The sequence below is a fragment of the Nuphar pumila genome, chromosome 11 (genome assembly GCF_984573655.1).
Source record: "Nuphar pumila chromosome 11, dmNupPumi1.hap1.1, whole genome shotgun sequence".
NCBI classification, from domain to species: Eukaryota; Viridiplantae; Streptophyta; class Magnoliopsida; order Nymphaeales; family Nymphaeaceae; genus Nuphar; species Nuphar pumila.
Window position 1 is genome coordinate 10,497,509 of NC_143259.1, and position 144,179 is coordinate 10,641,687.

At 38.2% G+C, this 144,179-nt stretch overlaps 1 pseudogene across 1 annotated transcript; it reads left to right on the plus strand.

Annotated features, from left to right (window-relative positions):
• The first annotated feature begins 47,885 nt into the window (after positions 1-47,885).
• Positions 47,886-98,638, plus strand: LOC149821942 (putative vacuolar membrane protein YML018C; annotated as a pseudogene). Its single transcript, XR_016425767.1, has 3 exons — positions 47,886-48,532; positions 48,650-49,067; positions 98,345-98,638. The product of XR_016425767.1 is annotated as a putative vacuolar membrane protein YML018C (transcript).
• The last annotated feature ends 45,541 nt before the right edge of the window (positions 98,639-144,179 follow it).

Consider the following 144,179-nt stretch of genomic DNA (forward strand, 5'->3'; position numbering starts at 1 on the left):
TTTTATCTCAGAGAAAGTATGCTATTGATATCTTAAATGATATGAGATATCTCAAAGCACGCCCATGTGATTTTTTAATGGGGCAACAGTTGAAGCTAAATAATGAAGATGAAAAAAGTTTAAATGATGGGACACCATATCGAAGGCTTGTTGGGCGTCTAATTTATCTCATTATCACTGGACCATATATTATTTATTCGGTCAATACCTCAACAAGTTTATGAAACCACCACGAAAACTACATCTAGAGACCGCCTTACGCCTATTGAGATACATTAAGGCAACTCCTGGGCAAGGTATCCTAATGTCAAAGTCAGGTCAACAACACGTTAAGGGTTATTGTGATACGGACTGGTGTGAACACCGCAATTTTTTTCAAAATTTTATAAAAAATTTTCTTTTGCCTCTAGCCCCCATTTTCTAAGTAATTGAGTCATTTCTGATCAAAATCTCAGTTTACTTCTCGGATTTATTGGAATCAAATCCACTTTTCTATATCTGACTCAATTTCGGATCCGGATCCAACATCAAAATCAAAATCAAAATCAGAGCCTCATTATCCAATTTTCAAACTAAAATTATAAAAATACCAAAAATAGTTTTTGAATGACTCGAACAATCCATCCGATGTCCATTTGGATCCACTGCTCCATATTTCTGAATTCGAGGTCCAAAACTCGAATATTCTCTCAAAACTCTGGATCCAAACCCGTTTTCTAAAGAAATTTCTAAAGAATAAACCCGAGTTCTTAGAAAACCCCTCTTTTGTAAATACTTTTAAATTTCATAAACATACTTCAAAATTCTTTGTTTTCTCGTAGTTTTAGAGCTTTTATTTTCAAAAACATAAAAAAATACAGAAATTACAAAGAATAAGAACAAAAAAATAAAAATCCAAAAAAATAAAATTTCAGGAAATAACCCTAGCCCCTTTTTGAAAATCTTTAACCAAAAATCTTCTCTTTGAAAAATTGAAACAAACTAAAGGACCATTTTAAATTTTTCTCAACGGCTTTCCGTTAGCCGCAAGAGTCCCTCTCGATCCTTCTCCTCAATTTATTTAACAAACCATCCAGAGTCGATGAGTTTCATCCGCCATTCACCACTGTGCCTTTCTGATCCGTTCTCACCCCATCATCGCTCTCAATCATTCTGCTTTTTCCCTTCTGCTCCTCCTTCTCCTCCTGATCCCCCTGGTATCATCCTCTGAGCCACAAAAGAGATCCCAATTCACCAACGGCAGCTAAGGTAAGCACTACTCATTCTTTCTGTAAAACATCGTTTTCTTAATTTTTCTTTGTTTTCGCTCCCTTCAAGCACCTGCTATAATCTCAATCTGCTTACAACAGCATTGAATTACGGATTGCAACATTGACGAAACATGCATTCCAACAATTTTTTTTTATTTATTTATTCTTTTGTTTTCTCTTCTTTTCGAATTTCAGTGTTTTTTTTTTTTACATATCCACATTATAATTCCAATTTATGTCCTGTCTTATTCCTTATTTTCAGTTTCTATGCCATATATGATCTTCAGTTTTCCTTTCCCTTTTATTTTTTCATCTGTTACTTTTGATTTCCCCTTTTTTTTCTTAGTTTTCCTGTTTTACCACCCCATTGAAGCATCCGTGGTAAGGTTGATCTGCTTATAGCAGATCAGCCTACCTCAATGCCATATTAACAGAAATGAACCGATTTCGACATTGTTATTTTTTCTCCCATATTCTCATTTCAGTTTCGATGGCACATTTAATTTTCGGTTATATTTCAGCAATCGATTTTTACGTTGATTGCCTTCTCTAGTTGTGAATTCCTCGGTTTCCTGTTTCATGTTAATAACCTGTTACGCCATTTGGTTGGTGATTATGCATTTTTGTCATGAATTTACCCGCCCAAAATCCAACATAATCGACCCCTGTTTAGGGATCATTAGTTGATGGATTGTCCCAGATTGAACCGGTAAATCTCTTACATTGGGAGGATCTTGATAAGTGGGTTAGCATCATGCCGAGATATATCACGACAGAGGCATACCGATTCTGAGGATGTTACTTCAATGTATATTAATTTTTGAATTATACCCTGAATTTCAGATTCCCTGCAAAAGCTTTTGACAAATTTGCCTTCAAGATTGAGCCGATTCCATTCCACCGGATCACGTGAGGATGCCCAAGGCTCATGACAATAACAGAGGAGGCATTAGGGCTGGCTTCTAAGGTAACAAATAACTCATCAGGTTGCTGCGATGAAATGAATTAACCTGAGAACCTGAGTGGTTACGGTCATTCACAACTTGCTTGTTTTCTTTTCATTTGTTGCACGATGCTTACACGCTGTATATCATTTCTATCATCAATACCTGTCATCCCAGCATCATTTCTCATTACAATGTGCCATGACCATGGGGTTCGGTCTACATCAAGGGTGTCATGTTTTAACTCTAAAAACAAAAAACAAAAAAAACTTATGCATGTGTTATCCTTCAGGCTATTACTGATCTTCTCTTTCTCTGGGTCTTGATTCTCGTTTTCCCTGTGTTGGTTTCCTGTCATCACTAATCTTCATCCATGTTTTGATATCATAGCAATCAAGCTGTCGGAATTGATTGTTCAGATTGATCCATGAAGATCAAACTCACTTGCGTAAATTTCTTTGGCTCTCGTCTCAGAGTGATGGCGAAGCTATTGTGACAGTCACTGTGAGGGCCTTTCAGATCATCAACTATAACATTTAATGCTACAACTTTAACAAGCAGACGGGCACCTGGAACTCCTATCAAAGCTACAAACATGGTAGTTGTTGGGGCCACCGAAACTTTGGGACGTCAGGAGAGCACTAGATGGGAGCTACGACGTCGGGTGTCTTGTAAGATCTCAACCAACTCCTGCCTCATGCTGACTTCTTTATTGATTCGGGTGCAACAATAGTGAATGGTGACCTTAGCAAGCCAGAGACCATACCTGCCACACTGGTAGGTATCCATACAATAATAGATTGTGCAACAGGCAGACCAGAAGAACCAATATGAACTGTATGTGAAATTCAAATCTTCTAGTTAGTTCTGTTGATTTGCTTAAATGGCTGGATCTATTGCTTTATAAAAAAAAATTTATGTTGTGTACGATGGCTCACCGTTGGCTGTATTTACTGCCTGCAAATCTGCCTCATCATTAGAAAACCTCTACAGTAGTAACTTTTCTGCAGTTTCATTTTGGCTAGTTTGTGAGAATATAATTGATCTTGGTTGCCTATTAAGATCTGGGTTCATTCCAGAATATTTGAATTCTTTGAGTTGAGCTAGGTTATTTTCTTTGTTCACATAGGTACGTCTGGGTATGAATAACTGAAATATGTTGGAGTTAATGTCTACTATCAAAAGCCTCAAAATTTGATATCTTGCAAGGAATATTTTATGAAATTGTCATATGGCTAGGGATAGTTCTTATTCATCTAAAATTTATTTCATAACTTAGGCAAGTGTTAGCAAAACTTGGGATTTAGAGCATCCACTTGTTGCAAATGACACTATTCATAATTATCATCTTATTGTAGCATTAGTCACATTCCAGAACATTGTGCACCCTATCACCTGTCATACACCTATTTCACTATAGCACAGCCCAACACGCATCCTTACCCTGTACATGCGTTCACCCACTCTATTACAATACAATCACCATTGGCTTTCTTCCTGCTACTTCATCAATCACATTTCACCCCTCTCATCGGTATCCACATTAACTCCATCTATGTTTGCTGCAACCACCATATTCACCTAACCATCTGTGGCATCCCCCACAAATTATCAATTGATATATGATGACCACACTGAAGGAAGAATCATTCTTTTTAGAAGAGACTTCCAGCTGAATTGAACAAGCTAGGTCACCTGCAGAAAATGCTGCAACAATTGCAGCTTCCACTGTTAGGCATAGCCAGGAATATGGAGTCAGCTTACTGTGCAGAAGAACTCTGGACTCATTACTGATGTTGAAGTAAATCTGGCCTCTACAGCAGTTGCAGCAGCAGCTGCTACTTCAGTTGCTAAGGCAGCTGCTGCAGTGACTAAGGTTGCTTCTGATGCTACATTACAAGGAAAACTGATGGTTAAGGAAGCATTAGCAGTGAATAGGGTGGCCACTGATGGTCATGGTACTGAAACTGGCACTTCTAAAGTTAGGAAAAATTCTGGAAATGTTCTTTTCCTCCCTGCATCAACTCCGACAGGGAAAGGGAAACAGGGTATCTCCAGTTTGGTCATTGAATTTGCAAAGGAGGCCACTAGGAGGAGGGTTGAAGCCGCAGAGATGTATCAGTGGAAAACTTAGAGAATTTCTGATTCTACCAACAGTGCTGGATCCATCCCTTTATCAGGACTTGAATCAAGAAATGCATTCATCCTAGACTTGTAGAAAATCGCCAAGTATTATAACAAAGTGATAAATGAACATTATGCAAATCTTTTGATGTTCATTGTTTCAAATAATTTCACTCTTTCTTAGGGTTAGTTGTTCATCTATATCTTAGATTTAATGTGATTCACAACATGCATTCATTTAAAAACTTCAGTTTTGCAAATTACCCCACCGGTTGCCATGTCCTTTATTTAGCATTCTGGTTCTAGCACAATGTAAGCATATGGCAAGCCTTTTCCATATTGTATATATAGATACAGTAGCATATCATACAACATGTCATTCCCATCATCAGCTACCATCTTCATAACCAAGCACCACTTTCTCTCCTTGCCATCTACCATTTGCATTTTAGATATGTATACTTTGTGTATTACCATGCTTAGTCTAAATATAACATTTTCTTCATCTAACATAGATATCATAACATGCATTTTTCTCGTTAACTCAACACATCTCATAAGCCTCTTAAACTCATTCTCTCATTTGCTTCAACATATCATATATGCCTCATTTCATCAGCATACCCATTTTAGTTCTAATTTAACATTTTTTTTTGGATATGTTGTTTTGCGGCTAACTCTATTTTTGCAAGAAATGCGTAGAAAATGTTATTTCTTTTCTTAGCTTAGAAATTGCAATTTCAAATTCGATTCAAGTTGTAATAGCTAGGTATTAATGAGAATATTTACATTTCCAGATTTAGATTAGAATGTATGCGCATGTAGATATCATAAATTACTTGTTTTATATCATTTTTCTTTTATTTTTCAAATTCCTTAAATGGAAACACGAATGGCACGTGAACCATTCTAATAAGAGGTAATTAATCCTAGGTAAATGACCCACATTGATGGCCATAGTCAAAATGTGGACAATGCTTAGGATTCTTATCTTTTATGGAATAACATTGAATCCACACTGAATCTCTTTAAAAAAATCATCATATTTTTTCTAAAATATTTTCTTTCCTTATCAGAGTTTAACTTTAAATTAACTCAAATTATATATCAATGGCCATAGTCAGGATATATTGAGAGTTAATTTCATTTCAAACTCTATAAAGACACCAAAATGTGTTTCATTCTTTATCTGAATTTAAATACAGATTATTTTATAATATATTTTATGACCATAGTCAGAAATGTATTATATTTTCAATCTTATTTCAATTCACTTAAAGAATGAAATATGTTTTTCAAAATCCAATTTCAAAATTCTTTAATACATTCATCATTCAAGATAAAATTAGTTCATATTTTTTAAATTATTTCAAATTTCCTTCAAAAATCTAAGTAATTCTAAGATAATTCTTTAAATATCATCTCTCATTTCTCAAGTCAAACTTCAATTCAGATTCATTTTTCTATTCTCAATTCTATCTTATTTTTTTCAAAATTCAATATCTCAATTTCAAAGTTCAATTTAACTTTGAAATTTCAAATTCATCTCTATATTCAAAATTCAATTCCCAATTCAAATTCTAATTTCAAAATTCAATTCAACTTTTTAAATTCAAATTTATTTCCATTTTCAGGATTCGATTTTAAATTCAATTCAATATCCCAGATCGTATTTCAAAGTTCAAGTTAAACTTTGAAATTTCCAGATTCATCTCCTGATTTCAAAATTCAAGTTTAAAATCGAGTTTATTCTTTATTTTTCAAAATCTCCAAAATTTTATCAAAAGATTGAGTCTTGATTCTCAATTCAAATCACTTATCCAAAATTAAGGTTTTGAGATTGATTCTGAATCTCAAAGTTCGATTCTCCCTAAATTAAAATCCATCTTCAAGTTCTATCTAGATTTCTTGAATCAAAGTCCAAATTCCATCTAGGTTCCCAGATCCACCTTTTAATTCCATATTGGATCCCAGATATCCAAATCTGATTCTACCTTGGATTCAGATTCCAAATCCAATTCCATCTAGGATTCCATATTTCAAAAAAATAATTCCATCTTGGATTCCAAATTTCGAATCCAGTTCCTTCTAGGATTCCAGATTTCAAATCCGATTCCATCTTGGATTCCATATTTTGGATCCAACTCCATCTAGGATTCCAGATTTCAAATCCGGATTCCAATTTCAACGCTATTTTCAAAATTCACTTTTTCCCAAGTCTAAATTTAACTTCCAAATTTAGTTCCTGTTTCAGGTTCTGAATCTAAACTCAAGATCAAAGATCCCTTCTCAAAATCAGTTTTTGAGAATCAAATTCAAAATCAAAGTTCATTTTAACTTTAAAATCTCATTCTTGACTTCAAAAATTTTATCTCAGCTTCAAATCTCCCTTTCTCTTCATTTATCCAATCCAAGATTTACTTTTCAAAACTCTGATAATTCCAAAACATAAAAATTCAAGTCTCTTCTTCCAGATCCATTTTCAAGTTCTAAATTATATTCAAAATCTAACTTTTTCAAAACCAATTTCAACCCTTTGAATCATTTTCTCAAGTATCTTCAAATGTATTTCAAAATCACTTGGGAAAATCAAAGTTCTAAAATCTTCTTTTCAAAAGCATATATCTTTGCATTTGCACAAGCATGATTCTTTGTGCATTCTAGATTTAGAATAAATTTTTAGATAATATTTAGGCAAAACAAAAAGGCATAAGTTTGATCCTTAGTTCGATTACCCCTGGTAAAGGAGCCAAGAACGGTTGAACTTCGTACCAACGAGCGAATCCCGTCTCTCCATTTTCCCACAAATTTTCAAAATACGGAGGCGAGTAATTTTAAAACATTTTCCAAATTAAAGTCAAGTGAGACCTTTGCAAAAGAGTCCCTCTCTCTTATTTCTTTTCTCTTCTCTCTTCTTTTCTATCTTTTATTCCCCTTCAAAAAGAGAATAGATGTTAGAAAGAGAAAGAGAAGGAAAAGAGGGAAACAAGAAGAAAAATTTTGCGATAATCACATATGGGTAGCATGTCCCATGACCTGCATATCCACATCAGGTTACTATATTATGATGGGAGTCAGTCCAATATCATGGAAAAAGAAGAAACAAAACATTGTCTCCTGATTTTCAGCAGAAGCATAATATAGATTTATGGCAGTAACTACATGTGAGATGACATATATATAATATCTCCTTCACGATTTTGACATCATTCATACAACACTAATGGTTCTGCATTGCGACAATCAAGCAACAATTCACATAGCTGCCAATCATGTTTACTATGAATGTACAAAACACATAGAAGTTGATTGTCATATGGTGTGCAAACAAATCCAAAAAGGAATTATCCAGACTCAGTATGTCCACACCAAAAATCAATGTGTCGCCAAGGCTTTAAGTCGAGATCAGTTCATCCAGCTAAAAGGCAAGTTGGGCATGGTCAATCCGTATGCTCCGACTTGATGGGGGAGTGTTAGAATTTACGTTGTTATTTACTGTTTTACGTATGGTAAACATAGAAAATGTAGCAAATATTTTAAATGATTCATTTGTATTTAGGACATTAGGATCAAGAAGGGAAGTTGAGTAATTCTTGTGAATGACCATCACAACGATCAGTGATGATGCATGAAATACACATCATCTTCATATTAAATTCATGCATTTTCACTTGTTTTTAATGGTTTAGAACCCATGTATTGATGTATTTAGAGGTGAAGAATCTATGGTACGAATATGTAAGACTCACAATTTTTCAAAAAAATTCTGAATAAAATTCGTGAGGCATTTACTAGTAAAAATAACATTTATACTCGAAATGCAAATCAAACCAATTTTTGTGATCCAGATATACTTAGGATATTCGTATCTTCGCAAATATATGCTCAAACACTCTGGAAGTTATAACTTTCTACCTGAACGAAATCAAGAGATTTCCATGAGCCAACTTTCTTAGTTACGTCAATACAAAGAGAATGGCATACTTAGAATTTTTCAAAAAAAAATCACCAAAAACCCGAAATTTTTGCAGGACCCACGAAATTGTTGGTGGGACCCGCAGAAATATTCCTCAAAAAATATTTGGTGGGACCCACAAAATATCCAATGAAAATATCTGGTGGGGCCCACAGGATAAGATCAGTGAGTCATCTGGATAAGAACAACATAGAATTTTTGGAAAAGCCAAGGGTAGAAAGGAAATTCTGAAACTTGGGGCTCAAATTTTAGAATCTATAAATAGAGGAGCCCTCCTCTTTGAAAAAATCGTCTAGCCCTCTCTCTCTCCTCCTTTTCCAAACCTCCATTACCTAGCTTAGCCCACCTGAGCCTGCCTGATCTGGTCTTAGCTTGCCTGACCTGGTCCTAACTCACCTAACCTGGTCCAAACCCAGTTGACTTGACTTGAACCTAGTTGGGTTTGAAGTCAAAGTCAAGGTCCTTTTTGGTCCCAGATTTTGGTTTGATTTTTCTGAACCTAGACCTAGTCTAACCTCTCGAAGGAAGAATCGAACTTCGTTCGAAGCAGTTAGAGCATTTCAGAGCCATTTCTTCCGCAATTTGAAGTAAGTTTGCTTCGTTGATCCATCTCTCTCAAGTATTTGCTTGTTTGTATATAGCATATACTTTCTGAAGTAGTATTTGATTCTAGTTCTTGGTTGAGCCCTCTAGGACACTTCGGTGTTCACGCGCTTGTCTCGTAACTATCTTTGGATATATATGTTTGAATGCACAATATATGCGTTCTTAAAAATGGTATCTCACCCTAGTTTTTGGTTGAGCCCTTTAGAACACTTTGGTGTTCACTCGCTCGCCTCATAACTATCGTTGGATACGGATCTTGGTGTATATCGTCTGGAAATGAGCCATCACATCTTATATCGCCAAGGTTGTGTAATTTACCTTTGTCGGCGCGTCATAAGATGCCAAGGCACCCTGCTTTCTGCAATCTCCGATTATGCACTTCCGATTATGCATTTACACTATGTCGTCCTGTTAAATGACACAAAGGCTCCTGCTTTCTGCAAATATATATGTAGAATATTTCGTTCAGTTACACACACTGAACACTAAATATATGCATTTTCTTTACGCCGCCGCTGTATAAGGCACATGCTTCTGCTTATACTAAATATATGGCACATAAGTGAGTGTTCAAATGGAGATCAACTCCAAATCGCCAATGTGATTCCCTTGCCGCTCCTCGTTCAAGATTCTGCTTGACGAATGAAGCCCCTATTGGAAAGACTTCACTTTTGCGTAAAACCATTTTTTTCGTAAATACTAAGTCAATTGCGTATGGCTTGGCTATGGCCCAGGGTTTTCAACAACCTTGATGGATGCAAGGTACGCACAACGATGTGCATCCATTTCTCAAGTTAAGTGTAATGATTTTCTGCCAAAGAGGAGAGATGCTGCTGAAATGGATAAAAGAAACACACGCTTTCTCCGTCAAAGAGAAGAAGTGCTGCTAAAATTTTTGAAGAAGCTAAAAATAGCTCAGAAAGAATGTAACAGGTTACTTTGTCATATAGCGGAGTGCTACTCAGTTCATGGAATGCTTTCTACAACGTAGAAAGGATTGTTGCACCACTGTCGATAGAGTAGGGAAGGTGCTGACGAAATGGTTGGCAGAAGAGCTGTCGAAACTGGTTGAACGACATAATGATGTCCGTTATTGGAACAATGCAGAATGGCTCATCTCCCAAACACCTATAAGGGCACCTTACTCATAAGGGCACCTTACTCGTAAGGGCCACTGAGCTAGAGTAGAGGTTGCGCCTTGACAAGGTTATGTACTCATTGTGTAAAAATACGTCAAGCAACCGATCTATTGAGATCGAGTCATATGCATGCTCATTGAGAACGGTTATACAACCAGACTCATAAGGGTCGTAGAGCCAGAGTGTGTTGTTCCACCTGGAAGAGGTGAGATGCTCGTGAGGGCCGCATTGCCTAGAGCATAGTTAAGCATGCATATGAATAAAACTTAAGGTCGCACATATCCTGCAATTGATGATCGTGTTAGGGGTATCTCCCTCGATTGATGACCATGCTTGGGGCATACTGAATGGGGTCGGGTATATATTTTCATAGTGTTGAGGCACAGACTGCCTAAATGGCATACAATATCTGACCAAGTAATCGTAAGACTGGCAGACCTCTTCAGGAATTATGCTCACCGTGGAATGACAATGATGGTACAGCCTTGAGTGACACGTATTAAACTTTGGACCTGATAGAGTTCACGATGGCCTCAGTCACTCATGAGTTTTGGGGTCGTGGTTATCCTTAAGATCTAAGGATTGAACCTAACTACTGCAAGTAGAGGATGCATCCGAATATGAGCCTAGTAGGGTTGTCCCGGTTGAAACACACAGCCCTACTATGGATAGGGTCAACAGGCCTCTGGGGTATCTAAAATACATGGAATAATCAACCCCCAGAACGTCGAATTGATGCCCGAATAATGTTTCACCTGCGTACCAAGGGTGGAAGAGGTTAAATATCAAAACAATACATTAGCTTTAGGTTCCGCGATGCTTGAATGTATGAGTGGATGGACATTGTTGAGTCAGTCCTGCATAACCTTTGTGAAGGTGTCATGATCGGTATACAACTGGACCGACTGGGCAAAGATCCGTGTTGTATCCACACGATTAAGCGAAGCTCGAGGAGCTGTCCTTAGATGCGTGGGATACAGATGTGCCAAGTATAAAGACTTGAGCTAGACATCCCTTTGAGACCCGGAAGAGGTCAAGGCTAAGTCATGGAGACTTGAGCGGTTATTCAATTACAGCTCAGAAGAGGCTTACGCTAAGTCATGAAGACTTAAGCAGATGTTCAACTCATAGCCTTGAGGAGGCTCTTGCGATATACATTAAGTCATGGAGACTTGAGCATTGTTATTGCGAACTGTGACCCTGAGTGATCAACACATTTACTTGAGTTGAATGGATGCATGATTGCTTGCTTACCAGACCATCAGTGGTTCTGACCTCGTTTTATAGGGATTTCAGGTGTTGGACCTGCGTTACGATATGCGGAGCAAAACGGCATCGAGTTCCAGAGTTTCTCTAGACAAGGTTGTACTGCTTCCTTTTATTGAACCTATACTGCTTTTTCAAGCACTGATGTTGTAATAAACATGTGGTTTTCGATAAAATAGAACACTTTGATGATCAATGAGTTGCTTGGCCACATACCTGTAATGTGTCCGGGGTTTTCTAAAATTGATGACTCATTATCGTCTGATTCCGCTGCTAAAATCTTTTCTAAGTTCTGCTGCAAAGAAAAAAAAAGGAATTCATGAAAATTTTAACTTAACTTTGTTTTAGAAATCTGGGGCGTTACAGAATTGGTATTAGAGCATGTGTCTGAGAAACCTGGTTCAAGATCCATCGTGTTTGTGATATCGCACTGTAAGTATAAATTTCATACTTTTTCTGATTTGGGTGCATCTTTGCATAGATGACAACTCACAATTCACGCCGATATTGCTATCGCTGCAAGTTTATGCACGATGAGTGAATATGCTCGTATGAGGTCCAAGATTGCCAATATTATGGCAAAGATGGGCATTCCGCCAACGAATGCCAAAGGAGGTATACCGCCGATATGGGTCGGCGGAGATCACTTGGTCTTAAGGGCGAGACCTCACGTATTAGTTAATGACATCATACAAGTGTTGAGAGTAGCCACACCCCATCGACTTCAGATGAACTGCCACATCTGATGAAATTTCACCCGAACTTCATTGAAGGATGCAACAACTTCTTCTATAATCCTATTACGATTTCAGATTCTCCGAGTTATAGTGCTATTATAAGAGAGAATTGAGCGGCTTCACAAACGCCGAGCCTTAATTGTCAGGAAAAGGGATACAACTACTATTATCCTGTTATGATCTCAAACTCCCCGAGTCATAACAATACAGAGTGGGAAAGTGAGCTGGCATCACTGATCTATCCACATGATTCACTTGAGAGTGTGGAAGTGCCGCCCAAGCTAACTCTAGTTGTGCCTAAGCCAAGACAATGTGATAGTCAATGCTATTTTAAGTTGTTTACGTCGAAAAAGAAGTCCAGTTCTTAAAAAAACTGGTTGTGTTTTGGAGTCAATAGACTCATGTACATAGTTTCTCATCGCCAATGTCTGCCAGTGTAGCATGACGCTTGTATATAATGGCGATGCTTGCGTGATGAAATGTATATAAGTAAATAAATAAAGTTTACTTCATTATATACATCTAGAAACTAAAACAAGTACTTGTGTGTGAATAAATAAATGACTCCTACGATGAGAAGAACCATGTCGAGCGAGAAGTCCCATACCCAAGGATTCCTGTTGAAGACGCTCAACAACCTGGTTACAACCATCCGTGAGATAAAGCCAGAACCAGTAATACCTTGCAACAAGAATATGGGAGGAATAACTTATGAGAAGTTTCTCAAACTTGATCCACCAGTTTTTGTTGGTAGAGCCGATCCAGAGCTTGCAGAAAGCTGGATCGAGGAGACAGAATGTGCCTTCCTGGTATTGGGAGTACCAGAAGAGAAAAAGATGAACTTTGGCACGTATAGACTGAAGGACAATGCATGAAAGTGGTGGGATACCACTAAGTTGATCCAGTTCTCACAACTCAAAGTCGTTCCTTGGGAGGACTTTCAGAGGACTTTTATGGATAACTACTTCCCGTTGCACTCCAGAAACAAAAAGAAGATGGAGTTTCTGGGATTGGAACAGGGTGGTATGAGTCTTACCGACTATACCAACAAATTTTAAAACCTTGAGCGGTATTGCTCTCGGTTGTTCGAGACAAACCAAGAAAAGGCCGACAAGTATGTAAATGGTCTGCGAGAAGGGTTGCGATCTCATGTGATTACAAGTATGCTTTCAACTTTTCAAGTTGCGGTGGTAGCAACTTCGAGAATCCAAGAGGATTGGGCGCAATCTAAAGTGATCATAGCAAAAAAGCCCATAGTTAACGGTGGGAACCATAAGAGAACGTTCTCAAGTGGCCAGGGTTCACGACAACCCTTTCAAAAGAAGAAGTTCCAAGGTGAGAACAATACTCAACAAGTCGTGAGGCCAAGACAGAACACAATTCCGAATAGTCAACAGCCCAACTTCAGCTGTCTGAAGTATCGTGTGAACCACTCTAGGAGGTCATGTCCTCGTGACATTGGTGGTTGCCTTTATTGTGGCAAAATGGGTCACTTTATAAGGAATTGCACCAAGAAGGTTGCAGAAGAACAGAGGAGTAGTGCTGGATCTGTCGGACTCTCTCGATAAGCACTGCAATGTCTATAATTTCAACGACCACCACCTAGAGTAGAACAAAGGCATGCTGCAGGTCGTGTATATGCTGTAACGACTGAACAAATCGAAAATGGTGACCTGATTGAAGACACCGTACCTGTTAATGGACATGCAGCTTACGTCTTGTTTGATTGTGGTGCTACTCATAACTTTATCTCCGATGATTTCACCAAACAACTCCACGCTTCAGTGCAATCAGTTGATAAAATGATCGAGGTATATAACCCGTTGAGTTCACGCACCAAATGTATCCGATGTATGAAAAATTTGTATATTGAGATAGCAGGGCAACACTTTCCTACTGATGCTATCCTAATCGATATGGTGTAGTATGATGTCATTCTGAGAATGAATTGGTTGGTCCAGAATAATGTCAAGATTTTGTGCCGCGAGGGCAGGGTAATTCTATCTCGACCGGGATTGCCTAAGGTGGAATACCAGTTATCCAAACTTGTCCCGCAAAAATGACTCATATTAGCACTTAAGGTACAAAAATACCTTAAGGGTTGTGTAGCCTTTCTAATGAGCCTCTCAGTGGAAAATTTCACTGACCAGTCCCTTGAAAGTTTGGAAGTGGTGCGGAAGTTTCCCGATGTGTTTCCTGAGGAATTGTCAGGACTTCTGCCACTTCGTGAGGTTGAATTTGTTATTCAATCCTTACCTGAAACAACACCGATATCCAAAGCCCTCTATCGAATGGCGTCAGCTGAACTCAGTGAATTGAAATGTCAGTTGGAAGAACTGATAGAACAAGGGTTCATCCATCCGAGTGCATCACCGTGGGGAGCCCTGATGCTATTTGTAAAGAAGAAGGATGGATCCCTTCGGTTATGCATCAATTATGGGATGCTTAACCAGGTAACTATAAAAAACAAGTACCCGTTGCCTCGAATTGAGGACTTATTTGACCAGCACAAAACAACAAGAGTATTCTCCAAGATCGACCTCAGGTCTAGGTATCATCAACTTAGAGTTAAAGAGGAGGATATACCTAAGACTACCTTCAAAATGAGGTATGGCCATTATGAGTTCGTAGTAATGCCGTTCGGACTCACTAATGCGGCTGCTGCCTTCATGGATCTGATGAACCAGATATTTAGACCATTTTTAGACAACTTTGTCATCGACTTCATCGATGGCATTCTCGTATATTCAGAAAACAGGGAACAACACATCGAACACTTGAGAATCGTCTTGAAAACTCTCCAGGATAATCAACTCTATGCTAAGTTTTCAAAATGTGAATTTTGGCTAGATAAAGTGATGCTCCTCGGTTATATAATATCAAAAGATGAAATCGCAGTGGATTCTGTGAAGGTGGAAGCTGTGATAGACTGGAAGCAGCCAGAAAATATCACTGAGGTCTGCAGCTTCCTGGGACTTGCCGGATACTACCAGAAGTTCATACATGTCTTCTCCCGAATCGTCGTACCTATGACAAAACTGTTGAAAAAGGGAGTCAAGTTCGAATGAAACGACCAGTGTAAGAAATACTTCGAAATTCTCAAAAAGAGGCTTACTACTGCCCCTGTCCTTACTCTACCTTTTGGTTAAGGAGGATTCGTAACTTATACGGATGCCTCAGGGATGGCTTTGGGTTGCGTGTTGATGCAACACGACAAAGTGATCGCTATGCGTCATGATAGTTGATAGTACATGAGAAAAACTATTCAACTTACGACCTAGAGCTTGTTGCGGTGGTGTTCGCGCTTAAAATCTAGCAACACTACCTGTATGAAGAGAAATTTGAGGTCATGTCGGACCATAAAAGCTTAAAATAACTTTTTTATTAAAAGAACTCAATATGCGGCAACGACGATGGCTGAAATTCCTTAAAAACTACAAATTAATGCTTTTCTATCACCTTGAAAAGGTGAATGTCGTAGCGGATGCCCTTAATCGCAAGACTGTTGGCACTCTAGCCAGCCTCGCAGAACAATGGAAGTTGATGGAGGATTTCATCAACTGGAGGCCATTTTTGGCTGATTCTGGCAAAATCTGATTGTTCTGTTTGACAATCCATATTGAGATTCTTGATCGAATTGTAGCTGAACAGTTCAAGGACCCCCAATACTTGGAATTAAAAGCTCATGCCAAAAAGGATGGCACTTTCTTTCATTTGAAAGAGGATAGAGAAATATAGATGGAAGAAAGAATATGGGTTCCAAATAACCCTGAGGTAAGAGCGGAAGTACTCTGAAAAGCTCATAGTAGCAAGTACACTATCCACCTTGGAGGTACCAAAATATTCTGGGACTTACAGAGAAAGTACTGGTAGAAGGGTATGAGAAAAAACGTGGCTACGTTTGTCTCAAAGTGTTTAATCTGCCAGCAAGTCAAGATCGAACATCAATGACCTGGTGGAAAAATGCAACGGATCAAAATTTCAAAATGGAAATGGGAGGGTATTATAATGGATTTCATCGTAGAATTACCTCGATCCAAGAGACAACACGATTCAATATGGGTGATCATGAACAGACACACCAAGTCTGCTCACTTCCTGCCAATCAACACTCGATACTCCACGGAAAGATTGGCGAAAATATATGTTCGGGAAATCGTCAGACTCCATAGAGTACCGATATCGATCATATCTGATCGTGACCCAAAGTTCACCTCTTACTTTTGGGAGCAGCTTCAGAAAGCCCTGGGGACAAAACTCAAGTTCAGTACTGCATTCCACCCCCAAACTGATGGGCAATCTGAATGAACCATACAGACTCTTGAAGATATGCTAAGAGTCTGTATGCTAGAATGAAAGGGTGATTGGGACTCCCACTTAGCGTTGGCTGAATTTGCTTACAATAATAGCCACCACGCTAGCATTGGGATGACACCGTATGAAGCCTTATACGGATGACCCTGTCAATCACCAATCCATCGGGGTGAAGTGGGTGAGCGAACCTTGGACTCGCCCATTGTGTTGCAGCACTACACTGAGCAGATCCACATAATCAGAAAGAAGCTATTGATTGTTGAGAGTCAACAGAAAAGCTACACAGATCAACGGCGTAGGGAACTCACTTTTGCGGTTGGAGATAAGGTTTTTATCATGGTCTCCCCAACCAAGAGTGTGTTCCATTTCAGAAAGAAGGAGAAGCTCAGCCCCAGATTCGTTGGTCCTTTCGAGATTTTAAACCGAATCGAAGAGACTGTCTACCGAGTAGCATTGCCACCACAATATACGCAAATACATGACGTACTTCACGTATTAATGCTTCGAAAATACGTTCATGATCCTTCTCACGTCATCCAACACAAAGATATAGACATTCGAAAAGATATGATGGTGGAGAAAAAGCCAGTAGAAATCATGGACCGATGGGAGAAAGTGCTAAGGATAAAAGTCAATCCACTTGTTAAAGTGAGATTACAACATCATGGAATCAATGATTGCACTTGGGAGCCCGAATCTGACATGCGGGATAAGTATCTTGAACTCTTTGCCTTATACTCTTAACTGAATTTCGCGGACGAAATTCCTTTAAGGGGGTAATGATGTAAGACCCGCAATTTTTCAAAAAAAAATTGAATAAAATTCATGAGGCATTTATCAGTAAAAATAGCATTTATACTCAAAATACAAATCAAACCGATTCCTGCGAGCCAGATATACTTAGGATATTCGTATCTTCGCGAATATATGCTAAAACACTCTGAAAGTCATAACTTCCTACTTGAACGAAATCAAAAGATTTCCATGAGCCAACTTTCTTAGTTACGTCAATACGAAGAGAATGGCGTACTCAAAATTTTTTGAAAAAAATTGCCAAAAACCCAAAATTTTTGCGGGACCCACGGAAATGTTGGTGAGACCCACAGAAATATTCCTCAGAAAATATTCGGTGGGACCCATAAAATATCCCATGGAAATATCTGGTGGGCCCACAGGATAAGATCAGTGACTCATCTGGATAAGATGAGTGAGTCATCTAGATAAGATCAACATAAAATTTTTGGAAAAGCCAAGGGCAAAAAGGAAATTCTGAAACTTGGGGCTCAAGTTTCAGAATCTATAAATAGAGGAGCCCTCCCCTTTGAAAAAATCATCTAGCCCTCTCTCTCTCCTCATTTTCCAAACCTCCCCTACCTAGCCTAGCCCACCTGAGCCTGCCTAACCTAGTTTGAGCCTGCCTGATCTGGTCTTAGCCTACCTGACCTGGTCTTAGCTCACCTGACCTGGTTCAAACCCGGTTGACTTGACTTGAACCTAGTTGAGTTTGAAGTCAAAGTCAAGGTCTTTTTTAGTCCCAGATTCTGGTTTGATTTTTCTGAACCCAGACCTAGTCTAACCGCTCGAAGGAAAGATTAAACTCTGTTCGAAGCAGTTGGAGCATTTTGGAGTTGTTTCTTCCGCAATTTGAAGTAAGTTCGCTTCGTTGATCCATCTCTCTAAAGTATTTGCTTGTTTGTATATAACATATACTTCCTGAAGTAGTATCTGATCCTAGTTCTTGGTTGAGCCCTCTAGAATACTTCGGTGTTCACGCGCTCGCCTTGTAACTATCGTTGGATATATATGTTCGAATGCGCAGTATATGCGTTCTTAAAAATGGTATCTCGCCCTAGTTTCTGGTTGAGCCCTCTAGGACACTTCGGTGTTTACTCGTTCGCCTCATAACTATCGTTGGATACGAATCTTGGTGTATATCGTCTGGAAATGTGCCATCGCTTCTTATATCGCCAAGGCTGTGTAATTTACCTTTGTCGTTGCGTCGTATGATGCCAAGACTCTCTGCTTTCTGTAATCTTCGATTATGCACTTCCGATTATGCATTTACATTACGTCGTTGCATTAAATGACGCCAAAGTTCCTACATTCTGCAAATATATATGTAGAATATTTCGTTCAGTTATACACCCTGAACACTAAATATATGCATTTCCTTTACGTTGCCGCTGTATAAGGCACAGACTTCTGCTTATACTAAATATATGGCGCGTAAGTCAGCATTCAAATGGAGATCAACTCCAAATCGCCAATGGGATTCCCTTGTCGTCCCTTGTTCAAGATTCTGCTTGACGAATGAAGCCCCTATTGGAAAGGCTTCACTTTTGCGTAAAACCGCTTTTGCACAAAACTGCTTTTTCGTAAAGACTAAGTCAATTGCATATGACCTGGCTATGGCCCAAGGTTCTCAACAACCTTGATGGATACAAGGTATGCATAATGGTGTGCATCCATTTCTCGAGTTAAGCGTAATGATTTCTCGCCAAAGAGGGGAGGTGCCGCTGAAATGGATAAAAGAAATACACGCTTTCTACGTTAAAGAGAGAAAATGCTGCTAAAATTTTTGAAGAAGCTAAAAATAGCTCAGAAAGAATGTAGCAGGTTACTCCGTCATATAGCGAAGTGCTACCCAGTTTATAGAATGCTTTCTACAACGTAGAAAGGATTATCGCACCACTGTCGATAGAGCACGAGAGGTACTGATGAAATAGTTGTCAGAAGAGCTGCCAAAACTGGTTGAATGTTATCATGATGTCTGTTGTTGTAACGATACCAGAATGACTCATCTCTCAAATACCTGTAAGGGCACCTTACTCGTAAGGGCCACTGAGCTAGAGTAGAGGTTGCGCCTTGACAAGGTTATGTACTCATTGTGTAAAAATACGTCAAGCAACCGATCTATTGAGATCGAGTCATATGCATGCTCATTGAGAACGGTTATACAACCAGACTCGTAAGGGTCGTAGAGCTAGAGTGTGTTGTTCCACCTGGAAGAGGTGAGATGCTCGTGAGGGCCGCATTGCCTAGAGCATAGTTAAGCATGCATATGAATAAAACTTAAGGTCGCACATACCCCGCGTTTAATGATCATGTTAGGGGTATCCCCCTCGATTGATGATCGTGCTTGGGGCATACTAAATGGGATCGGGTACATATTTCCGTAGTGCTGAGGCACAGACTGCCTAAATGACATGCAATATCTCACCAAGTAATCGTGAGACTGGCAGACCCCTTCAGAAATTATGCTCACTATGGAATGATATTGATGGTATAGCTTTGAGTGACACATATTAAACTTTGGACCTGATAGAGTCCATGATGGCTTCAGTCACTCATGGGTTTTGGGGTCATGGTTATCCTTAATATCTAAGGATTGAACCTAACTACTTCAAGTAGAGGATGCATCCGAATATGGGCCTAGTAGGGTTCTCCCGGTTAAAACATACTGCCTTACTATGGATAGGGTCAACAAGCCTCTGGGGTATCTAAAATACATGAAATAATCAACCCCCAGAACATCGAGTTGATGTTCGGACAATTCTTCGCCTGCGTACCAAGGGTGGAAGAGGTTAAATATCGAAACAATTCATTAGCTCTAGGTTCAACGATGCTTGAATGTATGAGTGGATGGACATTGTTGAGTCAGTCCTGCATAACCTTTGTGAATGTGTCATGGTCAGTATACGACTGGACTGACTAGGCAAAGACTCATATTGTATCTGCACGACTAAGCGAAGCTCGAGGAGTTGTCCTTAGATGTGTGGGATACAGATGTGTCAAGTATAAAAACTTGAGCTAGACATCCCTTTGAGACACAGAAGAGGTCAAGGCTAAGTCGTGGAGGCTTGAGCGGTTATTCAATCACAGCCCGGAAGAGGCTTACGCTAAGTCATGAAGACTTAAGCAGATGTTCAACTCATAGCCCTGAGAAGGCTCTTGCGATATACGCTAAGTCATGGAGACTTGAGCGTCGTTATTGCGAACTGCGACCCTGAGTGGTCAACGCATTTACTTGAGTTAAATGGATGCATGATTGCTTGCTTACCAGACCATCAGTAGTTCTGACCCTGTTTTATGGGGATTTCAGGTGTTGGACCTGCGTTGCGATATGCGGAGCAAGGCGGCATCGAGTTTCAGGGTTTCTCTAGAGAGGTTTGTACTGCTTTTTTTTGTTGAACCTATACTGCTTTTCCAAGCACTGATGTTATAATAAACATGTGGTTTTCGATAAAATAAAACACTTTGGTATTCAATGAGTTGCTTGGCCACATACCTGTAATGTGTTTGAGGTTTTCTAAAACTGATGACTTATTATCGTTTGATTCCGCTGCTAAAAGCTTTTCTAAGTTCTGCTGAAAAAAAAAAAAAGAAATTCATGAAAATTTTAACTTAGCTTTGTTTTGGAAATTCGGGGCGTTACAGAATCAACGTTAAAATGAGAAAGATATCTGATTTTTAGAGTTTTGGATCAAATTTCGAGGTAGATTGGATCTAGTTCCGACCCAAGAGCTCTAATTGGGATCTTGGACTGGATCCAAACCCTTAATATCCTCAACCCACGTGACCCAAAGTGATTTTCAAGAATGTTTTTCAAAAACCACCTCTTGCTAACTTGATTAGGTACCTAAGTGTAAATAACACATAGTTTAACAATTTTTATTAAAATTAACTTTTTGCTTAGGTAGTTATTAGAATTAGTAATAGTATAGGCTATAAAAAGTCTGAAAAAAATGGTTCACATGTTTTTGGCTCTTGGAGAAAAATACCCCCTCTTGAATCCCTTCTCTCTCCCTCTTCCATTTTCTACCCTTTCACCATTTTATTTTTTTCTTTTCTTCTTGTTTCTCTTCTCCCTCCTCCTTTTCTTTCCTCCATGCTGTTTTGTGTCTTTTCTTGTTTGTGCTGTGTTTTGTTTTGCAGATGTTGCAGATCTGTTCGGAGAGCTTCATATTTAGATTCGGCTTGCCATCTACCATCACTGAGGATTCGGCCATGTTCTCTCTTCAACCGTGCCTCCTTCTTTGCTTCCAACATCGAGCTCTCTCCCCGCAACTCAGCTCCCGGTAGATTGCAACGCTTGGAAATAAAGTGTAGACCATCCAAGACGTGTTGGACGTATCCTCCACTCCAAACACCCACCGTGTTCTCCCCCCATTCTTCGAACCAGCCAAAAGGTTGACAAGTTTCCTACAGGTCAACAGGTGTATTCAGAATAAGAGTGTGAATGCACGTGTGGTAAAAAGACAGAAATGCCCCTGGCGATCTGGAGAAGATTTAGCAACCTGTTCTTAGTTAATTTTTTATTTTAGTTTGTAAGTTAATTAGAATTGTAATGTTTATTTTAGTTGTAAATAGTGATGATATTAATAAATTATGATTTTTAGATTTAATTTGAGTATTTTTTCGTTCCCTAAGGATTCGACCCGTACTCGCCACGAAAGTGGAAGGTCGGTTTTTATTATTTTTGGTTGATGATTTTCCAAATGTTTATTAAAAAATATCTTTTAAAAATACTATTGCAAAATGATCAACCAAATTTTGGCGCCGTTGTCAGGGAACGAAGATTATATTTTGTTATTTCTGATATTTCAGTTTATGAATAACTAATAACTGAGTTATTTTTAATTTATTTAGTTTTTAGGATTAGTAAGTGAATATAGGTTTAACATAGTTCGTAAATATAGGATTCACATACTATTTTTCTAGGATTCACTGAATTACATGATTGAAGGAGCGAATAGACATGTGAGTTTTAGAGAACATAGTTTGTGATTTTCTATATTTGTTAAATTTACTAATTTAGTTTTGGATTTATTTTTATATAGTAATGCTGACATAGTTTAGATTATTTGATTGTTAGTTACTTGTATTTTTGTGAATTTCTGTTGCATGTTTAGTTAGGTAGAATCTGAGCAAAAATTGTGTATCATATGTATGCATATTAGAAATAAAATTTTGTTTTGATTTTTACTTGAATTTTATTGTTATCATGCATGAATACAATATTATTTAGTGCTTTAATGTATGAGTCCAAGTTACCAGACACAGGACACGGCTTCAGGAGCAGACCATTAGCCGGACCAGCAGAAAACTATGCATTCGTATATGCATAGTGGTGGTGTGAAGTCAAGTCAATCATCAACTCAAGAGGCCCTACACATATTAGGTTTTATCTATCTTTTCTCCCGTATATAATTTTTGTTCTTTAGTGTGCATCTGCATTGTATGTTTACATTTCTTTATGCTACTAAGGACAATGTCATTCAAGCATGGGGGGATGGTTTAGATGCACATGTAAAAAAATGTTTTCTTTTTGTTCGGATAGCTTAAACTCATAGAATTAGGTTTTTAAGAAACAAGTTTATAGCATTTATGGATGTTTTTGACATAATCTTACAATTTAAAACTTTTTAAGCCCCATGTGAAAATTGTTTTCTGAACAAATCTAAAAAGAGTGGTTATTTATGTAAATTTCAAAGAAAAGATAGTATTTGAATGTTAGAATTGTTTTGAATCAAAATAGTATACGTATGCACAATATGTTTTGATAACTAAGCAAATAAAAAATATATAGAAAAATGAGCTTAAAAGAAAAAGTGCATACGTTTAGTTGTTGATGTCTTTGCGATCCCCAGTAGCTGAACTCAGACACAAGTTGAAGTGTTTGAGTCTCATGACGAAAAAGATAACAAAGGAGATAATCTTCTTGTCTAGTCAATATTTGTGGCCTATTTGGTTCAAGCAAGTAGAATCTGAAGGGTGTTTTACACCTAGTGCCCTAAAGCCATCTGGTTTGGGAGCCTTCAACTCAAAGGCTCGTTACATGGACTTCATAAAAAGCCAAATAGATAGAGACAATGCACATGACAAGAGGAAGACTATACATAAACTATTAGAATCGAAGGTCTAATGACTCGAGCAATTAAGTCTGAAGGATACTCTGTATTTGGTGCCCTAAGGTTGTTTGGCCTGTGAGTCACTGACCCAAAGCTCGATACACAAGTCACGAAACTAGATATTTGAAATACTTCTCAATTGAGAAAAAAATGAAAATTGAAAATCAAAAGAAAAAGAATAAGCTTAATGAAAAATTCAGTGCTTCGGAATAAGTGTGAAATACTGTGCCGAAAACATACAAGTGAGGATAAATGCATAATAACATGATAATACTTGAATTTTCTTAGAATCCCTTCTCTCTCCCTCTTCCATTTTCTACCCTTTCACCATTTTATTTTTTTCTTTTCTTATTGTTTCTCTTCTCCCTCCTCCTTTTCTTTCCTCCATGTTGTATTGTGTCTTTTCTTGTTTGTGTTTTGTTTTGTTTTGCAGATGTTGCAGATCTGTTCAGAGAGCTTCATATTTAGATTCGGCTTGCCGTCTACCATCACCGAGGATCCGGCCGTGTTCTCTCTTCAACCGGGCCTCCTTCTTTGCTTCCAACATCGAGCTCCCTCCCCGCAACTCAGCTCCCGGTAGATTGCAATGCTTGGAAATGAAGTGTAGACCATCCAAGACGTGTTGGACGTATCCTCCACTCCAAACACCCACCGTGTTCTCCCCCCATTCGTCGAACCAGCCAAAAGGTTGACAAGTTTCCTACAGGTCAACAGGTGTATTCAGAATAAGAGTGTGAATGCATGTGTGGTGAAAAGACAGAAATGCCCCTGGCGATCTGGAGAAGATTTAGCAACCTGTTCTTAGTTAATTTTTTGTTTTAGTTTGTAAGTTAATTAGAATTGTAATGTTTGTTTTAGTTGTAAATAGTGATGATATTAATAAATTACAATTTTTAGATTTAATTTGAGTATTTTCTCGTTCCTTGAATATTCAACCCGTACTCACCACGAAAGTAGAAAGTCGGTTTTTATTATTTTTGATTGATGATTTTTCAAATGTTTATTGAAAAATATCTTTTAAAAATACTATTGCAAAACGATCAACCAATCGGCTTATGGTTGTTATTTATTTGTAAGCTCCATTGTTCTTTTAGAATAACAAGAAAAAAAAACTTCTTCCACTTTCATTGTCTGCAGTGTTTTCTTCTATGCATCAACGAGGTTGTCACTTAACATGTAATGCATGTTAAAAACAAGATATTTTCAAATTCTTTTGCTAGATTTAGAGTTTAATTTAAAATGTAGATCACATTGAACATAGATCTTTGCCGAAAGATTTTATACCCTAACTTTTGGTTGTCAAGAGATATTTGTTTCATTATGAAATTAAATCTAAACTCATTTTCACGTCTTTTGTTTGTCCTTTTAAATGCAAAAAAAAAAAAAGACATTTGAATCATGTATTCATATCTTAACAAAATTTTGTCATTTTCACATGTTGATAAATGATAACTACCTGTAAGATATCCAATCAACCTGAACTTTCTAGATTGGATTTAGTAATAATACTCTGAACAATCTCAAAGGCTTCCGGTTTTAAAAAACCCGAGTCAAGCCCAAAAGTTGCACCATACCGCCGTTTCACTTGGACTTGGCAAGGGATGTAAACGGTTCCGATTTGGGTCAGATGTAGCTTTTACCGAACCTAACTACGTACAGAGATTTGGAGTAGGACTCAGATAGAGAAAAACTAATACTGAATCCTATTATTTACTTGTAATTGGATTCGGATGTCGGTTGGAATTGAACATCTGTCGAATGGTCAGAAATTTTATAGTGAATCCAAATCCGGTTATTAGTTGGATTCAGTTTCTTTACCAAATCTGACTAATTGGATCCTGATTTAAGTCAAATATCGGATAACATCGGACCCGTTGACATCCCTACTTGTGGGTTATAGACAGATTCCTGGTTTCATTTCAAGCTTGCAAATGGGATCCGGGCCAAGCAGATCATTTTATGTGTGGTCTCATATAATAAAAAAAATCCATCGTGCCCAAAAGGGCTCTGCTCATCTGGTAGGGTGACTTGTGAATGTCACTACGTTGAAGAGATGTCACAAATTCGAAACCCATGTGTGGCTTCTCTTGTCGCAAGGTTGAAGCTGGGTGTACTCCCTGGTGGCCAGGTGGGACATCAAGGATTTTAAGGCAGCCGAGATGTGCGGTCGGTGGTGGTGGGTTTTTTTTCCTTGAATTATCCCCAAAGAAAAAAAAAACTATCGTTTGATGTGTTTTGTCTTGCTTTTGATGGCTATTGTGGGGGTGCATTGGTGAAGGGCTAGGGCTGTCAAGTTAGTAACTCGGGTTCGGGTCTTGAAGGCGAGTCACTTCTTGGAAAAGATCAGAAAGTAGGATCGGCTCCAGTCATGAATACAGGACCAACACTGGGTACGATTTTTTTTTTCTTTTTTAATTTGCTTTTCAAATCCAATATTGATAATGGATGGGCAGGAACATGACTGGTGCGAAGTGGTTCCAGATTCAGCTTAAAATAGTATTATGAATCAATTGGGCTCAGTTTGAATGGGCTAAGCCTGTATGTCATAGCCATTGACTCATACTGGGGCTATGTTCGAGTTTCTTGCCAAAGGAATACTTACAAGAAAAAAATAGATCAGAAAATATACTGGCAGATATGAAATATGAAAGTAGTTTTGATCTGGGTTTTATCTAGATAGTGTCAAGACCGAATATTGGATCTAATAATAACATATTCTGTATGGGTCTTGCTTTAATCCAGATATATCCAGATAAGAATAATAATGAATATATGGTATGAATTCATTTGAAATTGGAACATATGGATATGAATTTAGATTATGGATAATTTTTTTGTGATCCTTGATTTTGTTTTGCTTAAGATCCATTTCAGGTCAGTTTTGGATATGGACTCATGCAAATTAAGTAGATTTGGATCTAGATTTTTTTAGTAGATCTAGTAATGGATATGAACTAATATATTCACAAGTATGTGGATTAATTAAAGCCTTAGATTTGGCTTTTTATGTTTGGCATATTTAAATGGTAATAAGATAACTTTCATAGGATTTGGATCTGAATATATCGATCAGAAAAAAATCAGGTGATGATTAACCTAATGTGAATTTAAACATGTTGCATGTGTGATGATGCACATGGATAGTGAGAGTATGAATTACGGTGAAAGTTTTGAAAAGTAAAATTATTGTTGTGTTTGGCAAATCGTACTTTATCATGAATCCATGAGTATATAAAATCCATAGTACTCCACTATTACGCATGTGGACATGATGATGTCCTATGGTATGGTCAGTAAAGAACAATAAAAACCTCATGACTTATGTGAGACCCACATTATGATGTATTCACTTTGCTCTAGAACTATGAACTGCATTGTTAAGTATGCAGTGACTGGTGAACACTGAAAATAAATTATTGCACATTAAGGGCTATGACAAAAATTATGACATGATAATAAACTCATATAGTTATGTAAAATGAATGCATAAAAGAATCATGATGAAAAATCAACCGAGTTTGTACATAGCCTTATGATAGAGATATATCACGAAAGAGAAATCCAACTAGTGTATGTAAATCCTCATGATGTCATGGTTAAACCCATACTATATGTGAAAAATTATCATGGTTCATATAATGATGAAAATTTATATGACTATGCAAGAAATAACCCATAGCATGTATAAAAACCTCATACTTGAAATTAAATGATGAAAAATGTACATAATTATATGAAAAATAACCCATAACATGTGAGAAAAACATCATTGATATAATTCAAGAAATTGTGCATGGCCATTTGGTGTGTATTTTATCATAAAATGTTATATGTGATATATGAAGCACCGGTTATAATACAATGTGGGTGTTCGCCCCACATAGCCAAGTGAGAACTGTTGGATCATGGATTTGGATCCAGTGTGGTTATAGGATCTCACAGTATAACCCAAAGAGCCACAAGAATTGACTCATTAAACCTTATTATGAAACATAATTATATGACTTTATGAGCTGTATATAACAAAAAAAATGGTTATGTAGTCTGCTACTGGATTTTATGGGTCACTATCTCTAATTAGTGGTAGATTAAATCCAATCATCATGAATGCCTTCAAACAAAGACCATGACTATGACAGTTCAATAAGGCAAAGTGTTCTCTGCCTAATGAGAGAATTGTGGAGAGCCCCACAGTTAGAAATAGGCTAGAATAGCTCAACGGATAAAGTATATATTTTTCACATAGATCGAGGTTTGAGTCTTCCTTTTAGCACATGCTCCATTTGATCTGGTGACTCAATCCATATTGGATTTTGAAACCATCGGGTTTCAACACACTCCTGACAGTTCTACACCACCGCTAGTTATTTGAAATCACATATACATGTGTACCTTGTTGAAGGGACGCCAATTTCCTGCTTTGGAGATCTTAGATTCAATCTATAATGTACAGTCAAGATTTACTTCAATATGTTGATGGCTCTTCCTCTCCTCCAGATCAGTTTGTCCAAGAATGTGAGCAATCCAAAATCAATCCTATTTTTCTAACGTGGAAGAGAGCCGACCAATTAACACTAAGTTGGATTAAGGCTACGGTGTCAGAATCTGTTCTAAGTCAGATTATTAATTCTCAAACTGCTCGTGAGGCATGAATAACCTTGGAGAAGTCATATGCTTATCAGTCCAACCTTCGAATCCTTCAACTCAAAAGGGAACTCCAGAACTCCAAGAAAGGTGACAAATCTATTTCTGAATATCTGAATCACATTAAGTTCATTTCCGATTCTCTTGCTGTTGTTGGTGAATGCATTAAGCAAGAAGATCTAGTCTTATTCGCCTTAAATGGGCTTTCGTCTGAATATGAGAGTTTCATTACATCAGTTACTACCTTAAAGACTCCGCCAAATTTTACCAAACTGGTTGATCTTCTTCTAAATCAAGAAAAAAGGCTGGAACTTCTCCATCCCAAACCAAGCATTACAAATGATAGTTGCTTCGTCGCCTTCTTTTCTCAAAAAGGGCATGGGTGCCGAGGATTTGGAGGATTCTATCATGAAGGAAGAGGCAAGTTCAGAGGAAGTGGTCGACATGGTTTCAACAACCAGACCATGAACACAACCGGTTACAAAGATAATCGCAGTCAGGAAGGACAAGGTCCAGTAACATGTCAGTTTTGTGGTCGACGAAACCATACCGCCAAAACCTGCTATGACATTCTTAAGGCCTTTGCATCATTTATGAGCTATACTCCAGACTCATCATGGGTCCCTGATACTAGAGCCTCTCATCATGTAGCAATCAACACCATAGATCTCATCAATACCCATGAATACAAAAGCGAAGATGGAGTCACTATAGGTAATGGATCCTCTTTGCCCATCACTGGTATCGGTAAGATGACTCTTTTCTCAAATGGTAAAAAATTTCAGTTAAATAATGTCTTACATGTTCCCACCATGACACACAATTTGTTAAGTGTGGAAAAGTTTTCTAAGGATAATAATTATCGTTTTGAGTTTGACTCGAGTGGGTTTTGTGTTAAGGATCAACAGAACGGGACTACCCTCCTCAAGGGACCTCTTAAAGACGGGCTATATTGTTGGCCGACTCCATCAGGGAAGACTTTCTTTTTTTGCCAAGACATGAAATAAGGTGTTTCGTGTTGAGAATAAAATTTACCATCTACGTTTAGGGCATGCCAATGCCAAAGTCATTAAGTTGTTAGAAAATAAGAATTTAATTTCTGGTGATGCTAGTCATAAAAATGAATTATGTGCCGATTGTGCTTTGAGTAAGATTCATAAACTTCTGTTTAATAAGTCTACATATGTTGCTAAAGAACCCTTAGAAGTGTTGCATGTTGATTTGTGGGGCCCGACCATCATGTCATCAAGAGAAAATTTTAAGTATTACTTTCTTATTGTAGACGAATTTTCTAAATTTTCATGGCTTTTTTCTTTAAAAGGTAAGTCAGATACCTTCTCTTGTTTTAAGGGGTTTAAGTCCATTGTTGAAAAGCAACTCTCCAAAGAGATTAAGATCATTCACAGTGATGGGGGAGGCGAGTTTATGGGAAACAATTTCTTCGACTTTCTACATATCCATGGGATAAAACGATGGATCACCTGTCCTCATACTCTTGAACAAAATGGAGTAGTTGAAAGAAAGCACCGACATGACACTGAAGTTGGATTATCTCTCCTTATTCATGCATCTCTTCCAATGAAATTTTGGGTTGATGCATTTAGGACTGCTAGTTATCTCATTAATCGTATTCCCAGTCCTAACCTGAAAAATAAAAGTCTGTATGAACTTCTTTTTCAACGCATACCCAGATATAAGCACTTAAAACTTTCTGAAAGTACATGTTTTCCTGTATTAGTGCCATTTTGTTTGTTGTTCATTTTTGTTTTTTTTTTGTGTTTTTTTTTTATTTATTAGTTTTTTCGGCAATTGAAGAACCTCCATAGGTAAGGCTTTAGATTTCTCTGTTTTTATGTGTTTTTTTCGATTTCTCATTTCAGTCACATTTTTTCTGTGTTTCCCCCTCTCTGCGCCCCTGTTTGCTTTTTTTTTTTCGGTTTAACATGACTTATAGGGTTCGATTCAATCTTCCTATTTTAGGGGACGGCGGTGACAGTGAGAGGAAAGGGACGGCCTTGCGATAGTAAGAGGAGAGAGACGGGAGAGTTCGAAGGAGGCGCGGTGAAGGACATTCTCGACAGTGAGAGGAGAGAGACGGGAGAGCTCGAGGGAGGTGCGAGAGTGAGAGGGGTGGTTCAGGGATGTCTTATATCGTAGATGAGGTAGGATTTTTGGTGGGCAGGTTATATATATATATATATATATATATATATATATATATATATATATATATATATATATATAGAGAGAGAGAGAGAGAGAGAGAGAGAGAGAGAGAGTCAACATTATCACTGATGAAGATCAACAAAATGTTGAACCCATGAACAGAACAAAACAGAAAACAAAACTAAAATCTAGAAAAACAAAAGCTAAAGAAAAAGAAACTACAGACAGCTACCAACAAACAACAAAGCCAAGCTCAACCAGGATCCGCTGTATTAGAAGAAACTCAGACGAAAGGAGAGGTCTCTAAGATGGGGATGCGGATCCAAAATCCATATATATATATATATATATATATATATATATATATATATAGAGAGAGAGAGAGAGAGAGAGAGAGAGAGAGAGAGAGAGATAGATAGAGATAGAGAGAGAGAGAGAGAGAGAGAGAGAGAGAGAGAGAGAGAGAGAGAGAGAGAGAGAGAGAGAGAGAGAGAGAGCCAAAATTCATCTTGAAGGATGCGGATCTAAAATCCATGATCTAGGTAAGTGAACATGTGAGACTGGTATCCAAGATGGCCTGGATCAAATACCGCCCCCGCCACTCCTCACCCGGTTCCCAGGCAGATGTGAAAAGTTTGAATAGTTTTATTGTTCTTGTCAATGAAACCAAACAGTGGGCTCCAACCTACCTGGCCCGTCACAGCTCAAAAGTCTCATTGTCACATGGGTCACCAACTAGAAGATGGCAAACTGATCCTATATTCCCATCATGTTGATTTTAATTAAGATACCATCTGCCACTCGCATTGTGGTTAGCCGCAGAGCCATAATCACTTATACATTTCCCATGCCATTCTAGAATATATATTGGCAAAGTACCAATTGTTTTACATTCTTCATTGTGGTTTTTAATTTTACCAGAAGTTTTATCATCGATCCTTCAAGTGCAAGGTTGAAGGAACCTGACGTCTCTCATTCATTCTTCATTACCCAAATCGAAGCAGTCGGAATTTAAAAGTTCATTATTGGGCGGTTTGGTTATTGCTCTTGAATTTTGTTAGTTGTCAGCTTGAAACTTATGCACCAATATTTGTACACAATTCATTTATTTGAATTGATACTATCAATTACTAATGAAACCATAAAACTCCATAAAGTAAACAGTATCAGTGCTGCCCACCAGGCTCAACATCACACCCAGGTTTGTCCTCACCAATGCATTTTTTTGATAGCCAAGCTAGGGTTAGGCACAGACCCCCACCAGTTATACAACGTACCATCGGGTTTTGAAGTTGCAACGTCCCAACACGTGGTGACGTGCACTAACAGCTCCTACCAAACAAGCGGAACACCCCCCCCCCCCCCGGTTGGTTATGGTGAAATGAATTGGTGACGACTTCAGCCGTCACTATTTTATATATGGTGACGGCTAATGCCGTCTTCAATACTTCTCGTGATGCTGATATTGGTGATTCAGTCATGGCCGTCTCACCAATACTCAATTTTGGTGTAGTGGTGGCAAGGAAAGCGCACCTGCCGATTTCGAACTTGTGATATCCTGTTAACTTGGAAACGTTCATATGAGTTGCCCCTAGCAGAGGACTGGAGCCCTTTTGAAGTGTTTATAAAACCTAGTTTTTACTGTTAGCTGTCCGAAAGAGTCACTCTGATTTAATTCCCTTGTCACTTTTACTCCCATGTCATGTGATGGTTTGTGGTAGTTGGTCACCACACCAAATGAAAAGATATCAAGGTCATGAACCAAAAGGTGTGTGCAAGGTTACATGTGTTCATGGACCTGGCCATGTTACGCGGTGATGCCCAAATATAAATTTCCTCTTTAAGACTTACTGGTCGTTCACAAGATTTGATATCCAAGGCTTCATGATGAGTTTGTCCAAGCTGTACTGTTTAGGCAGGAAAGGAAAATCTAATGGAATTGGTTGTGAGCGGACACATGGCCTACCAAACACCGAAGTGGCATACTAAAAACAAAAGCCGAGTCATCTCTTTAATTAATGGGCCGGGAAAAACGGAACCGTTCCCTAGGCCTTTACTGGGCTATGCTTGGTTCATCAAGTCCAAAGCGTCTGTAATTACAAACCTTAATAGTAAAACTTTTACAAGGCAATGCATGTCATTGGGACGAAGGGCACGTTTGAAATCGAGAAAATGGTAGAAAAATGCAATCCAATCGTTTTAAATACATTTTTTTTTTAAAGTTTGATTTTTGATAAGAAAAATTCCTTCACCTGGAAGGATGGAGAAATTTTTCCTATCAACTGTTCACAACACCTCATTACATGGGAAACGGATCCCATCATTTGAAGTAGGATGGGTTTCATCATACATTCAATCCTAGCCATCCAGTAAAACCTTTTAGCCATTGATTGGAGGATGTCTAGGATTGAATGTACGATGAACCGTCTTATTTCAAATGATGGGATTCATGTTCCATTATAAGGGGTTGCCATAAGAGGAGTTAATTTCTTCCATCTTCATCGATCTCCCTCATGCCCACCACCATTTTCAAATCTCTCTTTCTCTCTCTCACTCAGAGAAGGCTGATCACCATTTTCAAATCTATTTTTCTCATGCTAACAAACAAGCGAAAACTTTTCATTTAGAAAAGTTATCATATTAAAACTCCTTATTGGCAAAAAATTTCTTTTCCTATAAAAGTTCTTTTGGCTTTCAAAATAATTAGTATGCATGCACATAGTTTATTAAACAATGATAACCACAAAAAACCTAAAAAACGGGCTTTAGAGAACATTTTGGCTTCTGCAAAGAGCTATTGGTTCCTTAGAATTTGCCCCATGGGCATGGAGAATGATCAGGTGCAATGTGATATGATTGCATACACCAACAATCTGCTGTTGGGCTCCATAACTGACAGGTTGTATCCCAAAGATGGAGCGCAATTAGGTGCAGCAGCACACTAAAACCCTCCCTCATGGGCATGATTTTCGATACTTGGTCTGAGCCAATTCCAGCTGAACTTGCGCATAACATGTAGAAAGAACATTTTAGACAAATAGCCTGGATCTAGTCTTTTGAACCTGATCGAACTTTATGACCGACTCAAACCTGTTTCCATAAGCCCAGCCCTCCAACTAACACTCATATCAGCTGATCGCATCCTGTTGATCATAGTCCGAACCTTAACCAACGGACCCCTCTCCAAACAAAAGCAACCAATTGTCCTGAGTCTCTGAGCGTAGCTGTGAGCGGCGACGGAAGTAGACATCAAAAAGGCAATATGATACTATTCACGTACATATTTACTATAGAAGTACTGTTGATGTTTTATGTCCACCACATGACATACATGAATAACTACGTGCATCTTTAAGGTTTTGGAGTTCCACCTGGAAACCTTTTGATGGCTGCATGCCTCCACAATGTGTTGATCATAAGTAGAAATCATGGGGAGGATGGAGATTGTTGCACAACTGTATCTATAATCAACTGTTCTACGCGGAGAGTGATTGGTAAAGGGAGTGCATTTATTTCTCATCTGTAAACTGGTAGAGCATTAACTGCTTGATGCACTCTATAAGTTCAGTAGCTCACGGGAATGGCAGCAACTCGATCGGCCTAGTGGTGATCGATATGGCGGGAGGGATGGTAACCAGGGTGGGCTTGTCATGCTTGTGTTTGAGTCTTCTTTTGAGTTGTGCTGTGGGGAGAGAATTGAGGGGTGATGAGCAATATAATAATGAGGAGTTCTTGTTCTTTGGCAAAGGAGGGGGCTTTGGTTTTGGTAAGGGAGGAGGGTTTGGGTTTGGCAAGGGAGGAGGATTCGGTGGTGGGATTGGAGGCGGAGGTGGTGCTGGTGGTGGGCTTGGTGGTGGTCATGGCAGTGGTTTGGGTGGTGGCCATGGTGGTGGACTTGGAGGCAGTGTAGGTGGTGGTTTCGGTGGTGGGCATGGTGGTGGTATTGGAGGTGGCATAGGTGGTGGTCATGGTGGTGGTATTGGTGGCGGCATTGGTGGTGGTCATGGTGCTGGTGTAAGAGGTGGCATTGGTGGTGGTTATGGTGGTGGTGTAGGCGGTGGCATTGGTGGTGGTGTAGGCAGTAGCATTGGTAGCGGCCATGGTGGTGGACTAGGAGAAGGTGTTGGCGGCGGTGGGGCTGGTGGTGGAGTTGGAATAGGTGGCGGCCATGGAGGTGGAATTGGTGGTGGTGGAGGGTTCGGTAAAGGTGGTGGCATTGGTATAAGTGGTGGAGGGTTTGGAAAGGGTGGTGGAATTGGTTTTGGTGGTGGTCATGGTGTTGGCATTGGTGGCAAGCATGAAGGTGGAATTGGCAGCGGTTTTGGCAAAGGTGGTGGATTTGGAGGTGGGATTGGTGGAGGTTTTGGCAAAGGTGGAGGCTTTGGTGGTGGTTTTGGAGGTGGGATTGGTGGAGGTTTTGGCAAAGGTGGAGGCTTTGGTGGTGGAATAGGTGGAATTGGTGGTGGTTTTGGAAAAGGTGGTGGGATTGGTGCAATTGGTGGAGGTTTTGGCAAAGGTGGAGGATTTGGTGGTGGAATTGGAGGAATCAGTGGCGGTTTGGGCAAAGGTGGTGGATTTGGTGGAGGGTACGGCAAAGGTGGTGGTGGTGGATTTGGTGGAGGAATAGGCAAGGATGGAGGATTTGGTGGGGGTAGTGGGTTCGGAGGTGGTGGTGGTGGCTTTGGTGGAGGTGGTGGTGGTGGCTTTGGTGGAGGTGGTGGTGGTGGCTATGGAGGTCATGGCATCACTGCTGGAGATTTGAACTGAGCTAGTACGTATCATGTACATGGCTGCATGGCTTACCTTTTTTTTATCGTTGGTAAATAAGTTTGCCTCATGAGTTCTCGTGTTCAATTTGTTTTATTAGTAGACTTTGCTGTGAGTTCAATTTGTTGTACGAGTGTTCTTTGCTAGTTAAAATTGTGACTTAAAATTTGTTCTGTCAGTGAACTTTGCTAGTGAAATTGTGAGTTCAATTTGTTCAATTGTCCAATCATGAACTTTGCTCTCTCTCTCTCTCTCTCTCTCTCTCTCTCTCTCTCTCTTTTGTGGGTAGACAAATATTCCAATTTCTCTTTATTAGCTAACAATAGTTCAATACATTACAGTGGAGAAAAGTAATTTTCCAGCTTCCACAAGTGACGAAACTTTGTTTCAATCCACTTCCATGCCTTCGACTCGAAAAAATGTTAATTTTATATTTCTTTAAAAAATTTAAAGTTGCTTTTTATAAGTGTCCGGTAAAGGTAGAAAACAGTCTTTTTTTTTTTATGACGAGAAACCCTCGCCAAAGCGAAAAAAACCCTAAATGGCAGGATCACCCTGCCTTAAATGGCCCACATCTGAAAGCTACATACACCCATGCACCAACAATGTTTGATCCAACACCTTCATCAATCACTTCGTTGACCATGCAGGCGAGATCAAGGTAAAAAGCAGTTGTATACAGGACAGCATATATACTTACTAATCTATGACAATATGGATGAACCATCATGCTTTATTGCTCAGTGCTCACTATGCACATGAATCATGAATGAGGATGCAACCATGAAACCTAAGAATGAAGAGTAGCGGAAGTGCACATTCTAAGCTATGGCTAAATATTTGTTACTAATTATGGTTATGAACTAATGAGTATGAATCAGCTATTAATTTTCTATTTTTTTAGTATTATACGCTACAGACCAGCCTCAAGGGGGGTTGGCGTAGTAGGGTGGGCCTTGGCTGCTAGACGGGCAGTCAAGGTTTGATTCCCATGGGCATCCCCCCTTTGCACAAGCCATCGCGTAGCATAGGCCCCCAGGGCCAAGAGTCCTAGCCTCAAAGTTTTATGCTGTCAGCACGATGACCGTAGGTATGGCAGGCTGAGCCTGTGCAACCAGGTCTTCATGCCGGGTGCAGTTTCTTCAGGCTATAAATTAAAAAAAAAAATGCTACAGATTGCCTGGTTTTTTAATAAGAAACAAGTTTTTAATGACGTCACTGTGACATGAAAGCATGCTCAAGGGTTTCAGAAACTACAATGTACCAAAACTTTATGAATCAAAAGATTTTCTTTTTACATCAGAAAAACACAAAAACACTATCTTACATTCCTTAGCAAACAACTCATGCTGAAACATAGATTGAGTCAATATAGTTGCACCCATATTTTCAGTTCAATCATTTCATATCTTCCTTAGTATTAGATATTTATCCTTGTTTGCTTGTGGTGCAAAATAGATGTGTGTACGTGTGTCTGTTGCCACTATAAGTATGGGCCTAAAATTTGTGTCTTTTTATATTTACACAGAGAAACCACCCCTGGAACAAAGACCTAGCTGTGTTGGCTCTGTATGACATACTTATGGTCACTATCCTGACAGCGTAAAACTATGTGGGCTTACCCCTTATCCTCAGAGAGTCACCACGCTTTGGCTTGCACAAGGGGGTGACGGCCATGAGATTTAAACCTAGACCACCTGCCTAGCGGCCTAGGCCCCATCCCACTATGCCAAACCCCTTTGGGGCCAAATTTATGCCATTTAAAAAATTGGTTGGTTATGGTTCTTAAGGTTATTCCCTCTTGGGCTTGGATTCACGTATGAAAGTAGGCCTGTACCCAACTGAACCTTGGTAAGGAAACATAGGTATGATCTATCTGAGTTTGGTTTTTACTTAAAACCTGTATAATTTTTAATAATCAACAAAACTACGTACACGCATTATATGCTAAATGAAACATGATAGAAATCTGATAACAGTTCGGAAAGAAAATTCTGTCTCAAGATAACCCTCCACGGTTGGTCTCGTCAGTTTATAACAGGATCTTAGTGCAGGTTAATTATAGATTTCTACAATTAATCTTGGCCTACTCATATCACCTTACCCAAGTACGTAACCAACTAATACTTAATATCATGCATTATACTCTGTGGTAGACACGGAAAACCTAAGAAGTTTCACCAACTGACAGCCTGCCAATATGCAATAAAGTGATGGAGATTCCCTTGGCCTATAAAGTAATGAGTATCTCCTAAACAGTCTGATCCAAGGTTGTTAAATGCGATGAGGCGAAGCGAGGCGTTGAGCCTGCGCTTCGCCTCTGAGGCGTACGCCTCAGGTACTGAGGCGTACGCCTCTCACAACTGGAATGGAAGTGAAGCGGTGGGAGGGGAGGCAGTAAGAGAAGGACCACCGCCCAGCTGGTACGGAAGCGAGGGATATGCCGGTCGTCCGGTGGTCGGAGAAGACTGAGCAGCAGCTGCAGCACAGCAACTCCGGTGGTCGGTGGTCACAACTGGTCGGAGGTTGATGAGGGGCGCATCACAGCAACGCCTCAGTACCTTGAGCGTGCGCCTCGCCTCTGAGGCGTACGCTTCAGGTACTGAGGCGTACGCCTCTCACAACACTGGTCTGATCTCCTAAACTATCCTAAACGTCTTTGAAAGGATAAAGTTTCAGTTGTTTGCTTAATTTAAACTCACAGACTATTCTCTCTGACTTACTATAAACATATATTAGATTAGGCATTTTTTGTGTTTAAATGCTTATTTAGAAGGATAAAAAATCAAGGGGTGAAATAAAAATTGAGGTTTCTCATAGAATTGATTTGATTCAAAGCATAGTTTTCAGTGAAGAAGAAATAATAAAAGCATCTACAGGTAAGTATTTAGCCAAAAAAAAAAAAGGCGCAACAAAGTTTTTAAACCGTTTAGGAGCTAATCATTGCTGTATATATATAGAGAGAGTCTTGAATATGAGAACTGAAGAGTATGAGAACCGGTCAGAATTGGTCTCCATCGTTCAATCAGATTTGATCGAATGATGGAGAGACTGGTCTACACTTTTTTTTTCTCCAAAAGTTCTCTGATTGATCCTTTTTACGAAAACTTGCAAAACTGGTCCTTTCAAAACCTACAAAACTAGTCTCTCTCTCTCTAGAGCCTTTTTTCTCCTCTCTATCTCTCTGTTGGATTATTAAAGTTCAGGATGTAAAGGTTGTGCTTCATTATTAAAGTATTCGATGCAATTTCAGGCGTTCGCCTGAACGAGAGTAAGTGCGCTTTGGTCTTACTCAATGTTGACCCTCTTTTCCAATCGACTGCTGCAAGGATCTTCAATTGCTCAATATCCGACTTTCCAGTCAATTTTTTGGGTTTTTCCTTGCACTCACTGCAGCCGGCAGGAACTTCATCTTGAATGTCTACTATAGAGCGGGTGTGTAAGACCCACAATTTTTTTAGAAAATTTCTAAATAAAATTCACGAGGCATTTACCGGTAAAAATATCATTTTTTTTCATAATGCGAAACAAATCAATTTCTACGAACCAGTTATACTTAGGATATTCGTCGCTTTTCGAATATATGCTCAAACACTCTGGAGGTCATAACTTCCTACCTGAACAAAATCAAGAGATTTTCTCGAGCCAACTTTCTTAGTTACGTCAATACGAAGGGAATGACGTACTTAGAATTTTTCGGAAAAAAATCACCGAAAATCCGAAATTTTTGCGGGACCCACGGAAATGTTGGTGGGGCCTACAAAAATATTTCTCAGAAAATATTCGGTGGGACCCACAAAAATATCCCATGGAATATTTCAGATGGATAAGATCAAATAGTCAGATGGATAAGATCAAATAGTCAGATGGATAAGATCAACTTGGATTTTTGAAAAAGACAGGGGTATTGAAGTAAAAGGGCTTGCTTAGGGGCTAAGCAAGTTTGGCTATAAAAGGAGAAGAGACCCATTTAGAAAAATCGTCCCCCACCCCCTTGCCTCCTCTTTCTCTCTCCTAAACCTCCCCTACCTAGCCTTGCCCACCTGAGTCTACATGATTTGGTCCTAGCCTGCCTGCCCTGGTCCTAGCTCACCTGACCTGGTCAAAACACAGTTGACTTGACTTGAACCTAGTTGGGTTTGAAGTCAAAGTCAAAGTCTTTTTTGGTCCAAATTTTGATTTAAATTTTTGAACCCAGACTTAGCCTGCTTCGGCTAAGACCGAACCTACTGAACCCAGTTGACTTGGACCAAACTCAGTTTGGTTCAAACCACTTGGATTGAGCAACTTGACCTGCTATACCTCTTTCTCAAGTAGGTCGACCTTATCTAACCTCTTGACGAAAGGAACGAACCTCGTTTGAAGCGTTGGAGCGTTCTGGAGTCGTTTCTTCCGCAAATTGAAGTAAGTTTGCTTCGTTGATCCATCTCTCTCAAGTATTTGCTTGTTTGTATATAGCATATATTTTCTGAAGTAGTATTTGATTCTAGTTCTTGGTTGAGCCCTCTAGGACACTTCGGTGTTCACGCGCTCACCTCGTAACTATCGTTGGATATATATGTTTGAAAGCGCAGTATATGCGTTTTTAAAAATGGTATCTCGCCTTAGTTTCTAGTTGAGCCCTCTAGGACACTTCGGTGTTCACTCGCTCGCCTTATAACTATCGTTGGATACAAATCTTGGTGTATATCGTCTGAAAATGGGCTATCGCGTCTTATATCGCCAAGGCTGTGTAATTTGCCTTTGCCGTCACGTCGTATGATGCCAAGGCTTCCTGCTTTCTGCAATTTTTGATTAATGCACTTTTGATTAAGCATTTACTTACGCCATCACGTTGAATGACGCCAAGGCTCCTGCTTTCTGTAAATATATATATATATAATATTTCATTCAGTTACACACCCTGAACAATAGTATATGCATTTACTTTATGTCACCGTTGTATAAAGCACATGCTTCTACTTATACTAAATATATGGCATATAAATGAGCGTTCAAATGGAGATCAACTCCAGATCACCAATGTGATTCCCTTACCGCTACTCGTTCAAGATTATGCTTGACGAATGAAACCCCTATTGGAAAGACTTCGCTTTTTGGCAAAATGCTCTTTACGTAAAGACTAAGCCATTTGCGTATGGCCTGGCTGTGGCCCAAGGTTCCAAACAACCTTGATCGATGCACGGTATGCACAACAATGCATATCTATTTCTCGAGTTAAGCGTAGCAATTTTCTGTCAAAAAAGGGAGATGCCGCTGAAATGGATAAAAGAAACACACGCTTTCTTCGCCAAAGAGAGGAAGTGCTGTTGAAATTTCTGAAGAAGCTAAGAATAGCTCAGAAAGATCGTAGCAGGATACTCCGTCATATAGCAGAGTGCTACCCAGTTCATGGAATACCTTCTACAACGTAGAAGGGATCGTCGCACCACTGCCGATAGAGCAGGGGAGGTGCTGACGATATGGTTGGCAGAAGAGCTGCCAAAACTGGTTAAATAGCATAATGATGTCTGTTGTTGGAACGATGCCAGAATGGCTCGTCTCCCAAATACTTGTAAGGGCACTTTGCTCGTAAGAGCCGCTGAGCCAGAGTAGAGGTTGCGCCTTGACTAGGTTTGGAATCGTTGCATAAAAATATGCCGAACAACTGATCTATTTAGATCGAGTCATATGCATGCTCATTGAGAACGATTATACAACCAGACTCGTAAGGGCCGAAGAGCCAAAGTATGTTGTTTTCGCCCATAAGAGGTGTGATGCTCGTGATGCAGTGTCGAGAGCGATGTTAAGCATGCATATGAATAAGACTTAAGGTCGCATATACCTCGTGATTGAAGATCGTGTTAGGGGTATCCCCCTCGGTTGATGACCGTGCTTGGGGCATACTGAATGGGGTCAGGTATATACTCCTGTAGTGTTGAGGCACGGGCTGCCTAAATGACATGCAATATCTGACCAAGTAATTGTAAGACTGACAGACCCCTTTAGGAATTATGCTCACTGTGGAATGATAGTGATGATACAACCTTGACTGACATGTATTAAACTTTGGACCTGATAGAGTCCACGATGGCCTTAGTCACTCATGGGTTTTGGGGTCGTGGTTATCCTTAAGATCTAAGGATTGAACTCAACTACTGCAAGTAGAAGATTCATCTGAATATGGGTCTAGTAGGGTTCTCCCGGTTAAAACACACCACCCTACTATGGATAGGGTCGTCAGGCCTATGGGGTATCTAAAATACATAGAATAATCAACCTCTAGAATATCAAGTTGATGCCCGGACAATTGCTTCGCCTGCATACCAAGGGTGGAAGAGGTTAAATATCGAAACAATGGATTAGCTTAGGTTCAGCGATGCTTGAATGTATGAGTGGATGGGCGTTGTTGAGTCAATCCTGCATAACCTTTGTGAAGGTGTCATGATTGGTATACGATTGGACCGACTGGGCAAAGACCCGTGTTGTATCCGCATGTCTAAGCGAAGCTGTCCTTAGATGCGTGGGATACGGATGTGCCAAGTATAAAGACTTGAGCACGATATTCAACCCAAAAGAGGCTTGCACTAAGTCATGAAGACTTGAGCGAATGTTCAACTCATAGCCCTAAGGAGGCTCTTGTGATATATGCTAAGTCGTGGAGACTTTAGCGTCGTTATTGCGAACTGCGATCCTAAGTAGTCAACGTATGTACTTGAGTTGAATGGTTATACGATTGCTTGCTTACCAGACCATTAGTGGTCCTGACCCCGTTTAATGGGGATTTCAGGTGTTGGACCTGCATTGCGATATGCAGAGCAAGGCGGCATCGAGTTCCAGGGTTTCTTTAGACATAGTTGTATTGCTTTCTTTTATTGAATCTATACTGCTTTTCAAAGCAGTGATGTTGTAATAAACATGTGGTTTTCGATAAAATGAAACACTTTGGTTGTCAATGAGTTGCTTGGCCACATACCTGTAATGTGCCTGGGGTTTTCTAAAACTGACGACTCATTATCGTCTGATTCCGCTGCTAAAAACTTTCAGAAGATCCGCTGTAAAGAAAAAAAAAAGAAATTCATGAAAATTTTAACTTAACTTTGTTTTTGGAAATCTGGGGCGTTACAAAGTGCAAGGGAGATTTCAGTCTTGGAAGGCCCGATATTTATCTTTTGAGGGACGAGTGACGCTAATTCACCATGTTTTGATCCGATTACCAGAGTTTTGTAAGAGCATGTCCATTATACTGATGACAGTAGAACAAACAATTAACCGTTTGCTTTCACACTTCCTTTAATCTGGGAATATGTCTCACAAAAAGCACCCGCTTGTTTCTTTGCAAAAGATCATTCTTCCGAGGCAGCGAGGCGGCTTGGAAATTCCGGCTCTAAGAAAGAGAAGCATCATTTTAGTCTTGAAGTGAGATTGGGTAGCTTTCACATCTCAATCTCTTTGGGCTACATTTATTAGGCAAAAATATGGTAGTCTACCTGACTCCATTCTTTCAACGCCCAGTTCAGTGTATCATTCACCCCTCTAGCTGGAGTGGCGGAAGACACTTCGCTCCTTCAGTGGCAGGGATCTTAGGCCTGTCCATGGCCACCCATGGCTTCACTGGGCTATGATGAGCAGAGATAGGTTCTCCATTAAGCAAGGTTACCATTCCTTGTTGCCATCCGGGATGGACTGGTTTCCTAGTGATTGTATGTGGGGTAAGGGGCCTACTCCAAGGGAAAAAGCTTTGGCATGACTCGTGGCTCTAAATCGTGTTCAAACCTAGATTAACGCCAGGAAGCGGGGGATTCAATTTCCTAGCATGTGCGTTCTGTGCGAGAAGGCAGTAGAGGACACGACTCACCTATTTTGGCTTTGCCCGGTCGTTCTAGACTTATTTTGCTAAGCTTGGGGTGCACCTTCTATTCAAACTTGTCTGAATTCCGTTATTCGAGACCTCTTGCTTGGTCCCATGATTTTACGAAACAAAAAAAGTGGAGATTATTGTGGCGGGTATGGTTGTTTTCAGCATGGTAGGTGATCTAGACTGAAAGAAATGACATCTTCTTCAAGGGCATCAAATTTGATTTCGGAAGGCTTCACCAACGAGTCATGTCTGATGTGTATCTGGCTCTTAAATTACATAGTAGAGAGGGGGGTTTGATTTGCTTGTACTCTGAATTGGCACAACCACCATCTAGATTGTGGTTGTCTTACTCCTATGTTTCTCTCTCATCCAATATTCTGTTGGATGTATTTTGGTAATGTTGAATGGTGAATGTTCTCTCTCTTTGCTGGATTATTGATCAGCTCCTCTCTCTCAGCATCTTTCTTTTTTTCGTCTCTTGGTGAGTCGCCCAACTTGGTGATCTTTGTTGGATGAGGCTGCTAGTTGTCGGGGTAAACCCTCTTTTTTGAGAGCCTTCAGATTCACTTGATCATTTTGAATTCATCGCCAATAGACGTTCTCTTAGAGAAGCAGATCAAAACATTGCTTTTTGTTGAAAATTGTTGGGTTTTCTGCACCAGGTCGCTCAATTCAGAAGTTTTTCAAGGGTCAGCCATGATCGATTATTGGTGTGAGTCTTAACTGATCCAACTACTTAATCATTTCTTATTAAAAAAAATTATTAAAATACCCCAATCATTTTTTAAGGGTATATCGAGATTTAGTTAAATCATTCAAAATCTTAAGGGCAAAAAATTAAGATGCCAAATATTTGAATATCATTCTTGATTTTATTTTGAATTTGACAAATACTTCATCGATTTCTTTGTTTGTTCTTTTTGAAGCTACCTCACCGACTATGTACATTATATCGGCTTTCCACATCTTCAAATAAGCTTCAGGTTGGATCCACATCTTTAAAACAACTTCAGGTTGGATCTTCTCCAAGTTCAACTCTTTGAAGTTGCAATATCTCTTTTTTTGCTATATCTGATTCTAATTCCAAACATCTCACTTTATCAACAGCTCCACAAACACATTCAACATTACGATAATCATACCTTTCATTTGATTCTTGATCTATTTTTACCTTTATCAACCATCAAAGAACATTTATTGTCAATATTTGAATAATGATATTATACATTTAAACACCATTTGAAGAAATTGCATGTCATTTTTGCTAAAAAAACAATAAAAATTACACAATTACATGTAACACACAAGTGATGCATTGATAAAAAAAAAACCATTACATTACCCAATTAGGACATCCATATAAATATCTCACAACATAAAAATAAAGAAAGTGCATATTCATTAGGAAACAATCATATGATGAATAATCCATCAAAAATTATTACAAAGTGGGGCCAAAAAAGTGAATTTTCTGATATGTTGAGAATCTAGAGAAGTGCATGAGTTATGCAGTCGAACAACCGGCGTCACGTGCATGGTCTAGGAAAATGAGAACACGGCCCTCACGGTCGTGCACTGCTCAGCGTTGAGAAGAACAACCTCCACTTGACGCAGTGGTGAGAACCGCAACCTTCACGCATGGGTGTTATCGTGAAGTCTGCTAGTGTAGTGAGGATGCCAATAGCTTTGTTAATGGAATGATGTAGGTTGTATTCTCCCAATGCACGGCTGTGCGACACGATAATCCAATGGTAACGTGAAGAAAGGAATACTCAGACCAATGTATTTGAGCCCCAATGTATTATTAAAAAGACTGGTAACGTCTACAAACTGAGAATACTAATAATGAAAGAAAGCAATGACTGACAAAGATTAAACAAGCTGATTGAAAAAAGGAATAAAGAAATAAATGAACAGTAAAAAATGTGCGGTTGAAGCAAAAGTGGCAGCAAAACTTTTCAGAACTCCCATCTCCCCTTTTCATGAAACCCTAGGCAGGGTATTAATAATGCCTGGCTAAATCTGGGTCTCGGGTCCAGTCCTTGGACCCGAGACAACTCGTTGCCACTGTACCCGTTGCTGCTGGTGGATCGGGGCGTTGGCACGGTGTAGTGTCACTTTCAGCCTGAGCTCGCCTTGAATAGGTATGCAGGGGCACCATGTCCTTGCGCTGGGGCACTCGCGATTAGATATCCATTATTTGGGTCTTATCATTCATCCCATGGGAGTCCAGACCCATGGACCCGCTCGGGTCACTCTGTGTGAACTGGACCCGGTCCTGCTCTGCATCAATGAGTTAAAACATGCTCTTTCACTTTAGTAGAATATGATCACCAAGTTAAGCGACTCATCGAGAGAAGAGAAAACAAAGACATTGACAGAGAGAGAAAGAAAGAGAACAAAAAACTTGGTGAAATAACCCAACAATTTTCAACTGAAATCGCTGTTTCGATCTGCTCGACTCCCAAAGAACGTCTGTCGGTGATGGATTCAGAACGATCGGGTGAATCTGGAGGCTCTCAAGAAAAAGGGTTTACCCTGGCAGCTAGCAGCTTCATCTAACAAAGATCACCAAGTTGGGTGACTCACCGAAAGAGGAGAAAAAGAAAGACACTGAGAGAGAGAGAGGAGTGGATCGACTGTTACCTGAGGGGCGAGAATCCAACAGAGAGAGTGAGAGACAAATAGAGAGAGAGAGAGGAGAAAAGATGCTTTCGTATGAGAGAGAGAGAGACTAGTTTTGCAGGTTTTGAAAGGATCAATTTTGAAGTTTTGTAGGCTTTGTAAAAAGGACCAGTTAGAGACATCTTTTGTAAAAAAAAAAAAAGGGTGGAGGCCATTCTCTCTTTGACTGGTTCTCACAATCTTCAGTTCTCATATTCCAGGGATTATATATAGGGAGAGAGAGTGTAGACTAATTCGTGCCTATTGTAGCATACACGATTTTTGAAGGTTTTTTTTTCATATTTTTCTTGAATCTTACCGTACAGGTGCATTCTACATGCTTGATTTTATAGGAATAGACTCTTATATTGTCTAATTCGGATGTTTGCGTAGGTTTTTATGATGTTTGAAAAAAGACAGCATAAAATTTTTATAATTATCATGAATATCTAAGCACAAATTTATATTTTTTGTTGAAAAAACATGAAATTGACCATGTCAAATGCATACGTGGGATCAGATTTGGAAAAAATAACCTGGAAATCCACTGTTCAAATAGAGTAGTGTTGTGTGTCTTACGCATGAAAAATATGAGTTGGATAGAATTGAATCTGGGGTCCATATGATCAGTGCTCACACCTTCAGGTACAATAGGCTGTTAAACGAGTTAGAGTGATTTTTTTTTTGAAGGAAAAAATAGTTGAATCAATCGACCTTGATAGTAAGCTAGCACATGTTAAATCTGCTTGTTTTTTTAAATCAATGGCTTGTTCGTTTTGTCGAAATTAATGGTGAGAAATTGACCTATTTTCAATAATAGTGTTCATGGCATGCAATAATAATTCTTCTGATGTCATACTTATTAAAAACTTAAAACATGCATTACCCAATATCATAATTGCATTCAATTTCATCAGGAGTTCATATTTTGCCTAACTTAACTGACACATATTCAGTTAGGGACCCGATTAAGCAAGATTTGCCATGCTGTTATAACAGTCACCATTCTTTACACACACATAGACCTGAGCTCATTTTCTTTTAATAGATGCACATTTTTATTAGCTTTCATACACCATAATCGAGAGGGTATTGCGTGTGCACCCCCGAAACACACACAGTGCATGTTCCGGGGCCCCTACACCCCACTGAGCGCCGGGCGTTCAGTGGAGACCCAAAAATACACTGTAGCTACACTGCATGTTCCTGGGGGAGGAACATATAACCTGCCCGCGCCATAAACTGTTAGTAAAAACTTTTCAAAATGGAGTTAGGTAAGTTTTACCGGCTTGAGGTCGGTTGCCAACTTTGCAAGGGTAAAATCAATAAAATCTAGACTATTCATCCTCTTTTTTTTTTTTTTAAAAAACTACGATATCACGTCATGCTATGCCACATCGATGCAGTCAGATTTCTTACAATTACAAAAATATAACCATGATGCATATCCGTACCAACTTATGACTACTATGCACGGGTATACACAAGTGCACAAAAGAACGCCTTTGGCCATCAATGAAATTATTGGTTTTTTATAACCCACAGATCGAAGCATGATATTTACAGACAGTGTAAAATGAGATAACAACAATTCTTTCTTATTCCTTTTTTTTACATTTCCAAGATGGCTTGATAGAAGCCCGTGCTATTACTATTGCACCGAGCTTGAACCAATGAATCTCAGGCTCAGCTGGGTTTGGTGAGGCCTTTTGTTGCTTGAGGGTGTCAGTAGCTGATTTGTACCTATTCAGACCACAGGCCTTCGACTGATCCTCCAATAGATCAACCATTTCCCGGTTTCACAATCCAAACATTTTGTGCTCGTTTTTTTTATAGAGATGAATTAGTATTTTTAATTTCAAAGGATAATATAGGAAACCAAAAAAAGCAACAAGAAATCATGTTTTCCAAAAATGATCGATGTTGACATGAGACCCCCATTTGACAGCATCCAAGAAATTTATGGCTCACTTTTGAAATTAGGTACAAAAGGTTGGCCCATAAATGCAAATTTTCCAAAAATAAGCAATACCATCCACATCAAAAGACCAAAACCTTGGTAGCTTGTGAACTGAAACTAAAAAAAAAAATAGTGATTTACAGGCGAACTTTATTCTTTCCGAAAGTCAAGCCTCCTTACTGGCGCCATTTATGTAAAAATCTTATAATGAAATACATCTTTCTGCTAATTAAATGGTATTGGAACCTTAACTCATAAATATTGTAAGATGAAACAGTAGTCAAAGTTATCCCAGCTACAACTTTGGTTTTAGCGATATGGTATGTTGTTCTCTCCGACCCATTTACCTTCCTGGTTGAGGGTTCAAGTACATGAATCCTATTTGTGGTCCATCGGGTACCGGACCCATTTTATCCTACCCTTTTCCTCCTCGTCGTTCCCACCGAGTCTCTGCCGAGAGAGAGAGAGAGAGAGAGAGAGAGAGAGAGAGAGTTCTTCTCCTCTTTCTTAAGAGCGCTTTTTTGGATTTCGAATGCGTTTTGTCGATTCCAAGGGGTTTCGTGAATTGGGTATCTCAAAATCATGAAATTTTCGTAGATTACAATCCTGTTACTGGTGGTTTCGAATCAGAATTCGATTGGGCTTCGAACCCAACATAATGAACCGAGCTTGGGGATGGGCCCTAGGACTATTTTTCATCTTCCTCGTGGCCACAATCTGGATTGCCGCCAGCTACATCGTTCAATCCGTCGTCGATTCGGGCGTCTCTCCCTTCCTAATCACGTATATCTGCAATTCCCTCTTCATAATTTACATCCCCATCGTCGAGACAGGGCGCTACTTGGAGCGCTCGATCGTCAAATCGGGCTTTAGGCATAGTTCCGAGGACAATCACAATTCATCACATTCGAAAGACTGAGAAAATCATTCTATTGGGTGAGAATTCTTCGAATTCGGGGTTCGACGATAATTCAGGCAGAGTATCAGAACCCGGCAAAGAGGCGGTGAGCAAGATGGGATTGCCAGATGACGTGATTGAGTCGTTGGTGGTGCAGACTGAAGCCAGCGAATTTGAAAATGACGTTGAATTGAAATCAGACGCGAAACCATGTCTGAATCGCCGCAGAGTAGCAAGGATCGGTCTCTTGATTAGCCCATTTTGGTTTCTGGCTCAGATTAAATCAGCTTACGTTTAATCTCTCCCTGAAGTACACCACTGTTACTGTAAGAATCAATTTCGATATTGGTTTCCTCTTTCTTGCAGCAAATTTGAAACGCATGCACGAAGAACACGAATTTCTGGTAACGATTGGTTAATTTTGTGGAGTTTGTGCTCTGCAGTCGAATACCATCTTGAGCAGTGCTTCTAGTCTTTTTACTTTCTTGGTCGCTTTAGCATTCTTGGGTGAGGTGTTTACTTGGGTGAAGTTGATCAGCGTTCTTCTTTGTATGGCGGGGACGGTGATCGTGAGTTTGGGTGATTCAGGCTCAGAGAGTAGCGTTGCTACGAACCCGGTGCTTGGCGATGTTCTAGCGCTTGTGTCAGCAGCGTTTTATGCTGTTTATATCACATTAATAAGGAAGATGATCCCGGACGAAGATAAAGGAGAAGTTCAGGTCACCATGGCAGAGTTCCTCGGGTATCTCGGGCTTTCCAACCCCTTGATTTTCTTTCCGGTAGCTCTTCTGTTGAATTTCACTGGATGGGAACCCTTTCACGAGCTCAGTTGGAAGCAGGTTGGCCTCATTGTTGGAAAAGGTCAGTATTTCAATCCGCCAGTGGTTCTTGTTATGCTATCTGTCTCCTTTTCTATTTTTTGTTCATAGATGCATGTATGAACGAAAAAATTTGTGTTATTTTTTTTTCTCAAGTTTCCTACTTTTATAGGCCCCTTATTTTTCTCTTTCCGACAACCCTCTAAACCATTGATAAATGGTGATTTCAATAGCATATGATAATATTGGAGGCCTAAATTTGACCAGATTTTTGCTTAATGTCAGCGTTAACTTGACCTAATAGGTCCGGCCTGCTACATCATTAGACAGGTACAAACTGCAAACAAGGGAAACATTATGGAGAATCCATGTACTTGAATATGAAATGAGGCTAGAATGTGCCTTCAAATAAATGTGATGTCATACTTCTTTATTATGATTGTAAGCTTGAGTTCACATTGGGTTTCATGTTGTTAGCTTCATTGATCCCCACTTTGTATAAATAGGGGCTAACAGCCCCTCTTCTTTCTTAAGCTTTTCTTAATGCACTTAATACATTATTTTTATTACTATTGTGTTCTTGCTCCACTTTAAGTGTGAGTTGTCTTTAGTCCTTTGTGGCTTCTTGTATCTTGCCCATTAATGGCTTCTTGTTTTTGTGTATGCACTCTTTATAGCCTTTTGTGGCATTCCTCTTGTGCACTATAGTTTTATTACACGATATCAAAGCCCCTAGGTGTTTGACACTCTTGGGCCTCAACTTATTGTTTTGTGTATGCTTGTATATCATATATTCTTTTCCTCTCCCTTTCTCTTCTTCCGTCATAGCCGACAACAATGCAAAAATAGATCTCTCATTCAAATTGAATTGACCAAACTATAGAATGTGGGCAGCCGCTATGGAGAACAACCTCAAAGGCAATAAACTTTGGGGGTCTGCATATGATACGATTCCTTAGCCACAATTGAAGCTCACCAAAAAGGAAGAAGATAAAAAAAAGCCGAGTGATGAAGAAAAAAAAAAGCTATTAAAGAATATCAATCCAAAATAGAAGATTGGGAGAGTGAACATGTTAAGATACTAGCATGGTTCATGAGCAATGTGGACCTCAAAATTTGTGCGAATCTAACCAAATTTAGAAAAGCAAATGAAGCATGGATCTTTACTGGTCGACATTGAAGTTATGACACAACTTAGATGTCATGCATATTAAAAAAAAACGTATGTGACAATATGTTAAGTCTATTGCTAGATCTTAGAACAAAAGACAATGAAAATGCACAAAAAGATTTACATGCAATGGGCATACGTCAGAATTTGCATGACCATAAATGATTTTTCTGCATATGGAAACCTATCTGGGTGGTCTACTAAGGGTAAACTTGCATGTCCTACGTGTAACAAGGATACAAAATACAAATGGCTCAAGCTTGGCAAAAAGACATTTTACATGGGACATGAGCGATACGTCGAGATCATCCATGGCGAAGGCAAAAGAATTTATTTGATGGCACTGTCAAGAGTAGGATAATACCGAAAGAATTATCTAGATGAGGTGTTAATTATGCAATTGGCGCAACTTTCACATAGGCTGTTTGGGAAGGATACAAGAAGGTCGAAGCGTAATGAGATCGAGTTGAATTGGGCCAAGAGATGTATCTTATGGGAAATGTATGTATACTCAAAGAGACCTTGCTAGACATTATTTTTTACAAGAAAAAATGAGAAATACTAAGCAAGGTGGCATGAGTATTAGAGACTATTATAGTACTTTGTCTCCTTTATGGGACAAACTTGCCTTTCTTGAACCTTAATGGGAAGGAAGTGCTATTGAAACGAGACAATGGTAAATGGAAAAAGAAAGATTCTTCTAATTTCTATATGGCCTCCATCCTGAATTTGAACAACTAAGAGGATCATTACTTCATAGTACTTTTCCTCGTCCTCTTAATGAAGCTCTTGTTGAGCTTTGTCAAGAAGAAACTCACTTTGCTATAAGCAAAGATAGTGATAAAGTACATCTAGTTTTTAGGCCCGAGAATAATATGAGGACATATAAACCTCCTCGTTTTGTGAAAAATAACTATAATAGCGGAAGAAAAATTTTATGCTACTTTTGCAATGAGCCGAGACATATCAAACCTGATTGTTCTAAGCTTAAGTGGAAAGTGGCTTCCATTGGAAAAAGGCCCTCCAAACCAAATGAAGAATCAAAGAGGGATGAAGACATTAAAGCATGCATTTATTAACTTACGAAAACAATCTAACAATTTATGAAGAACTACTCCTCTACTCCATCTATATCTGGTGTCACGGTCTCATCATCTTTCAGTATATCTTCTTGGATCCTTGATTCAAGTGTGTCCTTTCATATGACTCTGAATGTATCTCTTTTATCCGAACAAAATAGCAACTCTTTCAAATCTTTTATTTCTACCGCTTATAAGACATCCTTAGATGTTAAGGGTATAGGAAACCTTGAAAAAGTTTTAAGCAAAAACAAAGAATTTTATGTTCCAAAAATTAAAATCATTTATAAACTCAACTTAAATCTTTTTTCGGTTTCTCAAATATCAGATCATGGTTAAAAGGTCTCTTTTTCATCTATAGATTGCTTTATGTAGGATCTTCGGTCCGAGAAGCTGATTGGTCTAGGCTATAGTTGAGGGGACCTATATTATATAGATTTTTTGACTTTACCTTCCAAATCCTTTTGTAATCCAGTTCAATCTAAGGATGTTATTACTTGGCACAAAAGACTTGGTCATCCTAATGCCTTTAAATTCTATCTTTTTCTATTCTTTAAGAATTTTTGTATTGAAAAGAAATTTACTTGCAATGATTGTATTCTTGAAAAAATTCACTATTTCCCTTTTCCAAATAGTAACTTTGTTTCTAAAAAACCTTTTGAGTTGATGCATTCGGATGTATAGGGACCGACACCCATAATGTCTAAAGGAGGATACTCCTATTATGTTCTTTTTATTGATGATTATACTAGGCATACTTGAGTTTACTTTCTTAGGTTCAAATCCGATGTTTTCTTTATTTTTAAAAAAATTCATTGTCTTATAAAAATTCAATTTCAAACTACTATATCTACTTTTAGATTGGATTCGGGTGGTGAATATATGTCAAATGAATTTCAAAATTATCTTAAGCAAAATGACATTATTCATCAAAGATCTTGTCCAAAACCCCTTCAACAAAATGGACTTGCCGAGAGAAAACATAGGCACATTATTGAAATTTGAAACTAGTAGGACTCTTCTTGTTTCTAAAGATGTTCGTAAAAACTTTTGGGCCGCGCTTACCACAATATATCTTATAAATAGAATGCCCTCTTCCTCACTAAAAAACATCTCTCCCTTTGATTTTTTTTTTAAAATATCACCAAATTTCAAAATGTTAAGAGTCTTTGGTTTTCAATGTTATGTCCTCTTTCCAAGGAAAGGTAAACTATCATCAAATGCTCTTCAATGACTTTCATTGGGTATGGTGAGAATAAAAAAGGGTATAGATGTTATGATATTAAAAATAACAAACTTTACATTTCAAGAAATGTGACTTTTTGGAAGATCAAAATGGAGTTGAACAAAATAAACCCAAGGAAGACGTGGATTACTCATTTCTTTTTTATTTATTGCCTAAAAATGTCTCTAATAACTCTACTAATGATATTGGATGCAATGATGAGATTAATTCTGTTAATGTTGATAATGATAACTCTCTTAGGGATAACTCTTCTAATGAGAACACAAATATAATGTGTGTATATACCCGACGTGAGGGTGGAGAGCATCAAAATGCTCTTGATATTTATTCATAAAATCTCCCTTTAGAAGAGCACTTGGAGGAATCTGTTAAAATATGTTGTACATATATATATTTATATATATAGATCACGACACATACACATATATATATTAATTATATATATGTCTATGTGTCTATCTACATATATAAATATATATATATATATATTTATATCTTTTGTAAATAGACCCATATAGGGGTAAAACAGTCTTTTTACTTCTTATCGCATATTGTATTTTTTCTCCTTTTCTTTTATTTCCTTTTTTTTCTTTCTTTTTTATTTTCTTTATTCTTTTCCTTTTCCACCTTGGAATGGGCCCCACCTAGGGGGACGTTGGAGCATCCAACGGTCATATTTATGACCGTTGGAAGGGCTCCAACGTCCCTCTAGGAGCCCTTCCAAGGCCTCCTCTTTTGTCTATAAATAAAGGGGTTTCTCCCCATTGTAAAGCATGCTTCTTTGAAGCCTTTTGAGTGGAATATATATTTTTCCTCTTCTTTTGGGTGCCTTACCACTTTAAGTGGTTGTGTTGTTCTTTTGCCCATTAGTGGCTATTTGTGTATGTGCGTGCTCTCTTGTTTTGCTCTTGGAGACTTCATCCGGCACTTCATTACATGGTATCAGAGCCTTGGTTGATAAAGCTTCATCGGATCTTCTTTTGACAAGTAATATCCTTCTCTTTCGTGCATTTATATTCCTCTTCTACAAATGGCCAAATGGCCAACAAGGATGCAAAAATCGACCTCTCATTCAAATTGGATGGGACCAATTATCGCATGTGGGCGGCCGCCATGGAAAACAATCTCAAAGGTAAAAAACTTTGGGGTTATGTATGTGGAACCATTCCGGAACCACAATTGAAGTTGACTAAGTTTGAAGGTAATGAGGAAAAAGCTTTGAACGAAGAGGAAAAAGAGAAGGCTATTCTTGATTACTCTTCTAAATTAGAAGATTGGGAAAGTGAGCATGCTAAAATTTTAGCATGGTTCATGAACAATGTTGAATTAAAGATTTGTGCAAATCTCGCCAAATTCAAGAAGGCTAATGAAGCTTGGTTCTTTATGAAAGGCATGTACACTCAAAGAGACCTTGCTAGGCATTTCTTCCTACAAGAAAAGGTAAGAGCTACTAAACAAGGTGATATGAGTATTAGGGACTACTATAGTGCCCTATCTTCTTTATGGGATGAACTTGTCCTTCTCGAACCCCAATAGGAAGGTAGTGCTATTGCTATGAGGCAAGAGCAAATGGAAAAAGAAAGATTTTTCCAATTTATTCATGGGCTTCGCCCCGAATTTGAGCAACTTAGAGGATCCCTTCTCCATAGGGCCTCTACTCCTCTAAGTGATATTTTGGCCGACTTATGTCAAGAAGAGACTCGTTTGGCATTAAAACGAGTTGTTGATGAAGTTCATGCCGTATCTAGACCCGGCAACAATGTAAGGCCATACAAACCACCTCATTTCTTCAAAAATAATGGTGGTGGAGGAAGGAAAATCATTTGCCATAATTGTAATGAACCGGGCCATATTCGTCCGGATTGCCCAAGATTTAAAAAGAAGGTGGCCTCCATTGGTGAAGCTCCTCCAAATGAAGACTCAAAGAAAGATGGTGACATAAAAGAGTCTCTTGCTCATCTTACCGAAACTCTTCAACAATTCATGAAGATGAGCTCCTCTCAGTTTTCTTCTACACCATCCACTTCCGGCGCCGCTATCTCCTCCTTCCCAGGTATGACCTCTTGGATTCTTGATTCGGGTGCCTCCTTTCATATGACTCTGAATGCATCACTCTTATAAAAAACAAGTCTCAACAAATTTAAATCTTTTGTCTCCACTGCCGATGGAACATCCTTGGATGTTGAAGGCATTGGGAATCTTGAGAAAACTTATAATGAAAACAAAGAATTTTTTGTTCCCAAAATTCGAATTATTCCAAAACTTAATTTAAATCTATTTTCGGTTTCCCAAATTACCGATTTTGAATGTAATGTCACTTTTTCACCTACCCATTGCTATGTGCAGGATCTCCGGTCCGGGAACCGGATTGGGCAAGGCCATAGAAGAGGGGATCTTTATTGTATGGATTTTTTGTCATTGCCAACCAAATCATTTTGTAATCATGTTCAATCCAAAGATATTGAGACTTGGCATAAGAGACTTGGACATCCTAGTGTTTCTAAATTGTATCTCTTTCCTTTTTTGGAAAAATTTTGTAATACAAATACATTCACATGCAATGATTGTATCCTTGGAAAAATTCATTCGCTTCTGTATTCTCATAGTAATTTTGTGTCAAAAAGACCTTTTGAGCTTGTGCATTCCGATGTATGGGGACCGGCACCCGTTCTGTCCAAGGGAGGCTACTCTTACTATGTTAGTTTTGTTGATGACTTTACTAGATATACATGGGTATACATTATTAAAAATAAATCCGATGTCTTTAATAATTTTAAAGAATTTCATATTCTTATTCAAAACCAATTTCAAAACAATATAGCTATATTTAGATCCGACTCTGGAGGAGAATACATGTCTAAAGATTTTCAAAATTATTTCAAAACGAATGGAATTTTACATCAACGATCTTGTCCTAAAACCCCACAACAAAATGGTCTTGCGGAAAGAAAACATAGACATTTAATTGAAACTACAAGAACACTTCTTGTTTCTAAAAATGTTCCTAAAAACTTTTGGGCCGAAGCTCTTCTTACCGCAACATATTTAATCAATCGTATGCCCTCTGCTTCTTTAAAAAATGTATCACCTTTTGAAAAATTATTCAAAATTACTCCAGATTTTAATAGATTAAGGATATTTGGATGTAAATGTTTTGTGCTTGTTCAAGGACAAGATAAACTATCACCTAAAGCTATTGAATGTGCATTCATTGGATATGGTGAAAATCAAAAAGGTTATAGATGCTATGACACTCGAAATAATAAACTCTATATATCAAGAAATGTAAATTTTCTTGAAGAACAAAATGGATTTGATGTTCACACATCTAGAGAAAACCTTGACTATTCCTTCCTATTTGATCTTGCTCCTAGAATTGAAACACCAGATGCAAGTACTTGCGATAATACTTGTGATGGCATCTCCCATCATAATGATTTACTTCAGCATAGTAATGATTCTCAAGTTGAGAATCTTAATGAAATGAATTTATATACCCGGCGGTCAGGAATTGAACATCAACCTGCTCTTGAAAGATATTCTCAAGATCTCTCATTAGAAGAACCTATTAATGCACCTAGGAGATCTTCTCGTAATAGTAGACCTCCACAAAAATTTGTATCTTATGAATCTTTCTCACCTAATTATAGGGCTTGTCTCATGTTAATTCATTCATATCATGAGCCTACTTCCTTTAAAGAAGCTAAAGATCATCCACATTGGATTGAAGCAATGAAAGTTGAATTAGAGGCTCTTAACAAAGCTCAAACTTAGAGTATTATTCCCCAACCATTAGGAAAAAAGGCAATTGGGTGTAGATGGGTATATAAAGTTAAAACTAAGTGTGATGGATCTCTTGAGAGATACAAAGCTCGTTTGGTTGCAAAAAGCTATGCCCAAGAATATGGAATTGATTATGAGGAAACCTTTGCTCCTGTAGCTAGGATGACTAGTGTGAGAACTTTAATTGCCTTAGCCTCCATTAAACAATGGCCTATATATCAACTTGACGTTAAAAACGCTTTTTTAAATGGAAATTTATATGAAGAAGTGCTTATGGATCCTCCGCCAGGTCTTGATATTGGTAAAAGAAATATTCTAAAGTTAAATAAAGCTCTCTATGGTCTTAAACAAGCACCTAAAGCTTGGTATGATCTTTTTAGCAAAGTAGTTCTTGATAATGGTTTCTCCTCATGTTATACTGATACTGCTTTGTTTGTTAAAAATTCTAATGATCACATTACAATTCTGTTATTATATGTTGATGACATGATTATCACAGGTAATGATAAGAGAGGTATTAACCTTATTAAGAATATTCTCAAAGAAAATTTTGATATGTCTGATCTTGGTTATCTAAGATATTTTTTAGGTATTGAAGTTGCATACTCTCCCAAAGGGTATGTCCTCTCTTAGATGAAGCTTGCCTCCGACATTATTGACAGATCTGGACTGACTGATGACAAGAAGGTGGAGACGCCAGAAATAATCAATGCCAAGATGAGAGCTAGTGATGGCACTCCTTTAGCCGATCCCACACCTTATCGTCAATTGATTGGGTCGCTCACATACTTATCCATCACTAGGCCCGATATTTCTCATGCAGTTCATAGTGCAAGTCAATTTCAGACTGCTCCCTCCACCATTCACATGGCTGCTGTCATGAGAATTATCAGATATCTGAAAGGCACCATAACAAAAGGATTATTCTTACCCTCTTCTTCACCTCTTACTTTACTTGCTTATACTGACTCTGATTGGGGTGGTAACCCCGATGATCGTATTTCTACCACAGGGTATTGTGTGTTTCTTGGAGAGTCACTTATCTCTTGGAGGTGTAAGAAGCAACAGAAAGTTTCACTCTCTTCTACTGAAGCAGAGTATCGTGCGATGGCCACTACCACCACGGAGATCGTATGGTTAAGAAGTTTGCTTAAAGATATGGGGGTCTCATTCTCAACTCCCTCAAAGCTGTGCTGCGACAACAAGAGCTCTATCTACATTGCCAGCAATCACACCTTTCATGAAAGAACAAAGCACATTGAGATGGATTGCCATTATGTTCGTGATGAGTTCCTACGAGGCACCATTCAATTGCCTTATGTTCCAACCGAGTACCAGTTGGCGGACTTCTTCACCAAAGCTTTGCCATTGCCTCGTTTCTTCTTTCTCCTTAGCAAACTCTCGGTGATCTCACCGTGTGTTTGAGGGGGGGTGTTAAAATATGTTGTACATATATATATTTATATATATAGATCACGACACATACACATATATATATATTAATTATATATATGTCTATGTGTCTATCTACATATATAAATATATATATATATTTATATCTTTTGTAAATAGACCCATATAGGGGTAAAACAGTCTTTTTACTTCTTATCGCATATTGTATTTTTTCTCCTTTTCTTTTATTTCCTTTTTTTTCTTTCTTTTTTATTTTCTTTATTCTTTTCCTTTTCCACCTTGGAATGGGCCCCACCTAAGGGGACGTTGGAGCATCCAACGGTCATATTTATGACCGTTGGAAGGGCTCCAACGTCCCTCTAGGAGCCCTTCCAAGGCCTCCTCTTTTGTCTATAAATAAAGGGGTTTCTCCCCATTGTAAAGCATGCTTCTTTGAAGCCTTTTGAGTGGAATATATATTTTTCCTCTTCTTTTGGGTGCCTTACCACTTTAAGTGGTTGTGTTGTTCTTTTGCCCATTAGTGGCTATTTGTGTATGTGCGTGCTCTCTTGTTTTGCTCTTGGAGACTTCATCCGGCACTTCATTACAGAATCCCTACCTAGAACACCTATTAGAGTTTTTAGACCTCCTCAAATATTTGCATTTTATGATTCTTTTTCCTCAAAGTATAGAGCATGTTTAATGACGATCCATGCCCATCATGAACCTTTAAACTATCATGAAGCTAAACAACATTCATATTGGGTGGATGCTATGAAATTAGAATTAGAAGCCCTTAACAAGGCCAACACTTGGGAAATAGTAACTCCTTCAAAAGAAAAAAAAAGCTAGAGTGTAGATGGGCATATAAGATAAAAACAAAAAGTGATGGATCATTAAAAAGTTATAAAGCTAGATTAGTAGCTAAAGGATACTCTAAAAAATATGTGATTGATTATGAAGATACTTTTGCTCTTGTTGTTAGGATAACTAGTGTAAGGACTTTAATAACCTTAACATTTATAAAACAATGACCTATTTACTAATTAGATGTTAAGAATATTTTTCTCAATGAAGATTTTTGTTAAAAAGTATAAATGGATGCTCCATTGGGTTTGGTGATTAATAAAAATAAAATAAATAAACTTAAAAAAAACCCTTTATGGTCTTAAACAAACCCCAAAAGCTTGGTATGGCCGATTTAGTAAAGTTGCTATTAGTAGTAGGTTTGTTTCTTGCTATACTGACACTGCTCTTTTTGTTAAGAGTGCAGGGAATGACATAACTATTTTGTTACTATATGTTGATGACATGATCATCACTGAAAATAATGAAAAAGGGTATTGAATTTATTAAAAATGTTCTTAAAAATAACTTTGACATATTTGACCTTGGGTTTTTAAGGTATTTTTAGGCATTAAAATTGCATACTCTCCTAGAGGGTATCTACTATCCCAAATGAAACTTTCATATGATATTATTGCAAAGTTTGGGCTAACTAATGAAAAAAAGGTGAAAACTTTAAAAGTGATCAACGCTAAGATGAGAGCCAATGATGAAACTCCTTTAGAAGATCCCACTCCTTATTATCAATTGATTGAGTCTCTAACGTATTTGTCTATTACCAGACCAAATATTGCTCATGTTGTTTACAGTGCAAGTTAATTTCAAACTGTGCCTACTACTGTTCACATGGTTGTTGTTGTTAAGTTGTATATATATATATATATATATATTTTTGGTTCATATTATATATATATACATATATATCATATATATATATATTGTTTATAATGATGTAATAGGTAAACACCTACAATCTAAACTACTCTTTATTGCCAAAATGAAAAGAATTGATTAAATAATTAACTAACTACGAGAGTACGACCCTACACAACAAAATAAATAAATGGTTTTATTACAGACCCAATAATTGAATTGAATAAAAAAAAATAAAAAACCTAATCTAAAAGCAAAAGTATCTTTAGTGATTGAGTCTTTGTCCCCTTGTGCCCCCTTCTTCCGCTTTTCTTATTTGCATATCACTTGTGGTTGGACCCTTTCGTATGGTTTGATTAAGAGCCTTCTGAGGGCTCCTTGATGGCACTTTTAAGGGCTTGAGAAAACCTCAGAGGGTACTTTGAGGAAACGAAAAGGGCTCTATCGAACGTTCCAATGCTTCCCTGCAACATAAAAAAAACAAGAAACAAGCGACAGAAACAAAGATCCTACAAGAAAATCAACAGAAAATGTGATGAAAAGTCATAAAAACATAAATTAATTAACATGAACAATTACACTAATCAATACGATACCAACACAAATTCCTAACTACTAACAAATTCAACACCTATGTCACATGGGTGCGGGTGCGGGTGCGGGTGCGGGGATTCGGCACTTCCAAAAAACCCGGGTGCGGGGGTGCGGCAGGGGCAAAAATGTAAAAAAAAATTATATATATATATATATAATTTTGAAGTTTTAACAGTTTAACATTTAACAGTAAACATTGTCATAAACTCATAATATGATTCATCATGCATGCAGTATATCAACCTAAATATCAAATTATCAATCAAATAAGTAAAGCAATTACATAAATCGACCTAAATATCAATCAAATTTTTTCACACCTCGTGAGGAATAAATAATCTGTTATATTCGGATGGTAAGAAAATCCCCTCGGTTCACTATCCCTCCCCATGGATGGGCTATACACGAGCGGGATTAGTAAAGCATTCTTTCTAGTATTTTCGTGGGCACAAACGGGAAACAAGGGAGAATGAGCAGTGGCGGGAGACAGGGGGTGAGGGACAAATGGAAAAGGCGGCGCCGATCTTCTTCCTAATCCATAGAAGAGAGTCTTTATTTACCTTTCTTCCACCCGGACGAGAGGTCTTAGCTCTTATTGGAATGGATGGACGACCCAACCACGGAACTCCGGGGTGAGAAAGGATCGAGGATCGAAGTGGCTATCTCCTCATTCGCATTTATCTTTCTCCGAAACAAAAAACGCATTGGTCGAGAAATCCCTAAACTCCAAGAATGAGAAGTTCAATCAAAAGCAAGTAAGCGAATTTCATTCCATTTGGATCCCGTCATCGAATCCTTTTTGACCCTGAATTACGAAAGAGTGCTTGAAAGGCCCTCTTTCATTCAGTGAACCAGAACTCTCCTCCCCTCCTGTGCCGAAAAACGAGGGAGCAGGGGAGGCTCAGCCCCTCCTTTGCCGACCCAACAAGAGACCGAGACGGGGGGGGGGGGGTGCTCGGCCCCTCCCCAGCCGACCCAAGAAGAGAGTGAGAGACATACCTGCGAAAGGAGAGGAGGAGCCTGGGAGGCGGAGCTGGGGGCGGCGGCGATGGGAGAGCTCGAGCTCAGGGGGAGAGAGAGGAGAGATTAGGGCAAAAAAATTTTTTTGCCCTAATCCTCCTCTTTTTCATCGGGGGGGAATTTTTTTTTTCGCCCAAAATTGTGGACAAAAATGACCCTAGGTGCGTTGACCGCACCCAGGGTCGTGTTGACAGCACCCGGTGCCGCACCCGCACGCGATCCCGCGTCGCGTCGACGCGGGTGCAGCATCTGTTTTGCCGAGTCCCTGTGACATAGTTCAACACTAATGATGCTACCAAAAGAAGAATAAAAACTAAAAAATGCTAAATGGAATCACGTCTAAATGAATTAAACAATTAATAACTAAGAATGTTAAAATCTAATGCTAATAAATCCAGCAATTGAGAATTTAGAGTAGGCTTCTATAAACTAATTACCTATGCATCTAATAAACATAACACGCTGACTAATAGAATAACTAATCGGTCTAAAGAAAAACAAGCACACTGGAAATTGCTCACACGGCTGAACCAAAAATGCACACAAAAAAACGCTTAATGAACAATATTCATTACGTAACTAAGATTAGCTAATTTTAAACAAAAGGCTGCTATGCTATGTCACAGGGACTCGGCAAAACAGATGCCGCACCCGCGTCGACGCGAGGTCAACACGACCCTGGGTGTGGTCAACGCACGCAGGGTCATTTTTGTCCAAAATTTTGGGCGAAAAATTTTTTTTTTCCCCCCGATGAAAAGGAGGAGGATTAGGGCAAATTTTTTTTTTGCCCTAATCTCTCCTCTCTCTCCCCCTGAGCTCGAGCTCTCCCATCGCCGCCCCTAGCGTTGCCGCCGCCCCCAGCTCCGCCTCCCAGACTCCTCTCCTTTCGCAGGTATGTCTCTCACTCTCTTCTTGGGTCAGCTGGGGAGGGGCCAAGCACCCCCCCCCCCTCTCTCGGTCTCTTGTTGGGTCGGCAGGGGAGGGGCTGAGCCTCCCCTGCTCCCTCGTTTTTCGGCACAGGAGGGGCCGAGCCCCTCCCCCATCTACCTCTTTTTTTGGGTCGATTGGGTCGACAGGGGAGGGGCCGAGCCCCTCCCTTTTATGTTTTTCTTTTTTGGGTGGACAGGGGAGGGGCCGAGCCCCTCCCCTTTATGTTTTTCGTTTTTGGGTCGACAGGGGAGGGGCCGAGCCCCTCCCCTTTATGTTTTTCTTTTTTGGGTCGACAGGGGAGGGGCCGAGCCCCTCCCCTTTATGTTTTTCGTTTTTGGGTCGACAGGGGAGGGGTCGAGCCCCTCCCCCATCTGTTTGTTTTTTTATTTGGGTCGACAGGGGAGGGGCCGAGCCCCTCCCCCATCTGTTTTTTTTTTTTGGGTCGACAGGGGAGGGGCCGAGCCCCTCCCCCATCTGTTTGTTTTTTTATTTGGGTCGACAGGGGAGGGGCCGAGCCCCTCCCCCATCTGTTTTTTTTTTGGGTCGACAGGGGAGGGGCCGAGCCCCATCTGTTTTTTTTTCTTTGGGTCGACAGGGGGCCCCTCCCCCATCTGTTTTTTTTTTTGGGTCGACAGGGGAGGGGCCGAGCCCCCTTCGCTCTCGCTCTCTTGTTGGGTTGGCAGGGGAGGGGCTGAGCCCCCCCTTCTCCCTGTGTTTTCGAATTGATTTGAAAATTGTAATGTATTTTTTTTTTGTGTTTTTAGGATAAAAATGACGGATAAAGGGAAAGGACTTGCGTCATCCTCATCCCAACATGTGAGTTCTGCTGCTAGTTTTGCTGATAGTTGCAGTGGGATTGATGATGTGGGGCCACTATGGATACATGTAGATAAACTTGCAAAAACTGGAGAAGGAGGTGGTGGAAACAAAAGATTTCGATGCAAGCTCTGCGAAAAAGATTTTGTTGGGTCTTACACAAGAGTGAAGGCTCATTTGTTGAAGATACCAGGACATGGCATTTCAGCTTGCAGAAAAGTTGATGAGGCAATGCGAAGGCAATACAAGAAAATACAAGAAGAATATGAGAAGAGAAAGGCAATGGCCGATTCTTCTGCACTCAGTGTGCCATTTGCAAGCCACCAAGAAGATGCTGAAAAAAAAAGAAAAGTCAATCTAGGAGGTAGAGGAACGATACAAGCAACATTCAATACATATGGAAGAGAAGAATTGGATAGAAAAGTTGGGAGGTATTTTTATTCTGGTTCACTCCCATTTAATGCGGCTACAAATCCTTATTGGAAGGATTTAGTAACATCCTTGGCAAATTGTAATTTGAGTGGTTATGTGCCTCCAAGTTCAGAAAAAATACGAACCACACTTCTTGCAGAAGAGAGGGCAAACGTGGAGAGGTTGCTAGAAATTAAAAAATATTCATGGGAGCAAAATGGAGTTTCCATTGTGTCTGATGGATGGACAAATATTCAAATGCGTCCATTAATCAATTTCATTGCTTGTTCGCTTAGTGGCCAAATATTCTTGAAAGCAGTTGATGCATCTGGGGAATATAAAAATGCAAAGTATTTGAAGGGATTGTTTATAGAAGTGATAAAAGAAGTGGGTGATCAGAAAGTTGTACAAATCATTACAGACAACGCTCCGGTTTGTAAAAGTGCAACGTTGAGTTTGGAGAGTGAGTACCCTCATATTTTTTGGACTCCCTGTGTAGCACACAACTTAAATCTAGCCCTAAAGAGCATATGCAACCCCAAAGAAGAAGAAAATTCACAAGCATATGCTTTATGTTCATGGATTGAAGATTTAGAAAGAAATGTCAAAAGCATTAGGAATTTTGTTGTTAACCACCATCTTGCTAATGCTATATTTAATAGGCATTCTGATTTGAAATTGTTGAAGGTCGCTGAAACACGTTTTGCGTCCATCATTGTGATGATGAAGAGGATTAAAAGAGTGAAGAATGCTTTGATTAACATGGTGACTGATGAAAATTGGACATTCTATCGTGTTGATGATGATATGAAGGCTCAAGAAATTAAGAAATTCATTCTTGATGATGAGTTTTGGGACAGAGTGGTATACTTCCTTCAATTTACGCAACCTATTTGGGAAATGTTAAGAGAAGTTGATAAGGATGAGCCCATGCTTTACAGAGTTTATGAAATGTGGGATAATATGATTGAAAAAATACAAGTTATAGTTTTTATGCATGAAGAAAAAAATCCTGCATTGGATGATTCAGATTTTTTTAATTATATTCATTCAATTTTAGTCAGAAGATGGGATAAGAGCAACACTCCTTTGCATTGCATGGCACATTCTCTTAATCCAAAATATTATGCAAATAAGTGGCGGGCTGGTGGTATTAGTCGTATCCCTCCAAATTTAGACCCAGAGCTATCAAGACATAGAAATATGTGTATGACAAGACTTTTTCCAGAAGCATATCTTCTACATCAAGTCACACAAGAGTTTGAAAATTTTTCATCTTCGAGATTATATGCACCGGCATTATTCGCGAGAGAAGAAGATAATATAGATCCTATCACATAGTGGTCAACATTTGGATCAGAAACACCTCTTCTGCAACGTCTTGCATTAAGATTGCTATCGCAGCCTGCTAGTTCATCTTGTTGTGAAAGAAATTGGAGCACATATTCTCAAATCCACAACATGAAGAGAAATAATCTCACCAGCAAGCGTGCAGAGGATTTAGTATATGTTCATTCAAATCTTCGATTACTTTCGCGAAGCAATGATGAATACATGTACTAATTTGCTCTCTTAGTTATTTGATTATTTCTTAGTTTTCATTTAAATATACTTGTATTGTATTTATCATTTTCAAATTGGGTTTATAATGCAGACAAGGAACATCCAAATTTTGGGATGTAAACTTTGGTATGTAATTTAGCATCCATTACTTCATCAGGATATACTTTGGTGTGCAATTTAGTTCTTTTATGCAATACTTATTTGATTGATATTTAGGTCGATTTATGTAATTGCTTTACTTATTTGATTGATAATTTGATATTTAGGTTGATATACTGCATGCATGATGAATCATATTATGAGTTTATGACAATGTTTACTGTTAAATGTTAAACTGTTAAAACTTCAAAATTATATATATATATATATATATATATATATATATATATATATATATATATATATATATAAAATTTTTTTTTTTACATTTTTGCCCCTGCCGCACACCCGCACCCGGGTTTTTTGGAAGTGCCGAATCCCCGCACCCGCACCCGCACCCGCTCCCGCACCCGCACCCATGTGACATAGCAGCTATGCCTGTAACTCTAAGAAAGATTATGTAAATCTAAATAATTAAAGCATAAACCAATTAAGCAAGACACAGATTAAACGTTGACTGCTAAGGAAACTTAACTACTGTGTGCAAAAGACTAAAAGGGAAGAATAAAACTTTATGACCCACAACATTAACCCCTATACTAATTAACTATATAAGACATGATGCTGGACCAAGAAAGATATGTGAAATAACAACACTAACAGATAACAACAAAACAAAGAAAAAAAAAACAACGTGAAGCGCTAAAAAAATTCTACTCTAAGCAGCAATGCCACACATGAGTCTGATATTCAATGAATATTTAGTCATCTATGTTTACCAGTGGATTACGTATTCAACATGAATTGTAAACATAGTGATGCAGGTCTATTTATCATCAAACAAACAAAAACTTCACAACGACTATGCTAAATCAAAAGAAGAAGACAGATCTACTACAAAATCTTAAACGAACCTGGTTTAAACTGACTCTAATCTAGATCTAACCTGTCATTAATCTATGCTTAACCGAGAAACACGGACAGACCAAAAAAAAACTACACAAGCATCAACGAAGATGTCTACGCATAACATATGAAACTTTACTATGTTAAAAACGATATGCTTTTATTTTTTTTTCTTTTTATTTGTTTACTCAGCAAAGACAATAATGAACTGATCTGAGATACGTAAAAAGAAAGGGGAGCAGAAGAAGGGATTACCGAGCGGCCCGGCTGGAGTGGTTGCAAAGAGAATGGTCTCTCCCCGGTGAAATCGACACGCTGCCTTGTGTTGGAAGACGAAACCGCCTACGAGAAGAAAAGGAAAAGGAGAAGAAGCAGGAGAAGGACAAGAAGAAGAAGAAGAAGAAGAAGAAGAAGAAGAAGAAGAAGAAGAAGAAGGAGGAACCGGTTGGCTGGTGGAGAGAGAGAGAGAGAGAGAGAGAGAGGCATGCAATCCATCAGGGAAAAAACGTCTCCCTTTTTCTTTAGTATACTATTTATAATATAATATTAAGTTAAAGCAAAATTTTCAACACAAGTCCTACAGTTTTCAATAATTTTTAAAAAGACCCACTTTAGTAAAACCAGTTTTATTGTCTAAAAAGAAAACTTCCTAAACTAATTAAAAATTACAAATTAGCTAATACAAACCTAAGCTAACTAAACTACCATTAAGAAAATCTAAATCTAAAAAAAATACTAAAACCGTAGGAAAAGCTTTGAAAACTCGATTTTCTGATAAGATTTAATTTAATGCGATTTCTCAGAACTAACAATAAAAATGGGTTTTTAGAGCGATTTTAACACGGATCATGCATAAATAATGATTAATAAAATGCAACTATTATGCATGATCAAATACCCCCATGCTTATCGTGTGCTAGTCCTCGAGCAAACTGAAGCAAAAACAAAAATGATAAACTAACAAAAACAAAAACCTAACTCACTTTTGTAGGAATCACGGTTGCATTTAGCATATGCAACAAGCCCTTTCAACCCCTGGGTTACCCCAGTGGACGAGTAAGGTCTCGTGAGGGTTTGCAGTGATGCTACCCACAAACATCTCTGTCATGTATGCATAAAAATTTTAAAGCACAAAACATTAGGCAGTTAAGGAGTTTGTTTTCACAAATATTTCATGCCATTGCATTATCAAAACATGATTCGAGTCTTCTACCTGCCACCACAGAATAAAACATTTTCTTTCACTTTTCTAAATAGCATAATTATTTATATCTCATTCTCAGAAATTCAAGTACATACATGTTATTATTTACTTATCCTCACTTATATGTGTTCTGCACAGGTTTTCTCAATATTTGCTTCTAAGCAGTGAACTTTTCTTTTTTTCGCTTTTTTCTTTTTCTTGATTTTCAAATTTTCACATTTTTTTTTTCTTTTCTTTACTGAGCACTATATCAAATTTCCAGTTTTCGTGACCCGTGTAACGAACTTTGGGTCAGTGACTCTCAGACCAGATGACCTTAGGGCACCAGATACAAAGTATCCCTCAGACTTAATTGCTCGAGTCACTAGACCTTCAATTTTTATAGTTTACGTATAGTCTACTTCTCTGTCATGTGCAATGCCAATATCAATTAGGCTCTCTATAAAGTCCATGTAACGAGCTTTCGGGCCGGTGGCTCCCAAACCAGATGGCTTTAGGGCACCAGGTATAAACACCCTTCAGGCTCTACTTGCTCGAACAAAATAGGCCACAGATATCAACGTAGACAAAGAATTGACTTCATTCGTTAACCTTTTCGACATGGAACTCAAACACTTCAACTTGTGTCTAAGCCCAGCTACTAGGGAGTACGAAGATATCAAACAACTAAACATATGCGTTTTTTCATAAATGCAATATTATTCATTTGCTTAGTTTTTAAAAAAAAATAAAATAAAACTGTGCATATCCATACTTGTGATTCAAAACAAACTCTAACATGCATCTATAATCATCTCTTTGAAATCCACATAAACAACTACGGTTTTCTAGATTCGTGTTAGAAAAAGTTTTTCGTAGGGCTTAAAAATTCTCTAAAAACGTTAGATGTTGCAAAGCAGTCATATAAGTTTAAACTCATTCCCTAAAAGCCTAATTTTAATGAGTTGACATAAAAATTGCAAGTACAAAGACATGAAAAGTTTAGGTGTGCAAACTACACCCTCCCCATGCTTGAATGACACTGTCCTCAGTGGCACTCCCCCATGCTTGTATGAAACTAAGAGGCTGCACTTGAGAACAAGATAATTGGGAGAAAAGAGCAGAAGTCACCTGATATGACATATGACTGCATGTCCTACGATGCATACCTGATCTAACAATACACTCATGAGATACAAGAAAACAAAACAAAATAAAGAAAAAAAACATCTATGAACATTTATTAGATCCTACTAAAAAGACTAAAAATACAACATACAAACCTGTGCGTGCCCTCATGCATCCATGAGGTCAACAACCTGAATGTCTTGCTTCACCACAATATCAGAAATGTAGGGCTTCAGCAACTGCCCATTGACTTTGAAAATGCTGCTCGTTCGAGGGTCCAAAAGATCTATCGCTCCATGTGGAAAAACTCTATGGACTATGAACGGTCCATCCCATCTGGACTTCAGCTTCCCTGAAAAAAGATGGAGACGCGAATGATAAAGCCAAACCTTTTGACCAGGCTCGAACTGCTTCCTTACAATATGCTGATCATGAAAATGTTTGGTTCGAGCCTTGTAAATCTTGGCACTCTCATAGGCCTCATTACGCAATTCCTCTAGCTCACTCAACTGTAATCTTCTCTCTGCTCCAGCTTGGGTCATTAAAATTAAACTTTTTTATAGCCCAATACGCTCTATGCTCTAACTCGATAGGGAGATGGCATGGTTTCCCAAAAACCAATCGATACGGCGACATACCAATCGGGGTCTTGAAAGCAGTCCTATAAGCCCATAGGGCATCATCAAGGCGCTGAGACCAGTCCTTGCGGTCTGGTCAGACTGTCTTTTCAAGAATCCGCTTGATCTCCTTGTTAGAGACCTCAACTTGGCCACTGGTCTGCGGGTGGTAAGGTGTAACAATCCGATGATGCACAAAATATTTCCTAAGTAACGAAGCTACTTGCATATTACGAAAGTGCGTACCACCATCAATAATGATCGCTCTAGGGACTCCGAACCGGCTAAAAATGTTGTGCTTGATAAATCGAAGCACCTCCTTATGATCATTGGTTCGGGTGGCCACAACATCGACCCATTTTGAAACATAATCAACTGCCACTAAAATGTATACAAATCCAAACGATGGCAAAAAAGGACCCATAAAATCAATGCCCCACACATCAAAAATCTCAACAGTCAAAATAGGAAGAAGGGGCATCATGTCACGCTTGACAATGCGTCCTGTCTGCTGACAGCGCAAGCACCTCCTACAAAAATCATGGGCATCTCTATGCAGTGTTGGCCACCAAAATCCTAACTGGAGGACCTTTGCGGCAGTCTTTCGACTAGAAAAATGACATCCACAAGCCAAAGAATGACAGAATGATAGAATGGAGTCATACTCCTCCTCAGGAACACACCTTCGAATCATCTGATCCGGGCATAATCGAAACAATTCTGGTTCCTCCCAAAAATAGTACTTTACCTGCGAGAAAAATCGATCTCTCTCATTGCGGTTCCAGTGCGAAGGGTACTCTCCAATCACCAAAAAGTTGATGATATGCGCGAACCAAGGCAAATGCTTGACATGAAAGAGCTGCTCATTCGGAAATGAATCATCAATCTCCCCCTGATCAGTGGATGTCTCCACTGTCAGTCTGGATAAATGATCTGCTACAAGATTCTCACATCTGTAATGAAATGGTGGTCTTCAACAAATGCACAAATAACTCACCAACAAGTGTCTATTGGAGACACTACAAGCATGACCCTTGAAAGGGTATAAAAGGAAGAACACTTGAAAAATAAATAATACTTTATTCATGAACAAAATGCTTAAGAAGCATTGTGGTTTACATTGAAGGGGTTCACCCCTATATATGCAAAAAAGTGGAACAGAGAGGAGAGCTCATTTTGAGCTCTCCAAAAGAGACGTTGGATTCCAACGTCTCTTAATATAGCTGTTGGACTACAGTCCAACAACATTTATTATTATAGCTGTTGGACTATAATCCAACAACATTTATTATAGCTGTTGGACTATAGTCCAACAACTATTTGCACAGTCAAGTTCCAACAGGAACTTGACTGGATCAAATATCTAGTTTCTATTGAACTAGATGCTAAAAAAGAAAATAAAGAAAATTAGAAAAAGAAAATAATAAAAGAAAATATAATAATATTAAATAATATATATATATATATATATATATATATATATATATATATCTATATATATATATTACAGTTTACATTTTAACACTCCCCCTCAAACTTACGGTATAATGAGAAAAAGTTTGTCTAAGAGGAAGTGCAATCTGGGAGCAGCGAGAGGCTTGGTGAAGAAATCTGCTAATTGATATTCTGATGTAATATATGGCAGATCAATGGTTCCATGTAAGTATTCCTCTCTGACATAGTGACAGTCCATCTCAATGTGTTTAGTGCGCTCATGGAATGTCCGGTTGCTTGCAATGTAGATCGCACTTTTGTTGTTACAACACATCTTTGAAGCTTGCGTTGCTTTAACTCCCATATCCGCTAACAATCGTCTGAGCTAAACAACCTCCATAGTGGTGGTTGTCATGGCTCTGTATTCAGCTTCGGTGGAGGAAAGAGAGACTTTCTGCTGCTTCTTGCACCTCCACGAAATTAAGGTTTCACCTAGGAACACACAAAAACCAGTAGTTGAGTGTCTATTATTGGGATCACCTCCCCAGTCAGCATCGGTATATGCAATTAAATTTAATGAAGATGAAGCAGACAAGAAGAGTCCTCGTGAAAGAGAGGATTTTAAGTATCTAATAATACGCAAAATCGCTCCCATGTGCACGGAAGTGGGAGCATGCTGAAACTGATTGACTGTATGAACCACATGAGTTATATCTGGCCTAGTAATGGAAAGATAAGAAAGAGCTCCAACAAGCTGTCTATAAGGAGTAGGATCATCAAGAAGTTCTCCATCATTAATTTTCATTTTAACATTGACAACTTTTGGAGTGTCTACTTTCTTATCATCTGTAATTCCAGACCTGGAAACGATATCAAGAGCAAATTTATATTGAGATATCAAATACCCCCGAGGGGAATAAGCAACTTCAATGCCTAAAAAATATCTTAATAAACCTAAGTCAGTCATTTCAAAGTGAGTTTTAAGAAGAGATTTGATATTTACAACTCCCTGATTGTCGCCTCCGGTGATGATCATATCGTCCACACAGAGAAGAAGAATAATGATGCCTGCATCAGATTTCTTAACAAACAAAGCAGTGTCAGTTAAACAAGGTTGAAAACCAATATCAAGCATAACATGACTAAATCGGTCATACCAGGCTTTTGAAGCCTGTTTAAGACCATAAAGAGCTTTTTCTAGACGAAGAGCTTTACCCTTAGGGATACTAGTACCAGGTGAGGCTTCTATGTATACTTCTTCAACGAGATTCCCATTTAGGAAAGCATTTTTGACATCTAATTGAAAGATAGGCCATGTTCTAATGGAGGCCAAGGCTATTAAAGTTCTAACAGTGGTCATACGGGCCACAGGAGCAAATGTTTCTTCATAATCGATGCCATACTCTTGGGCATATCCTTTTGCTACTAAACGGGCCTTATATCTTTCCAGGGTCCCATCACTTTTGGTTTTGACTTTGTATACCCACTTACAACCTATAGGTTTCTTACCCGGAGGGATATCTTGTATCGTCCAAGTATTGGCCTTTTCTAGTGCATCCAATTCTATTTTCATGGCTTCTATCCATTCTATATGATTTTTTGCTTGAGAATAGGATGATGGTTCAACATATGATTGTATTAATGTAATGGCGGCCCTATACGTGGGTGAAAAAGATTCATAAGACACAATTTTTTCTGGAGGTTTAGAGATTCTAGACGTTCTTCTAGGTGAGACTTCAGAGTATTTTTGTAATGCACATAGAAGATTTTGCTCTCTACGTCTTGAATATTGTAGACTAACATCCCTATGGATTTGCTCTTCATTATCATCATTTTCAACAACAATAGGACTTTGATCATTGTCAAGGTCACATCCAACATCACATTCATTGGATTTTGAAGTTGAATCAATTAAAAACGAGTATTCAGTGACATCCTTGGATTTTTCAAATTCAAAGAAGCTTTCTTTTTCCAAAAAGGATACATTTCTTGACACATATAATTTGTCATTTTGAAAATCGAAACACCTGTAGCCTTTTTTATTATCAGCATATCCTAAAAAGGCACATGAGATTGCATGTAACGACCCCAACTCATCCCCTTTGAAAATGCGATTTTTTTTTTTAAACAGTGCGGAAAACTTCCCAGAAACCCGGGGTCCTCACAGTTCCAATTCCAACTGGATAACCAATAGACCACAAAAGAACTTGCAATTTACATTCATAAACTAACTAATACCTTTATTCATGAATTAAGAACCAATCTCAAAACAAAATGTTTGACTCAACAGAACGTAACATAACCACTGATGAAAATAAGCAAATGTCAATAATACTAGACTGAAAAACCAAAATAAAGAGCCACTCTGTCCACAAAGAAGATTGTCAAAACTCATTGTGACTCCCGCGCCCTCGCAGTAGCTGTCGACTTCACTGATCACCTGTTCCTGCGAAAAAACAATGAAGTAGGGTGTCAGAATCGAAATCCTGAGCACAGCTACTTCTTAATGAAACAAGTGAGATAAAGAGTTAAGATAAGATATCATGCAACAATTGAAGGAAATACATGCAAGACCGTTTATAACATTTGGGAGATTTATTCATGCAACAATCATAAATGCTAAGCATGCAAAGGCAGTAAAGCAGTAGCATGTACTAAAACTTCAGCATGCAACAAGAAATAAACATTCAACACTTACCATCATGTAATGATTAAGGGAATCATTAAAGTATGCATGATCTAATGCATAACAGGAAAATACATGACTTTTGTGCAATGCATGAATCATTTTATTATCTTTCATTTAAGTATTTTGTTTCCTTATGCATGCCCTATTAAATGCATACAACTTTAAGTTTCTCTTTTTAATTACCGTTGCCCGCGGATACACCAAACGGGTAATAAACCCCGAGGTCAAGTTAGGTTCCCAGGGTAGCTTAGCACACAATTTGTATTTTATTACTGGGTTCCAACTTAGCCCTCGACCGAATCACCTTCGGAACATTAGACCTCCACATCTAATGTAAAACCCGAAATTTTTATTATAAAATATTTCAAATTATGCAATTTGGGCCCAGATCCACATTACGGATCTAGGACCCATAAAGGGGGTAATTAGGATTAATTGTTTTAAACCTTGATTTAATAATAATAAAAACAATAAATAAATAAAATTTTTAAATTTTAAAAATTTAATTTAATCCGAGGATCCACAGTTGGATCCATTCGGATCCAACTTGTGGATCCATTTTAACTTGGGGCTGGGTTTCGGGTCTCGGGTTCGGACCCGAGCCCCACCCCTTATGTTCTGCCCTGTTAAATGAAAAGGGGAACCCGATAAGGGTTGCCCGATAAAACCCTAGCAAAAACAGAAAGGGGGGCGCAGGGGGGTTACGCAGAGCGTAACGACCCCGCGCCCATCTCGGCAAAGAAGGGGGGGGCTGGGGCCGATAAAGGAGGGGAGTGGAGAGGGGGTCTCGCCCTCTTCACTCAACCTCGTCTCTCTCCCATCTCTCTCTCTCTCTCTCTCGGTTTGTGTGCGTGCGCCGGAGGCAGGGAGGTCGCCGACAAGTTTTTGGCCACCACAGGCCATGGCAAGCAACCTCGGTCACGGCAGCCGCGTGGAGCGACACCAGCAGCTCGACCTTCGCATCTCCAGCCTCCGATCGCCGGAAAATCAGAGAAATAAGGTACGGTTCTTCTTTGGAGTCTGAGTGAGGAATCAAAGATGGGTTCGATTCCGTGTATGGATTCGAGATGAGGATCCCAAGAGGCTCCGCGTGGTCGGTAGGATTGTGGTGATTTTTTTTTGTTGGGTGTATCGCGTGATTAAGCTTGTAGGATGGGTTACGGTAAAGCCCTATTGAGAAAGGGGGAAGAAAGGGGTTTCAGCTGCTATGAATTCTTGTTTTTCAAGGATATATATATATATATATATATATATATATATATATATATATATATATATATATATATATATATATATATATATGCGGAGTTTTGGTTTGCTGTGAACCCCCAAAATTTTGGTTTGTTGAAACTCGGGGTGGTAACCATGATGCTTGGCGCATGCGCATAAACCCCACGATTCCTATTTGAATTTATGCAGAAAACCTCAAATCTTCAATTTGGGGATTTCAGTTTCAGGTAAGGGAATGTAGAGGCCTTTTAGATTTCAGATATTTATATTGAAAAGGGGATTTCTTCTGGTTTCAGATTCCTGACAGGGGGGGTTCGATTGACTTAACACCTGCCAGTTTGAACAACCTGTTTAAGTTAATAAGATGTTAGAAAAAAAAAGTATGTTAAATCGATGTTGAGTTAGATGCATCGTAGGTTTCATTCTGTTTTAAATTCAGAATTTGCATGTTCAATGAAACTCTGTGTTCTGTCATTAAACCAAAATTTATGCTATAATAAAAGACTACATTAAGGTGCTGGTTATATCAAATCTATTCCTGTGTGATTATTAATGGATATTTAATCTGAATACATATGTCTTAGTTACCTGTTATCAGACTTGATTTCTATTCATTTTCTTAATTAGCAGAATTTAGTTCATCCGATTTCATGTGATCATGTATGGTCTTACACAGTTTTATATCATTAAAGCATGTATATTTTAAGAATTTCCTGTAAACTTATAAATAGTCCAGGTCTGAAACCTTAGGGTGTTCGGTAGATGCTTGATTTGGGTTTTCCCTGAACAATTTGATTTTGGGGAATCTGTATAGTGATTAACCTAAATGCTGACTGGAAAAATACTTGTTAAGTACCCACCTTCTGTGGGCTATTCCAGTGTTGAACAGAAAATGATATTCCTGTTATAAAACTGCATATGTGTGGGTTGTTCCAGTGTTGAACAGAAAATGATATTCCTGTTATAAAACTGCATATGTGTGGGTTGTTTCAGTGTTGAACAGAAAATGATATTCCTGTCATAAAACTGCATATGTGTGGGTTGTTTTTGGTGCCAAACAGAAAATAAACTTCCTGTTATGAAACTATGGGGGTGTGTTGGTTGGATCGATGTTGTAACAGGCATAACAGCAGCCCGATGCGTGTTGGAATACGCTCAATAGCATACCTATGTTCGTCATGGCTAATGCTGCTCATAATACGGTTCATTCCATGATAGGTTAATATATGTGCTCATAAGTTCTGCCCAGTGATATGCATATGTGATTGTCCTTGTGCAAGACAGTATGGACGACGAGTTCCTTGTTGCTTGGTGTAGGGCTCACATTTTGTTTTCATTTCATAGCACAAAGAGCTTTAATATGTATATACCGAATATAGGTTTAATATGAAAAACATTGAATCTGCACATTTGAACTTTGTATTATCTGTTTATGCAATTACTCAATGGGTTGTAAACTCTTAATGCAAAGGTATGACCATCTGGGACCTCATCATGTATAGTGTTAGGTTCAAAAAATTTAGTAATCATTAGAAGTATATTTTTCTAAGATAAATATCGGTTAGTGTTAATTGACTACACTATTAGGTGTTGAACAATTATTGTTAATTGAATACTCTGGTAATGTTAATAAGCATGCCTCTAAACAGGTTATATCAATTGAATACCTTGGTGTATGCTGAACAGTTAATAAAAATTGTATACTCAGTGATATTCTTATTATCATACCCTATTATACTAGCATACCCGGGTATCCTCTGATTTGATACAGTTGAACTGTATTGCAACAGTATGACCTGCTTTCGCCATACTGATTTTTTTTATTGCACCATTATGAATTTCTTTCACAACTTTGATTTTCTTGAAACAGTAGGAATTGACTTCACTTGATTTAAATAACATTGACTATTGGATTTTGTATTAGGTTACGCCAGATCGTTTACTTTTCCTTACTTATGAATGATTGATATAGCTTCCCTTGAATGTCTTGTACTATTAATATGATTGCAAAGTTTGTTTGGTGGAGGTGCATACATGAGGTGAATGCGTGCAGCCCTGACATATAAATTTCTAAATCCGGTTTATATGCTTGTGTGTGGGTGATAACTCATGCTATGAATGGAAGGTTTCATGTATCTACATTATGGGACATGTTTAATTATCATGCATGAATGATTTGGTTTCAAGTGCATGTGCATATATGGGATCGAAGTCTATTGGCATGTATAATCATGCATAAATATCCTCATGAAACTATGGATGAATGCATGTGTGTTAAGTGATTACATGAAAGCACTTACACATGAATGGTTACACATGCATATGACTGCGAAAGCTCATGTACATTGTTAAAATGGTATGAATGAATGTGCATTTGGAATTATGTTGGTATAATTGCATACTTTGGAAGTTATGATTTTTTTTTTGCATACGATGCACCGATGGCCAAATTGGACCATCATCGGCCTGGAGAGCCATGGGTTGGGTTTTCTTTTATATATGTTTTTAACTGCATCACTGAAACCACATAAGATGGTTTGACACTTTACTACACTGTTCTAGTGGTTTATACGGGCTGGAGTCCCGAATGGGTCCCTGCAAGGGAGGATGCGGGGTTTTCACTTTACTTTTGCATATGTGTTGCAAACTTAAAGAAATTGACTTAATTAAAAATATAATGAATAAGAACAGTGTAATTTACATTCTGGGATATCTCATCTGGAGTATGAGAATCCTGGATATCCGGTCTTGGGGAGACTGTGAGGATACAAAAACTCCGTGTGCGTTGTTGCCCCTGAACCCGATATTGAGGTTCTTCTCCTGGCCACGGTTTTAGGGAGAGCCCACCACTTTACCCGGGAGTGGTGTGTTAGTCACATCTGTGAGTTTATGGTACCAAGGAAGTGACACATGTGGGCATGGGGTGTCCCCGATATTAGATGTGGAGGTCTAATGTTTCGATGGATGGTGCTGTTTCCTGATATCGGTCGAGGGCTAAGTTGGAACCCAGTAATAAAATACAAATTGTGTGTTAAGCTACCCTGGGAACCTACTAGACCTCGGGGTTTATACCCGTTTGGTGTATCCGCGGGCCACGGTAATTAAAAAGAGAAACTTAAAGATGTGTGCATCTAATAGGGCATGCATATGGAAAGATGGAACTTAAATGAAAGATAAAAGAAGAAATCATACATTGCACATAATCATGCATTTTTCTGTTATGCATTAGATCATGCATGTTTGGATCATTCTTGATATCATGACATCATTTGGTGGTAGCATACGCTTTACTTTGTGAAATCATGCTGAAAGGTTTGGTTATTTAGTTATTGATATGTGACATTGCTAGACTGTTCTTGACTGGTAAGTATATGCAACTGTTGGTAGTTATAGATATTTAAATGTTGCAAATTTTATATCTGCACTCACTCAAATCACTGCATAAAATATTATCCATGTTCTTTCTCTCATCTGGTTTCTTTAGAAGTAGCTGTGCTCAGAATTTTGGTTCTGACACCCTACTTTGTTGGTTTTTCACAAAAAATGGTGAACAGTGAAGTTGGACATGCATCTGGGGATGGATGAGTTATACTTGGGCTTGTCAGCTTCAGTAGAGGATATATTGGCTCTTTCTTTTGTCATTCGGTTCTTTTAAATTCTGCAATTGTTACTTTACTTTCAGTTGAAGAAAACCTTGTCTTTGAAATTTTCTTACTCATTAATAAAAGAGTTTTAGTTGGTTGATATGGATGATAATTGCAACTTCGTTTGTGGTGGATGGGCTATCCAATGGAAAGTGGAACTGTGAGGACCCTAGATCTCTGGGAAGGTTTCCGCAACTCTTAAAAAAAAAAATATTCCGCATTTTTAAAAGGGTCTGGATTGGGGTCGTTACATCTAATGTCGGGGACACAAGGGACACCCCACGCCCACAAGTGCTACTTCCTTGGTACCAAAAACAACAGCTGTGTCAAAACACACCACCTCCAGGTAAAGTGGCGGACTCTCCCTAAAACCGTGGCCAGGAGAAAGAACCTCAATATCGGGTTCAGGGGACCAAAAATAAGCACACAGAGTTTTGTATCCTCACAGTCTCCCCAAGACCGGATTTCTAAGATCCCCATTCTCCAGATGGGTGATCCCAGAAGGTATATTACACTGTACTTTATTATTACTTTTTATTAAAAATTAATTTCTTAAGTTTTGCAACATCATATGCAAAAAGAAAGATAAAAGCTCGCATCTACCTCGCGAGAGCCATCATAGGACTCCGGCTTGTGGAAACATATAAAACAGTGCAATAAAGCTGAAATATTAATAAAGCATGATCTTTGCAATGCATTGAAATGAGTAAGGGAAAACATTTCCACAGCTCGGGTTTACCAAACCCTCGATGATTCATTTTGACCACCGAAGCACTAATGCAAGAATCATAACCATATGTAATGTATGCAGTGGTATTAACATGCCTGCAAGGTATAGTCATATATGTACCAAATTAATCCATCGATAATGAACATGATGATATGACATTCCCATATGCAAATTAAATTGCCCACGTTATCCCTTTTTCCTGTGCATATGCATGGTATGCGCATGCATGCATCTTTATGCAATCATTACCATACATGCTTCTAACCATGATTCGTATTGAGATGGACAAAGGAGCTTTCATGTATTTATGTATATGCAACAACACACGTCAAGTTCATTAATGTGTAAGCATGTTCCACTAGACATGTAAACCACTTCAATTACTAACATATAGAGAAATAAAAAGTAGGTACATAATTCATGCTCAAAATTTATCATGCATCAAGAGATTAGAATTTCAACTTTACAAATCACACAACCAGGCCCTGTTTTCATATGCTAACACACTTATGCTACTCACCTGATACACTTTCCACATGAGAAGAGTTTTATAATTTACTTCCCAGCCTAGCCGACCCTGTCGGCTGGGTCTGACCGCATATACGCAGGCCCAAAACAGGGACTGCGTATGCTGCCCGGAAAACATATCACAAAAGGGAAGCCATATGTTAACATCCCTGTATATATATATAGCATATTCACAGGCCCAGTTTGGGCCTGTGTATGCTGTCAGGAAGCCCACCTATACAGAAAATTTCTGTATATACTATAAAAAAAATATTTTTTTTTCAAAGCCAAGGCCCAGGCCAGCACCCCACTGACTGGGTCAACTGGGCCTGCCCCAGCACTGCCAAAACCACCCACACACCCAGCCAAGCACTTGGCTGGGCCAGCAGCTGGCAGTCAACCGAGTGCCACAGCCAGCCAACCAACAGTCGGAACCCTAAACACAACAAAAATTAGATTTCAAAGTTTTACACAATTTTTTTGTTACAGCCATGCCCAGTCCAACCGACCTTGCTGGCTGGGCTCAACAACATATACACAGGTCCAGTGTGGACCTGTGTATGCTGTCAAAAACGACAGCATAACATATTTCAAAAACCACCATTTAATTACTTCATATATATATTTTTTTTCTTGAAAGGAACACACCCAGCCCAGCCGACCCTGTCGGCTGGGTCCAACAGCATGTACACAGGTCCAATTTGGACCTGTTTAGGCTGTCAAAAACAACAACACTACAGATTACGAAAAAAACTGATTTTTATTAATGCATATACCTTTTTTTTTTTGAAAAGAGAATACCCAGCCCAGCCGACCCTGTCGGCTGGGTCCAACAGCATGTACACAGGTCCAGTTTGGACCTGTGTAGGCTGTCAAAAACAACAGCACTACAGATTACGAAAAAACTGATTTTTATTAATGCATATACCCTTTTTTTTTTTTGAAAAGAGAATACCCAGCCCAGCCGATCCTGTCGGCTGGGTCCAACAGCATGTACACAGGTCCAGTTTGGACCTGTGTAGGCTGTCAAAACGTCAACATACAGGTTAAAAAAAAACTGTTTAATAAATCTATCATCTACCTCTTTTTGTTTGTTTATATATATATTTTTTTTCTCTGAAACAATAAAAATACAGCCTGGTCCACTGTTCCTCTATGGATTTCCATCAAAAGATGCATGGAAAATCCAATCTTTACCCTATTTCTCATTCGGTTCAAGAAGGAGTACCCGTACCTTTTGGAAAAAGAATAGAGGCTGTGGAAGGCGTTTGGGCTGAGCTCCGATGCCTCCAACCTTCTTCTTCTACCTCCTTCACTCTTCCTTTCCTTCTCCTCTCTATCTCTCTCTCTCTTCTTCTTCTCTCCCCTCTTTTTTTTTCTCTAGGGTGAAAAGTGAGGGAGAAGGGCTGCCACCCCCCTCCTTTCCTTACTAATATAGCTGGAATCTCTTTAGAGAGTTTCCAGACTTAGGTTTTTCTCTCTTTTGAGGAGTTTCCAGATTTTTGGACTCCTTTACTTATTAACATTTGGTTGACTTTTTGACCTTCTAATCCTAAAAGGTATGAAAACCTCTATACCCTTTTTAAATTAGGGAAGAGGGTTAACCCTAAACCCTCTTATACCAAATCCCGGAATTAATAAAAATCATTAAATTAATAAATTTATTTTTTTGAATTTACTTATTCTAAAATATTCAAAGGTTCCCAAAATTGGTCATGTTGACCATGGAGACTTTTTTACATGCTAATAACCCCAATTTAAAGCTCCTAGCTGAATTTAAAGTCATAAAAATGTTAAGCTTGGATTTGGATCCGTATTCGAATCCAAGATCCAAGATCCAAACCCATACTCATACAAAAATTTGGATTAGGACTTGTATCAACTCCAGATTTTTATAGGACCTAACTAGGACCCAAATCCATAAAAATTTGGATCCTACACCTTGGATTCAATCCGATCCAATTTCGGATCCGTTTCAACAAACTGCTAAAATTTTAGAAAAACGTGATTTCTGGGCCAACCAGAACTCAGATTTGAAAAAGTAAAATACCATTGCGCTCAGAATTTCGAGGCGCATCCAATGATATATTACATAAATATCAAATTCCGAATTTTGCACGAAAATAACCCGAATTTCGCTTGAATTTCGCTTGAATTTAAAGGTTGAAATTAAAACTCTTTGCCACACTTCGATTGGCTTGTCTAGACCTTGTTGATGAGACTTGGTTCAAACCCAAACTCTAAGACCTCGGTCTAAAATTCGAGCCTCAAACGATTTTCTTACCAGACTTAGCCAAATTTCAAAGTTTTCATGAATTGACTAAGGTCCGAAAACACGAGATCTTACATTGCACGAGGAGAGAGTTTGTCATTTCTGTTGGTGAAAACAAAACATTTGCATCCAAAGACTCTTAATCTAGAATAATCTAGAGTTAAATTAACAAGCTTTTCTATTGGAGTTGTATTCTTTAATGAGGAAGATGGCATCCTATTAATGAGGTAGGTGGCAGTTAGGACCGCTTCAGCCCAAAAACTTTTTGGAACTTGATTTGCAATTAGCAATGTCCTAGTAGTTTCCATAATGTGCCGATGTTTGCGTTCGGCTAGGCCATTCTGTTGTGGAGTGTGTGGACATGATCTTTGATGTGTAACCATGTAAATTGAGATAGTCTTTGAATTCGTTGGACATAAATTCTCCCCCTGAATCAGTGCGAAAAACAGAAATATCATTTTGAAACTTTTTTTTAACCATTTTATGAAATATTTGGAAGTTAGCAAAGACATCAGATTTATGTTTAAGAAAATAAATCCAAGTATCTCTAGAAAAGTCATCAACAAAAATGACATAATATGTATAACCACCTTTGGAAATAACTGGTGCGGGGCCCCAAACATCCGAATGTATTAACTCAAGTGGTCGTGAGGAAACAAAAGTTCTACTAAGAAATGGTAACCTTTTCATTTTGCCAAGAATGCAGTCTTTACAAGAAAAATTATCAGAATTACAAAATTTTTCCAAACTTGGAAAATATTGAATTTTAGACATATGAGGATGGCCAAGCCTTTTGTGCCATAAATCCAATTCTAATTTCTGAATATTATAACAAAATGCATTCTTGGGTAATTTCAAAAAGTCCATGTAATAAAGTCCTCCTTCTCTATGGCCTTCCCCAATCAGCTTCCCTGACTGACGATCCTGTACCCAACAACCATGAGAAGAGAATGATATATTACATCCATAATCAGATATTTGCGAGACAGATAAGAGATTCAAATTAAGTTTAGGGATATATCTAACTTCTGGGATAAATTTTTTTTTGGATTTTTGAAGATTTTCAAAACATCCTATTCCTTTTACTTCAAGAGATGTGCCATCGGTTGTAAAAACCTTTGACACACTTGAGTTATTTTTAAGACATTCAGATAGACTATTAACATTTGGGGTCATATGAAAAGAAGCACCAGAATCTAAAAGCCAAGGAAAGTTACTTGGACCGGAGAAAGATGTAACTGTCGCTCCAGTTGAGGCTTCGGTTGAGGAGGATACCCCTTTGAGAAGAGGTTGAAGGATTTCCATCAGTTGAGCTATAAACACAGGTGCATCTTGATCTTTTGACTCAGATTCAGCAGATGCAACTCTTTTTTCTTCTCTTCTTTTTAACTTTGGACATTGAGGCCTATAGTGCCTCGGTTCATGACAATGATGACAAATAACCTTTCTTTTATCAAAGTCGCCGTTTTGCCTTCCAAAATGAGGCTGCTTGTAAGTACGAGTATGATTCCCCGGTCTAGATACAGCTAAAACAGAGTCATCATCAACTTTTGGAGTACTTTTTCTAAGTCTATTTTCCTCCATAGTGAGCTCTTCTATAGTATCAACAATAGAAGGAATTTTTCCACGATGTAAAAAGGCCGATTTGGTGGATTCAAACTCCGGCCTTAGACCATTCACAAATTAATAGAAATGTTTCATATCGAGTTGCTTTTGGCGAAGCTCGATGTCTTCGGCACAATGCCATTTGGGCTCAAGAAGAGCCAACTCTTCCCAAAGTTCGGACAACTCATTATAATATTCTCGAATAGTTTTATCTTTTTGAGTCATTGTCCGAACTTTATCTTGTAAATTGCATACATGTGCAATATCTTTAAGGGAATACATGTTTTTGAGGTATTCCCAAGCCTTATCGGCATGCTCAAACTTAGCTAGACTAGAGCATTTTTTAATGTCTATGCTATTGATGAGCCATGACATAATTTTTGCATGCCCTATCCTCCATTCTTTCCATTTCTTTTCATAAGTGGCTAACGCCTTACTCTTCTCTTCTTTCGTTAGAGGAACCTCTTTATCACCCTCTTTCTTGGTAAGAGATAGTTTAGGTTCCAAATCAGAACCATCCACTATACCCCATAAACCTTTTCCCCAAATGTGGTGCTTCATAATCGAAGCCCACATTACATAGTTAGTATCATTTAGCTTCATTGGAATGATGGTGATCTTATCATTGTCATCCATCTTTTACAAGGGTAAGAGAGGAATAAATAGGAGGAGAGAGAGAGAAAAATAAAAAGAAAAGAAAAAGAGTAGACAAAGGAATAAGAGAGGATACAAAACCAAATTTTTTTGTAGCACAAGTTCGCCTTTCTTCAAACAAATCTTCTTGAGCCAAGAACAAGGTGATGAAACACCTTTTGTAAATGTGCCACGGAAATCGAGGCGGAAGCACTTCAAGATCTAAGGATTTCGTAGCTCTGATACCATGTAATGAAATGGTGGTCTTCAACAAATGCACAAATAACTCACCAACAAGTGTCTATTGGAGACACTACAAGCATGACCCTTGAAAGGGTATAAAAGGAAGAACACTTGAAAAATAAATAATATTTTATTCATGAACAAAATGCTTAAGAAGCATTGTGGTTTACATTGAAGGGGTTCACCCCTATATATACAAAAAAGTGGAAGAGAGAGGAGAGCTCATTTTGAGCTCTCCAAAAGAGACGTTGGATTCCAACGTCTCTTAATATAGCTGTTGGACTACAGTCCAACAACATTTATTATTATAGCTGTTGGACTATTCCAACAACATTTATTATAGCTGTTGGACTACAGTCCAACAGCTATTTGCACAGTCAAGTTCCAACAGGAACTTGACTGGATCAAATATCTAGTTTCTATTGAACTAGATGCTAAAAAAGAAAATAAAGAAAATAAAGAAAATTAGAAAAAGAAAATAATAAAAGAAAATATAATAATATTAAATAATATATATATATATATATTACAGTTTACATTTTAACAACATCCACTCTTATCTCGAATCTCGAGATCAAATTCTTGTAATAGAAAGATCCATCGAATGAGACGCTGTTTGGTATCCTTTTTACTCATCAAATATCGCAATGCTGCATGATCTAAGTAAATGATGACCTTGGAGCCTAACAATTATGAGCGAAACTTCTCAAGAGCAAAAACTACGGGTAGTAATTCCTTCTCTGTGGTGGTATAATGCATTTGCGCATCAGAGAGGGTCCTACTAGCATAATAAATCACATGAGATCGTCGCTCAATCTTCTGACCGAGAATCGCTCCAACCGCGTAATCTGACGCGTCACACATAATCTCAAATGACACTGACCACTCAAGAGATCGAAGAATAGGAACAGTAGTCAGAGCCTCCTTCAGGGCCAAGAATGCTTTCAAACAGGCATCATCAAACACAAACGGCTGATCTTTCGTTAGCAGGTTGCACAACGGTCGAGAAATCTGACTAAAGTTCTTAATGAACCTTTTATAAAAACCTGCGTGCCCTAGAAATGATCGCACCTGCCGCACAGAGGTCGGTGGAGCTAATCTAGCAATGGTCTCCACTTTGGCCTTATCAACCTCGATTCCTTTCTCAGATACAATATGTCCAAGAACAATCCCCTGTCTCACCATGAAATGACTCTTTTCCCAACTAAGAATCAGATTTGTCTCCCTACACTGCTGAAGCACACAAGATAACTTTTGGAGACAATCGTCAAATGAAGAGCCATAGACCGAGAAATCGTCCATGAAGATCTCAAGGACATCATCCATCATATGTGAGAAGATCGACATCATGCATCGCTGAAATGTAGCCGGGGCATTACAGAGCCCGAACGACATTCTCCTATAAGCAAAAGTGCCATATGGACAGGTGAACGTCGTTTTCTCCTGGTCCTCGGGATGAACGACCACCTTGTATCCTGAATAACCATCCAGGAAACAAAAATACTGCTGGCCTGCGAGTTTCTCCAAGATTTGGTCGATGAACGACAGAGGGAAGTGATCGTTCCTAGTTGCACTGTTCAACTTTCTATAATCTATGCATACTCGCCATCCCGTGGTAGTCCTCATGGGGACACTTTCTCCTTTTTCATTCATCTCTACAGTGAGCCCAGACTTCTTGGGGACAACATGGGTAGGGCTCACCCACTGACTCTCGGAGATGGGATAAATGATCCCAACATCCAACCATTTGACTACCTCCTTCTTTACCACCTCCTTCATATGGGGATTTAGTCTCCTTTGCGCATCTCTTGAGGGTTTAGCCCCCTCATCCATGATAATCCGATGCATGCAAAAGGAGGGGTCTATCCCCTTCAGATCTGCCACCGACCATCCAATCGCCTCTTTATGCTCGTGCAAGACTTGTAAAACCTGACACTCCTGTGTGTCAGTCAGGTTTGCGGAAATAATGACAGGGAGAGTCTGATCCTTGCCTAGAAAGGCATACTTGAGTGAGGCCGGTAAGGGCTTCAAGTCAAGCTCAGGCGGACTCTCTATGGATGGTCGGGCCGACTTTTCTGCCAATTCAGGAAGCGGCTCGAAGTGCCAGGTCCAACTCAGATCACCTGTCTGACTCTCTCTCGACCCATGACAATCTTCTTCGAGTGATTCATCAACCTCCTTCTGAGGTGGATCACTCAATAACCAGGTATGCTCTGCTTCTACCAGGTCCTGAATGAAGTCGACCTCGAAAGAAGCCTCATCGCCGGCAGGTCCCATCGCCACATGAAAAATGTTCAGTCTCATCTTCCTGTTGCCAAATGAGACATCCATCGCGCCTGTGCGACAATTAATGCACGCATTGGCAGTGGCCAGAAAGGGGCGTCCAAGAATGATGGGGGTCTGTCGTATATCATTAACTCCCTCCATATCTAAAATAATGAAGTCGATAGGGAAGTAGAAGTCCTCTACCTTGACTAGAACATCTTTCAAAATCCCTCGCGGGACCTTGATTGATCTATCTGCAAGCTGTAGGGTCATAGGTGTTGGCTTCATCTCCTTTACTCCAAATTTGTCATAAAAGAAACCCGGCAAGATATTGACACTTGCCCCAAGGTCGAGCAATGCACGCTCGACAGTGATGTCTCCTATGACGCACGAAATAATTGGAGTCCCTAGGTCCTTAAGCTTTGGTGGGGTTTGGTGCTGCAACACCGCATTCACTTGCTCAGTCAAGTATATCTTCTTCGGCACTTGTGACTTCAACTTTCTTTTCTGCGTAAAAAGCTCCTTTAGGAACTTTGCTTATGCAGGGACTTGCTGAATGACATCAAACAAGGGGAGGTTTATCTGAACGTGCTTGAATATCTCAAGCATCTCCTGCATGTTCACTCCATGCTTGCCTAATGACTTCGGTCTCTCTAGCGCCTCAGGAAAGGGGGCTTTGGGAGTATAGGACTTTGAAGGCTCAGATGGTAGAGTCCTCTCGCTTTCCTGAGGTGGGTCGGTAGGGACAGGCTGCTTCTCACTCGTTCTCTCTCTTTCTTCTGCAACCTCCCTCGCTTGGTATTGCTTCCCATTCCTAAGGGTGATTACCGCTTGAGCCTGCTCTTGATGGACATCTGTCATATGCAGGCCATGCATCGGCTCCTTACCCCTAGGGTTCACCACCCGTTGGCTAGGTAAAGCCCCCTCACTCCGCTTGCTAAGCGCCTCGGCGAGTTGTCCCATTTGCGTCTCAAGCTTCGCAATAAAATGTGTATGAGAGCTCAAATTTGCCTTGATATCCGAGAAGGCTTGCAGCATCTTGTCCTCAAAGGACTGGCTGGACGAGGGCTCCTGGGACTGGGGCTGATTATAAGTAGGCTGAGTTGAAGGGTAGCTGGTTCTCTGGAATCCAGACGCATAACCGCCTTGCCTGGGTTGACTCTGGGAAGGGTTGGGAGGTTGGGCTTGTGGATTTCTCCATGAAAAGTTGGAATGATTCCGCCAGCCCGGGTTATATGTACTGGAATATGGATTGGGTGCGGGGCTAGCGAAACTCTGCGCCATCCGAGCTTGCTCCTGGACAAACTCAGGGTACTGTGGCGCAACGGGGCAATCAACAACATGGTGTGCAGGGCTAGCACACAGCGCACACACCTGTAGGACTGGAGAGGGACCCGACAACAACTGATCCAATTTCTGGGACAGTTGGTCGACCTTGTTTTGCAACTCAAGGTGCATCCCTATCTCGAATATACCAGCCTTCTTTGCGCCATCTTGCACAGGTGTGGCCCTTTCAAATCGTGAAGCAGAAGCATGGTGCATGGAGTTCTCGCTTAAGGTCTCAAAAAGGGCCCATGCTTCATCTTCACTTTTGAGCATAAAAGTGCCCCCACAGGCAGCGTCAACCATTTGACGGTTCTTCTCAGTGACACCATCATAAAAATATTGCACCAGTTGCCAGCGGGGCACCTGGTGGTGGAGACACTTGCGGAGAAGATCTTTCATCCTCTCCCACGATTCATGAAACATTTTCTCCCTCGATCTGTGAAAAGCTGGTGATGGCTTTTCGATATTGGTTCGTCTTACCAATTGGGAAGTATTTCTTTAAAAACTCCCTTTGCATATGTTCCCAAGTGGTAATTTGAACTGTATCGAGGGCCTTCAGCCAATGCTTGGCTTTATCCTTAAGGGAGAAGGGGAATAACGTCAACCTTAATGCGTCTTCTCCAAAATTGTTGATCCGCACCGTAGAGCAGATCTCGAGAAATTTGTTGAGATGACGGTACGAGTCTTCGTTGCTAAGGCCATAAAATGAGGGTAACATCTGGATGACACTGACCTTGATTTCAAAATGGTTCGCTCCCACATCAGGTCTTGTGATGCAGGAGGCAGGAGTGTATGTGTTGGGCATGAAGTACTCCCTAAGAGGACGGATCAACTAATGATCTTCAGCCATGGGGCTGGATTAATGGGCTCTCCTAAAGAAAGATTCAGGATCCTCAATAAATTCGGCAAGCTCAGGTTCAAGCGAACATCGCCCGTGCATGCACCAAAGGGTAGACCGGTGCAGCAACCACCCTAAATTGGCTTTTTCTACCTAACTAACGCGCTAGCGGCCAAACCACACAAACCACAAAGCGAGTAACAAAAACAAATACTGAAAACACGAAATAAACAAGCACCATGCAGTTGCACTTAGTAGAGAATGTACGAAAATGAAATCTATGTGCACGGTACCAATCGTACACAGTCACTTCTAAGGGGATCCTAATGAGTGGGCTGTGTAGAAAAGTAAGCTCGTCTCTACAGTATGCACACACGTGGTTCTAAGCCTAAATGCGAAAAGCAAACTAAACAATCCTAATTAAAGAACTGAATTAAACTAACAACCTATAAATACGAGAACAAACACAAGACAATAAAGTGAATACTAGTATTTCGTCGTTCCCTGACAACGGCGCCAAAATTTTGGTGTGAGTTTTATGAAAACCCTTTTTTAAAACAATATTTTTAATGAAAATCCAGTGAAAGCCAGACACCAAAAATATAAAAAACCGACTCGCACGAGTGGTAGAGTCCGGGTCGAACTCAAGGAACGAGAGATACTTCGTATTCAAACACACAATCTAAACTACTCTTTATTGCCAAAATGAAAAGAATTGATTAAATAATTAACTAACTACGAGAGTACGACCCTACACAGAGGGCTTAAACAAAATAAATAAATGGTTTTATTACAGACCCAATAATTGAATTGGATAAAAAAAAATAAAAACCTAATCTAAAAGCAAAAGTGTCTTTAGTGATTGAGTCTTTGTCCCCTTGTGCTCCCTTCTTCCGCTTTTCTTATTTGCATATCACTTGTGGTTGGACCCTTTCGTATGGTTTGATTAAGAGCCTTCTGAGGGCTCCTTGATGGCACTTTTAAGGGCTTGAGAAAACCTCAGAGGGTACTTTGAGGAAACGAAAAGGGCTCTATTGAACGTTCCAATGCTTCCCTGCAACATAAAAAAAAACAAGAAACAAGCAGTAGAAACAAAGATCCTACAAGAAAATCAACAGAAAATGTGATGAAAAGTCACAAAAACATAAATTAATTAACATGAACAATTACACTAATCAATAAGATAGCAACACAAATTCCTAACTACTAACAAATTCAACACTAATGATGCTACCCAAAGAAGAATAAAAACTAAAACAATGCTAAATGGAATCACGTCTAAATGAATTAAACAATTAATAACTAAGAATGTTAAAATCTAATGCTAATAACTCCAGCAATTGAGAATTTAGAGTAGGCTTCTATAAACTAATTACCTATGCATCTAATAAACATAACACGCTGACTAATAGAATAACTAATCGGTCTAAAGAAAAACAAGCACACTGGAAATTGCTCACACGGCTGAACCAAAAATGCACACAAAAAAAACGCTTAATGAACAATATTCATTACGTAACTAAGATTAGCTAATTTTAAACAAAAGGCTGCTATGCCTGTAACTCTAAGAAAGATGATGTAAATCTAAATAATTAAAGCATAAACCAATTAAGCAAGACACAGATTAAACGTTGACTGCTAAGGAAACTTAACTACTGTGTGCAAAAGACTAAAAGGGAAGAATAAAACTTTATGACCCACAACATTAACCCCTATACTAATTAACTATATAAGACATGATGCTGGACCAAGAAAGATATGTGAAATAACAACACTAACAGATAACAACAAAACAAAGAAAAAAAAAAAACAACGTGAAGCGCTAAAAAAATGCTACTCTAAGCAGCAATGCCACACACGAGTCTGATATTCAATGAATATTTAGTCATCTATGTTTACCAGTGGATTACGTATTCAGCATGAATTGTAAACATAGTGATGCAGGTCTATTTATCATCAAACAAACAAAAACTTCACAACGACTATGCTAAATCAAAAGAAGAAGAAGACAGATCTACTACAAAATCTTAAACGAACCTGGTTTAAACTGACTCTAATCTAGATCTAACCTGTCATTAATCTATGCTTAACCGAGAAACACGGACAGACCAAAAAAAAACTACACAAGCATCAACGAAGATGTCTACGCATAACATATGAAACTTTACTATGTTAAAAACGATATGCTTTTATTTTTTTTCTTTTCTGATTTTTTTTTCTTTTTATTTGTTTACTCAGGAAAGACAATAATGAACTGATCTGAGATACGTAAAAAGAAAGGGGAGCAGAAGAAGGGATTACCGAGCGGCCCTGCTGGAGTGGTTGCAAAGAGAATGGTCTCTCCCCGGTGAAATCGATACGCTGCCTTGTGTTGGAAGACGAAACCGCCTACGAGAAGAAAAGGAAAAGGAGAAGAAGCAGGAGAAGGACAAAAAGAAGAAGAAGAAGAAGAAGAAGAAGAAGAAGGAACCGGTTGGCTGGTGGAGAGAGAGAGAGAGAGAGAGAGAGAGAGAGAGAGAGAGAGAGAGAGAGAGAGAGAGAAAGAGGAGTGCAATCCACCAGGGAAAAAACGTCTCCTTTTTGCTTCAGTATTTTGGATTGAGAGAGTGTACCATGCAATGCAAATGTGTATTGCTTTTATCCCATCTTCTCACTAAAACTGAATGTACATGATTGTAAAATTCTGAATCATCAAGTGTAATATCTTTCTTCTCATGTGTAAAAATGATACTTTGAACTTTTTCAATCATATTGTCCCACGTTTCATAAATTCTATGAAGCATGGGTACATCTCTGTCAATTTCTCTCAACATTTCCCAAATAAGCTCTGTAAATTCAATAAAATATGTAATTTTATCTCACCAAAAATCATCACAGATGCATTTTTTGATAGCTTGAGCCTTGACATCATCTTCAGTACGATAAAAATCTCAATCTTGATCAGCCACCATCATCATCAATGCATTCTTGAGTTGCTTAATTCTTTTTATCATGACAATGAGAGAAGGAAAACGAGTTTCAACAACTTTCAGTAACTTGAGATCAGAATGCCTATTAAATATAGAAAGGGCATGATGATGGTTTACAACAAAATTTCTAATATTTCGAACATCATGCTCTATTTCTTCCATCCATAAGCACATTTCATGTGCATCATCTTTTGATGGATTGCATATACTCTTAAGTGCCAAATTTAAACTGTGTGCTGCACAAGGAGTCCAAAAAATATGTGAATATGTATCTTCACTTGCCAAATTCATTCCCACACGACTGCAAACTAGAGCATTATCAGTAATGATTTACACCACACTTTCTTTACCCACTTCTTTTATCACTTCGAAAAATAATCTCTTTAAATATTCAACATCTTTATACTCTCCAGATGCATCAACAATCTTCAAAAAGATTGGCCCATTAAGTGAGTAAGCAATGAAGTTTATCAGTGGTCGCCTTTGTATATCAGTCCACCCATCAGAAACAATCGACACTCCATGTAATTTTTGGGTCTCTAACAAGTCTTCAATTCTATTTTTTTCCTCTGCAAGAATGACTGTTCTTAGTTTTTCTGAACTAGGAGGCACATAACCACTCAAATTGCAATTAGCCAAAGATGTAATCATATCTTTCCAGTATGGACTTCTAGCTACATTAAAAGGAATTGAGCTTGAGTAAAAGAATCGACCAATCTTTTTATCAATTTCTGATTTTGCCATGTTTTTGAATGACACTTATATTGTTTTATTGCTTTTCATCTTTCTTTTCTTTAAAAGCTCTTATTGTATATCACTAGCAGTAGTAAAAGACAAATTAATCGAATTGCTTCTCATCTCTGCAATTTTCTTCTTTTCAGCTTCCTCTTGTTCTTTTTTTTAATTGCTTTAACATGTCTTTGTCAACCCCAGAACATGCCCTAATTCCTTGACCACGAATATGCAAAAGATGTGCTTTCACACGTGTATAAGAACCTGTGAAAACAGTCTTACATAAATTACAATGAAACTGCACATTCCCACCACCACCACTACTAGCTTTTACCCCTTTTGTCACAAGCCTCCAAAGTGGTTGAGAAACTTCTAATTCAGGGTTAGAACTTGAACCAAATGTATTGACACTATCACTAGAACTCGCCATTATATCTAAAAAATGAAAACTGAAAAGAAAATAAGTAAATAAAATAAAGTTAATAAACACTTCAAAATAATAGTAATAGGAGCTCCAGGTTCGTTCCCTCTGTGTAAATCAGGTTCAAACCAGGCCCTCCTCTGCAAACCAGGTTCGAGATAGGGGGCCTACCCCCTATCTAACGCAAAAAGGAGGGGCAGGGCAAGCCCCTGCTGAACCTTATTCGTGCCAGGGGCTTCGCCTTTGCCAAAAAGCCAAAGGTCGTAGGGGAAACGAGGAGAGACTCGACCCCTCCTCGTTTCCCCTATTGTTCGGCGGGGCAAGGATCAGCCTATCAGCCGAGCCCCCTCCTTCCCCCACTCCTACTTCTTACCCCTGCGATAAAAGGGAAACGAGGAGGGGCTGAGAGCCCCTCCTCTATGAATCGGAGGCAGAGGGAGGGGTCGAGCCCCTCTTCTGCGAGCAGAGGGTGCAGGGAGTGGGGGCGAGCCCCTCTTCTACGAGCAGAGGGTACGAGGGGGGGGGGGGGGAGGGGCCTGCCTGACATAAGCGAAACGAGGAGGGGCCAAGCCCCTCCTCTGTGAATAGGAGGCACAGAGAGGGGCCGAGCCCCTCTTCTGCGAGCAGAGGGTGCAAGGAGGGAGGCTGCGAGCAGAGGGAGGGTCGATCGACATACCTGTTGAGTGTTGACGGAGGGGGAGACGGTGGCTGCCTGTGCGTACCGTCGCCGGAGTCTGGATCGCCGGCGTGGGTGTAGGAGAAAGCTGCAAGGGCTGAGGGGGAGAGGAAAAATCGAGAGGGTAAGCTCCTCCCCCTGTCGATAAACCCCTTTTAGGGTTCGACTGCAAAAGAAATTTGGATCTGGGTCGGGTCCGGACCCGACCCTGATCCAAAATGTAATTTAAAAATCGAAATGGACATTTTTGGACTCGGTCAAAGTTGACCGAGTCCAAAATGTGGACGGACTCGGCCTCGACTCGTTGACCGAGTCCGACTCGGCGTTGACCGAGTCCGGGCTGAGTCCGAAGCTGCACCCGAGTCCGCACCCGTGTCGGGGTGTGTCGACTCGGGTGCGGTACCTCCTTAGCCGAGTCTGTGTGACATAGATGGATAGTTTTGACTTTTGTATTTTTTCTTTCTTTCTTTCTTTTATTTATTTAACAAAGGGCACTATGGGCTTTTACCATAGAATCATTGGGAGCATCCCCAACGGTCATATGGGAGCTCCCAATGACTCTGTCCTGGAGCGCCCCCCCAGCCCCTTGGTCCCCACTTTGTATAAATAGGGGCTAACAGCTCCTCTTGTTTCTTAAGCTTTTCTTAAAGCACTTGATACATTATTTTTATTATTGTTGTGTTCTTGCTCCACTTTAATTGTGGGTTTTGTTTAGTCCTTTGTGGCTTCTTGTATCTTGCCCATTAGTGGCTTCTTGCTTGTGTGTGTATGCAGTCTTTGTAGCCCTTTGTGGCATTTTTCTTGTGCACTATAATTTCATTAAAAGTTGATCCCTAGGAATTATTATTACTGTTTTCACATTATTGTCATTTTTCTAGTCTGTATAGTCCAAAGAGCTTCAATTTAGGTCCACAAAGCAGCCAATTTTATATGCATCATAAATCTTTTGAGAGTTGTGGATGACCTAGGTTTTAGCCATGAAACGGACCATTTTGATTGATGAACCAACACTGCCTGTAAACATGTCCTAGTTGACCTATAGCTTACCCTCTCTCTGTCCATTGAAAGCCCTTTATGAATTCAAGTTATTTACTCTTAGAGTCTGCTGAGCACAATTTGGCTCCCATGGTGCATTCTATGAATTACTGTTTTAAATGCTGGTGTTTGCCACTGTCTGGCTAATTGAGCCAGTTGTTGGACCTTGTGTTGAAATGTTTTTTGCTAGTTGAACCACAGTAGGGAAAGTTATTGTTGCCTATGCAGCTTGAAGCAAAGCAGCACCTTGCTTGTAGAAGAGAGGTCACTGTCATAAGCACTGAAACCAATCATTTTGGTGTGGATTTCTTGAAAAATGCCAAAAGGACTTTTCGTGAGGAAGCATTTTTGTTTATCTAGAGCATCCACTATAAAACTTTCCTTTAAATAGCAGGTGGGGCTGTAGATAGAGCACTATAATAGAGATCGATTGCTTACTTTAATGAAGTTCATATCCTAAACATTCCACTTAAGTTCAACTAGTCAGGATTAAAGTTGGATTAGCATAAATCCAGTTAGTTGGTTCTCTACGCCTTTAACAAGTTTATCTGAAAACTGAAGCTGGTATGAGTTTTTCAATTGCAAATATGGATTCAAGTCCAATCCCAACCTGAAATTTAATTCAACTCTCAGTCCAATTTAACCAAGTTGAATTCCATTAGGATTCTTCCTAACGTCAGTTTGAGACTTGACTTTTAACTTTGTAACCCTTAAGGTTATATTTACCTATGTCAGTTTTATATGTACCAAGAATATAGCATAATGCGGCTTGTTTTCTTCTATAGTTTCATTTGATACAGGCCCATGGCAAATAGACAAAGCTTCATCCATTAGCTCCTAGTCTCTCTCTCTTTCAGCCAGCTATTATTTAATCTAAGATAATGATTCAAGTAAAGAACCCCAGGGAGCCTGCATATCTATGGTCCCAAACAGCCCCTTGGATGAGTAGATCCCTATTACACTCCTGGAATTTTATCTTATTGTAGTTATCTTAGACATTGTCCTGGGATCTCTCACCTTTCTAGAAGCTTCTTTCACTATTGTAGAGAACTTGTGTCTGAATTTCTTTCTTTAAAGGACATAACCTTCCATAGTCCATGCTGAAGCTCAGAAGAGTTCACATCTTACAAGGCCTACTTATTAGTGTTAACATAAACATTTTTAGTGTTAAATTTATTTTTGGCTCAAGCTTGAGATTCTGGAAATAATGTTGCTATCGTTATTATGTATTGGATGAATGTATTCTTGTTTATGTTCAATATCAAAAAGTAAAACTAAAGCTTCTTGTACCAAGAAAGCTATTGTTATCAATTACTAGATGAATGTATTTTCATTTATCTTCAGTGTCATTTGGTAAAACTGAGCCTTCTAATGTCAAATGAAATCCACCATGAACTGTTGCAGATACTTAAGGTTTTCAGTTGTTACATGATTTAAGAATTATATATTAATCCCTCCATCAAATACTTTTTCTGATCTGGTCTTCAAATGATTGGGTAATTCTTGTCTAGATATTACCTCTATGCAATAATGAAGGGAAGAAGGCAGCATATTTTCAATTATTTTACATTAACGTAGCTCTTTAATTGACAGATTCATGGTGTGTTCTTGAGGAAGTCTTGTCTATCTCACCCTTTTCTGATGTTAAAGGTCCAAATAGATTCAATAAAACCACCTACCATTGCTAGCCTGAAATTCTTATGCTTATAACATCGATAATAAGATTGTAGGATTCATAGATTTTTAGAAAAGTAATGGCACTTTCCGAATCCTTGGTACCTTAGGGTGTTTTTTCTGGAAGCTGCTTCATGGTGGGTTGGCTACTGATTTAATGGTGGAGCAGTTTGGATATTGGATTCTCCCTTTCATCATGCTGTTGTGTATTTGTTTACCAATTGCTCTGCTTGCATGGAGCTTTTGAGATGTCCTTTACTATATTTTTTTGAGAAGCTTTACTAGTATTGGTGGGTCAAAGCAAGGGGATATGGTTTTGTTCATCTAGTTGGACAGATTGCAACGATAGGCTTATGTTACATGGACGCGTCACTTAGCATGTGTAATCCATACCATTACAGCATGGCCAGATACTATGCTGGACATGCCACAATGCTTCATGGTCACAGGCAAACCTATGTGAAACATGGTTAACACCATCTAACTTATCTTTTGCTTTTTTTGATGATCTTCATTCTCTGTAGTTACTTGCATTCTTTTCCTTTTAAAATTTGCCAATTTTCTGTGTGCAATTTAACTTGGATTTATTATTCAATATTTACTAATCATAGCAACATGCAATTATTTTCAAAATTTTGAACTTAAGATAATATTCATGCTTTGTTGCTTTAGATTAAGAACCTTCAATATAAAATAGTCATGCATACATTTTATATATAATATGTATAGTTGTGGTTCCTTATCCTAGTTTTACAAAATTCCCATGTCCTGTGCCCTGTATCTCTGTCCTTGATTACATGAATAGATAATAGGCCTATCATGGTTTTGTTATCTTGTTATTATGGAAGCACATGCATCTCCTTATGCTTGATGGCGTGTAAACCCAGCTGGCCATCAAACTATTCTGAAAAAGTTTGTTGTCAAGCTGCATTAATCAAAAAATCCCACAAGAAAGCCAGAAAGTATGATTCCCTCTCTCCCTCATCAGGTCAGGTGATAACTTGTTGATTAATTTGATTTTAGTTGAAATCTTTGCAAAACGAACAATCCTTGCTGTATTATCAAGCATCTGGCTTGTTTTTTTTACCCGCCCTTCTGCTCTATTTCCTTACACTTATGTTCATTGCAGGTTGGTTGTTATTTAAACCAGATCGAAATGCACTCATATTGGTAGACAACCTAGTTCTGCAGTACACAGATTAGCTGAAGCGAAACCTTCATTACTCAGGTTATATAACTTTAAAGTATTGTGACATCCACTAGAACACCTCTCTTTTGTATGTTTTTTGTGACATAATACACCACTCTTCTATTAAGGATATATCACTAATAGGATTAATGCCGGTTGGGTTGAGTTGAGACAGGCTAGTGACATGTTTTGTGATAAAAGAGTACCTCTATGACTGAAAGAACGTTTCTATAAGACTGCTATAAAGCCAGCACTATTATACAAAGCTTAATGTTGGGCGATTAAAAAGCGACAAAAGGACAGTGCATGTTGCAGAGATGTATATGCTAAGATGGATGCTTAGGGTTATAAGAAAAGATAAAATTAGAAATGAATATATTAGATTGTGCCAAGGAGTCAGACCAATGAAGGATAAAATAAGTGAATGTCGTTAAAATGGTTTGAACATGTTGCATGAAGACCTCTCGTGTCGCTTGTGAAAAAGGTTAACATGGTATAAGCTATGTCACACGGACTCGGCTCCAAGGTCGCCGCACCCGCGTTGACACGCACCGACACGGGTGCGGCTCGGACTCGGTCAACCCGACCCTGGGTGTGGTCAACGCACCCAGGGTCATTTTGGTCCATTTTTTGGATTTTTTTTTTTTTGAATTTTTTTTTTTGAAATTTTCTGGGCTACAGCTGTAAGGAAAAAAACCCATCACAACTAAAAAACCTGTACACTTTCAAGTTTTAAGTACAGAATGGGCACAACTCAAGTTTTTGTGGTTTTTTCCTGTATGAAGAAAGTGAATTATTACAGTGTATGAAGAAAGTGCCCAAAAGTGAATTATTCCTGTATGAAGAAAGTGTACAGAATGCCTTCACAACTCATCACCTGTCCCCTAATGGGCACAACTTTGACCGAGTCTTATATATATATATATATATATATATATATATATATATATATATATATATATATATATATATATATATATATATATAGCCGAGTCCCCGTGTCCAAAATTTTTGAAATTGCGCCGCACCCGTGTCGCACCCGCACCTGCACCCGCACCCGCACCCGCACCCATGTGACATAGGGTATAAGTAAAAGGAGCTACGAGAAGAGGAAGACCACTGAAGGCTTGGAAGAAGGTAGTTAGAGGTGACATGAAAGATTGTAAAGTGACCGAAGTTTGAGCTCTAGATAGACAAGAATGTTGAAATAGGACTCGTAAAGCCAACCCCATGTAGTTGGAATAATGTTTGATGATGATGTGTTTTTGGAAATGAGGGAAAATTCATTTATCATTCATAATGATCCTGTTATGTCAAAATTTCTCTCTTTTTTGGTGTATGTTAAATTATCTGTACATAATTGAACAAGAACTCGTAACCCACTGCCTCAGCTCTCGTTTAAGGCATCATTTGAGAAAGATCTCCATTTTGTATGAATGTAGTAGACTTCTGTTTCAGAATATTGGAGGAAAAAATTACTTGGCTGGCTATGTGAATGGTTTGATTAAGTTAGAATTTTCTGCCTTACATTTTCTTATCATACTTGTTCAGGTCTACTAGATAATGTGCTAACTGCTAAGTGACTATTTGTGCGCAAAAGCCATTTTGTTAACCACGACAACTGTTGCCACTGCCGGCCTGACAATTCAGGTTCCACTAGCAGCTGTTGTAGATTCATTAATAGGCAATGCTCCTCATCTACTGGATTACATTGGAGGAGCTGCTATCATGTTTGGGTTTGTTGGCATTAATCTTCCTTCAAACATTTGTTGTGGCACTTCCTCCAGTCCCTCTGAACAAGTGCTTGAAGAATCTGATCACAAACCAGGCATTGATGTTAGTTGAAACATAAATTGGTAATGCTGGTAATGCCTTCTCTCTTTTACTATATGTGAGTAATTGTTCTATCTATTACTAAGGACTGTATAATGATGCCCTCCATTTGGTGATGGGCTAGGGAGCCCTGGTATTACTTGATGCAAGTTTTCTCTAGTCTAAGTGTAAAATGTTAAGCATCTAATTGGTGAAGAAAAATACAAGACAAATTGACTGTTTGTGTGTCACGGAAAGTGGTCTGTTTTCCACGGAAACGTATCGACGGGTGTGCATTTCTGCGGAGCCCGAAGTGACAACACAAAACTGTTTTTTGAAAAACTAAAATCTGTCCTTATCTAAAATTTTTGTCCACCGTGATTCTCTCTTGTTTGTGCAAGGAGAAATGTAGTCCTTCTTTCTTTCTCCTTTTTTTTAGTCTTCGTGATCAGTTAAGATTGTGTTTGAGTTCCTGTCGTCTTCATACTCCATCAGTGGTATCAGAGCGCCAGGTTCAGGTCCTCAACCACAGTTGGTAAAAGACTCGGCTTGAATCTGACGAACCCACCATCAGTTTCTACACTTCAGTAACTGAACACCTGCAATTTGGATTAGCGAATACATGTGAGTTCTTTTTTGGGGGGTTAATGGAAAAACCCCTGAATTGTGTGTGTGCGAATCTGCACACCTACATTTTTATTTACCCTGCACACTGTTCTGTGTAGACCTCGACATACTGAGGTCATCAATCTATTTTGACCTGCAAAGAAAATTTGTTTGCATTATTTGACAAAAAAATTGAAAGAATAAAATAGAGAAACTGAAATGTTAAAGCATGTTAGTATGATCTAGAAAACATGTTTTTCATGAAATTATTGTCAGTTGTTTACTTTCTTGCCTGCAATCACAACTAAGTTACGAAAGTATCACAATAAACAGAAGGAAAACTAAAATAAATAAATAATATATTTATAAGAGGGGAACATTGTGTTGTTGTCGGAAGGTACTCAGGCTGACGCTAAAACCAATGCCTCTTCTTTGGCAGGGTTTTTCACCCTCAGCCTCTTCTCTGTACCTCCCTTACAGATCAACATCTGAGACCGACTGGAAGACAACCACCAGCATACACCTCACCGACTAAGTTTCAACCTGAAAAAATTAAAACAGAACAGGAAAAACATGTCGGAAAACATATTGCCAGACCCTAGAAACCCAAAAAACCTCAAACTGACAAAAAACGGATTTCTCGAAGGTGTTTGGAGTTGGGTTTTTTCTCTGTGTAGCCTGCGACGAGATCTGTAAACCCAATCTATCTGCAGACCGGGGTGTCACCGAGAACAACTAAAAAAAAGAGTTCAGAACCCTGAAGAAGGGTATTTATACCCAGATTGAGTAAAAAGACTATCTTACCCCTGAACCTTTTGGGTATTTTCAGAAAACGGATTAAGTTTTAAAATCTTTTAACCCACAACCTTTTTCTTTTTCAAGATTTTTAAAAGCAGTTTGCGTGGGTTGAAATTTTGTTAACAATTTTATTTTTTACCAAAATTGCTTCTAGGTACCCAGCACTTTCTAAAAATTATAGAAAGAGGTCTGTTTCTTAAAAACACCCGATTTTCTTCTAAATCTCTGAAAAAGGTGCATTCTTTATTCCAAAATTCATTTTCTTTAAGGGTCTGAGTTTGTGGATTAACTCATTTTTTTCTTCTTTGTTTTCTTTGTCTAATTGTTGAACTTGTCTAAAATTAATAGTTTTAAGAAAATGACCAGTCGAGTGTGTGCATCTGAACTAGCCAAAACTGATAAGTTGAATGGAACAAACTTTGCTATTTGAAAAAGGCGTATCTTCTTAGCTCTTATCTTAAAAGGACTAGAGTACGTCCTAAATGCCTCTGTTTCTAAGCCTGAAGAACAACCAACAAAAGATGAAAAAGACAAATATGATTTTTTTTTGAAGGATGATTTAATGGATAGGACAATCATGCTTACCTACATGAATGACGACCTAATTAGGGTTTTTGAAGACTTTACCTCAACCAAAAAGATGATGGAGACGATTGCTGCAAAATATGATACAACATCCGAAGTCCACATCCAGTTATTGTTAGAGCAATATAACTCATATAGAATGAAAGAAAGTGGAAGTGTAGTGGACCATGTTAATAGGATGTTAGTTATGGCTAAAGACCTAGCCGTAGCTGGAAACATCATTTCAGACCATATGCAAGTATCCACTATTCTGAACAACCTACCACCTTCTTGGAAGATGGTAACTATGACTCTTAGGTTAAACTCCAAAAACCTTAACCTAACCGAGTTGCCCCTGCAGTTAGCCATAGAACAAGAACATATGGCCAAAGAGAAAAAATCTGAGTTGTTGATTGCTCAAGATACACCCACCAGTAGCCGAGTACATTTTAAAACTAACAACTTTAAGAAGGGTAATGACAAGTCCAACAAAGGACAGGGCTCAGGTTTTCGCAAACCACAAAGGAACGACGACTCTCCAAGTCAAGTGCTTTAAGTGTGGCAAATTGGGTCATATCTAAAGGAACTGTAGGACCAGGTTCTCAAACAACAAGAATTATGGAAACAATAACAGATATAACAACAACCATAAAAAAAATGACAACAAAGAGGTTGTTTGTGTTGTTTCAGAGTACCACTTTGCGAATGAGGAGCTTTCAAGGTGGTGGGTAGACTTAGGAGCTACATGTCATATAGACAAGACCACCGATGGAGTTGTGGATCTGAAAGAGCTGAAACCTGGTGAGCATAAAGTCTATATGAGAAATAACTCCTATTATGATGTGTTAAGAGTTGAATCTTATAGATTGAACATTAGTGGAACAAGTGTCTTGTTTAATGATGTTCTATTTAATGAGAATGAATCTAGTGTCTGTGCCATCCCTCACTGGGAAAGGGTTTGAGGTCAGGTTTGTTCTTGGCAAAGTTATTGTGGGTAGACATGGTAGAGTCTTGTTTGAGGGCAAATATGTAAAAGAACACATGTTTAAATTATGTGACATTAAATAAACTCTTTTTGTCTATATTGATTGTGCCTTTAGTGTTTATACAAATACATGACATAAAAGCCTAGGTCACATAAGTATTAAAAAGATAAAGAAAATGACCCAACAAGGCATTATTCCTGCTTTTGATGAGTCTCACTTTAAAAAATGCGAGTCTTGTATATATAAAAAGATGGCAAGAAAACCCTTGCCATCTAATGTTGTTCGAGCTAATAAATTATTAGAAATAATACTTACAAACATATGTGGATCATTCAGGGTCCAAACTCATAGTGGTATGTTATACTACATAACGTTCATTGATGATTTCTCGAGGTATGGATACTTGTATCTTATCAGACAAAAATCTGAAGCACTCGAGAAATTCAAAATATATAAAAGTGAAGTTGAAAGACAACTTAGAAGAAACATAAAGAAAATAAGATCAGATAGAGGCGGTGAATACACCTCTGATGAATTCTGTGAGTTTTTGTAAAGATTTTGGCATTGATAGGCAAAGAACCATGCCAAAAACACCACAAAAAAATAGTGTTGCTAAAAGGTGTAACAGAACACTCTTGAACATGGTCAGATCCATGTTGGCAGGGGCACAATTACCCGAAGTATTTTGGGGAGAAGCTATGAGTACGACTATGTATACAATGAATTGTGTGCCCTGCAAAGTTGTCTCAACCACACCCTATGAAACATGGACTGATATGAAACCAGAGTTAGGCCATCTTAAGATGTGGGGATCTATAGCACATGCTAAGATTCTAGATCCTACTATGGATAAACTGGATAATAGATTTGCTAGATGCATTTTTATTGGCTATCCTAAAGGATCAAAAGGCTACAAGTTATATCATCAAAGATTGAGATTGATTGAGAGTAGAGATGTAGAGTTCCTTGAAAAACTCAATAATGAATCCAGTGATCCAGTTGATGACTTGCTTGATTTACTGGATGATGATGGGCAGTTAGGCAATGAACAAATTGCAGAACAGTTTGGTAATGAACCAACTGTGGAACAGTGAGGCAATGAACCAATTGATTCTGGTCCCTCTACTTCTCAAAGATTGAGTGGTCATAAAAGGTCTAGAGCTCCTTCATCCTATTTGGATGATTACTATGTATTTGTTTAAGGAGCTATGCTATTCTGTAGACCTGGATGAAATGACTGATAACTTGACACATTCTGATGCAATAAAATCACATGTAGCATCAGAATGGAAGAAAGTCATGGATGAGAAAATCGAATCCATTGAAAATAATAAGGTCTGGGAATTGACCGATCTTCCTGAAAGAAGAAAACCTGTTGGATGCAAGTGGGTTCTAAAGAAAAAATCCAAATCTGAGGAAACCATTGAAAATTTAAGGCTAGACTAATGGCTAAAGGTTTCTCCCAAAAAGAGGGAATTGATTACACAAGAACCTATTCACCAGTGGTTAAGTTTGCTTCCATAAGGATAATTTTGTCCATAGTGGCTTTCTTCAACCTTGATGTATGACAGATGGATGTTAAAATTGTCTTCTTGAATGGTGACTTAAAAGAAACCATTTATATGGTTCAGTCAGAGGGATATGTCACAGATAGTGACAAAGTGTACAAGTTGAAAAAATTCTTGTACGGACTTAAAAGTCACCAAGACAGTGGTATTTGGCTTTTCATAAAGCAATAACCAAGATTGGATATATAGCCAATCAGTTAGACCACTGTGTGTATGTTTAAAAAAGTGGGAGTCACTTTTGCATTCTATCATTATACGTAGATGATATATTGTTAACCGGGAATGATAATGAAATGATAGTCAACACAAAAAGTTGGTTGTATACTAACTTTGAAATGAAAGATATGGGTGCAGCCTCATATATTTTGGAAATTAAAATTACCCGAGACAGAGAATCAAGAATTCTCAACTTGAGTCAAGAAAGATATATTGACTATATCTTAAAGAAATATACAATGCATGACTCAAAACCCATTGGTACTCCTCTCGCCAAAGGAGTGAATCTGAGTAAAAGTGACTGCCCAGGAGAAGACCAATAGAGATTGGATGTGCCATATGCGTAAGCTGTTGGAAACTTAATGTAGCTTATGTTTTGTACAAGACCTGATATAAGCTTTGTTGTTGGTCTTGTAAGCTGATACCAGAGTAATCCTGATTGGCCTCACTGGCAAGCAGTTAAGAGAATATTTCGATATTTGAAAGGCTCAATGGGATTATAGTTGAGCTTTTAGTCTGACAAACTTGATTTGATCGAATATTCTGATGTGGACTTTGCTGATTGCAAAGATGACAGCAAGTCCACCTCTGACTATATTTTCTTGTTTGGAGGAGGTGCAATAGCCTAGTCTTGTAAAAAGCAAGGTTGTGTGGCCTTGCATACTCAACAATTAGGTTCATAAGTGATTTAAAGCTAATTCTAGTAGTTGAACCTGTACAATTATTTTGTGATAATCAGACTGCTATTTTCTTAATGAAAAGTGGAGCTGATAGCTCAAAGAGCAAACATATAATGGTAAAATACCATTACATACATGGCATGATTGAACGAAATGAGATAATTGTTGATTATCTACCGACGTTGAATATGGTAGCTGATCCTCTTAGAAAAGGAATTCTTGATGATCTATTTACAAAACATGTTGCTCATATGGGTTTAAGATATTTACGATTATGATGAAAATACTTAAAGGAAAAAAACGTAATCTTTAGAGGGAAGCCCACAAAAGTGGGAGCAAGCCCAATAGTTCTATGGTCAAGTGGGAGTTGTTGGACTATGTGTCTATAAATGGCATAGTTCGGCATCATCCACGAACAGGGCCCGTTCGTGGATGTGCATGAACGGTTTTACAAAACTGTTTTTTGAAAAACTAAAGTTTATCCTTATCTAAAATTTTTGTCCACTGTGATTCTCTCCCGTTTGGCGCAACTGGTTGAGGAAATCCAAGAGAGTAACAAAGCTATAAATGGCATAGCTCGGCATACAAATAACATTCATTCAAAAAAGCATAGAGATCTCTATTGAAGCAAACCTCAAAGCCAATCCATCATCTCCCCTTTCTTTTCTTTTCCTTTTTTTTAGTCTTCTTCGTGATCAGTTCAGACTGTGTTTGAGTTCCTGCCGTCTTCATACTCCATCAGAAGGGATGTTAGAAACCCATAATTGCACTTACCTTGCAGGACGAAACTGAGTTTATTCCCTGGTTGGTAAAGGGGAACAGGTTTTTACACCAATGAACTTGTGAGTGACGAGCGGTTTTCTCCTGCTCTCCCAGGATTTTTTTTTTAAAAAAAAATGCAGATTAGTATTGGTCAATTTCTGTTTATGATTGTGTAAGGATGGTGTCTCATCCAAAGACTGGATCAGGTGCCAAAAGCTGTGGATGATCTTACCTTGGATGGTGTTTCATCTTTTTGTAGGTAAGCAAATTGCAACAATAAATTGCCAGTTTACATGAACGGTGGAAGGCATTGCAAGGTCATGTGGTCCGCATCCAAGGGAAGGGTTTTAATCTTCAGTACTGTTCCTGATTTCTTGGTTATAGCTCTCTTAATGTCATATTGTTGTTGTTTTTCTCTGACTAAGGAACCCTCACCGAGATCCTGGCCACTTGATGGTCCTATTTCCCTGCGAGGTAAAACTCTGGGTTGAGGACATGACCACCCAGCCTTTATGTGCCCCAACCGTGATAAAGCAGCCACACACGCCCACAGGATTCGATCTCATATTGTTGCTTTTAATCTTGTGTTATTTGTTCATCTAAATTGATAGACCATTTGTTAGAAGAATCCTCAATGCTTGACTGTCCTTTAGGTGGTAGGCAGGATTTTATGAGCAGTCTTTAATGTACTTGAATGAGCCCAACTAGGGTGAAACTGGGTTCGGGACATGTGCATGGTCTATCCAGATCTGGACCATATTTGAATAGGCTCCAATTTTGGGGTCTAAAGGCTGTGGCTAACTCTCGACGGGTCATTGGTTGTTACTGTTATCTGTATATATGAAATTCTGAAAATATAGGAAAATATAAATTATGAAGGAACCAAAGGTTGAAACTTAAAAGGTGTTCAATCATGGCACTTTAAATTAGTCATATTTTGAAAATATCATTTTCTTTTTTTGGTTATACTGTTTTTAAAATAATGCAACAAAATCATGATATTTTCAAAATATCACTGATTTTTGTGACTATGGTATGGTCGCTCTCTCTCTCTCTCTCTCGCATACCAAGTAAAGAACCGCATATGGATGTCACCTAGCTAAAATTCTGTGCCCATTTGGGTTGGGCTAGGTCCAATGGACTCACCTTTCCCCCCTGTTCCGATAGGTATTGCATCAAGTACTCAAGTTCCAGTGTACTCATTGAACTCCAAAAAGCATGGTAGCTAGAGTGACACATAGGGATGCAAATGGGTCGGATCCAGGATGGAGGGTTTTGCAATTTTGAATCCGATTTCAATCCGAATCCCCCATGTATTTAACCGTTCCAGATTGCATCCCTACTGGGGCACCACTTCAAGCATACTTCACTAATTGACTCCGAGTATCTGCAGGTTCGCTCCCTTGGGACAATCACACATGGAAGCTGCAGATCCAAATGTTTGGTAGGCCCTTCAATTCTGGCAAGAGCATGATTGGAATACTGGATCCACTAGGACCACTATAGATCTCCAAGATCAGAAGTCCAGATGGGGCCCATTGCAGGTCAGTAAAAAGCGTGGCTGATGACACCATAACTCTTGAATGAATTAATACAGAAATTAATGGCCTTACCCAAGCATAGAAAATATTGCAAAAAATTACCTGAAAGTTAAAAATGGTAATTTCTTGCGACATTTTCAAACCATATCTATACATCAGAAATGTCTGTGCGTGTGAGCATTGCTTTTGTTCATATTTATGTGGGATTGCGATTTGATACACTTTAATGTACCATAATGTCTAGCAGAAAGTAATAAATATGAGCTTTATTTGATCAATCTGAGACCACAGATGAGATGATCATGGTTCGTTTATTAGGAATCAAACATGGAGTAGACCAGTTTCATCGTAAAAGCATTTATTTTCCAATAGTCAAATTCGATGCATTGAGAACATTGATTTTTAAAGCTTTCAAAAGTATACTCAGATAGCACGCATGGACCAAACAAAACTTGTTTTTTCTTTAACCAAATAAACCATATAGATCATATCTATAGGGCTTAATAAAAAAAATTGCTAAAAACAGGTGGTTTCTACTAAAAATATTTGATGCTAATGCAAGTAGCTAATAGTCATTTACTTTCAAAATATTGTCAGACACTACACACCGACGTAAATAATTGCATACTTTAGTGTGCTGCTGCACCTGATCACCCTCCATCATTGCTTCGGCTCCACAGCTGACAGGCTATATCCCAAATATGAAGGGTGATCAGGCGCAGCAGCACACTAACACAGTGCACCTGATCCTCCATCCCCTAGGAGTGTTCTAACAACTAAAAATAACTCTTCCCTGTGTCTCCCTATTGAGTCAAATTTCCCTTTTCATAGACGAAAACTTTTATAGAGCAAAGACAAGACATGCAACCATTGCTCATAACAAAACTAATAAAATTATAACGAATTTGCTTTGGATAATCATCTGTGCATGTGGTACCGATGAGATGAGAATGGGGTTGACGCGTTGACCTTCTGTGATGTAGTAGAATCACTGCAAATACGGTTGAACTGCCATGAATGCAAATGGAGGGGAAGAATAAATGAGGTCTCGCTGGCTTGCAAGCTTAGCCTGCTACTTTGCAACTCAAAAGAAACAACCACACAGCATCAGACTCGAGGCAGACTTAATGAGGCTGTTGTAAAAGAGCGAGCGCTCCCCTCTCTCTGTATCTCACACACACACACAGTGTATTGAAATGTGGCCCTCTCTCGGTCGGATTGAAGGAGAAAGTTGGGTAACAGTTGAGTCTGCATCGAACTTTAACCAATTCCCCCAAGCCATGCATTTATGTCGTCTTCTGCTGATGCTTCTGTGAGAAACCCTAAATGCTTCCTTCTATATAAATGTGAGATGGTATGGTAGAAGAATAGAAACTTCTGAGGCTGTTCTTTTCACTGTGAGTGTAGTGCTGGTTTTTTGTTGCACGAGGGAAAATGAGGGGGGGAGGTACTTGGCTTTGGTTGACGATGGTGACGGTGGTCGTGGTGAGTGAGGTAGTAGTGTCTGCGGCTGAGGTCGGTGGCTATCAAGATGACAAGCACTTCTGGAGGCGTGGTTTTTTTGGGAGGGGGTTTGGGCATAAGTTTGGTAGGGGTGGGTTTGGGGGCGGTGGAGGCTTTGGTGGGGGTGGAAGCTTTGGTGGTGGGTTTGGTGGTGGCGTAGGGGGTGGTTTTGGTGGTGGTGGAGGCTTTGGTGGTGGCGGTGGACTTGGTGGTGGATTTGGAGGTGGTGGTGGCGGCGGGCTAGGAGGTGGAATAAGTCCTCGTGGGGGCCTTGGTGGAGGTTATGGTGGTGGAGCTGGCGGTGGATATGGAGGAGGCGCTGGTGGTGGAGCTGGAGGCGGATTTGGTGGTGGTATAGGTCATCGTGGTGGATTTGGTGGCGGTGCTGGTGGTGGATTCGGTGGAGGTGTTGGAGGAGGTGATGGTCTTGGAGGCGGAATTGGTGGAGGTGTTGGAGGAGGTGGTGGTCTTGGAGGCGGAATTGGTGGGGGTGGAGGTGCTGGTGGTGGACTAGGAGGTGGTGCAGGTGGTGGAGTGGGACTTGGTGGTGGCCTAGGAGGCGGATTTGGTGGTGGTATAGGTCATCGTGGTGGATTTGGTGGCGATGCTGGTGGTGGATTTGGTGGAGGTGTTGGAGGAGGTGCTGGTCTTGGAGGCGGAATTGGTGGAGGTGTTGGAGGAGGTGGTGGTCTTGGAGGCGGAATTGGTGGGGGTGGAGGTGCTGGTGGTGGACTAGGAGGTGGTGCAGGTGGTGGAGCGGGACTTGGTGGTGGCCTAGGAGGTGGAGCTGGAGTTGGTGGGGGTGCAGGAGCTGGTGGAGGTTTGGGTGGTGGTGGGGGATTTGGTGGTGGAGGTGGTCAGGGCGGTGGGCTAGGAGGTGGCACTGGTGGTGGTCTAGGAGGGAGTGCAGGTAGTGGTGTGGGATTTGGTGGTGGAGGTGGTGCAGGTGGTGCAGGTGGTGGTGTGGGATTTGGTGGTGGAGGTGGTTCTGGCGGTGGGCTAGGAGGTGTCACTGGTGGTGGTCTTGGAGGCGGAATTGGTGGGGGTGGAGGTGCTGGTGGTGGACTAGGAGGTGGTGCAGGTGGTGGAGGGGGACTTGGTGGTGGCCTAGGAGGTGGCGCTGGAGTTGGTGGGGGTGCAGGAGCTGGTGGAGGTTTGGGTGGTGGTGGGGGATTTGGTGGTGGAGGTGGTCATGGCGGTAGGCTAGGAGGTGGCACTGGTGGCGGTCTTGGTGGTGGAGGTGGTGGTGTGGGATTTGGTGGTGGAGGTGGTGCTGGTGGTGGGCTAGGAGGTGTCACTGGTGGCGGTCTTGGTGGTGGTGGGTTAGGAGGAGGTGGTGGGTTTGGTGTTGGCGGTGGTGCTGGTGGAGGTTTTGGTGGTGGACTTGGAGCTGGTGGTGGTGGAGGAGGATTCGGTGGAGGGGGTGGTGATGGTGGGGCTGGAAAAGGTGGTGGATTTGGAGCTGCTGATGGTGGAGGAGGATTTGGTGGAGGGGGTGGTGGTGGTCTAGGCGGTGGAACAGTTGGTGGTGGGTTTGGTGCAGGAGCAGGCGTTGGAACTGCGATTGGTGGAGGAGGTGGAGGCGGGTTTGGAGGTGGAGGTGGTGGTGGACTTGGCACCGGGGGTGGCGGACGATATGGTGGTGGCACAGGTGGTGGACTTGGCGGTGGAAATGGTGGTGGATTTGGTGGGGGTGCTGGTGGAGGATTTGGTGGCGGTGGACGTCGTTGAGTGTAGTGTCAAGAAAATTGAGCCTCAAGCACTGTGAAGTCATGATGTGGAATGAATGTCTGGTACCGGGTTTGAACTATGAAAGAATAATTCTTTTGATTAGAATTTGTTTCTATGGTTAAAAGGTCACTCTATGTCGCAACACTATCTTTCATTTGCATCTTGAAAAGTTGTGCCAATTCAAATTCCATGTTCACAGAGAGAGAGAGAGAGAGAGAGAGAGAGAGAGAGAGAGAGAGAGAGAGGTCTAACATAGCACATTAGCAGATTTTTGATATGGTCTTTGTTGCCTAAAAGGCAATGTCTATTGCATTTATTTTGACCATTCACTTGATCAAGAAAGTAATAAAAGGGAAATCTTCACGGTTCATAGCTGATCAACATTATTGTTTGGAACTGAAAGATTTGTTTTAAGATCACCGATCGCAGCAACAAACCGCTGTTGGTTCTGGGCCAAAGCAACGTCCATCGGTATAGCCACGATCGCTGCAATCTTGCGCACAGTGCAAAAACTGGGAGCAGGGCCCCAGGCAATCGCCAGAAGGAACAACCCTTTCCACGCTGAAACCGTTAACTGCAGTTCAAAGATATGCAACCCTTAAACTCGTCAGTTCCGATTCGTCTCGTTCTTAAAAAATATAAGCAATATGTCCTGATATTGCAGCATTATGTCCAACAATACGACATCATGGCCGTCCGTTTGCATTTTGGATAAATGCCACGTGGTTTTGTTGACTTTTGACCTTTTTAAAATGCAAATCGGATGGCCACGATGTCGGCATGAGCAAAAACGCTCATGTTCAGCATGACCTGATCTGCTTTCGTCGTCAACCCAGCCCTTATGGAGCCTACCAGTGAAAGGCAGACGCATACCCAGTGAGAATGGAACCTGGGATGAAGGGAACAACATCTTCTCATTTCAACATCATTTACAACAGGATGTTTTTGACAGCCCCATCCTCAACAACATATATATATATATATATCAGAAAATAAAACAATATAAAGGAAAGGATAAAAAAAGGAGTCAAGGGTAAACATGTTTTACCGACGCAGAAGAAGAGCACAGTGACAAGTAAGAGCAGCAGAAGAGTCTTGAAGATCGCAATTAACGCTGCCTTGGAAGCCATCTTCTCTTGTTTGGCTGTTGACGAATGCTCTAAGAGTAACATTTTCGCCTTTTAAAGGCGAACATAAAGCCAATAGAAGGAAAATGTATATTATTTCCAAAAAAGAGAAGGAAAATTTATATTATTTTCAAAAAAGAGAAGGAAAAGGATTTCTCTGATGGAGGTGAGGCTGGCTTTCCAAACATGAACATATTCTGTTGAGCAGTAATAATGAAGTAATTACATCATGTAGCATTGACAAAAAATATTAGGAAATTACATAGATGTTGGAAATCTAGAACTGTGGCATGCATACTTGGGACTAATGTTGAAAACGGGTTTCGGTTTGAAACTTTCTAATCATCCCAGACACAAGTCCTTATCCAAACCAGATCCTGCAATATCTCAAAGGTTTATATTTAACCACCTTAGTGATCATTTTATGTTTAGAGTATAATTCATCATGCATGACAGTGACAGTTGTTGGATATATTTGGATGATCGATATGGTTATGGATCCATCTTCGGTGAGGTCAATTGACTCACTAGTAGGCCACATCATAGGTTGAAGTCATATCCATATTGTTGGATATGTTTGGTCCTGGTTGGATTCATGCATAATCCATATCCATATTCAGACGACAGTGCATGCCCTATTAAGAGGTGTTGGATCTATTTGGATGATTAATATGGTTATGGATCCATCTTCGGTGAGGTCAATTGGCTCGCTAGTAGGCCACATCATAGGTCGAAGTCAAGCCTGTGCATGCCTGACCAGGTGTCCGAGACCCTCTGACCACCGACACCAATGTCCATTATAACAAATCTCATTTTTGGAAAATCTCGTGATATTTTAAAAAGGGTAAGTATTTGGTGCAATTGAACAAGGTTGTTAATAAGAAAAACGGAAACGAGAAACAAGACCTAAATTTCATGTGAAAATTACATTAACTACAACTATAAAACTATTATAAAGTTGGTTATATTTACATTTAATGAAATATTAAATATCATAAATGAGGTATTTAAAATCAACATAGGTTTAGATCAATCAGGATATAAGAAAACATAATTAAATTATACTGATTTTTGAAATTCTCAAATTCATCTGATATATTACATTCTCTTAAAATTAAAAATACATACAAACTTTAGTTTTTTAAATAAGATTTAAATTTTGAATAACACACATATCCCAACTTTTTGTTAAAAAAGAAATTTCCTATTTAGAAAAAGCTTAAAAGAAATGTACCAGTGTTTTCCAAATAAGGGAAATGAGTTTCCCATATAAAGTAAGTAGGTTTTTCATGTGATGTGAAATATGTTTCTCACTTAATAAGAAACAAGTTACACATGCATTTTAACTTTCTCACAAGTTTCGGTAGGTTTTTCGCATCGACTCAATCTGACCACATAAATGTGTTCAACATGTTTTTTTACTCAAGATCAACCTTTGGATCATGTTATCTCAATCGAAATATATGATATTTTTTAGTCATGAAACTTTAATGCATGGTGGATCATTGATCTTTTAAGTCCTTACAAAACCTACCTACAATCAAGTGTGTAGTCACATGATTTTCTTTTTTTTTTTTATATTTATACAGACCCAAGGAACAAAGACCTAGCCGCACTGACTCTTACTTATAGTCATTGTCTTGGCCTCATAAAACTCTGTGGGCTTACTCCTTGCCCTCAAGAAGTCGCCACACTTCAGCTTGCGCAAGGGGTGATGTCCATTTGATTTGAACCCACACAGTCTGCCTAGGGGCCTAGGCCCCATCCCATTATGCCAAACCCCTTTTGGGGCTGTAGTCACTTGATTCAAAACTCCTTTTCTACTAAACAAACCTTAAAGAATACATGCATAGACTTGAGAATGGATAATAATAGGTTCTTTCACTTGGCTATGGTTTCAATATCTCAATCATCCTACGTGGTTTTTTTCAAATATATAAGAAATCTACACTGATGAGAAAACGACTCAGAAGCTTCTGTAGTCGCAGTTCTATTGTACCTCTCTCTCTAAAGTCTAACTTAGGTACTCAATCCTCTAATCGTCTAATATTAGTTATCTAGACCTGTAACTAGACCCTAGGTTGCATTAGATTGCTTTTCATAGCCTTAGAACTAAAATTGCATCTACCTGATTAACCTGAAAAGACCTATTTTTTTTTGTTTCACCTTCTTAGTTTTTAAACGGTCTATTTTACTATTTTCTAACCTATAACAAACTATCCTAACATTGACACATATCCCTAGGTGACCAGCAAGCTCTTGATTTTGTCCATATCAGATTTGAACTGAAACTTTCTCTTGATTGACATTCAAGACCATTTTTGGCCGATCTGATTTTCTTGTATCTTTAGGCCTTTTCCCAGATCCTGTCCAAACCTTCACCATAGTTATCCTTAGACCACTTCTCAATCGTGTTCAGTGAGGGTCTACACACTAGACATGTCCAGCCCAGACTCATAGGGCCAAAAACCTCAGCTTTGATCCCCTTGCTTTCGTCAGACTCAAATTAGAGTACTTGTGTGTTGCTAGCCCATGACTCTCTTTTGGTCCAGACACTATACCGATCCAACCGAACCTTGAGGAGATTCTAACAAAGACTATTGTGGGGTAGTTGATTTTCAAAGTGATTGTTGTAAGTAATTATATTAATTGAATGTATGAAGTATACATGGATGACATTTTCATAAACGCTATTTTCATTAGATGGATGATATGTTATATGGTTGGTGTAGGCAGTTAATGATGACATCTAAAAGGGTTAAAATTTACTATTGTAGCGCTAATCACCATACTTGAAGATCTATAGTGGTCTCCAAAAAGAGTAGCTATAAGAAATTTATACCTTTGATGTCTTATAAAACTGGATATGTGGAAAAGTCAATGATCTTTCGGTGTAGATATTCTCTAAACGTAGATAACTAACATATATGGATATATATGTTGGACAATGATGATGTAAAATAGATGTTATTTAGTCACAACATTTACTTAGTTGCTTGCAAAGCTAAAGTTATTACTTACAAAGTTAAACATGAAGTAGTTGATGAATAGAATGATGAAAATCCTGTGGAAAACGTGCATCTATCACAAACACCATCTATTGAGTTCAATCTTATGAAGAATATCCAATTATCTCAAATAGTTAACGATATTGATGTCTCAAACATTGAGCTCAGGCATACAATTGCTTGAGCTGATTAGGGATATAGATGTTTGACATACAGGTAATAAAGAAGTTGTATAAACAATTGATGTACATGATCAAATGATCACTACAAATGATGTGAAACCACATAAAGAAACAAGTGCCGATGATTTTCATTGCACTAATATGGATGACATCTAGCCTTTGAAGGCAGATGACAAAACTAGGTAAAAGTTGTTAGACTTTGCAATTTATGCTTTTAATGTAGTTATGACGATGGATGTGATATTTTTATGGTTATTCTTAAAAGTTAGAAATGCAAGAATGTTTCACATGGAAGTACAAAAAGCTCTAGATACAATGAATTTTGATTTAGTTTGTGCATTGAAACAACCAATTAGTGGTAGCAACGATGACATGGATAATAGAGAATCAAATGATATCGATAATGATGATTATACCATGTTTGAAGAGTTAGGCTCAAAAAGATAAGAGAAGACCAATACACTATTGATATTGGACAAATAATGGAGGGTGAAAACACTGCAAAATAATATTTGAGAAGTCGAACCCTTGGTATGTTGTATAAGCTATATAAATGTTTGTTGGACAATATAATTATTTTATGTGTTTACTGTTACAAGACATGGTTGAATAAGTTCTCATTAGATTCTCATACAATGAAGAGCAATTGAAACTCATTGAAGTAGTGACATCCCAGTTGTATGAGGAGTTGTAAAACAAAAAGCTAAATGATTATGAATATTTTTAGTGGCTAACAATATACTCAAATGATCGAGAAATTGCTTTCAACAAAAGGTTTAATGGTCTTCAACACTGTCGCGAGTTTTTAAAAATTAAGCTCGAGTTCATCTCATCTAGGTAGATGTGTTAGACACAAACATGACATGCATGCTCAACTTGATTCATACAGGCTTGCTTTATATATATATATATATATATATATATATATATATATATATATATATATGAAAAAATATTGGCTACTAATGAAGGTAGCAAACTATTGAGCAAGAAATTCTTAAATTCAATTATACTGATTTTTGAAATTCTTAAATTCATCTGATATATTACATTCTCTTAACATTAAAAATACATACAAAGTTGATTTAAATTTTGAATAACACACATATCCCAACTTTTTGTTAAAAAAGAAATTTCCTATTTAAAAAAAGCTTAAAAGAAATGTACCAGTGTTTTCCAAATAAGGGAAATGAATTTCCTATATAAAGTAAGTAGGTTTTCCATGTGATGTGAAATATGTTTCTCACTTAATAAGAAACGAGTTACCCATGCATTTTAACTTTCTCACAAGTTTCGCTAGGTTTTTTGCATCGACTCAATCTGACCACATAAATGAGTTCAACATGTTTTTTTACTCACGATCAACCTTTGGATCATGTTATCTCAATCTAAATATATGATATTTTTTAGTCATGAAATTTTATTGCATGGTGGATCATTGATCTTTTAAGTCCTTACAAAACCTACCTACAATCAAGTGTGTAGTCACATGATTTTCTTTTTTTATATATTTATACGGACCCAAGGAAGAAAGACCTAGCCGCACTGACTCTTACTTATAGTTATTGTCTTGGCCTCATAAAACTCTATGGGCTTACTCCTTGCCCTTAAGAAGTCGCCACACTTCGGCTTGCACAAGGGGTGATGTCCATTTGATTTGAACCTACACAGTCTGCCTAGGGGCCTAGCCCCATCCCACTATGCCGAAACCCTTTGGGGCTGTAGTCACTTGATTCAAAACTCCTTTTCTACTAAACAAACCTTAAAGATTACATGCATACACTTGAGATTGGATAATAATAGGTTCTTTCACTTGGCTATGGTTTCAATATCTCAATCATCCTACGTGTTTTTTTTTCAAATATATAAGAAATCTACAGTGATGAGAAAATGACTCAGAAGCTTTTGTAGTCGTAGTTCTATTGTACCTCCCTCTCTAAAGTCTAACTTAGGTACTCAACCCTCTAATCCTCTAATATTAGTTTTTTAGACCTGTAACTAGACCCTAGGTTGCCTTAGATTGCTTTTCATAGCCTTAGAACTAAAATTGCATCTACCTGATTAACCTGAAAAGACCTATTTTTTTTTGTTTCACCTTCTTAGTTTTTAAACGGTCTATTTTACTATTTTCTAACCTATAACAAACTATCCTAACATTGACACATATCCCTAGGTGACCAGCAAGCTCTTGATTTAGTCCATATCAGATTTGAACTGAAACTTTCTCTTGATTGACCTTTAAAACCGTTTTTAGCCTATATTATTTTCTTGTATCTATAGGCCTTTTCCCAGATCCTCTCTAAACCTTCACCATAGTTATCCTTAGACCACTTCTCCATCGTGTTCAGTGAGGGTCTACACACTGGACATGTCCAGCCCAGCCTCATAGGGCCAAAAACCTTAGCTTTGATCCCCTTGCTTTCGTCAGACTCAAACTAGAGTACTTGTGTGTTGCTAGCCGATGACTCTCTTTTGGTCCAGACTCTATACCGATCCAACCGAACCTTGAATTGATTCTAACAAAAACTATTGTGGGGTAGTTGATTTTCAAAGTGATCGTTGTAAGTAGTTATATTAATTGAATGTATGAAGTATACATAGATGACATTTTCTTAAACGCTATTGTTATTAGATGGATGATATGTTGTGTGGTTGGTGTAGGCAGTTAATGATGACATCTAAAAGGGTTAAAATGTACTATTGTAGCACTAATCACCATACTTGAAGATCTATAGTGGTCTCCAAAAAGAGTAGCTATAAGAAATTTATACCTTTGATGTCTTATAAAACTGGATATGTGGAAAAGTCAATGATTTTTCGGTGTAGATATTCTCTAAACGTAGATAACTAACATATATGGATAGATATGTTGGACAATGATGATGTAAAATAGATGTTATTTAGTCACAACATTTACTTAGTTGCTCGCAAAGCTAAAGTTATTACTTACAAAGTTAAACATGAAGTAGTTGATGAATGAAATGATGAAAATCCTGTGGAAAACGTGCATCTATCACAAACACCATCTATTGAGTTCAATCTTATGAAGAATATCCAATTATCTCAAATAGTTAACGATATTGATGTCTCAAACATTGAGCTTAGGCATACATTTGCTTGAGCTGATTAGGGATATAGATGTTTGACATACAGGTAATGAAGAAGTTGTATAAACAATTGATGTACATGATCAAATGATCACTGCAAATGATGTGAAACCACATGAAAAAACAAGTGCCAATGATTTTCATTGCACTAATATGGATGACATCTAGCCTTTCAAAGCAGATGACAAAACTAGGTAAAAGTTGTTAGACTTTGCAATTTATGCTTTTAATGTAGTTATGATGATGGATGTGATATTTTTATGGTTAATCTTAAAAGTTAAAAATGCAAGAATGTTTCACATGGAAGTACAAAAAGCTCTAGATACAATGAATTTTGATTTAGTTTGTGCACTAAAACAACCAATTAGCGGTAGCAACGATGACATGGATAATAGAGAATCAAATGATATCGATAATGATGATTATACCATGTTTGAAGAGTTAGGCTCAAAAAGATAAGAGAAGACCAATACACTATTGATATTGGACAAATAATGGAGGGTGAAAACACTGCAAAATAATATTTGAGAAGTCAAACCCTTAGTATGTTGTATAAGCTATATAAGCGTTTGTTGGACAATATAATTATTTTATGTTTTTACTGTAACAAGACATGGTTGAATAAGTTCTCATTAGATTCTCATACAATGAAGAGCAATTGAAAATCATTGAAGTAGTGACATCTCAGTTGTATTAGGAGTTGTATAACAAAAAGCTAAATGATTATGAATATTTTTAGTGGCTAACAGTATACTCAAATGATCGAGAAATTGCTTTCAACAAAAGGTTTAATGGTCTTCAACACTGTCGCGAGTTTTTAAAAATTAAGCTCCAGTTCATCTCATCTAGGAAGATGTGTTAGACACAAACATGACATGCATGCTCAACTTAATTCATATAGGCTTGCTTTATATATATATATATATATATATATATATATATATATATATATATATATATATATATATATATATATATATATATATATATATATATATATATGAAAAAATATTGGCTACTAATGAAGGTAAGAAACTAATGAGCAAGAACTCATAGGTGCAAATTGTTTCAATTCAATCTAACCACATAGATGTGCTCAACATGGTTCCTTTGCTAAGGATCAAGTGCTAGAACGTGTTTTTCTGATATAAGAATGTGATCAATTATGAAATATACATAAAGCTAACACCAATTAGCACAAAAGGCAACATTTCTTCTAAAAAAACAAGAAAGAAAAGAAAGAAAGAAGACAACATCTCTTGTAGTAGACACTCGTGATGAGTTGTGGAGTCTGATTTAGAGTTTTTGCCCTTGAAGGAAGGGGGGTCCGGGGGATCCCTTCGATGTCGGTCCTACTGCGCGGTCAGCGGGCGGGGATCCAGGTGGGGCCTCCTCTGACGGGGGGTCGTGGGGGGCAACACCTTTTAAAAATCAACATACTTAAGCGGATCACTCGGGATAGAGAGAAGGAAAATGATCGTTGCAGGTTCTAGCATGCAAGGAATCAACATACTTAAGTGGCAATTGTCAAAAGAGTTTGAGATGAAGGACTTAGGCCCAACAAACCAGATTCTTGGTATGCGGATCACTCAACATAGAGAGAAGGGAACTCTAAACCTATCACAGGAAAAATATATTGAAAATGTGGTGGAGAGGTTTAGAGTTCAAGATATAAAGCCTAGGAGCACCCCGTTGGGAAGTCACTTCAAACTCTCGAAGGAGTAGTCACCAAAGACAGACGAGGAGCGAGAGAAAATGGCTAAGGTCCCATATGCCTGAGTCGTTGACAGTCTCATGTATGCCATGGTGTGCACCAGACCGGACATTGCTCATGCAGTGGGAGTTGTGAACCATTTTATGACGAATTCCGGACCAGAACAATGGAAATCTGTGCAGTGGCTATTGAAATATTTGATGGGGACATCAGTTATGTCACTTTGTTTAAGTGGGAGAAGTGCAAACTGGCAAGGTTTTGTAGATGCAGACCTTGGTGAAGACGTAAACGAACAGAAGAACACTCCCGGATATGTGTTTACACTTGGTAACACAGCGATCAACTGGATGTCAAGACTTTAGAAATGTGTTGCCCTTTCAACCACAGAAGTTGAATATATTGCTATTTCCGAGGTCAGAAAGGAGATGGTGTGGTTGAAGAATTTTTTGAAGGAGATTGACAAAGAACATGACATAAGTGTTCTCTTCAGTGACAGTCAGAGTGCTTTGTACCTTACAAAGAATCCAGTATTTCATTAAAGAACAAAACACATTCAATTGAGGTATCATTACATTCAAGAGATGATAAATAATGGGATGTTGTCATTAGATAAGATTCTTGGTGCCAAGAATCCAGCATATATGTTGACAAAGGGTGTGACCACTGAGAAACCGAGGTTGTGCATTGCTTCAGTTGGACTCCTTCATTGAGCATGAGGGAGGGCTACCGTTCCAGAGATGTTGTTGAGAGATTGAGAAGACAAGGTAGATGGAGGTCTTTTTTTTTGTATTAGTCTCCAAGTGGGAGATTGATGAATTGTGGAGTTTGATTCAGAGTTTTTGCCCTTGAAGGAAGGAGGGTCTGGAGGCTCCCGCTGGTGCGGGTCTTGGTTTCTTATGTTTGAGACCCGATTTCTTATGGATCAGACCCGTTTTGTTTAGGTTTAGGGTTATCGTCGTTGCCTTGCATAAATACTTTCTTTTCGTTCTATCTTGTAACAATAAAAAAAGATCAATAAGATTTCTCTCTGGACAACCGTGATTTTTTACTCTCTCTAGTTTGAGGGGAGTTTTTTCCATGTAAATCCATGTGTCCCTCTTCTTTGAGATTTGATTATTCTTGTTTCTTGGTTTTTTTGCTTGAGCGTTTCCTAACAACCCGAACATAAAAAAAAAAACAGGTTTTTTTGGCAAAACTTAGATTTGGTATAAACCAGGTTTTGCCCTCTGTCATCCAAACAGGGTCTTACAAGATGAATTTTCAAGTTTTGGTAACACTTCACACCACGCACATGCCAAGCATTTCATCAAGTGTGATAACTACTGAGAGTTCTTGCTCAAGTCAATGAAACACTGTTAAATATGGTGTGAGGCACATCCAAGCTCTCTCTCTCTCTCTCAACAGAATTTACCAAAGACATTGTTCTTGTCATTGCGTACCAAAAGGGAATTATAGATAAGAGTGTACAGACCATGACTTTCAATGAGCTTCTGCCAACACAAGCCTTCCTGTAGAAATGTGAAGTGCGGATGGCTTTGCGGTTTTATAATTCAAGTACCTCTACGTTTTCAGGCTACTAATCGACCGAACAAACAATGAGCTGAAATGGCCTTGATACAATCATGATACATATCCACATAATCAAGCATCTACATATCATTCCACAATCCACTATGTAAATTATATATAATACATTTGTGTAAGTTCAAACTAAGCAATTCAACAACACTAGGGGTGGGCAACGGGCTGTCCGGGCCAAAACCCGGGCCGTTAGGTACAAGGCCAAAACCCGGCCCGTTATATACATGAGCCCTAAATTATTTATTATTTTTTTAATAATATAAAAAAATAACTATTGCATAGTAACTTGTAATAACTATTATTATTTAGCTAATTAGTCTCATTAATTTTATAAAAACTATAAAGATAATTAGTTGGGTACATGAAAAGTTGGATACTTGTTAATTATTACTATTTAAAAACAGATTTGGGTCGGGCCAGGCTGGATCTGGCCTACTTCACATTGGCCCTTTGGGCCAATGGGCCAGGCAATGGGCTGCTCTTCAAAACAGAGCCCATTAAGAACTGGGCCGCACTTAAGGCCCTGCAGGCTCAGCTCTAAAAGGGTCCGGCCTGGCCCGATGCCCACCTCTATTCAACATTTATGCAAGGTATTTTTCAATATGAGATGGTGTGTGTGTGCACGTGTGAATATATATAGTGATTGGCTCTTCCCAATGGTAGGAGGGTGTGGACTATCAAATTTTTTTTTTTTTTTAATCTAACCTTACATATGTTATCTACATTATTTGGTTAGTAAGAATCGGCTTTTAAATCATCCAATTGTGGCATGATGCGAGTGGAATTTTATAAGAATTCAAAACTCAATGGCTTAGAATTTTTATAAATTTTAAAGTTCATAAAATCATATCTTTTGGTCAAAAAAGAATGATCCCTTAATTTCTAGCAAATGGATCTTGTTGAACATGTTGTCGGGTCTGATTTCATAAACATGACCAGAAAATCTTAAAAATCAGTACCCTCCACACCATATGGATGGTTAAAAGAAACCAATTCCAACTACAATATGAGAACTGAAAATATGAGGACTACCATGTGAACCATGATTTTCATGGGTTTTTTTCTCTCTTACATCTAATCATACGGATGTATGTGATCCACTTGTTTGGTTTTATAGGGACTAGCTCTTGAAACATCCGATTATAATACGTAAATGAGTTTTTTACGGCTTTAAAATCAACGATTCATAATCTTCATAAATATTCAAGCATTCAAAAATCAGATTTTTCATCAAAAATACATTATCCAACAGTTTATTCCTAGCAAATTCACCATACAGAACACATCTATACATGATTGGATTTACAAAAAAAAATGAGTTAGAAAATGCCCATATTTCTAGTTCTCATATTCTAGTGACTATATATATATATATATATATATATATATATATATATATATATATATATATATATATATAACCTACTCCCTATTCACAACCATTAGATGTGTTAATCCAGTGGCACTGGTGGCGGTCTAGGAGGGGGTGCAGGTGGTGGTGGGCTAGGAGGTGTCACTGGTGGTGGGCTAGGTGGCACTGGTGGCGGTCTTGGTGGTGGTGGGTTAGGAGGAGGTGGTGGGTTTGGTGTTGGCGGTGGTGCTGGTGGAGGTTTTGGTGGTGGACTTGGAGCTGGTGGTGGTGGAGGAGGATTCGGTGGAGGGGGTGGTGATGGTGGGGCTGGAAAAGGTGGTGGATTTGGAGCTGCTGATGGTGGAGGAGGATTTGGTGGAGGGGGTGGTGGTGGTCTAGGCGGTGGAACAGTTGGTGGTGGGTTTGGTGCAGGAGCAGGCGTTGGAACTGCGATTGGTGGAGGAGGTGGAGGCGGGTTTGGAGGTGGAGGTGGTGGTGGACTTGGCACCGGGGGTGGCGGACGATATGGTGGTGGCACAGGTGGTGGACTTGGCGGTGGAAATGGTGGTGGATTTGGTGGGGGTGCTGGTGGAGGATTTGGTGGCGGTGGACGTCGTTGAGTGTAGTGTCAAGAAAATTGAGCCTCAAGCACTGTGAAGTCATGATGTGGAATGAATGTCTGGTACCGGGTTTGAACTATGAAAGAATAATTCTTTTGATTAGAATTTGTTTCTATGGTTAAAAGGTCACTCTATGTCGCAACACTATCTTTCATTTGCATCTTGAAAAGTTGTGCCAATTCAAATTCCATGTTCACAGAGAGAGAGAGAGAGAGAGAGAGAGAGAGAGAGAGAGAGAGAGAGAGAGGTCTAACATAGCACATTAGCAGATTTTTGATATGGTCTTTGTTGCCTAAAAGGCAATGTCTATTGCATTTATTTTGACCATTCACTTGATCAAGAAAGTAATAAAAGGGAAATCTTCACGGTTCATAGCTGATCAACATTATTGTTTGGAACTGAAAGATTTGTTTTAAGATCACCGATCGCAGCAACAAACCGCTGTTGGTTCTGGGCCAAAGCAACGTCCATCGGTATAGCCACGATCGCTGCAATCTTGCGCACAGTGCAAAAACTGGGAGCAGGGCCCCAGGCAATCGCCAGAAGGAACAACCCTTTCCACGCTGAAACCGTTAACTGCAGTTCAAAGATATGCAACCCTTAAACTCGTCAGTTCCGATTCGTCTCGTTCTTAAAAAATATAAGCAATATGTCCTGATATTGCAGCATTATGTCCAACAATACGACATCATGGCCGTCCGTTTGCATTTTGGATAAATGCCACGTGGTTTTGTTGACTTTTGACCTTTTTAAAATGCAAATCGGATGGCCACGATGTCGGCATGAGCAAAAACGCTCATGTTCAGCATGACCTGATCTGCTTTCGTCGTCAACCCAGCCCTTATGGAGCCTACCAGTGAAAGGCAGACGCATACCCAGTGAGAATGGAACCTGGGATGAAGGGAACAACATCTTCTCATTTCAACATCATTTACAACAGGATGTTTTTGACAGCCCCATCCTCAACAACATATATATATATATATATCAGAAAATAAAACAATATAAAGGAAAGGATAAAAAAAGGAGTCAAGGGTAAACATGTTTTACCGACGCAGAAGAAGAGCACAGTGACAAGTAAGAGCAGCAGAAGAGTCTTGAAGATCGCAATTAACGCTGCCTTGGAAGCCATCTTCTCTTGTTTGGCTGTTGACGAATGCTCTAAGAGTAACATTTTCGCCTTTTAAAGGCGAACATAAAGCCAATAGAAGGAAAATGTATATTATTTCCAAAAAAGAGAAGGAAAATTTATATTATTTTCAAAAAAGAGAAGGAAAAGGATTTCTCTGATGGAGGTGAGGCTGGCTTTCCAAACATGAACATATTCTGTTGAGCAGTAATAATGAAGTAATTACATCATGTAGCATTGACAAAAAATATTAGGAAATTACATAGATGTTGGAAATCTAGAACTGTGGCATGCATACTTGGGACTAATGTTGAAAACGGGTTTCGGTTTGAAACTTTCTAATCATCCCAGACACAAGTCCTTATCCAAACCAGATCCTGCAATATCTCAAAGGTTTATATTTAACCACCTTAGTGATCATTTTATGTTTAGAGTATAATTCATCATGCATGACAGTGACAGTTGTTGGATATATTTGGATGATCGATATGGTTATGGATCCATCTTCGGTGAGGTCAATTGACTCACTAGTAGGCCACATCATAGGTTGAAGTCATATCCATATTGTTGGATATGTTTGGTCCTGGTTGGATTCATGCATAATCCATATCCATATTCAGACGACAGTGCATGCCCTATTAAGAGGTGTTGGATCTATTTGGATGATTAATATGGTTATGGATCCATCTTCGGTGAGGTCAATTGGCTCGCTAGTAGGCCACATCATAGGTCGAAGTCAAGCCTGTGCATGCCTGACCAGGTGTCCGAGACCCTCTGACCACCGACACCAATGTCCATTATAACAAATCTCATTTTTGGAAAATCTCGTGATATTTTAAAAAGGGTAAGTATTTGGTGCAATTGAACAAGGTTGTTAATAAGAAAAACGGAAACGAGAAACAAGACCTAAATTTCATGTGAAAATTACATTAACTACAACTATAAAACTATTATAAAGTTGGTTATATTTACATTTAATGAAATATTAAATATCATAAATGAGGTATTTAAAATCAACATAGGTTTAGATCAATCAGGATATAAGAAAACATAATTAAATTATACTGATTTTTGAAATTCTCAAATTCATCTGATATATTACATTCTCTTAAAATTAAAAATACATACAAACTTTAGTTTTTTAAATAAGATTTAAATTTTGAATAACACACATATCCCAACTTTTTGTTAAAAAAGAAATTTCCTATTTAAAAAAAGCTTAAAAGAAATGTACCAGTGTTTTCCAAATAAGGGAAATGAGTTTCCCATATAAAGTAAGTAGGTTTTTCATGTGATGTGAAATATGTTTCTCACTTAATAAGAAACAAGTTACACATGCATTTTAACTTTCTCACAAGTTTCGGTAGGTTTTTCGCATCGACTCAATCTGACCACATAAATGTGTTCAACATGTTTTTTTACTCAAGATCAACCTTTGGATCATGTTATCTCAATCGAAATATATGATATTTTTTAGTCATGAAACTTTAATGCATGGTGGATCATTGATCTTTTAAGTCCTTACAAAACCTACCTACAATCAAGTGTGTAGTCACATGATTTTCTTTTCTTTTTTTATATTTATACAGACCCAAGGAACAAAGACCTAGCCGCACTGACTCTTACTTATAGTCATTGTCTTGGCCTCATAAAACTCTGTGGGCTTACTCCTTGCCCTCAAGAAGTCGCCACACTTCAGCTTGCGCAAGGGGTGATGTCCATTTGATTTGAACCCACACAGTCTGCCTAGGGGCCTAGGCCCCATCCCATTATGCCAAACCCCTTTTGGGGCTGTAGTCACTTGATTCAAAACTCCTTTTCTACTAAACAAACCTTAAAGAATACATGCATAGACTTGAGAATGGATAATAATAGGTTCTTTCACTTGGCTATGGTTTCAATATCTCAATCATCCTACGTGGTTTTTTTCAAATATATAAGAAATCTACACTGATGAGAAAACGACTCAGAAGCTTCTGTAGTCGCAGTTCTATTGTACCTCTCTCTCTAAAGTCTAACTTAGGTACTCAATCCTCTAATCGTCTAATATTAGTTATCTAGACCTGTAACTAGACCCTAGGTTGCATTAGATTGCTTTTCATAGCCTTAGAACTAAAATTGCATCTACCTGATTAACCTGAAAAGACCTATTTTTTTTTGTTTCACCTTCTTAGTTTTTAAACGGTCTATTTTACTATTTTCTAACCTATAACAAACTATCCTAACATTGACACATATCCCTAGGTGACCAGCAAGCTCTTGATTTTGTCCATATCAGATTTGAACTGAAACTTTCTCTTGATTGACATTCAAGACCATTTTTGGCCGATCTGATTTTCTTGTATCTTTAGGCCTTTTCCCAGATCCTGTCCAAACCTTCACCATAGTTATCCTTAGACCACTTCTCAATCGTGTTCAGTGAGGGTCTACACACTAGACATGTCCAGCCCAGACTCATAGGGCCAAAAACCTCAGCTTTGATCCCCTTGCTTTCTTCAAACTCAAACTAGAGTACTTGTGTGTTGCTAGCCCATGACTCTCTTTTGGTCCAGACTCTATACCGATCCAACCGAACCTTGAGGAGATTCTAATAAAGACTATTGTGGGGTAATTGATTTTCAAAGTGATTGTTGTAAGTAGTTATATTAATTGAATGTATGAAGTATACATGGATGACATTTTCTTAAAAGGTATTTTCATTAGATGGATGATATGTTGTGTAGTTGGTGTAGGCAGTTAATGATGACATCTAAAAGGGTTAAAATGTATTATTGTAGCACTAATCACCATACTTGAAGATCTATAGTGGTCTCCAATAAGAGTAGCTATAAGAAATTTATACCTTTGATGTCTTATAAAACAGTATATGTGTAAAAGTCAATGATCTTTCGGTGTAGATATTCTCTAAACGTAGATAACTAACATATATGGATAGATATGTTGGACAATGATGATGTAAAATAGATGTTATTTAGTCGCAACATTTACTTAGATGCTTGCAAAGCTAAAGTTATTACTTACAAAGTTAAACTTGAAGTAGTTGATGAATGAAATGATGAATATCCTGTGGAAAACGAGCATCCATCACAAACACCATCTATTGAGTTCAATCTTATGAAGAATATCCAATTATCTCAAATAGTTAATGATATTGATGTCTCAAACATTGAGCTCAGACATACAGTTGCTTGAGCTGATTAGGGATATAGATGTTTGACATACAAGTAATGAAGAAGTTGTATAAACAATTGATGTACATGATCAAATGATCACTGTAAATGTTGTGAAACTACATGAAAAAACTAGTGCGAATGATTTTCATTTCACTAATATGGATGACATTTATCCTTTCAAGGCAGATGACAAAACTAGGTAAAAGTTGTTAGACTTTGCAATTTATGCTTTTAATATAGTTATGATGATGGATGTGATATTTTTATGGTTAATCTTAAAAGTTAGAAATGCAAGAATGTTTCACATGGAAGTACAAAAAGCTCTATTTACAATGAATTTTGATTTAGTTTGTGCACTGAAACAACCAATTAATGGTAGCAACGATGACATGGATAATAGAGAATCAAATGATATCGATAATGATGATTATACCATGTTTGAAGAGTTAGGCTCAAAAAGATAAGAGAAGACCAATACACTATTGATATTGGACAAATAATGGAGGGTGAACACACTGCAAAATAATATTGGAGAAGTCGAACCCTTGGTATGTTGTATAAGCTATATAAACGTTTGTTGGGCAATATAATTATTTTATGTGTTTACTGTAACAAGACATGGTTGAATAAGTTCTCATTAGATTCTCATACAATGAAGAGCAATTGAAACTCATTGAAGTAGTGACATCCCAGTTGTATGAGGAGTTGTAAAACAAAAAGCTAAATGATTATGAATATTTTTAGTGGCTAACAGTATACTGAAATGATCGAGAAATTGCTTTCAACAAAAGGTTTAATGGTCTTCAACACTGTCGCGAGTTTTTAAAAATTAAGCTCGAGTTCATCTCATCTAGGTAGATGTGTTAGACACAAACATGACATGCATGCTCAACTTGATTCATACAGGCTTGCTTTATATATATATATATATATATGAAAAAATATTGGCTACTAATGAAGGTAACAAACTAATGAGCAAGAAATTCTTAAATTCAATTATACTGATTTTTGAAATTCTTAAATTCATCTGATATATTACATTCTCTTAAAATTAAAAATACATACAAAGTTTAGTTTTTTAAATAAGATTTAAAATTTGAATAACACACATATCCCAACTTTTTGTTAAAAAAGAAATTTCCTATTTAAAAAAAGCTTAAAAGAAATGTACCAGTGTTTTCCAAATAAGGGAAATGAATTTCCCATATAAAGTAAGTAGGTTTTCCATGTGATGTGAAATATGTTTCTCACTTAATAAGAAACGAGTTACCCATGCATTATAACTTTCTCACAAGTTTCGGTAGGTTTTTCGCATCGACTCAATCTGACCACATAAATGTGTTCAACATGTTTTTTTACTCAAGATCAACCTTTGGATCATGTTATCTCAATCTAAATATATGATATTTTTTAGTCATGAAATTTTATTGCATGGTGGATCATTGAACTTTTAAGTCCTTAAAAAATCTAGCTACAATCAAGTGTGTAGTCACAAGATTTTCTTTTTTTTTATATTTATACGGACCAAGGAACAAAGACCTAGCCGCACTGACTCTTACTTATAGTTATTGTCTTGGCCTCATAAAACTCTATGGGCTTACTCCTTGCCCTTAAGAAGTCGCCACACTTCGGCTTGCACAAGGGGTGATGTCCATTTGATTTGAACCTACACAGTCTGCCTAGGGGCCTAGCCCCATCCCACTATGCCGAAACCCTTAGGGGCTGTAGTCAGTTGATTCAAAACTCCTTTTCTACTAAACAAACCTTAAAGAATACATGCATAGACTTGAGAATGGATAATAATAGGTTCTTTCACTTGGCTATGGTTTCAATATCTCAATCATCCTACGTGGTTTTTTTCAAATATATAAGAAATCTACACTGATGAGAAAACGACTCAGAAGCTTCTGTAGTCGCAGTTCTATTGTACCTCTCTCTCTAAAGTCTAACTTAGGTACTCAATCCTCTAATCGTCTAATATTAGTTATCTAGACCTGTAACTAGACCCTAGGTTGCATTAGATTGCTTTTCATAGCCTTAGAACTAAAATTGCATCTACCTGATTAACCTGAAAAGACCTATTTTTTTTTGTTTCACCTTCTTAGTTTTTAAACGGTCTATTTTACTATTTTCTAACCTATAACAAACTATCCTAACATTGACACATATCCCTAGGTGACCAGCAAGCTCTTGATTTTGTCCATATCAGATTTGAACTAAAACTTTCTCTTGATTGACCTTTAAAACCGTTTTTAGCCTATATTATTTTCTTGTATCTTTAGGCCTTTTCCCAGATCCTCTCTAAACCTTCACCATAGTTATCCTCAGACCACTTCTCCATCATGTTCAGTGAGGGTCTACACACTGGACATGTCCAGCCCAGCCTCAGAGGGCCAAAAACCTCAGCTTTGATCCCCTTGCTTTCGTCAGACTCAAACTAGAGTACTTGTGTGTTGCTAGCCCATGACTCTCTTTTGGTCCAGACTCTATACCGATCCAACCGAACCTTGAGTTGATTCTAACAAAAACTATTGTGGGGTAGTTGATTTTCAAAGTGATTGTTGTAAGTAGTTATATTAATTGAATGTATGAAGTATACATGGATGACATTTTCTTAAACGCTATTTTTATTAGATGGATGATATGTTGTGTGGTTGGTGTAGGCAGTTAATGATGACATTTAAAAGGGTTAAAATGTACTATTGTAGCACTAATCACCATACTTGAAGATTTATAGTGGTCTCCAAAAAGAGTAGCTATAAGAAATTTATACCTATGATGTCTTATAAAACTGGATATGTGGAACAGTCAATGATCTTTCGGTGTAGATATTCTCTAAACGTAGATAACTAACATATATGGATATATATGTTGGACAATGATGATGTAAAATAGATGTTATTTAGTCGCAACATTTACTTAGTTGCTTGCAAAGCTAAAGTTATTACTTACAAAGTTAAACATGAAGTAGTTGATGAATAGAATGATGAAAATCCTGTGAAAAATGTGTATCTATCACAAACACCATCTATTGAGTTCAATCTTATGAAGAATATCCAATTATCTCAAATAGTTAACGATATTGATGTCTCAAACATTGAGCTCAGGCATACAATTGCTTGAGCTGATTAGGGATATAGATGTTTGACATACAGGTAATAAAGAAGTTGTATAAACAATTGATGTACATGATCAAATGATCACTACAAATGATGTGAAACCACATAAAGAAACAAGTGCCGATGATTTTCATTGCACTAATATGGATGACATCTAGCCTTTCAAGGCAGATGACAAAACTAGGTAAAAGTTGTTAGACTTTGCAATTTATGCTTTTAAGGTAGTTATGATGATGGATGTGATATTTTTATGGTTATTCTTAAAAGTTAGAAATGCAAGAATGTTTCACATGGAAGTACAAAAAGCTCTAGATACAATGAATTTTGATTTTGTTTGTGCATTGAAACAACCAATTAGTGGTAGCAACGATGACATGGATAATAGAGAATCAAATGATATCGATAATGATGATTATACCATGTTTGAAGAGTTAGGCTCAAAAAGATAAGAGAAGACCAATACACTATTGATATTGGACAAATAATGGAGGGTGAAAACACTGCAAAATAATATTTGAGAAGTCGAACCCTTGGTATGTTGTATAAGCTATATAAACGTTTGTTGGACAATATAATTATTTTATGTTTTTACTGTAACAAGACATGGTTGAATAAGTTCTCATTAGATTCTCATACAATGAAGAGCAATTGAAAATCATTGAAGTAGTGACATCTCAGTTGTATGAGGAGTTGTATAACAAAAAGCTAAATGATTATGAATATTTTTAGTGGCTAACAGTATACTCAAATGATCGAGAAATTGCTTTCAACAAAAAGTTTAATGGCCTTCAACACTGTCGCGAGTTTTTAAAAATTAAGCTCGAGTTCATCTCATCTAAGTAGATGTGTTAGACACAAACATGACATGCATGCTCAACTTGATTCATACAGGCTTGCTTTATATATATATATATATATATATATATATATATATATATATATATATATATATATGAAAAAATATTGGCTACTAATGAAGGTAACAAACTAATGAGCAAGAAATTCTTAAATTCAATTATACTGATTTTTGAAATTCTTAAATTCATCTGATATATTACATTCTCTTAAAATTAAAAATACATACAAAGTTTAGTTTTTTAAATAAGATTTAAATTTTGAATAACACACATATCCCAACTTTTTGTTAAAACAGAAATTTCCTATTTAAAAAAAGCTTAAAAGAAATGTACCAGTGTTTTCCAAATAAGGGAAATGAGTTTCCCATATAAAGTAAGTAGGTTTTTCATGTGATGTGAAATATGTTTCTCACTTAATAAGAAACAAGTTACACATGCATTTTAACTTTCTCACAAGTTTCAGTAGGTTTTTCGCATCGACTCAATCTGACCACATAAATGTGTTCAACATGTTTTTTTACTCAAGATCAACCTTTGGATCATGTTATCTCAATCGAAATATATGATATTTTTTAGTCATGAAACTTTAATGCATGGTGGATCATTGATCTTTTAAGTCCTTACAAAACCTACCTACAATCAAGTGTGTAGTCACATGATTTTCTTTTTTTATATATTTATACGGACCCAAGGAACAAAGACCTAGCCGCAATGACTCTTACTTATAGTTATTGTCTTGGCCTCATAAAACTCTCTGGGCTTACTCCTTGACCTCAAGAAGTCGCCACACTTCGGCTTGCACAAGGGGTGATGTCCATTTGATTTGAACCTACACAGTCTGCCTAGGGGCCTAGCCCCATCCCACTATGCTGAAACCCTTTGGGGCTGTAGTCACTTGATTCAAAACTCCTTTTCTACTAAACAAACCTTAAAGATTACATGCATACACTTGAGATTGGATAATAAGAGGTTCTTTCACTTGGCTATGGTTTCAATATCTCAATCATCCTACGTGTTTTTTTTCAAATATATAAGAAATCTACAGTGATGAGAAAACGACTCAGAAGCTTTTGTAGTCGTAGTTCTATTGTACCTCCCTCTCTAAAGTCTAACTTAGGTACTCAACTCTTTAATCCTTTAATATTAGTTTTTTAGACCTGTAACTAGACCCTAGGTTGCATTAGATTGCTTTTCATAGCCTTAGAACTAAAACTGCATCTACCTGATTAACCTGAAAATACCTATTTTTATTTTTTCACCTTCTTAATTTTTAAACGGTCTTTTTTACTATTTTCTAACCTATAACAGACTATCCTAACATTGACGCATATCCCTAGGTGACCAACAAGCTCTTGATTTAGTCCATATCAGATTTGAACCGAAACTTTCTCTTGATTGACCTTTAAAACCGTTTTTAGCCTATATTATTTTCTTGTATCTTTAGGCTATTTCCCAGATCCTCTCTAAACCTTCACCATAGTTATCCTAAGACCACTTCTTCATCGTGTTCAATGAGGGTCTACACACTGGACATGTCCAGCCCAACCTAAGAGGGCCAAAAACCTGAGTTTTGATCGCCTTGCTTTCGTTAGACTCAAACTAGAGTACTTGTCTGTTGCTAGCCCATGACTCTCTTTTGGTCCAGACTCTATACCGATCCAACCGAACGTTGAGTTGATTCTAACAAAAACTATTGTGGGGTAGTTGATTTTCAAAGTGATTGTTGTAAGTAGTTATATTAATTGAATGTATGAAGTATACATGGATGACATTTTCTTAAACGCTATTTTTATTAGATGGATGACATGTTGTTTGGTTGGTGTAGGCAGTTAATGATGACATCTAAAAGGGTTAAAATGTACTATTGTAGCACTAATCACCATACTTGAAGATCTATAGTGGTCTCCAAAAAGAGTAGCTATAAGAAATTTATACCTTTGATGTCTTATAAAACTGGATATGTAGAAAAGTCAATGATCTTTCGGTGTAGATATTCTCTAAACGTAGATAACTAACATATATGGATAGATATGTTGGACAATGATGATGTAAAATAGATGTTATTTAGTCACAACATTTACTTAGTTGCTTGCAAAGCTAAAGTTATTACTTACAAAGTTAAACATGAAGTAGTTGTTGAATGAAATGATGAAAATCCTGTGGAAAACGTGCATCTATCACAAACACCATCTATTGAGTTCAATCTTATGAAGAATATCCAATTATCTCAAATAGTTAACGATATTGATGTCTCAAACATTGAGCTCAGACATACATTTGCTTGAGCTGATTAGGGATATAGATGTTTGACATACAGATAATGAAGAAGTTGTATAAACAATTGATGTACATGATCAAATGATCACTGCAAATGATGTGAAACCACATGAAAAAACAAGTGCCGATGATTTTCATTGCACTAATATGGATGACATCTAGCCTTTCAAGGCAGATGACAAAACTAGGTAAAAGTTGTTAGACTTTGCAATTTATGCTTTTAATGTAGTAATGATGATGGATGTGATATTTTTATGGTTAATCTTAAAAGTTAGAAATGCAAGAATGTTTCACATGGAAGTACAAAAAGCTCTAGATACAATGAATTTTGATTTAGTTTGTGCACTAAAACAACCAATTAGTGGTAGCAATGATGACATGGATAATAGAGAATCAAATGATATCGATAATGATGATTATACCATGTTTGAAGAGTTAGGCTCAAAAAGATAAGAGAAGCCCAATACACTATTGATAATGGACAAATAATAGAGGGTGAAAACACTGCAAAATAATATTTGAGAAGTCAAACCCTTGGTATGTTGTATAAGCTATATAAGCGTTTGTTGGACAATATAATTATTTTATGTTTTTACTGTAACAAGACATGGTTGAATAAGTTCTCATTAGATTCTCATACAATGAAGAGCAATTGAAAATCATTGAAGTAGTGACATCTCAGTTGTATGTGGAGTTGTATAACAAAAAGCTAAATGATTATGAATATTTTTAGTGGCTAACAGTATACTCAAATGATCGAGAAATTGCTTTCAACAAAAGGTTTAATGGTCTTCAACACTGTCGCGAGTTTTTAAAAATTAAGCTCGAGTTCATCTCATCTAGGAAGACGTGTTAGACACAAACATAACATGCATGCTCAACTTAATTCATATAGGCTTGCTTTATATATATATATATATATATATATATATATATATATATATATATATATATATATATATATATATATATATATATACATATATGAAAAAATATTGGCTACTGTGAACACCCCAAATTTTTCAAAGTTTTGTAAAAATGACCCTTTTGCCCCTAACCCCGTTTTCTGAGAAAATCAAATCAGTTCTTCAGATTCTCTGAATTAAAATTCATATTGATATATTCAAAATCAACTCCGGATCCGAATCTAGCACTTTAAATCCATATTTCCTCCAAATCCGGATCAAAACCCATTTCTGAAGAAATTTTCTCAAAATAGCTTTTAATTCTTGGAAAAATTCCCTCTTGTAAATATTTCTTGCAAAAACACAAAAAAAAAAAAATTAGTTTTAACCTTTGTTTTCTCACAAACTTTAGGATTTTACTCTAAAAATACAAAAAAAAAAAGTAGAAAAATAACATAAAAACCAAAAAAATCAAGAAAAGCTACAAAGAAAACGGACGATTTTCAAGCTTTTTGAAGCCATTTTTTTTTTGCCAAAAACCTCATTTCTTAAACATTTTTTTAAAAAATTTTCTTAAAAGGGGGAACCGCCTTTTTGAAATAGAAAAAAATTCCAACGACCCCTTCCCGCGCGCTCTCCCCTCCTCTCTCCATCGTCCGATCCACAACAAACTTTCTTCTCTCCCTCCATTCATCTTCAACTGATTCCCTTCCTCTGGAATCTTCCTCCTCGTCTTTAAAGAGGACACTCGGGGGACCCATTGGGGGAGGCATTTTTTTAGATCATTTCTTCACTTCAACCCATCCAGGACGATCGATCGAGCATCCGCCTTCACCCCACCTGCATACAGCATCTTCCTTCTCCCTCTAGTGCCTCCCTTCTAAGCCACTGAAGAAACTTAGAATCCGCTTCTTCAAGCTTCGAAGTCTCACAATTGCAAACAAGGTAAGGATTCTCCATTTATCCCTGGCATCCCCTCATCTTCATAAAGTTTTAATGCATGTTTTAGAGTTCATTTTCCCCTATTTTCATCTTCGGTATCTGTATTTCTTCACCTGAGTTTTAACTTTTAGTAGTTATTCCTGTTTAAAGTCTACAATGGATTTTCGATCTTTTCTTATATGCCAATGACCAACGATGCCTCGTCGGTTCATCTAGGTGTTTGGACTTCAATTTTCTCTTTATTATCATCTTACCTCTTTTATTTCCTATAAAATTTTGCTTATAATATAATTTTGTACTGATCTTTATCTCTTTTCTCACTTCTGAGGCATTCGTGATAGGATCGGCTTGCTCTTTCTTAGCAGGATCGATCTATTATTTGCTACAGCCATGGAATATACAGAATTCCAACATTTTTTTTTATTTTCTTTAGCTTAGGCAATTTGAACATCTACTTGTTCGGCATTTCCCCTTTACATTTTTTTTATTCCCTTTGTTATTGCTTCTTCCTTATTTTTACTTTTTCCCATTTTCTTCTGTGGTTGATAGTGTCATTACTGATCGTTCTTTATCCTTTTTTTTGTTCATTATTTGTGTTTATTACAAGTTTATTTTTATCATTTCATTTTTACTAAATTCGCACTTCTATCGGTATTTCACCTCACCCCCCCTTTTATTATAATCAGTGAAATCTTTTCTTAGATCCTTATCCATGTCACTTGTTGTTCTGCATTTTGGGTTCTTTTCAGATTATCATATTTATCTCTTCAGTTTTCGTATTAACCAAAATATTTCATATTTTATCTTTGCATCATTTTTTTTCTTTCTTTTATCATCAACCCATCTTTCATATATACCTCTGCCCTCGTTAGTTGTAGATGCCAGCATGTCATCCGCTACTGCTTTCTTTAACATTTGGTGTTGCTGTGCTATCTTGCCTTGGTCGTTTTTTTTTGCATCTCGTTAATTGGTCACCTCTCAATCAATTTATTATATATCTTCCCCGATACCATCCATCCGTTGCTATGTAATGCATCAAACCCCCTGTGTCTTGCTGTTATATTTCCCTCTTCATCAGCATCCAATTCTTTATGTCTCTGTAATCCACCATCCATTGTCTCCAGCCTGCTGGTAACCTATCATCTCAGCAATACCCTTCTGATTTTGTAGTTGTTCCATCTATTCTCATTGCACCAACATTGCACGCCACTTAATTTCAACCTGTTTAATCTGAATTATGTGTTGGATCCATGCCTATTTTGCATCGGTTCATATCTTTTGTTTCATATCGTTGCATTTTTTTTGCTTAAGATACTTCCATGTTTAGGATGTTATCATGTTGAATGTGTCAGCATCTATACATTATTTTTTCTGTAGGTTTAAATCTTACATGTTAATACTAGATATTGCTTAGTTTGAGGTCCATAATATTTGATCTACCATCGATGTCAAGAGGCATATTGCATTCTCTGTTTTTTTTTTAGCCTTGGTGATAGAACAATATATCCTAACTACACTTCTGTGTTATATTTCTGCACATGGGCATATCTTTCTTTCAAATCCCTGAGGGCAAACCATCGTCTCATGCACCTTCACGAAACCAGTGAGAAGGGCATTGAAAGGGCTCAAAATTAGAGCCCAGAAGCAGGAACAAGTGCGGTTGCAGAGGAAACTTGCAAAATGCTTCTATTAAGGGGTTGCAAAATGCATGTTTTAGAAAAAAGGTTTGCTGGTATGAGCATGGTCGGTATCCCTCTCTCTTAAATAAATAAAAAAAAAGGGCAAAAGTGTTGTGAAGGCCTGGTGGGATCTTTTTCTCTTTCTTTTTTTTTTTTTTTTGTGATGGTCCTTATGTTACAAAGGCTTTTGAGCAACAGGCATTGGACCAACAATAGAATGAATCCATAACTGCTGCTTCAAGAGTATTTTCTGAAGAAAACATGAGACTGACTCAAAATTATTGGCGGTAGAACAGGAGACACTTATTTTTTTTTTATCACTGCTTGGGTTGCTGGCTGATAATGATTTGCAACCAGTTGTGGTAAACTCTCCGACTGTTGTGGGAAATTCACAGGTAACAGGTCCAAACCATAGCAGGAAAACTGCTAGGAAGCTCAGGAGATCTAAATTTTATTTACTGATTAGATGGTAACCTCAGTTGTTTTTAACCATCTGAGACTGAAATGCTTCTTATATTCATTGGCAGTCTTTGTAACGTTCCATTTTAATAATGCTTACTGATATAAGATTGTCCTGAAGTAAGCTGTCTTTCAGTAGTCATATGAACATGATTTCTAGAGATTTCTTTTTTTTTCTTTCTTTCTTTTTTTTTGGGTTCTACAGAATTATGCATTCACATACCCACCACCTTCAACACTGATTTCTAGCCTTGATTACCCATCTCCCGATCAGCAATAATTGATAAAATGCACAGTAGAAAGTTTCTTTCCACTATCACTAAAGTTATAACTGTGCAGTATCTGTCTTCACTTTTGGGTTACAAATTCACACCAAACAGTCCTGTTGTTTGATATTTATCACCATTATCTGTTGTATTCACTATCTGTAACAGTCACTACCCACAGCAGCACTTTGCTGCGCCCCCCCCCCCTCCATTCCATTTTCCAGCTGCCTCCAGCCTTAAACATACTCCAGCCGATTACTACCAGCATCAATAATCAACCAACCACTAGCACTTCATGTTCCACCATACCCACAATTCCCTTTTCAGCTGCTATAACACCTTTTCATCTACTACCCCTTTTGGTTGCAATAATGGAGTTGAGATTATCTCACTCAATGATGCAGAATATGTTGGAGAGGTATTGATCCTACCTGCAGAAATTTGTAAATATTGTTACAATTCCTGATTTAGGAAATTTTAGGTGCTTTAGCTGCAAGGTCTTCATATGTCTCATATTTATTGTCACATACAAACATATACATATATATGTAGACATGTTGATATATATGTCATTTTTATTCTTCCCATTATAAATATCTTGCTATATGAGCCTCTCTACCATCGATATCCACATGATATGTGTAGATTTTTCTTCCATTTTCATACTAACCCGGTTGTTTTGCAGGAAACATGTAAAAGATATCATTATTTGGGGTTGTACATTTGATTTTATCCATTGTAATAGTTAGGTTGGAATAAGAATTTACATTTCTTGCTTTAGGTAGAATGGATGAGCATTGTAGAATACCATGAATTGTTTATTCCATACATTTTTTTTTATATTTCTCAAAATCCCCACAATGGTGAAACACGAATGGCACGTGCACCATTTCGTGAGAGGTAAGTTAATCCTAAGTTGACGATTTACATCAACGGCCATAGTCGGGGTGTGAACAAAACTTAGAATTCCTATCTTTTACGAAATAACATTGGATTCACACCGGATCCACTTTCAAAATCCATCATATTTTCTCAAAATATTTTCTTTCTTTTATCAGAATTTAACTTAGGATTAACTCAAAATATATACCAATGGCCATAGTCAGGGTATATTGAGGGTTAATTTCATTTTAAATTCTATAAAAGCACTCAAATATATTTTATTCTTCTCTTGAATTTAAATATAGATTATCATATAATACATTCAATGACCATAGTCAAGGATGTATTAGATTTTTAATCTTATTTTAATTCATTTAAAGAATGAAATAGCTTTTCAAATTCCAATTTCAAACTTATTCAAATTCATTCATCATATAGGATAGAATTACATCATATTTTTCAAAATTCTTTTCCAAAATCCAAGTGATCTCAAATATCTTCCTTAAGTCTATAGTTTAAAGATTTAAATTCCAAGTTCAAAGTCCAATTTGACTTTGAAATTTCAAAATTCAATATGTACATTCTTGATTCATTCCAAATTCAAGCTCCAAATTCAGAGTCCAGATTGACTTTGAAGTTCATTTATAAATTCAAATTCTCAAAATCAATTTTGAAATTCCAAAATCCCAACTCAATTCAAAATCCAATTTCAAAGTTCAATTTAACTTTGAAATTTCTGATTCATCCTCTGATTCAAAATCAAGTTTTCTTCAAATTTTAAACCAAAGTTGAGATTGACTTTGAATCTCAAATCCAAACATTCCTAAGTTCAATCTGGGTTTTCAAAACCCAGATCCGTCTTCAAAAGTCCCATTTGGACTTTTTAAAAACCCAAATCCTAGTCTCAAACTCGGACCCAGATTTCCAAGTGTAGGACTCCATTCCACTTTGGATCTCCAATCACGGATCCAAATTCCATTTAGGATTCAAATCCTTATTCTATTCTGGATCTCCCATCACAGATCCAAATTCCATTTAGGGTCCAAACCCTTATTTCACTTTGGATCTCCAATCACAGATCCAAATTTCATTTAGGATCCAGATCCTCATTCTACCATTGGATCTCAGATTCTAATTCAAATTCCAATTCTTACGATCCAGAATCCAACCCTACTTTGGGTCTCAGATTCAGATCCAAAGTCCAATTCTTAGGATCTAGAATCCAATTCTACATTGGATCTCAGACTTTAGATCCAAATTTATTCTAAGATCCAGAACTCAATCCTACATTGGATCTCAGACTTCAGATCCAATTCCATCTTAGGATCCAGAGTTCAAATCCACCTTTTGAGATCCAAATACTATCTTGGATTCCAAATCTTGAATCCAATTCCATTCAAGATTCCAAATCCAATATTCCATTTTTTCTCCAATTCTTAAAACCAATTCCATTTCATTCCAGATTTCAAATCAAGTTCCCATTTCAGATCCTAAATCCAAAATTCAACTTTGAACTCTATTCCGAATCCAGATCTCGGATTCGGATTTTATCTTGAAATTCCAACTTTTAAATCAATTCCATTTTTCAATTTTTTCCAATTCTATCTTTCCTACTGATTCAATTCCATTTTCATTTCTATTTCTGACTCAAAGTCCATTTATGACTTAGAAAATTTCTTTCTTCTTCTTTTATCTCAAAAATTTCAAAAACCATCTCTTTCCAGATCTAGATTTATCTTCCCAAGCTCTTGATTATTCTAAAAACTTAGAACTTTAATCTTAAGCTCTAAGTTAGGAATCACTTCTTCACTTTATCAATTTCACTTGGAAATTCTTCAAAATATTTTTCAAAAAGAGCATACATCTTTACATATTGCACAAGCATGATTCATTGTGCATTTAGACTTAGGATAAAAACTTAGATAAATTCTTTGCAAAGCAAAAGGCATAAAATTCGACCCTTGGTTCGATTACCCCTGGTAAAGGCGCCAGGAACGGTCGAACCTCGTACCGACGAGCGGATCCCGTCTCCCGATTTTCCCGCAAATATTTCAAAAACGGAGGCGAGTTATTTCAAATATTTTCAAAATCAAGGTCAAGTGAGACCCGCAAAAGAATTTCTCTTCTCTACTCTTCTTTCTTTTCTCCTCTCTCTTTCTTTCCGTTCTTTTGTCTTTTCTCCCTTCAAAAAGGAGGAAAATAAAAGGTTGGAAAGGAAAAGAGAAGGAAGAGAGAGAATATTACGAGAGGAAAAAAATTTTGCGATGATCACAGCTACTAATGAAGGTAAGAAACTAATGAGCAAGAAATCATAGGTGCAAATTGTATCAATTCAATCTAACCACATAGATGTGCTCAACATGGTTCCTTTGCTAAGGATCAAGCGCTAGAACATGTTTTTCTGATGTAAGAATGTGATCAGTTATGAAATATACATAAAGCTAACACCAATTAGCGTAAAAGGCAACATTTCTTCAAAAAAAACAAAAAAGAAAAGAAAGAAAGAAGACAACATCTCTCGTAGTAGACACCCGTGATGAGTTGTGGAGTCTGATTCAGAGTTTTTTCCCTTGAAGGAAGGGGGGTCCGGGGGATCCCTTTGATGTCGGTCCTGCTGCGCGGTCAGCGGGCGGGGATCCTCGTTGGGGGCAACGCCTTCCAAAAATCAACATACTTAAGCGGATCACTCGGGATAGAGAGTAGGAAAATGATCGTTGCTGGTTCTAGCATGCAAGGAATCAACATACTTAATTGGCAATTGTCAAAAGAGTTTGAGATGAAGGACTTAGGCCCAACAAACCAGATTCTTGGTATGCGGATCACTCAGCATAGAGAGAAGGCAACTCTAAAGGCGAACATAAAGCCAATAGAAGGAAAATGTATATTATTTCCAAAAAAGAGAAGGAAAATTTATATTATTTTCAAAAAAGAGAAGGAAAAGGATTTCTCTGATGGAGGTGAGGCTGGCTTTCCAAACATGAACATATTCTGTTGAGCAGTAATAATGAAGTAATTACATCATGTAGCATTGGCAAAAAATATTAGGAAATTACATAGATGTAGGAAATCTAGAACTGTGGCATGCATCCTTGGGACTAATGCTGAAAACGGGTTTGGGTTTGAAACTTTCTAATCATCCCAGACACAAGTCCTTATCCAAACCAGATCCTGCAATATCTCAAAGGTTTATATTTAACCACCTTAGTGATCATTTTATGTTTAGAGTATAATTCATCATACATGAGAGTGAGAGTTGTTGGATATATTTGGATGATCGATATGGTTATGGATCCATCTTCGGTGAGGTCAATTGACTCACTAGTAGGCCACATCATAGGTCGAAGTCATATCCATATTGTTGGATATGTTGGGTCCTGGTTGGATTCATGCATAATCCATATCCATATTCAGACGACAGTGCATGCCCTATTAAGAGGTGTTGGATCTATTTGGATGATTAATATGGTTATGGATCCATCTTCGGTGAGGTCAATTGGCTTGCTAGTAGGCCACATCATAGGTCGAAGTCAAGCCTGTGCATGCCTGACCAGGTGTCCGAGACCCTCTGACCACCGACACCAATGTACATTATAACAAATCTCATTTTTGGAAAATCTCGTGATATTTTAAAAAGGGTAAGTATTTGGTGCAATTGAACAAGGTTGTTAATAAGGAAAACAGAAACGAGAAACAAGACCTAAATTTCAAGTAAAAATTACATTAACTACAACTATAAAACTATTATAAAGTTGGTTATATTTACTTTTAATGAAATATTAAATATCATAAATGAGGCATTTAAAATCAACATAGGTTTAGATCAATAAGGATATAAGAAAACATAATTAAATTATACTGATTTTTGAAATTCTTAAATTCATCTGATATATTACATTCTCTTAAAATTAAAAATACATACAAAGTTTAGTTTTTTAAATAAGATTTAAATTTTGAATAACACACATATCCCAACTTTTTGTTAAAAAAGAAATTTCCTATTTAAAAAAAGCTTAAAAGAAATGTACCAGTGTTTTCCAAATAAGGGAAATGAGTTTCCCATATAAAGTAAGTAGGTTTTTCATGTGATGTGAAATATGTTTCTCACTTAATAAGAAACAAGTTACACATGCATTTTAACTTTCTCACAAGTTTCGGTAGGTTTTTCCCATCGACTCAATCTGACCACATAAATGTGTTCAGCAAGTTTTTTTACTCAAGATCAACCTTTGGATCATGTTATCTCAATCGAAATATATGATATTTTTTAGTCATGAAATTTTAATGCATGGTGGATCATTGATCTTTTAAGTCCTTACAAAACCTACCTACAATCAAGTGTGTAGTCACATGATTTTCTTTTTTTTTTTTATATTTACACGGACCCAAGGAACAAAGACGTAGCCGCACTGACTCTTACTTATAGTCATTGTCTTGGCCTCATAAAACTCTGTGGGCTTACTCCTTGCCCTCAAGAAGTCGCCACACTTCGGCTTGCGCAAGGGGTGATGTCCATTTGATTTGAACCCACACAGTCTGCCTAGGGGCCTAGGCCCCATCCCACTATGCCAAACCCCTTTTGGGGCTGTAGTCACTTGATTCAAAACTCCTTTTCTACTAAACAAACCTTAAAGAATACATGCATAGACTTGAGAATGGATAATAATAGGTTCTTTCACTTGGCTATGGTTTCAATATCTCAATCATCCTACGTGGTTTTTTTCAAATATATAAGAAATCTACACTGATGAGAAAACGACTCAGAAGCTTCTGTAGTCGCAGTTCTATTGTACCTCCCTCTCTAAAGTCTAACTTAGGTACTCAACCCTCTAATCCTCTAATATTAGTTTTCTAGACCTGTAACTAGACCCTAGGTTGCATTAGATTGCTTTTCATAGCCTTAGAACTAAAATTGCATCTACCTGATTAACCTAAAAAGACCTATTTTTATTGTTTCACCTTCTTAGTTTTTAAACGGTCTATTTTACTATTTTCTAACGTATAACAAACTATCCTAACATTGACACATATCCCTAGGTGACCAGCAAGCTCTTGATTTAGTCCATATCAGATTTGAACCGAAACTTTCTCTTGATTGACCTTCAAGACCATTTTTAGCCTATCTGATTTTCTTGTATCTTTAGGACTTTTCCCAGAATGTCTCTAAACCTTCACCATAGTTATCCTTAGACCACTTCTCCATCGTGTTCAGTGAGGGTCTACACACTAGACATGTCCAGCCCAGCCTCAGAGGGCCAAAAACCTCAGCTTCGATTCCCTTGCTTTCGTCAGGCTCAAACTAGAGTACTTGTGTGTTGCTAGCCCATGACTCTCTTTTGGTCCAGACTCTATACCGATCCAACTGAATCTTGAGGAGATTCTAACAAAGACTATTGTGGGGTAGTTGATTTTCAAAGTGATTGTTGTAAGTAGTTATATTAATTGAATGTATGAAGTATACATGGATGACATTTTCTTAAACGCTATTTTCATTAGATGGATGATATGTTGTGTGGTTGGTGTAGGCAGTTAATGATGACATCTAAAAGGGTTAAAATGTACTATTGTAGCACTAATCACCATACTTGAAGATCTATAGTGGTCTCCAAAAAGAGTAGCTATAAGAAATTTATACCTTTGATGTTTTATAAAACTGTATATGTGGAAAAGTCAATGATCTTTCGGTGTAGATATTCTCTAAACGTAGATAACTAACATATATTGATAGATATGTTGGACAATGATGATGTAAAATAGATGTTATTTAGTCACAACATTTACTTAGTTGCTTGCAAAGCTAAAGTTATTACTTACAAAGTTAAACTTGAAGTAGTTGATGAATGAAATAATGAAAATCCTGTGGAAAACGTGCATCTATCACAAACACCATCTATTGAGTTCAATCTTATGAAGAATATCCAATTATCTCAAACAATTAATGATATTGTTGTCTCAAACATTGAGCTCAGGCATACAGTTGCTTGAGCTGATTAGGGATATAGATGTTTGACATACAGGGAATGAAGAAGTTGTATAAACAATTGATGTACATGATCAAATGATCACTGCAAATGACATGAAACCACATGAAAAAACTAGTGCGAATGATTTTCATTGCACTAATATGGATGACATCTATCCTTTCAAGGCAGATGACAAAACTAGGTAAAAGTTGTTAGACTTTGCAATTTATGCTTTTAATGTAGTTATGATGATGGATGTGATATTTTTATGGTTAATCTAA